This window comes from Mesoplodon bidens (assembly GCF_964165515.1).
Source record: "Mesoplodon bidens genome assembly, chromosome: 5".
Taxonomy (NCBI): Eukaryota; Metazoa; Chordata; class Mammalia; order Artiodactyla; family Ziphiidae; genus Mesoplodon; species Mesoplodon bidens.
This window is the reverse complement of record NC_138161.1, coordinates 111,379,756-111,505,593: the sequence shown is the minus strand read 5'-3', so window position 1 is coordinate 111,505,593 and position 125,838 is coordinate 111,379,756. Positions and strand designations below refer to the sequence as shown.

Sequence of the window (125,838 nt, the reverse complement as noted above, 5' to 3'; positions counted from 1 at the left end):
CTATCAATGCACGGGTGGGTAGCATGCCAATGGAACAAAACAGGAAATCCAGAAATAGACCCTAACATGTATGGAAACTTAGCATGTAAGTAGGCTCTCGGATTAGTGGCAATAATGGACTTTAAAAACATGGTGTTGGGGAAATTGAATAAACAATGAAAAAAATAATAAAGCTGGACTGTACCTTACTCCCTACACCAGGTTGAACATCAAATGAGTCAAATATTGAAATGAAAAAATAAAACCATATAAAATATACATGTATTGAGGGGAAAGGGTAACATCTTTATAGCTGTGAAGAAAATTCTTTCAACAAAAAAATCAATCCATTTTTCAAATGATTGAAAAATTAAACTATCTGAAGGTCAAAAACTTCAGCATGGGGGAAAAAAAAGCACCTCATAAGTAAAGCCAAATGATAAATGGCAAACTGCTGTCAAAATATAAGACTAAGGAATTCCCTGGCAGTCCAGTGGTTAGCACAGGTATGCTGGTGGTCAGGTGACCAGCACTGCACAAAGAAAACCTCAGATCTCATAGGGAAGTGTGATGGTGTTGGCTGTGCAGGAAGTGTGTCTACTGGCCTGAGACAACTGATGATTAGCTGGCTTTCAAAGCATGAGGCTGTCACTGATTGGTTGGTTTTCAGAGGTGTGTTCAATGAACCAAGTTGTCATTGATTGATTAGACAGGTTCATAACCTGTTCTGGTGGTTACTTGTTACCATGGCTATCAAACAATCAATCTTTTCCCAGGTGTGTGGGGAGTCATTCCCATGGGGAAAATTTTTTTGTAACTCATTACTAGAAAAGGTCAATCTTCCTAATACATTAAGAGGCCCTAGAAACTGAGAAGAATGTCTGACAACCTAATAGAAAAATAAGCAAAGAATGCAAACAGAAAATAAATACAAATGGTCTTAGAACATGAGAAAAAAAAACCCTCAACCTCATTTAAAATAAGCGTTTAGGGGCTTCCCTGGTGGCGCAGTGGTTGAGAGTCCGCCTGCCGATGCAGGGGACGTGGGTTCGTGCCCCGGTCCGCGAAGATCCCACATGCCGCGGGGCGGCTGGGCCCGTGAGCCATGGCCGCTGAGCCTGCGCGTCCGGAGCCTGTGCTCCGCAACGGGAGAGGCCACAACAGTGAGAGGCCCGCATACCGCAAAAAAAAAAAATAAATAAATAAATAAAAAAATAAAAAAAAAAATAAAATAAAATAAGCGTTTTCTGTAGCGACTGCTCTCAAGACCCTGGAGAAAAACACAAACCACATTCCATAAAATTAAAGTGTCAAAATAAAGTTTTGACATTTAAAGATAATTTAATGTAGAAGCCACTAAATTTGTTTAGTTTTTTTTTTTTTTTTTTTTTTTTTTTTTTTTTTTGTTTATGTTTTTTTTTTTGTTTAGTTTTTTAAAAAATATATTTTAAAACATTTTATTAAGTATAGTTGATTTATAATGTGTTAGTTTCAGGTGTACAGCATAGTAATTCATACATATATATATATATTTTTCGGATTCTTTTCCCATATAGGTTATTACAGAATATTGAGCATAGTTCCCTGTGCTATGCAGTAGGTCCTTGTTGGTGATCTATTTTATACATAGTAATGTGTATGCATTAACCCCAACCTCCTAATTTATCCCTCCCCCAGAAGCCACTAAATTTGGAATAAAGGTTTCAGTAAAATACATGATGCATAAATTATTTTTTTAAACCAAAGGAAATAGGCATGGTTGGTTCAGCTCCCATCTTTTTGGTAGTTTTTGCTATTATGCAACATTAGAATTGCCACTTCTCCCCAACCAAGGACCTAAGTCTTAGGTAATTAGACCTCTTATCTACTTTTTGTTTTGTGACGTGCTAATCAGCACCAAAAAAAATCTTTTTCTTCTAAAAGTAAACCAGTTAATTCATGTAATTTTTAGCTTTATACAAATAAAAGCCTTAAATATAAGTTTTCTAAGCATTTTCCAATAGAAGGAATCAAGTACATTTTTTTGTTTACAAGGTGCTTTTCCAAAAGGACAATCATTTTGAACACTTTTCAAGTCAATGAACTTAGAATATATTTGTATAAACTATAGCACTTCAAGTTCTTTGGGAGTAGAAAGATTCTGTCACATTGAAACCAAACTGATTAGGTATTATCTCAGTGCCTCTTGCTAAGATTATTACATAATTCCTGTCATCTAAGTTTTTGCAATCTAGGATTACTCTGGAGAGTTACTTCATTATGATCTATTCCAATTACTAAAATGCCCTCCTTTTAATCTTATCCTGGTGTTCTATTATTTCTAGGGCGTACCCTCCTAGGAGCTCTGGGAATTTAGCGATGATGTCTGATGGCCTTAATTTTCTGTAGAAGAAATTTCAGAGAGGGGTTCTTGGCATCCTGGTAGGTGAGGAATTAGAAAGCTTTGTAGGCACTCGGGACAATGGTGGCTTTAAGTGATTGTTAGCTTGTGTATAGGGTGGCACACACAAACCTTACTCTCTAATCATCAGTTCTGGTCGAGATGGGGACACTTGGGTATATAAGAACTGAACAATTGGCAGGGCTCTCTACACATACTTGGGAAGGTTCTCCAGTTTTCTTCCATAGATCCTTTATGAGGTTTTACTTCTTCTGGGCATTTGTGCTTAAGCATAATTTCCCACACATATTACTCCATCTTAACACGATAGGAACTTTCCAAGTTTTTGCCTTAGCGATTTCAAGACATATTTGTACTAGAATCCATTTACGGAAAACTTCTCTGTATTTTTTCCTCCTCTTATCTCTTAGCTCCTGCCTCTCTTCTCAAGCCTGCCATTCTAAACTCCGCTGGGATATAAAAAACACTTTTCCAGACTCCCAGACTCCTTTGCCAGCAAGCTTCCTATTAAGTTCTATTACCTGTAAGAGGTACTAGAAGGGAAGGGAAAAAAGGACATTTTTTTTGCTGTTCCTATCAATGTTGCCCCAGCAGTGGCAGTTCACCCCAGCTTCTAAATGCCAACTCTTCTAGAACCAGACTCACCGGGCCCTTTCAGAGTACCAGCAGTAGCTGGGAGGTGTTTCTTTCTCAAAGGTCTGAACACCAAGTCTGCAGGGCCCACTCTCCCACATAATCCTGAGCACCTACGTTCTAGTAACCAAAACCCTTCCTGTGTGTTTCCCAGCTTTGAGGGTGGTAGCCACTTCCTGCAGTTATCATCTTTGGGTTATGTGTTCCCTTTTGTTTCAACACCTGTCTAACCAATTTCCTATACTGCATTTCCTCTGTTGAAATACCTATTTTGGTTGCTTTCTTAAGTGGATCCCAAGCAATAGATCCAGTATAATCTACATTTGTCTAGTATAAACTGACCAGGGAGTGGGATTCTAATTCTGCAGTAAAAAACAGAGACACCCAAACTTTTTATGGGTCTTAAGAAATGAAGAGGAATGATACAAAAGATGGGCAAACTCAATTTATGATCCCCAATTGAGAGAAAACCTTCTGGATTCAACTAGCTTCATGGATAGAGCCTAACTGCAGCAGCCTGGGACCACAAAAGCCAAGTTGAAGAGAAACGTAAAGTGAAATGTAAAGCAAGAGAACGGTCCCCTCAATTGAACTCAGGGTCCATGTTGCTCCAAGTCCTGCCAAATTAAGGCAATATATATTGGGGAGAACAAAACTGACTCAAAATTTGAAGTCATGATTGTTTATTAAGATCTTTACACAGGAATTAAGATATGGGTAAACATACAGTAGTGGCTCAACTCCCCATTTCAAAGTTTGTAGTGATTTACAAACCTTTATGCATACCAAATGTGTAGAACTTGTATAGGAATTTGAGGCCACAATATATTTCTGAGAAATGGTTTCTTCTGAGGCTAAAGTCTCTTGCAATCTGGGAACTGTGACACAGGGGAACTTATGGGCAGGGGTCTCTTGTGACATGGAGCTGTAGATACATCTGGTAGGGGAGAGGTGAGTAGTCTTCATGAGTAGACAAAGGTAATTTGCAATTTACTGGATGCCACACGTGGGTACTTACGGTACACACAGTCACTGGATAAAGTGAAACTCTCCCAAAAGTGGGACTGATGGAGTAGTGGGGCTGGAAGATAGCCAGGAGAAAGGCACTATCACTTATTAAGGTTCGTTTTTGAGTCAGGGCCTGTGCCAGGTACTCTATTACTTCCCTTAACTCTTGATTTTTTGTCTTTTAATTAATTAATTAGGCTGTGTCAGGTCTTACTTGCAGCACACAGGATCTTTCTTGCAGCATGCAGGGTCTTTCATTGAGGCACATGGGCTTACTTGCCCTGCGGCATGTGGGATAGTTCCCCGACCAGGGATCGAACCCGTGTGCCCTGCATTGGAAGGCGGATTCTTAACCACCGGACCACCGGGGAAGTCCCATTACCCTTAACTCTTTTTTTTTTTTTTTTTTTTTTTTTTTGTGGTATGCGGGCCTCTCACTGTTGTGGCCTCTCCCGTTGCGGAGCACAGGCTCCCGACGCGCAGGCTCAGTGGCCATGGCTCACGGGCCCAGCCGCTCCACGGCATGTGGGATCTTCCCGGACCGGGGCACGAACCCGCGTCCCCTGCATCGGCAGGCGGACTCTCAATCACTGCGCCACCAGGGAAGCCCTACCCTTAACTCTTGATAGCAATTCTTGGTTACACTGATTCCCGTTTACAGATTAAGAAAGTGAGATTAACAGATAGAGACCAAGTTAAGAAGGAAATTATTCTTTCTTCCCTCCTGCACTACATGCCCTTGTTTTGGTGGTCCAAACTCATGCACAAATTACTAGTCCCATCGTTCAATTCCTTATATGTGAACTAAGGAATCGAAGAGCCATTTAAAACCATTCTTAGCTCACAGGCCTTACAAATATTGGCGGCATGCAGATTTGGCCTCTGGGATGCAGTTTGCAGACTTCTGTGCTAGGGCTTTCAATTGAGGCCCTGGTGTGTTCAACACGCTTCCTTCCCCGGTAGGTCCTGAACTCTGTTCTTGTCTCATCAGCAGTGTGAGCCTGACGACAACTCCTCTCTGCTTTTCAGAGGTTTTCAGCCTTTTAGCCTCTGCTCTTAACAGTTTCAAAACTGCAGTTATCTTGATGGGAAAACCGACCTTGTGTTTGATGACCCCAAGTCTCCAATACTGTCACTCCAGCTTCATGACATGGCCAAGAGCTCTCTGCCGGTTTCTCTGTTTACCAGCAGCAGCCCTGATTCTCGTCCTGCATTCAGAATAGGCACATGCTACAAGCGAAAAAGTGGCTGCAAACATCAGTTCACCTCTCAAATCTCCCCTCTCTAGAATCTTAGCCCCTAAGTTAGTCCTCATTGTTTCAGTAGCTTTCTGATGCTTTTAAGTAAAGCATTTTAATTTTTAAATGTAAAAATTTTACATTTTTATCTGGCTTTTCTCATTGTTCTCAGCAGGACTGCAGGTCTGCAGCATTGCTACCTGAAAAGCATAAGCTTTGCTTTCAAATAATTTAAAAATAGTACATTAAAGCTAAATATATTCAAATTCATTCACAATGCTATTTCCAAAAATTCGCGTTATTTTTTTTTTGCACTGAAAAACCTTCCTAAATTATGATTCTTAGAATTTAAAGGCAAAAAAGGACTGTCTAGAGTGGTATAGGTTGAGATGCCTAAGCATCCTTAATCTTGTAATATTTTAAGAACATTTAAATTTTGAGATGATATATTCAATATGACTTAAAATTATAAAAGAACATACAGAGAAAAGTCATTCTTCCACTCCTGTCTCCCAGCCACCCAGTTTCTCTCCCTGCTGGCAACACTGTTTATCTCTCTCTTAAATATATATTTCTCTTCTTTGGATAAATGGTTGCACACTATGTACACTACTCTACATCTTGTATTTTTTGTTTAACTATATCTTATAGTTCTTTTCGTATCAGTAAAGTGGGTTTTTTGCTTAATTGCTGTATAGTATTCTATTTTACCATCATTTGTTTAGTGTTTCTTGATATGATTAAGGTTGTTTCTAAGCTTGTTATTACAAACAATGCCAAACAAAAATGTTTTATGCATGCCATTCTACATATATGTGAAAGCAGCTTTAAGAAATTCCTAGAAGTAGATTACCAAGGTTACCTCTCTAGGGCTTTAAAAGTTTCTATTCATACCAAGCAACATATAAGAGTGCCTATTTACCCACATGCTTGCCAAGACTGGGGAAAAAAAAAAAACCCAAAAAACAAAACACCTTTACTAATCTGAAGGGTGGAAAAATGTATGAGTATTAGTATAAGTGATATTATGCATCTTTTCACACATTTAAGAGCCACTTATATATTATTTCCTGGGAACTATGTTTCTTGGGAACATAAACTTTTCTAATTTTCCTTTTGGGTTGTTAGTCTTTTTCTAAACATATTGGCAGACACTTTATATAAAGGAAATAAGCTCTTTGTGATGGGTTGTATCTATTTCTTCTCAAGTTTGCCATGTCTCCTGATTTTCCTTTATGGTAGTTTTTGTTATGCAGAACTTTTTATTTTCATGTGTTTTTATTTAACTGTGAAAAACACATAGTCCATTTCAATTTTTAATAATTATTTTAATTTTCAGATTCTCAACCCCTGCATAGTTTTAGCACTCATTGAGAAATTAAACACTCTCATATCCCTTCCATAAAAATGGGAGGAAAGTATCAGTAAATTCTAATGACTGACACAAAACATTTACTAGTTTCTCACAAAAATGCATACATGGTAGTATCAGAAAGATTAATTGAGAAATTAAAATTTATCTTAAAACCAACTTTAGTCAGGAGGACTTCTTCACAGACAAATAAGTGGTTATATATGTAAATCCTAAATACATTACACTATTTTCCCCCCTCTTTGGTCATGGACTATTCCAGGAAGATTTAATTATATAACTTTTAATTTGAAGAGTCACTAATGTGTAAAGCAAAATTGGTCTTAAAAAATATTGGTTTGATGAAAAGATATATTTTAGACAAATTTGGTTAGTTTCTAACTACATTTCAGCACAATCATTACTCAGGGGACAATCACTTTTGAGAAAGGGCAAACTAAAATTTAAATTAGCATCAGAATTCTACCCATAATTACCCAATCAATATTGAAGTAGACGCCATCAAGTATGCAAAGATTACAGAATTTCAGTTACAAAATTTGGAGGAAAAAAATCTTAATTATGTATAAAAACACTGACAAATTTAAGCTAGAATTATTAGCTCTAGGACATTATATTGCATTATTACCTTAAAAGGATGGCTAACTAGATATCAACAGCAATGCTGTGAAAACGGTTGTTTGCTCAAAGTTGTTCATATTAATGAAACAAAAGATTAACAGTCTCTAAGTTAAATTTCACAAAATGAAATCGCAGCCTTCTGATTTAACTTTCGGGGGCAAGACAGGGCCAAACCCAAATATCGTACTTTCTATTTTTGTCCATAAACACAAATAAAAGTCAGTATTGGGCTTCCCTGGTGGCGCAGTGGTTGAGAGTCCGCCTGCCGATGCAGGGGACGCGGATTTGTGCCCCAGTCCAGGAGGATCCCGCATGCCGCGGAGCGGCTGGGCCCGTGAGCCATGGCCGCTGAGCCTGCGTGTCCGGAGCCTGCGCTCCGTAACAGGAGAGGCCGCAGCGGTGAGAGGCCCGCGTACCGCAAAAAAAAAAAAAAAAGTCAGTATCAATACAAAGGTTAACATAAGGAAATAAACACATGGTTAGTCAGGTTCTACAACATAGGATACTGTGACATAACTCTCCTACAGTAAATTCCCCCCACCTTTTTTGGACTAGCAGATTAGGTAGTATGTTATGAAAAGCTGTTAAAACCCAAATGTTTTCTGTGCCATCTAGCAAAGAAAGCACGAGGAAGAATACTTTGCCAAACTACACCTGCTACTCTAGCCTGGACCCAGCTGTCTGATCATCCACTCAGTTTCAAGGCCTCCAAATTGTCAATCTACCCCACCCAGCCTCATCCCAAGCTTAGCTACTTCTGCATCGAGTCTAGTTTCCTTTCTGTCAACTAAGTCCTAATTTTCCAGAAAACTCTGATTTTTCTGCTTTCACGTTGATCCTAACCCATTTTAAGTAAAAAAAAATATGCTGTAATATTTAAAGTAATTGAAGTGGACATGGAAATTAGATTAGTGTTATGGAAGATGCACTTCAAGTACTCTGCAAATATATGGGAAAGTTGCAAGAAAACTTAGATTCTAAACCCTGCCTGGATTCCTTAGCTACTTGGTATATTATAATGTTGCTTTGATTACTAGTCAGTACAAAAAGGTGCGTGAAGGCCACAAAACATGCATATGGTGGGAAATGCATGGAAATGAAGATTTCTTGGGAGTTGGCCAAGGCATTTTTATATCCATAAGGACTGTCAACTTAAATTTAGTACACCAGTTATTAAAAAAAGGAAAGGAGTGGGACTCTTGCTTACAACCAAGTTTGGCAGAAACACATTTGTATATTCCTCCCCTGTAATCACGCCGTCCTTTAATTAAGGACAGTGAGTGTGCCCACGGAGCAGAATTAATGAAGAATTTATAAAGAATCTATGATAGAGAGCTTCACTAGATTATACAACACTCCCCTTACCCAAGCACTACTTTGTGTATCTCTGAAACATCTGAAAAATACTTTTCTGTGACTTACTAGGCTGTAGGGAATGAGGAGTTTTAGATACATTACAATTATCTCTAGTAGAATTTGTTATCTTTCTTCCATTAACTGAACGTTTCAACTGGATCTTAAAAGAAGGTTGCCAATTTTCATTTTTTGAGCCTCTCCTAGGTTTTGGATGCTCTAGATCAGTTTGTCTTTTGAAGTTTCTATCTTTGGAATTCTTCCTTTGTCCATTCAGTGATTTGTCTGGAGGTGAGGATGTAGCACGTAACTTATATTCATCTGGGGATCCTTTCTGCCGGTTTGGCCTCATTTGTTCTTGATCCACCTCTTTCTGAAGCTGTAATGCTAATAACCTGTCCTGTTCTTCTTGTTTACGTCTCTCAAAAAGTAGACATTCCAAATCTATCAGTTTTTGGGTAAAGTTCATTTCTGTTTCTTCTTGGTCTGAGGAAGCTTTGGGCAACATTTTTCTTCTTTTTGCAGAAAAGCATGGATCCCTGACTGCTTCAGACAAAGATTCCTGGTTTTTTCTTTTGGAGATATCTTTATTGATCAGTAGGTGAGACTCTTCATTTTCTGTCTCAACTGTGTTATTTCTAATTATCTGTGTCATATCTGATACAGTGCACCCACTCTCTGTTTTGCCACAAGGCTTCATTGCAGCTTCTCCAGAGTAGGGAACTCTGGCTTCAGGTCCCTCATGATTTATGACACATAACTCTTTTTCATGATTGCTCGGTCTTGTTTTGACTTTTCCTTCAAGGCACCATTCTTTACCACTGGCACATAACTGAGGCATAGGTGACTCCACTGAAGATTGTGCACCTTGTTCATGAACTTCAAGGCATATCTGAGGAGAAAGTGTTGGCATATCTTCCTCAATTTCTGTGTCTTGCCATGTAGGGCTCTTCACATCACTGCTGTCAGTTTCCTGTAGAAAACAGGAAAACACTGAGTGAACCAGGGGGAAACAGCAAGTCGTAATACATAAGTCTAATTACACTGATACCAAAGCTGAGTTGTCACTATAAGGTAATTATTATCACTACTAATAAGATATATTAATTCTTAATAGTATTTGTATTCTGTGTGCCAATTTAGATTAAGGTATTTCTTCATTTCACTCCCATGAAAACCTACAGTTTAAAATCCACCAACTAGTTCTATATATGGCCAGGAGCTGGCACCATGACTTGACTTCTCATCTTACAAACTTCCTCTAGCCCAGGGATTTTTAATCCCTTTTTGGGTCACAAACCCTCCTCCTTCTGGCATTTTTGTGAAGCTTACAGACCTCTTTGAGAATAATATTTTTAAACATAACAATAAATACATAGGGGGACTTCCCTGATGGCTCAGTGGTTAAGAATCCACCTACCAATGCAGGGGACATGGGTTCAAGCCCTGATCTGGGAAGATCCCACAAGCCGTGAAACAACTAAGCCCGTGCGCCACAACTACTAAAGCCCATGCGCGTAGAGTCCGTGCTCTGCAACAAGAGAAGCCACTGTAATGAGAAGCTCGCATACTGCAACAGAGAGGAGTCCTCACTGGTTGCAACTAGAGAAAGCCCGCACGCAGCAACAAAGACCCAACATAGCCAAAAATACATACATACATACATATGGAACAATTTATATTGCAACACAATTATTAAAATCTTACAATTTATGATGTAATAATGCATTTCTATTAATACATTAAATAATAAGACCTAGTGGCAAGTCTAATAATTTGTAACACTGAAGGAGGGATGAGTATAAATGATATTTCAAGAGAGCTGCAACAAATGTAGTGTAATTAAAAACCTGTGTTATCTACTGGTGACAAAGTCACAGGTACTGTTAACAGTGTTATGGTTTACTGGTTTGCTGCCTACATTCATAACTAAAGGAAACGCTAAAATGAGAGGTCAGGTGGAAGTAAAGATAAACTTTTCCTTATATCTAGGTTCATATGTACTCTGTGGATTCTACCCACAGACCTTAGGTTAAGAACCCTTGCTTTAGCCAGTATAATTCTTCTCACTTACAGGTCTTGGGTAAGTTAAGACCTAGGATTAGTTTTGACCATGGGAAAGCCTTAAGAAGAAAGGTTTCGGTACTTCCCTGGTGGCGCAGTGGTTAAGACTCCACGCTCCCAATGCAGGAGGCCCAGGTTCGATTCCTGGTCAGGGAACTAGATCCCACATGCATGCTGCAACTAAGGAGCCAGCAAGCCGCAACTAAGGCATGCTGCAACTAAGACCTAGTGCAACCAACCAACTAACCAACCAAACAAATAAATAAATAAAAAAGAAAAAAGGCTTCAATGAGGACTTGCTTCAAAACAAAAATTCCTCCTTGTTTGCGATCTTAAATCTGTTCTTTTACCTACTTTGCTTTGCATTTATCATTCCTCATAACATTTTTTATGAACCAATGTAGTTTGGATTGGACAAATTCTAGGTTGCTTACCTAGTTTTGCTGTGAATATTAACACCAGGATAGGAAAAAAAAATCCTAGCCTACAATGCCTCTCCCATCAATCCTTAGTTCCAGCATGAGCCAGACTGTCTGGACTTGAATTCTCCCTCTATTACCTCTACTTAAGGGACACTGAGCAATTCTCTTGCCTCTGCATGCCTCAGTTTTCTCAACTATAATTGGGCACAAGAAGGGTACCTTACAGAGTTGGTGGTTGTGATGAAGATTAAAGAAAATAAATACATTATTTGGCACATAAATGTCCATTAAATGTTAGGTGCTATAAAACCACCTAGCTAAACTGAAAAAAGTTTAGGAACCTGTGAGTAAAGGGTTAATAAAACTTCCATGTAGGAAACTGACCTTGGTGTCAGCTGGCTTTTCCTAGTTCTATTTTCCTGGAAGCCTGATAGAGGTGAAATGTCACCTGTGTTACTAGGCCACAAAGCTTATGGTAAAAATGACCCTTACTGGTGAACTGCATCTGTACTAGGAGAACTAGGAGTGATCTATAAATACCTTGCAGGAAGCCAAAGCTCAGGGCTTCTGTAAGTGACTTACAACTCTTTGGCTGTGTTCCTTCCCAAGACCCCTGGAAGCCACACCCATGAGTTGTTACAGTAAATAATTTACTCTTATGGAGCATGGGACTTCTAAGTCTGGGTGGTTACTACGCTCCTCTGCATGGTCTCACTTCCAGGCCATCACTTAGGAGCTCTGCAGTGAGGATTCTTGCTGAATAGATATGCCTGATGTCTGAAGCTACCCTACTAGCATGCTTTGTTTACCACTGTGTAATCCTTTAAGTGAAGCTGGTACCAGGGGTAGCCTATTTAGTTTTGTGAGTCTGATGATCTCGGTCAGGGATGTACAAACTACGGCCCATGGACCAAATTCAGCCTGGTGCTTGTTTTTGTACAGTTTTACTGGAACAAAGACAAGCTCATTTGTTTATATATTGTTATGGATGCTTTCAAATGACAACAGCATCACTGAACAGTTGTGACTGAGACCATTTGGGCCACAAAGCCTAAAATATTTACTATCTGGCTCTTTAGAGAAAAGGTCTGCTGACTCCTAGCCTAAGTGAGCCTAAGGTGACTAAGAAAGGTTGTTCCATTTACTATAGTGACTTAAAAAAAGTTAGGAAACTGCAAGTATTAACAATCTATAGCAGTAATAAACTTGCCAAGCCAAGAACATCTTTAGCATCCACATACCTTAGATATGGAGTCTTTCCTGTCTTCTTGTACAACTTCAGACTGTGATGCTGACCAAGGTTGAGATTTAGGTGACAAATACCTTAAAAAAAAAAAAAAAAAGTTTACCAAAATTTGAATGCTTTGAAACACAAGTGGCATGTATCCAATATAATAAAGCCAGATTAGCTATTTATGCTGAAGGCTGTTTGGCTTGCTGCTTGGCTGATTTATCAGAAAGAGTGTAATTCATCTCCCTGTCTCAGGTATTTTGGTCTATTTCTGGAGCAAAACTTAGAAGTCTGAGTATTGATATATTTTAGTGAAAAATAGCAGAAAAGGAAGTAAAAGTCAAATCTAAATTATTCCTTAATTCTCAAAAGAATTTAAACAGGTAGGTACTAGCATCAAAACAACGTAAGACTGTATAGTCTTCCCAAAAGTAATGGAAATGACATTTTAAGTCAGGAGAAGGAATATGTTAGTTTCTTTTTAATGCCAGAAATTCTACATTTTTATCTCTATTTGAAAAATGGTCTATGATTAGATTCTTCACCATTTTGGTATATTTTATTATGTACATATTTTATATCAACTATCTACTTAGAGATATAAAAGATTTATCAATGTATCAGCATAAGAGCACATCTCTAAATATCTAAGCATCTTTAATAGGCTGTTTGCCACTGAAAATATTAAGTCTGTAATATAATGGAAAGCATAAAAGAAATGGGAATAAAAGGACAGGTTATAAGAGGTTAGGTATATTAAAAAAATTTTTTTTTTGATTTTGTAAAAAAAAAAAATCCAAACACATATACAACTATGCTCAAAAATGGCACAAATGTTGGCTGTCTTCAAGTGGTGGTAACTTTAGGTGATTTTCAAAGAGCAGCTAGCTTTTATAATTAAAGAAAAAAATGGAAAAATGTCTGATTGCAAATATGTAAAATCATAAGTTCCATTGCCCAAAGCACCAACGTGTAGCATATATAACATTAAAATAAAATCTAGACAAAGATCTCATATAAAGAATAAATATCCCTTATAGATAAAATAGTAGCTAAACCGCATATTTAGTTGCATCAACCTAAATATTTACTCTGAAAACTTATGAGAATAAGAACTACCTCTCAGTTGATAAAACAGGAGTCCAGGTTTAGTCTCATTTTAATTTTGTTTCCCAAAGCTGAAGAATTCCTTCTGCCAATGTTAGATATTAGTAACCAAGTATATTAAAACCAACATAGAATTATTACAGCTTAATAGTTGTTCAGAAATCCATAAGCAGAAAACAAAACAAAGTGTGATCAGATACCCATCTAACATAATTGGTGAAGATTTGTGAACTCTCTGGGATATTGTTTATTTGTAATAACCAAGTAATATATGAATACATGTAGGAAATATGTGTCATCATCCCTTTCCATTCTTATTTGCTTCCTCATATGTAACCAATTTTTTAAAAAATTATTTCTATATACTGCACACTATCTTTTTTTAAAGCAATCATATTCTTTTGTGATTTCCTTTTTTCACTTATGTCTTATAGATCTTTATAAAAAACTATATACATAGGCCTACCTCATAAAAACAAATAGTTTACAAGAAAATAGTTACAAAATATATGTAAGGGGTGGTGGTGGTGGTGGTGTGATGAATTGGGCGATTGGGTTGACATGTATACACTAATATGTATAAAATTGATGACTAATACATCATAGTTACAGGGAGGGAGATACTGACTGGGAAAGTATACAAGTGAACCTTTTGGAAACAGTCTGTATCTTAATCTGGAGTGTAGTTTATACATATGTAAAAATTCTCCAGAAGTTACATTTAAGATTAATATATATATACTTTAAAAAAAGTTGTAAAATCTTATATTATCGTAAAAACCCGTATACTTACCACTCAGTTTAAGGGGAAAAAAATCACTGATTTTAAAATTCTTTATGGGGCCTTCTGTGTGTCCCAGCTGACAGGCTACAACTATCCTGAGATGCTCTTATCTTTTGCTTTTATTTATTTATTTATTTTCCCCTTGGTCTATTTTACTTTATGTTTATTGGGATATAGTTGTTTTATAATGTGTTGGTCTTATGTCTTGCTTTTTTTTTTTTTTTTTTTTTTTTTGCAGTATGAGGGCCTCTCACTGTTGTGGCCTCTCCCATTGTGGAGCACAGGCTCCGGACGTGCAGGCTCAGCGGCCATGGCTCACGGGCCCAGCTGCTCCGCGGCATGTGGGATCCTCCCGGACTGGGGCACGAACCCGTGTCCCCTGCATTGGCAGGCGGACTCTCAACCACTGCGCCACCAGGGAAGCCCTAACAACTGGCCTCCTTTTTTTTTTTTTTTTTTTTTTTGCGGTACGCGGGCCTCTCACTGTTGTGGCCTCTCCCGTTGCGGAGCACAGGCTCCGGACGCGCAGGCTCAAACGACCATGGCTCACGGGCCCAGCCACTCCGCAGGATGTGGGATCTTCCCGGACCGGGGCACGAACCCGTGTCCCCTGCATCGGCAGGCGGACTCCCAACCACTGTGCCACCAGGGAAGCCCCTGTCTTGCTTTTAAAAGTAGTCTTAACACACACTAGTACCCCTAAACACTTTATTGCTTAGTACTGTATGATTTCTGAACTTTACGTATATGGAATCATACTACATGTATCTTTCCACAACTTGACTTCTTCACACAACACCTTCCTGAATCAGGCATGTTTTCCTTAGCCAGAATTCATTTTCATTGTTGGAAAGTAACAGTATTCTGGTCTACTGTTGGACATGTGGGTGCTTCTGGCTCTTTACTGTTACTAATAGTACTGCTGGGAACATTCTTGCACATGTCTTCTGGGGTTTTAGTGTCTACACTCCAGTCATAGAGCATCAACCTATAGTGTAAGTGCTCCTTATCCTCTAGGATACTTAATATTGCCAGAAAGTTTAATTTTTCCAATAGGATGAGTATGAAATGTTACCTCATCACTATTTTGTTGTTGTTTTTATTGAGGTGCAATTGACATATGACATTATATTAGTATCAGGTATACAACATAATGATTCAATATTTGTATATGTGAAATGACCTCACTGTAATTTTTTTTTTAAATAGTGTTTATTTATTTTTACTTGTTGACAGCTTGCTCTATTTATTTATTTATTTATGGCTGTGTTGGGTCTTCGTTTCTGTGCGAGGGCTTTCTCTAGTTGTGGCAAGCGGGGGCCACTCTTCATCGCGGTGCGCGGGCCTCTCACTGTCGCTGCCTCTCTTATTGCGGAGCACGGGCCCCAGACGTGCAGGCTCAGTAGTTGTGGCTCACGGGCCCAGTTGCTCCGTGGCATGCCTCACTGTAACTTTTTAAAAATTCTATTGAAGTATAATTGATTTACAATGTGTTAATTTCTGCTATACAGCAAAGTGATTCAGTTATATAGATATATAGATATATTCTTTTCCATTACGGTTTATCACAGGATATTGAATGTAGTTCCCTGTGTTCCAAGTAGGACCTTGTTTACCCATCCTATATATAATAGTTTGCATCTGCTAATTCCAAACTCCCAATCCTTCCCCCGCCACCCTCCCCCTTGACAACCACAAGTCTGTTCTCTATGCTTGCCTCACTGTAATTTAAATTAAAATTTCCTTGATTACTAATAAAGTTCAATCTTTCCACATATGTATTGGCCTTCAGCTTTCGTGTTCTGTGATGTCAAAAATTTTTGCCTCTTTTTCTGTAGTTCTGTCTTTTTCTCACAAATAGGTGGGTATTCTTTAATAATAAACTTTTTCCAGTAAATAAGTTGAAATATCTTCTTTTAGAGGGCAGCTTATCTTTTTATTCCCTAAAGGTATTTTGATAAAGACATTTTTAATCTTATTATAGTCTATTTGTTTTGCTCCTTAAAGCATCCCTCTCTACAGATATTCTCCTTTGTTATCTTCCTAAATATTTATTTTATGTATGTATGTATATATTTACATATTTGCTTACTTACTTAGTCCTAACCACTGGACTGCCAGGGAATTCCCTTGTCTTTTTTTTTTTTTTTGCGGTACACGGGCCTCTCACTGTTGTGGCCTCTCCCGTTGAGGAGCACAGGCTCTGGAAGCGCAGGCTCAGCAGCCAGGGCTCACGGGCCCAGCCGCTCCGCGGCATGTGGGATCTTCCCAGACCGGGGCACGAACTCATGTCCCCTGCATCGGCAGGCGGACTCTCAACCACCGTGCCACCAGGGAAGCCCTCCCTTGTCTTTTTAATAGGTCTTTAATTCGCCTTAATTTTTACAGATAGTATGAATAGAGGTCCAAGCTAATTTCCCCCCCATATTATCCACTGTCCCACAGGCATTTATTGACAAGTACATCATTTCCCCACTGACCAGCAACGATGACTACTGTGTTCGTTATTCAAAGTACCCCAAAACTTAGTGGCTTAAACCAACAAACATTATCTCATAGTTTCTGAGGGTCAGGAATTCAAGAGCAGCTTAGCAGGGTAGTTCTGGCTCAGGATTTTCATGAGGGTCCAGTCAAGATGTTGGTCAGTCATCTGGTCAGTAGCCTGACTGAGGCTAGAGGATCACCCTCCAACCAGGCTCATGCACAAAGGCTATTCTGGAGGTCTCACTTCCTTACTGGTTGTTGGCAGAAGGCCCCAGTTCCTTACCATGTGGGACTTTCCATAGGGCTGCTCACAACATGACAGCTAACTTTCCCAGAGCAAATAATCCAAAAGAGAAAAGTCACTTTAGGACTTAGTCTCTGAAGTGTACAATGTCCCCCTCTCTGAAGTGTACAATGTCCCCCTCTCTGAAGTGTACAATGTCCCTTCTGGTAATTCTATGTGTATACTTAAGTCCAGCCCACATTCAAGGGGAGGGAAATTAGGCTCAGTCTTTTGAAGGGAGAAATATCAAAGATTTGTGAACATATTTTAAAACCACAAAAGCTAGGGCTTCCCTGGTGGCGCGGTGGCTGAGAGTCTGCCTGCCGATGCAGGGGACACGGGTTTGTGCCCCGGTCCAGGAAGATCCCACATGCCACGGAGCGGCTGGGCCCGTGAGCTATGGCCGCTGGGCCTGTGCGTCCGGAGCCTATGCTCCGTGGCGGGAGAGGCCACAACAGTGAGAGGCCTGCGTACCACAAAAACAAACAAACAAACAAACAAACACAAAAGCTAGCATAAAGGTTCTATAAACTGTGGTGTGTTTCTAAGCTATCTATTATTTTGTCTTATCATTTTGTCTATCCATCCCTGTGCAAATAACACATATGTTAACTTACTATAAATCTGAAGCATCCATACCTCCACCACACATTTTATTTTTCATCAGGAGTATCTGAAGGCCCTTTCTCGTCCATATAAATTTTAAAATCAGAATGCAAGAAAAAAAAAAAAAAGGTTGGTGGGACTTCCCTGGCGGGTCAGTGGTTAGGATTCTGTGTTTCCACTGCAGGGGGCACGGGTTTGATCCCTGGTCAGGGAACTAAGATCCCCCATATGCCACGTGGCAAGGCCAAAAAAACCACCCCAAAAAACAAAAACAACAACAAAAAGGTTGGGATTCTGACTTCAAATGCATTTAACCTATAGATCAGTTTGGAGAGATATGACATTAAGCAATTTTGTAACATTAGACATCTTCCAACCTACAGCTACTACGTATTTCTTTAATATAGTAAAATTTTATAACATGCTCCATAAGGACTTTTAGAATTTTCAATAAATTTATTTCTAAGTACTTTTTATTTTCTGATGCTACTACAAACAGAATCTTTGTTGTTACATTTGCAGTAGACTTTAAAAAAAATAAATTTATTTATTTTATTTATTTATTTTTGGCTGCACTGGGTCTTCGCTGCTGCACACGGGCTTTCTCTAGTTGTGGCGAGCGGGGGCTACTCTTTGTTGCAGTGTGCGTGCTTCTCATTGCAGTGGCTTCTTTTGTTGTGAAGCACTGGCTCTAGGCGTGCGGGCTTCAGTAGTTGTGGCACGCAGGCTCAGTAGTTGTGGTGTACGGGCTCTAGAGCGCAGGTTCAGTAGTTGTGACACACAGGCTTAGTTACTCCGCGGCATGTGTGATCTTCCCGGACCAGGGATCAAACCCGTGTCCCTGCATTGGCAGGCAGATTCTTAACCACTGTGCCATCAGGGAAGTCCCTTGCAATAGACTTTTTGTATAGATTTTTATATCTACCAAGCTTGCTAATCCCTTACAAATTCTAAAAATGTACCTCTGAACTCTTGGGCTTTCTATAAAATTATCCCACCTCTGAATAACAATAGCTCCTTTCCCCTTCCTTACCAAGCTTATAATCTTTTATTTCCTTTTATTGCCTTACTGTAAAGACTAAAATCTCCAGTACGACACTGTGTTTTCCTGGTCTTAAAAGGGGAATGATTTCTATTTTCTACCATAAAGTATGATATCTGATACAGGTTTTCTGGTAGACATCCTTCAACAGGTTAAGTTTCTATTCCGACTTTATCAAGAATTATTCCCAAGTTTTTCATATTTAAACAGTTAATAGGTTAACTTGCATTGATTCATTTTCTAATTATTAAGCCAGCAACATATTTCTGGAATTGTCTTTTTTTTTTTTAATTGGAGTATAGTTGCTTTACACTGCTATGTCAGTTTCTGCTGTTCTTTCAAAAAATTGTTTAAATTAATTAATTTTTTTGGCTGCCTTGGATCTTCGTTGCTGCACACGGGCTTTCTCTAGTTGCCGCGAGTAGGGGCTACTCTTCGCTGCGGTGCATGGGCTTCTCATTGCAGTGGCTTCTCTTGTTGTGGAGCATGGGCTCTAGGTGCGTGGGCTTCAGTAGTTGTGGCACGCGGGCTCAGGAGTTGTGGCTCACGGGCTCTAGAGTGCAGGCTCAGTAGTTGTGGCGCACGGGCTTAGCTGCTCCGCGGCATGTGGGATCCTTCCGGACCAGGGCTCGAACCCATGTCCCCTGCATTGGCAGGCGGATTCTTAACCACTGCACCACCAGGGAAGTCCTGTTTTTCTTTTTTTAATTGAAGTATAGTTGATATACAATATCATGTAAATTACAGGTGTACAATACAGTGATTCACTTTTTTTTTGTTTGTTTTGTTTTGTTTTGTTCTTGCGGTACGCGGGCCTCTCACTGCTGTGGCATCTCCCGTTGCGGAGCACAGGCTCCAGACGCGCAGGCTCAGCGGCCATGGCTCACAGGCCCAGCTGCTCTGCAGCACGTGGGATCCTCCTGGACCAGGGCACGAACCCACGTTCCCTGCATCGGCAGGCGGACTCTCAACCACTGCGCCACCAGGGAAGCCCAGGGATTCACATTTTTAAAGGTTATATTCCATTTACCGTTATTGTAAAATATTTGCTATATTCCTTGTGTTGTACAATATATCCTTGTAGCTTAATTTATACCTAATACCTGTACCTCTTAATCCCCTACTCCTATATTGCCCCTCCCTCCTTCCCTCACCCCACTGGTAACCGCTAGTTATCAGCCTGTGAGTCTGCTTCTTTTTTGTTATGGACGTGTCATTTTAGATATATTTTCATTCTTTCTTCTTTTTCTGATACGGCATTTAAAGCCTTCTAAATACTACTTCAGCCATATCCCAGAAGGTCCGATGTATAATATTTTCAGTTCTATGTTTCCATAAAGATTTATTCTTTAACCAATGAGTTACCTAGTAGCTTTTCTTAATTTTCAAAACACTTTAGTAATCTTTTTGTTAATTATTTTAAATTTGAGGTGAAATTCATATAACATAAAATTAACCATTTTGGGCTTCCCTGGTGGCACAGTGGTTGACAGTCCGCCTGCCGATGCAGGGGACACGGGTTTGTGCCCCGGTCCGGGAGGATCCCACATGCCGTGGAGCGGCTGGGCCCGTGAGCCATGGTTGCTAAGCCTGCGCGTCCGAGCCTGTGCTCTGCAACGGGAGAGGCCACAACAGTGAGAGGCCCGCGTACCACACACACAAAAAAACAAAATAAAAAACCATTTTAAAGCGTACATTTAGTACATTTACAAAGTTGTGCAACCATCACTTCTATCTAGTTTGTTGTTTATATTTAAGAATTCTTCATATATTTCAGAGACTAGACCTTATCTGTTTTTAACTTTGTGTACCTTTAATCCACCAGTTTCTCAGTTTCTTCAATTTCTGCTTTTAAATTCATCAGTTTATTATTATATTTCTAGTAAATTTTTATCTTTATATATTTCAAAATATATATTTAGATTCATGAAGATTCATGACAGTTATATCCTTTATGTAGAATAGTATTATATCAATATGAAATATCCCTGCTTTTCTTTTAATGGTTTTTCTCGACTTCTACTTTGCATTATATCAGGCATTAACAATATTGATGTTGCATGTCTATTTCTTCTTTTAATAGCAATCACCTCATTTAATGCTGCCCTCTTCCCATCTATCTCCATCTCCCTGTCCCAAATTTCCACCATCTCAAATCCTAAATTTCTATGAACTTTGAAAGGAAGCAAATTACCTGCACATATTTACCCAGTTGAATCAAAAGCCCTTACATGTTTTTGAAGTCTAGATTGTAGTTGATAAACTTTTTCAACTATGAATTACTATGGAAAAGCTTATATCCTCATAGAGTCATCAACTCTTCCTGTTGCTATGAGGGGCACTCTGGGGCAACTAAATTCACTCCACTGTTGACTACCTGACTTATGTTTTTTGTACAGTAGGGAAGGAATGTAATATATAAACTGGGAAAAAGAGGGTGGGGTAATGATCTAGATGCCAAACTGTAAACTCCTTCAATGAGGATGACCTTATATGGAACTAGAGTCTCACCTGAATCTAAATTAAGAGAAAAAGGAAATGGGAACAACATGGAAATCCTGAGCAATGAAGATAAAAAAGGTTTCACATCCCTCTTCATGCTAGCCAGGAATCTAAGCTATGTGAGCATCTCTCTTATTTTCACTTTACATCAACCTCAGACCATCTGGAGGGTTTTCATGCAGAGCTGATGGGCCAAATTTTGATATAGAAGTAAACTATATTCACTTACTTCTGAATATCTCCAGTGTTTGTTTGTTTGTTCTTACTTTTCTTCTGTGACTTGGTTGTGACTGGATCAGATTTTTCGGAATTCAAGGGCGAAGCCAAGATACTTCCCTCACAGAAATTGTTCTTCAACAGCAGAAAAAGCATAAAACAATTTTAAAATAAAATAAGCTATTGACCAATTCAGAATCCACAATAGAATTTTTCAGGAATTATTAAATTCTATATATCCTTTGAATAATAAGGACCATGCAAAAATTAATATAAACAAGATAAAATTTATCTAAGTTGGTCTAAATTGCATTTTTACTCTACATTATAAACACAAAGAGCATGATGGTACTAATCTCATAAGCTGATAATTTCTGCTAACTTTTCTAATGAATAATTTCATATTTATAACTACCTTAATCTGTAGGGAAAAATTCAGAGCTGTGGCTGTACCTGGAATAAAATTTATTTTACATAAAATAATTTAATTTGGGGATTTAAGGGCATACCAATAAATATCATCAATATTTCCTTGCTGTCTCATGGAAGTCTCATAAGTCTCTTACTACACTATTGGAAAAATTAATATACTTGGTGGCGGTAGACATTTGGCCTAGGACCACCAAACTTTTACAAGTAAACGAAAAATTATTTTAAAATATCAGTAGATCTGCTCTTATAATCCGATGTGAAAACACGAAGAATTAAAAACAATAACTCTTGAAAGACAAAGTTGACCCCAGATTTTCCTCTCTGATATTATTTTCTCTCCTATCCCATTTGTTATTCTATTGATCTATGTCTTTTTTTTTGGCCACACTGTGCAGTTTATAGGATCTTAGTCACCAACCAGGGACTGAACCCAGGGCCACAGCAATGACAGCGCCAAGTCCTAACCACTGGACTGCCAGGGAAGTTCCATGGTCTATGTCTTTTATTTAATTTCTCAATTGTGTACTGCTCCAAAGCTATTCCACTTAAATTTTAAAAGGAAATACATTCTTAAAAAGGGCATATAATCTAAAACTTGGGTATATTATTATGAATGGCAGGCCTCTCGAAAATGGGGGAAAAAAAAAAAACAACCCAATTCTGGATATACTTAATTTGGGTAAGTATATTTTAAGATATTTGTTGTTTGAAAGCAGAGGAATTGTTTTTAGAGGCTCTCAAACCTGAATGTACATCAGACTTCCCTAGTTGCCTCTGGGAGTGGTATTCCCTAAATCCCATCCCCAGAGATTCAGTATTTTAAAAGAACTACAAGTGATTCTGCCAGGTTCTTTCAAATCACTGGGTCCCACTGTATCCTTTGGTCTTACAGTATGTGTTTTATCATCCTTTCTTTAATTCATCGTCCCCTGGGCAGTAATTTAACTACGGCAAGATAACAAAATCCAGGTTTAATATGTTATTTAAGAATTTAGGGACTTCCCTGGTGGTCCAGGAAAGCACAGTTAAGACTGTGCTTGCACTGCAGGGGACACTGGTTTGATCCCTGGTTGCGGAACTAAGATCCTGCAAGCCGCACAGCGTGGCCAGAGAAAAAAAAGAAGTTAAAAAAATATTTAATGTGCTTCACTTTCAAAAAGTGATCTGCATCCATACAATGGAATATTTTGCCACTCTTACAAAAGAATTATACACTATATGTAGTAATATAATAGGAAAAATCTCTAAGAAATAGCCGAGTGAAAAAGGTCAGGAGAAAAACAGTGTGATTCACACATCCTTTTTAGGTAAAAAAAAAAAAAAAGTTATAAGAAACTGTTAATAGTGCTAACTAACCTTTGGGGAAAGAGACTGATGTAATGGAATAGGAATAGGAGTGGAGAAGTGGGGGGTGGGGGAAATGGAGCTTTCATTTTCCACTGAATAGCTTTCCTGCATAACTGAATTTACTAACAACTTACAAAAATGGTTTTTTAAAGCATACCTGGATTAGAGCAAATATATAACAGTATGCCAAGAAAGTTTTGCTTTAAGTAGAGCAAATATGTCAGAAATAGTTTCTAGTTATAGTGAATGCTTCCTTTTTCAGACTGTTCAAAATCACATAGTCAAAGCAATAGGAATGTAAATACTTCAAAGTTCTTTCTTAAAACTTACAATTTTAAGGCTTAGCTTTCTTGCCAGCTCTTCATCACTTTTCAGTTGTTCTTCCATCTCTCTTTGCCTTTTTTCTGCCTGTCTCTTTTCCTCTTCTTCCTCCTCTGCCAGTAATCTCTGTATGTATTCTTCACTGGCTTTGTTTTCTTCTTCCTCATTGGCTCGTCGCTCTGCCTCCACCTTAAAAATGATTAATAAAGAACAATCCTTCTCTGAACTTTTTAGTATACTTGCAATATTTCTTTCTTTCTTTTTTTAAAGATTTAATTTTATTTATTTTTGGCTGCGTTGGGTCTTCATTGCTGTGTGCGGGCTTTCTCTAGTTGTGGCGAGGGGGGGGCTACTCTTTGTCATGGTACGCAGGCTTCTCCTGTTGCGGAGCATGGGTTCTAGGCGTGCGGGCTCAGTAGTTGTGGCTCGTGGGCTCTAGAGCACAGGCTCAGTAGTTGTGGCGCACGGGCTTAGTTGCTCCACAGGATGTGGGAACTTCCCAGACTAGGGATCGAACCTGTGTCCCTTGCGTTGGCAGGTGGATTCTTTCCCTATCAAACACCTAGGAAGTCCCAATATTTCTTAATAAGAATAGAAAATTTTTTAAAAAAAGAACAAGTTGGCAGGAATTAAAATTTCTCAAATGAAGTACAAATCCGGAGAGGCAAATTCCTATAGAATAATTCAGGAACTCTCCTTCAGGAAGCCTTCCCGTCAGCCCAATGAAACCTTGATCAAAGCCTCATCCCTCCACATTTCGGTCCTTATCACATTTTCCATTACACTGTCACACATTTTTGGAAGTCTTTCTAGGTGATACTTTTTCTCAGTTAACAGAAGGCCATGTTCTGACTCATTTTGGCATAGGTTTCTGAACTAAACCCTAGCAAGGGAATGGAATGATAAAAACTGACTTAAACCAAACAGTGTCCTTCCCTGAAGTTAGGATGAATCCCCAAACATGGTGGGCAGGGGTGGAATAGTTGCTGAAGAAACAACCACAATGGTCATTATATGATTTACAGATGAGGAAAGACACAGAAAAGCTTTCCTAGATCAGAAAGTGATCTAACTTTCTTTTCTTAGCTCAGTAACTGGCAGGGGGGAGACTCAAACTCAGCATCTAGGACCTAAGGCCATGCTTGTGGGCATCTGAACTATACTTCCTGAAAGAAATAATGTAACAACTTCTTTAGACATCTAAAGGATTTGACTCAAGAATAAGTCCTTGACCCAATTCAAGTGAAGGTGACATGAGTAAAGGTTTGTTAAGGAACTTTTAAGTTTTCTTGCTCTTAAAGGAAAGCCACTGCAAGAGACAGCTGGCTCTTCCTCTGCATACTGTTGTATATGCACCTGAGGTTCAGAAATGTGCAGCTACCTTGTTATTAGCCTGAGGATAAAGCCAGCTGACAGAAGTTAGCAAAGAAATGGAACTAGAGCTCTGGATGAAACCGACCCTGAAGCCCCTATTAACCTCTGGAATTCCAGTAAATTACAATTTTCTGTCACCTGTACTCAAAAGCATCCTGAAAAAACCTGTTCTCACTATATTGTTGTAAAGATTAAATTACTCCTTACTTAAGGAACTTCCCTGGTGGTGCAATGGTTAGGAATCTTCCTGCCAATGCCAGGGGACACAGGTTCGATCCCTGGTCTGGGAAGATGCCACATGCCGCAGAGCAACTAAGCTTGTGTGCCACAACTACAGAGCCTGCACTCTAGAGCCCGCATGCCCTAGAGCCCGAGCACTGCAACTACTGAAGCCTGCGCGCCTAGAGCCTGTACTCCACCACAAGAGAAGCCTGCAAACCGTGAGGAAGAGTAGTTTCTGCTCACCACAACTAGAGAAAGCATGCGCGCAGCAAAGAAGACCCAACGCAGCCAAAAAATAAATAAATAAAACCCTTACTTAAGAACATCGTCTAGACAATATGCTGACAACTATCATAATTATTTACTAGTTCTTCTAGAGATCTCATGGTCTAATAGAGTAGCCACTAGCTACATGTGGCTACTGAGTAGCTGAAATGTGACTAGTCCAAATTGAGATGTATTATAAGTACAAAATACACAACTGCACACTAAATAAGAAAAAAAATGGTCAATACTTTCTATACTGATTACATAATAAAATATTTTAGATAGGGCTTCCCTGGTGGCGCAGTGGTTGAGAGTCCGCCTGCCGATGCAGGGGACGCGGGTTCGTACCCCGGTCTGGGAGGATCCCACATGCCGCGGAGCAGCTGGGCCCGTGGGCCATGGCTGCTGAGCCTGCGCGTCCGGAGCCGGTGCTCTGCAGCGGGAGAGGCCACAGCAGTGAGAGGCCCGTGTACCGCAAAAAAAAAAAAAAAAAAAATTAGATATACTGTATTAAATAAAATATACATAAAAATTAATTTCATCTTTTTTTAAAATACTTTTAAAAATATTTATTTATTTATTTTTGGCTGTGTCGGGTCTTCGTTGCTGCACGCAGGCCTTCTCTAGTTGCGGCGAGCAGGGGCTACTCTTCGTTGCGGTGCGCAGGCTTCTCATTGTGGTGGCTTCTCTTGTTGTGGAGCACGAGCTCTAGGGTGCGTGGGTTTCAGTAGTTGCGGCACATGGGCCCAGCAGTTGTGGCTCGTGGGCTCTAGAGCACGGGCTCAGCAGTTGTGGCCTATGGGCTTAGTTGCTCCATGGCATGTGGGATCTTCCCAGACCAGGGCTCGAACCCATGTCCCCTGCATCGGCAGGCGGATTCTTAACCACTGCACCACCAGGGAAGCCCCTCATCTGTTTTTTTTTTTTTTAATCTTTAAAAAATGTGGCTAATAGAAAATTTTAAATGATATATGAACCCACACCATATTTCTATTGGACAACACTGCTCTACATTAATCAGGGTAGGGGGAGTACTAGGGCTTTCCTAGTACTAGTGAAGTTCAAAGGCCATAAGCACCACTCCCTCTTTTCATATTTAGGTACTTCACAGTTAGCCCTTTATGCTTTCCTCACCTAAATGCATGGTTTGTGTCCCCCAAAATTCATATATTGAAGCCCTAACTCCCAATGTGATGATATTTGGAGGTGGGGCCTTCGGGAGGTAATTGGGTCATGAGGGTGGAGTCCTCATGAAAGGGATTAGTACCCTTAGAAGAAGACACACAAGAGAGATGATCTATCTCTCTCTTCCTCTCTCTGCCATGTGAGAATACAGTGAGAAGGCACCTGTCTACAAGCCAGGAAGCAGGCCCTTGCCCAATACCACATCTCCCAGTGTCTTAATCTTGCACTTCCCAGATCCAGAACTGTGAGAACAAATGTTTGTTGTTTAAGTCACCCAGTCTATGGTGTTTTTGATATAGCAGTCTAAATGGACTTAAGACACCCATAATCTACCACCTTTTTCCCATCCTTTATGCTCAAAGCTTCACGGAAATGAAAAAAATTTCCTTCATACCTAAATGCTTACAGATCACTACCACATAAGAAGAGCATGTATAAATAAATTAAAGCTAGTTTTAAACTATTTTGAACACGTGTAAAAAAATGGAGCCTTTATAAAGCACATTAAAATTATTAACATTTCAATATATACTATTTATTTACATAAGCACATAAAACTGTATGTAAACACAGCAGAAAATTTTTCCAGAAAAGAGTACTTAGTAGTTAGTACTAAGTACTAAGTATTAAACTAATTTTAGTATTAAACTAAGTATTAAACTAATTCTAAGTATTAGTACTAAGTATTAAGAGTACTAAGTATTTAGTACATACCTTGCTTATCTCCTCTTCATATTCTCTTCTTAATTCCCCAGGTTTACTTAATAGGCGAACTGGCTGATAGTCATCAACTGTTTCAGATAAAGAAAGAATATTATATTATAGGCAACACCGAATTATATGGCTAGCTTTGATCTTCCACTAAACCTATATTAATATAAAAATGCAAAATTAAAATAAACATACAATTATTAACAGCTATAGCAATATTTTTTAACGGAATTCCATTTTAAAAGAAAGGCCAGGACTTCCCTGGTAGTGCAGTGGTTAAGAATCTGCCTGCCAATGCAGGGTACACAGGTTCGATCCATGGTCCGGGAAGATGCCACATGCTATGGAGCAACTGAGCCCATGCGCCACAACTGCTGAAGCCCGCGCGCCTAGAGTCCATGCTCCGCAACAAGAGAAGCCACCACAATGAGAAGCCTGCGCACCGCAGCAAAGAGTAGCTCCCACTTGCTGCAACTAGAGGAAGCCCGTGCACAGCAACGAAGACCCAATGCAGCCAAAAAATAAATAAATAAAGTTAAAAGAAAAGAAAGGAATCTACGTTCCCTGGAATTAACCAAATACAAAAAAAAAAAAAAAAAAAAAAAGGCCAGGGACTTCCCTGGTGGTGCAGTGACCAAGAATCTGCGCTCCCAACGCAGGCGGCCCAGGTTTGATCCCTGGTCAGGGAAATAGTCCACATGCTGCAACTAAGAGTTTGCATGCCACAACTAAAGATCCTGTGTGCCAAAACTAACACCTGCCTCAGCCAAAAAAATAAAAATAAAAAATAAATAAATAAATAAATAAATATTTTTTTTTTTTAAAAAAGAGAGAGGCCAGAGGTTTTCTGGTTCAAAATGGCACATGAACACATACACTTAGCTCTTTCTCTAGAATCCATTAACACAGCAATAAAGGAAGTTTTAAAAAGTAATCCTACAACAATAGCAAACACATATTTCTCAAAAAAGGTATATACAAATGGCCCACAAGCACATGAAAAGATGCTCAACATCACTAGTCGTCAGGGAAATGCAAATCAAAACCACAAAGAAATACACTTTGTACCCATTAGAGTGGCTACTATAAAACAAACAAAATAACAAGCATTGGCAAGGAGATGAAATTGGAATCCTTGTGCACTGTCAGCGGAAGTGTAAAATGGTATAGCTGCTACGGAAAACAGTATGGCGGTTGCTCAAAAAACTAAACATAGAAATACCGTGTGATCCAGCATTTGCACTTCTAGATACATATCCAAAAGATATGAAAGTAGGGTATCAAACAGATACTTATACAACATGTCATACCCAGCATTATTCACAACAGCCAAATGGTGGAAGTAACCCAAGTGTCCATCAACATGAATGGATAAATAAAATGTGGTAAATACATACAATAGAATATTATTCAGTCTTATAAAAGAATGAAATTCTGACACATGCTACAACAAGGATGAACCCTGAAGACACCATGCTAAGTGAAAGAAGCCAGACACAAAAGCACAAATACCTACTTTGTCGTCTACTTATATGAGGTACCCAGAGTAGTCAAGTTTGACAGAAAGTGGAATGATGGTTGCCAGGCGTTAGTTAGAGGGAGGGGGAATTGAGGAGATATTGTTTAACGGGTACAGTTTCAATTGTGTAAGATGAAAAAGTTCTGCAGATGGATGGTGGTGATGGCTGCACACCAATATGATGTTCTTAATGCGACTGAACTGTATACTTAAAAATGGTTCAAATGGGGATTTCCCTGATGGTGCAGTGGTTAAGAATCCGCCTGCCAATGCAGGGCACACGGGTTCAAGCCCTGGTCCAGGAAGATCCCACATGCTGTGGAGCAACTAAGCCCGTGCACCACAACTACTGAACCAGCGCTCTAGAGCCCGTGAGCCACAACTACTGAAGCCTGCACGCTCTAGAGCCTGCGTGCCACAACTATTGAATCCGCATGCTGCAACTACTGAAGCCCGCACGCCTAGAGCCCATGCTCCGCAACATGAGAAGCCACTGCAATGAGAAGCCTGTGCACTGCAACAAAGAGTAGCCCCCGCTCACCACAACTAGAGAAAGTCTGCGCACAGCAATGAAGACCGAACGCAGCCAAAAAAAAAAAAAGAAAGGTAAATTTTATGTTAGGTATATTTTTACCAAAATAAACAAAACTTGATAAAAAGTAAATCGCTTTGGGAGTTCCCCGGTGGTCTCGTGGTTAGGATTTGGTGCTTTCACTGCTGTGGCCTGGGTTCAATCCCTGGTAGGGGAACTGAGATCCCAAAAGCCACGCAAAAAAAAGGAAAACAGTAAATCACTTTACACATTAGACACAATAAAAAATAGCTAAGATAATTTAGAAAAAGAACAATGAAGAGAGATTTACTGTATTAGATATGAAAACACATAATTAAGTAGAATTAAATGAAGAAGGCGTGGTACAAACACAGCCATCAAGAAACAGTTAAAAAAAAAAAGAAAATCCCCCAAACAGCTCTGGAAAACAAGCAGACTGTTGTTTGATTAGGTAAACAGTATACAATGAGGATGTATCATTCACCAAGCAGTGTGGTTCCCCAGGAACTTTCAATTCCTGGGGGAAAAAAATTTAAGATGGCTGTTTTATACAACACTCAGATTGCAGGTGAATTTAAACAAATTTAATGGAAACTAAAAATGACTGAAGAAAATATAAATGATAAATTCAAAATTTTAAGATAAGGTAGATTTCCTGAATAACAGAAGAAATACCCAAACAAAACTTTAATATGATGACAAACATCACAAAGTTAAAAACAACAAACTGGGAGAAATTATTTGCAAATACATAAATCAATAGACAATTAACATGCAGAATATAACAAGAACTTCTACAGATTAAGAAAAACACACTTCAGTAATGGGCAAATGAAAGGACCATGCAATTTACAGAAGATGCTTAACTACTCACTCTATAGTAAGCAGAACACTGTAATTTAAAAAAAAATTGGAGGACTTCCCTGGCAGTCCAGTGCTTAAGACGCCACGCTTCCACTGCAGGGGGTGCGGGTTTGATCTCTGGTCGGGGAACTAAGACCTCACAAGCCACACGGTGGGGCAAAAAAAAAAAAAATTTTTTTAATAGTACTGAGATTTTTAATGTTTACTGATTTGTACACAGGTAAATCTAAACTAAGATCAGTGACTTTTTCAACCGAAAACACAACAAATTTAAATTGCCTTAATATGCTTCCAATAATCTAAATGCAGCAATTATTTGCTGTTTCTTAAACAATTTCTAAGAGTATGACAAATTAAAAAAAATCCGCTTTATAGACTAGAAGCGACTATGATAGTCAATAAGTGCCATCTGTTTAAAGTACCTCACAACACTCATTTGTGTTAGTTAGCTCTAAAATATCTCTCGTAAACTACTGAAATTAAATGTTCCCACTGTACTTAATACTGCTTTCTTACGGTGAGTGTTCTTCTTAAGAAGACAAGATTCACTAAAGGAAATTTATCCCCATACTTTTTATTTTACTCTGAAAGAAAAATCCAAGTTAATTAAAGAACTAAATGTCCAATACTGGACCAAAAATAAAAACAAATAATAAAACCTAACTTGAACAATTAGGCTGTTTATAAAATTATTCTTCCATCCCTCAGTTTGACTCCGCTTGCATCATCAAGGAAACAGCTTCTACTCCCAATTAAATTAAATTTGCTCTGTAGTACCAATCTCCCTCTGAAACCTGTAGGAATTATTCTTTGACTTTTTCTAGCTTCTGGTGGTTTGCCAGCAATCTCTGGTGTTCCTTGGCTTACAGATGCATCACTCCAACCCCCTGTCTTCACACAGTATTCTCACTGTGTGTCTTCACATCATCTTCCTTCTGTGTGTGTGTGTGTGTCTGTGTCCAAATTTCCCCCTTTTATGAAGAGACCAGTCATAATTGATTGCAGCCCACCCTAATGACCTTAACTTGATTACCTCTGTAAAGACCTTATTTCCAAATAAGGTCACATTCAGAAGTATTAGAGGTTAGAACTTAAATATATCTTTCTGTTATGTTACATGTAACAATGTGTAATACATTCTCACTGAAAAACTAAAAAACACTACTAAGAGGAATAAAGATCTAAATAAGTAGAGAAATATACTATTTTCATGGGTACGAGGGCTCTATATTGTCAAGATGTCAATTCTCCCCAAATTGATCTATAGATTCAATGCAATCCCAATCAAACTCCCATTAGGCTTTCAGTAGAAACTGACAGGTTGATTTTTAAATTTACATGGAAATAGAAAGGACCTAGAATACTCAAAGCAAACATGAAAAAGAATAATAAAGTTGGAGAACTATTACTGTGTGCCTTCAAGACTTACTGTTACTGACCTAGGTTCTTGGAGTCTTTAATCAACAGAAAGTGGTAAGAGGTCAAATGAGAAATTCAGGCAAGACTTTACTGGGACTTGTGCTACAGCACAAGGGAGCCTGAACAAGCAACAGGTGCCCCCGTTCGCTCCCCAAGGGGGGCAAGCTGGGTCCTTAGATAGGGTGAGGGTAGGAGTGGATTGGTGAGTTGGGCCAGAGGGGTGGCTTAGGTGGTCTGCCCACCCCCTTGGTGGTGATGTGTGCCGGGAGCTTGCTATTGCTATTGCTCCTGGCACCTAAAAAGTGGCAGTTGGGTTTTGGCCTTTTTGTGTCTCATTGTTCATAATTTGCCCCAAATGCCCATGCATGTAGTTATTATTTTTAGTCCCTTATAGTTTTTTTGGTATTCTGTTGGTTGAGGAGATGTTTGTCCAGGCACAAGCACTCCAGTAAAGGGTCTCACGGCCCAGGCCATCTCATTACCATAAAGCGACAGTAATGAAGACACTGTGATTTAAACATTAGAATCAACAAATCAATCAGTGGTGGGACTTCCCTTGTGGTCCTGTGGTTAAGACTCCATGCTCCCAATGCAGGGGGCCCAGGTTCAATCCCCAGTCAGGGAACTAGATCCCACATGCCACAACGAAGGTCCCACATGCCCCAACTAAGACCCAGTGCAGCCAAATAAATAAACAAAATAAATATTTTTTAAAAAGTCAGTGGAATATAGACCCACACTTACAAGAAAAGCTTTTACAAGTGATAAAGGAATAACTAATATTCATAAGGAAAAAATTAACCTCTATCTCATCCACTATTCAAAAATTACTTTGAAATGGACCATAAGCCTAAACATAAAGGCTAAAACTGTAAAGTTTTTAGGGGAAAAAAAGGGGAATATTTTCATATTCCTAGGGTTTTCTTAGATAGGACACAGGAAGTAATAGCCATAAAAGGAAAAGTTAATGAATTAGACTTCATGAAAATTAAAAATTACAGCTCATCAAAAGACACCATTAAGGACTTCCCTGGTGGTGCAGTGGTTAAGAATCCACCTGCCAATGCAGGGGACATGGGTTCGAGCCCTGGTCTGGGAAGATCCCACATGCCACGGAGCAATGAAGCCCGTGTGCCACAACTACTGAAGCCCGCACTCTAGAGCCCGTGAGCCACAATTGCTGAGCCCATGCGCCTAGAGCCTCCACCACAAGAGAAGCCACCGCAATGAGAAGCCTGTGTACCACAACAAAGAGTAGCCCCCGCTCGCTGCAATGAGAGAAAGCCTGCGTGCAGCAACGAAGACCCAACACAGCCATATATAAATAAAAAATAAATTTATAAAAAAAAAAGAAGGAAAGAAAATGAATATGCAAACCACAGACCACAGAAAATATTCACAAAACACATCTGGCAAAGTACTGATACATATCACTACTGAACTCCTACACTCAATAATACAAAGATAAAACTCAAGGGGCAAAAGATTCAAGCAGGCACTTCACAATGGAAGACATACAAGTGGCCAGCCAATAAAAAATGAAAAAAGATTCAATATCATTAGTTACCTGGGACATGCAAATTACAACTACAACGAGATACTACTACAAATCCATCAGAAGAATTAAAATTAAAAAGAGAGATAACAGCAAATGTTGGTGAGGATATTGTAAGTGAACCAAATGTGTCCCCTCGAAATTCACGTAGAAATCCTAATTCAATGTGATGGTATTTGGAGATGGGGCCTTTGGGAGGTCTAATTAGGTCACAAGGGTAGAGATCCCATGAATGGGATTAGCACCCTAATAAGAGGCCAGAGAGCTGGCTAGCTATCCACTAGATGAGAACATAATCAGGAAGAGGGCCAAACCAGGAACCAAACTGGCCAGCACCTTGATCTTAGACTTCCCAGCTCCAGAACTGTGAAAAATAAATCTACGGTTTAAGTGACCCACTCCATATACTTTGTTACAGCAGCCCAAACTAACGCAGATGAGCAGAAGCCAGGATTTGTATATGTTGTTGCTGGGATTAGAAAATAATACAACCACTTTGGAAAATGATCTGGTAGTTTATTTTACAACCAAACATATACCTACTCTATGACAGAGCACTTCCACTCCTAAGTATTTGTCCAAGAAAAATGAAAACATATGACCACAAAAATAAACCTGTACAAGAATCTTCGCAGCAACTTTATTAAAGATAGCCAAAAGCTGGAAACAGCTGAGGGACCATGAACCGGAGAAGAACCAACAAGGGAAGTGGATGGAGGAAGGGAGCCCACAATCAGCTCCACTTAGCTCTGCAGCACTGAGCTGGAAGTGATAAGAAATGCTGGTATTCTTCTCCTCCTGGAGGGATGCTTGACTGGGAGCTAGGGAGACAGGGAGCCCTGTCTTCCGGTCTTGGCCACACCCACTTGGAGTGGAGCTTCCCTCTTGTTGAGCTAGGGAGAGAGAAGGGCAAATTGTGGCTGCAGAGAACAAGGGAATTCCCGGGCGGTCCAGTGGTTAGGACTCCACGCTCTCACTGCCGAGGGCCTGGGTTCAATCCCTGGTGGAGGAACTAAAATCCCACAAGCTGTGCAGCACAGCCAAAATAATAAGAAAGATTAAAAAAAAAGTATAGTAGAACAATACTTAAAAAGAAATAAACTACTAATAACCACAAAGGGATAAATCTGGAACATTACACTACGTAAAAGAAACTTGTACAAAAGAATACACATTGTATGATTACTGTTACGGGTTGAACTGTGTGCCCCCAAAAGATATGCTTAAGTGCTAACCCCTGTACCCAAGAATGTGATCTTATTTAGAAATAGGGTTGTTGTAGACATAACTGAGTTTATATTGGAGAAGGGTGGGCCCTTAATCTAATATCACTGGTGTCCTTGAAAGAGACACAAAGAGAAGAGATGACTTTGTACAGACACATAGGGAGAATGTCATGTGACTATGAAAGCAGGGGCTGGAGTTATGCAGCTGCAAGCCAAGAACACCAAGGACTGTCAGCAACACTCAGAAGCTAAGAGAAAGGCATGTAACAGATTCTCTCCAAGAGACTTCAAGAGAACATGTGTCTGGACTCCTAGCCTCCAGAATTGTAAGAAAATACAATCTGTTATTTTAAGCCACCTGATTTGTGGTAGTTTGTTATGGCAACCCTAGGAAACGAATAGAATTCCATTTATATGAAGTTCTAGAGCAGACAAAACTCATCTATGGTGGGAAAAAGTAAAAACAGTTGTTGACTTTTGTCGGGTGGAGGTAGGGCTTAACTGGAAGGGACATGAGGATAATTTCAGGTGTGATGGTAATGTTCTACATTTTTAAAGGGGTTTGTGTTACAAAGGGTTATAGTTATGTGAACACACAGTGAGATACAATTAAGATTTGTACATTTCAATTATATGTAAATTTTACAGTGAAAGAAAAAAGTTATAAGCTAATATTGATCTTTAATAATATGTATACTTCTATGTGAAGATGTGGCACATATATACAATGGAATATTACTCAGCCATAAAAAGAAACAAAACTGAGTTAATCTGTAGTGAGGTGGATGGACCTAAAGTCTGTCATACAGAGTGAAGTAAGTCAGAAAGAGAAAAACAAATACCGTATGCTAACACATATATATGGAATCTAAAAAAAAAAGGTTCTGAAGAACCTAGGGGCAGGACAGGAATAAAGACACAGACATAGAGAATGGACTTGAGAACACGGGGAGGGGGAAGGGTAAGCTGGGACAAAGAGAGTGGCATGGACATATATACACTACCGAATGTAAAACAGATAGCTAGTGGGAAGCAGCCACATAGCACAGGGAGATCAGCTCAGTGCTTTGTGTCCACCTAGAGGGGTGGGATTGGGAGGGTGGGAGGGAGACACAAGAGGGAGGGGATATGGGGATATATGTATATATATAGCTGATTCACTTTGTTGTAAAGCAGAAACTAATACACCATTGTAAAGCAATCATACTCCAATAAAGATATTAAAAAAACCAAAAAACAAAACAAAAAAATAATATACATACTTATATGTATATTTAAGGGGAAATGAAATGAAAAAAATAAGAAATCAATGGATGGATAGATGAAAAGATATATGACAACAAGTATAGCAAAATGTTAATTGTCACATTTGGTTATGGGTATATGAGAGTTCACCATAGAATTCTTTCAACTTTTCTCTATATTAAAATTTTTTCATAATAACATGCTGAAAAAAATGTAAGCATGCTACCAAAATCTCTTTTAGAAAGAAAGGAGGGAAGGAAGGAGGGTAAGAAAGAAGGGAGGGAGGGAAATAAAAACAAAAACGAAAACCAAGGGTTGGCAAGGTGTTACTACACCTCTTGTACACTACTGGTGTAAAACCATTTTGGAAAAATGCTTGGCAGTATCTCCTAAGGCTTACCCTACCTGTAACCCTACCTGTGGGATAGTCTTAGGTTCTATTAAACATTCAAACTCAGAAAATGACCATAAGGCCACATTTGGCATCAATCTAACAGCATGAAAGCAAGCAAGCCAGGTAACCCTTACCCCACAGAAGCCAACATGTCTTGTGGCAACAATACAGGCACAGGTTCCCCACAAGAAACATGCCCAGTTACAATGGTCACTACACTCAAGAGAAGCACAAAGCATAGTATCCCAATCAGCATTATCATTCCTCCCAATAAAGACGTAATTTGTCACTCAGAAATAATTTTTACCACAACCAATGCTTGCTACCTAGTAACATCATTGACATTCTTACCCTCATTCTGTTTTGGGGGGAACAAAGATAGAGATTTAATCAAAGGACAGATTTTCATATAGCACAGAAAAAGATTTAACTCTTTATCCACATTCTATGACCCCTAAATCCCATTCTATATCCAACAGAAATGTAGACATATGTTCACCAAAATACAAGTATAAAAATGTTCACAGTAACACTATTCATAACAGCCTAACAGGATAAAGACTTTTTCATTGCTTTCACTATTTAATATTTATACAACATAGTACTATGTAGCAATGAAAATAAACTGTAACCACATGTATCTCATCAATCTTAACCATGAGCTGAAGAAGCCCCACACAAGAGTACATGATTCCATTTTTAAAAAGGTTCAGAAACAGGCAAATATGATCCATGGTGTTACAGGCCAGAATAACATCAACAGTTACAGGAATGGGCGAGTGAATAGATTCTGCAAGAGGGCCACAGGGAGGATGCAGGAGTTCTGGCAAAGTTCTGGGTCTTGAATGTGGTACTGGTTACACAGACATGTTCACTCTGAAAATTCGCTGAAGACTTATGATTTGTACACTTTTGCATGTACATGTCAATAAAATTTACATGAAAAACAAAGTAAAGAGGATCAACTTCCAGAATCGTAGAGTAAGGAGATCTGCAGACTTTTTCTTCAACAAAACAACCATAACTGGAGAAAGGTATAAAAAAACTGGTAGAATAAAGTTCCTGAAAATTGTCCTAAGAGCCCACAGCAAAAGAAGAAATACCTCCAGCACCCCACCAAATTTACTAAATCTCAGCAAGAAAGGTGAGAATCTGTGGCACTGCAGCCACAACTGCTCGGCCCCTTCCCTAACTCAACAAGAAGGAAGCTCCACTCCAAGTGGGTGTGTCAAGACAGGAAGACACGGCTCCCTGTCTCCCTAGCTCCCAGTCAAGGGGTACAGCATCCCTCCAGGAGGAGCAGCATACCAGCATTTCTTATCATTTCCAGCTCAGTGCTGCAGAGCTAAGTGGAGCTGACTGTGGGCTCTGCTCTTCCATCCACTTCCCACTCAGGCATAATATGGAACAATAACGGGGCCCCACTGCCCACATCACAGCTCACTCATAGGGCCAAAGGTTCTAGGAGAGGCAAGCCAAGGAGAATAGACTACCATGCCTGTCCACTGGCCTGTTCCTAAAGAGAGAGGTAAGCCCTTGTCTCTGCCTCCAGCTCCAGAGCAGTGGCTCAGAGATTTTGCCAAAGGAAAGAGGCCGTAAAAACTGAGGGCTCCAAAGATTTCCCTCAAAGAAAATGACTTTATTTGGAACAGAATGTGGATTAGTTCAAGCCTAAAGGCACTCTTGAAAACAATGGCAATTTTAGTGGTAAACACTTAAAGAGAAGGCAGGGTGGGACTTCCCTGGTGGCTCAGTGGTTAAGAATCTGCCTGCCAATGCAGGGGACACGCATTCAAGCCCTGGTCTAGGAAGATCACACATGCCGTGAAGCAACTAAGCCTGTGCGCCACAACTACTGAGCCTGCGATCTACAGCCCGTAACCCACAACTACTGAGCCCGTGTGCCACAACTACTGAAGTCCGCGTGCCTAGAGCCCATGCTCTACAACAAGAGAAGCCACGGCAACGAGAAGCCGGCGCACCACAACGAGGAGTAGCCCCTGCTCGCTGCAACTAGTGAAAGCCCGCGCACAGCAACAAAGACCCAACGCAGCCAGAAATAAATAAATAAATTTATTTTTTTTTAAAAAAAGAGAAAGCAGGGTGGAGTGATGTCAGCAAAACGGCAGAGCAGGCAGCTCCAAGCTCTCATCCCTCCAAAGAAACGTCGAAAAAGCAAGGAGAAACTACCAGAGCCAACACTCTCAGAACTCTGGAAAACAAAGGTTTATAGCAACCAAGAAAATGGTGAACCAAGAAAAAGGCAACTTCAGGAAGATTGGTTCAAGATGGTGGAGTAGAAGGAGTTGTGCTCATTCCCTCTCGCGAAAGCACCAAAATCACAAATAACTGCTGAACAATCATCAACAGGAAGACACTGGAACTCACCAAAAAAGATACCCCACATCCAAACACAAAGAACACAATGAGATGGTAGGAGGGGCGCAATCACATTAAAATCAAATCCCATAACTGCTGGGTGGGTGACTCACAAACTGGAGAACACTTATACCACAGAAGTGCACCCACCACAGTGAAGGTTCTGAGCCCCAAGTCAGGCTTCCCAACCTCGGGGTGCGGTAACGGGAGGAGGAATTCCTAGAGAATCAGACTTTGAAGGCTAGCGGGATTTGATTGCACGACTTCGACAGGACTGGGGGGAACAGAGACTCCACTCTTGGAGGGCACACACAAAGTACTGTGTGCATTGGGACCCAGGGGAAGAAGCAGTGACCCCATAGGAGACTGAACCAGACCTACCTGCTAGTGTTGGAGGGTCTCCTCCTGCAGAGGCGGGGGGTGGCTGTGGCTCACCGTGGGGACAAGGACACTGGAAGCAGAAGTTCTGGGAAGTACTCCTTGGCGTGAGTCCTCCCAGAGTCGGCCATTAGCCCCACCAAAGAGCCAGGTAGGCTCCACTGCTGGGTCGCCTGAGGCCAAACAACCAACAGGGAGGGAACCCAGCCCCACCCATCAGCAGACAAGAGGATTAAAGGTTTACTGAGCTCTGTCCATCAGAGCAACACCGAGCTCTACCCACCATCAGTCCCTCCCATCAGGAAGCTTGCACAAACTTCTTAGATAGCCTCATCCAGCAGAAGCCAGACAGCAGAAGAAACAAGAACTACAATTCTGCAGCCTGTGGAACAAAAACCACATTCACAGAAAGATAGACAAAATGAAAAGGCAGAGGACTTTGTACCAGATGAAGAAACAAGATAAAACCCCAGAAAAACAACTAAATGAAGTGGAGATAGGCAACCTTCCAGAAAAAGAATTCAGAATAATGATAGTGAAGATGATCCAGGACCTTGGAAAAAGAATGGAGGCAAAGATCGAGAAGATACAAGAAATGTTTAACAAAGACCTAGAAGAATTAAAGAACAAACAGGGCTTCCCTGGTGGCACAGTGGTTGAGAGTCTGCCTGCCGATGCAGGGGAGACGGGTTCGTGCCCCGGACCGGGAAGATCCCACATGCCACGGAGCGGCTGGGCCCGTGAGCCATGGCCGCTGAGCCTGCGTGTCCAGAGCCTGTGCTCTGCAACGGGAGAGGCCACAGCAGTGAGAGGCCCGCATACAGCAAAAAAAAAAAAGAACAAACAAACAGAGATGAACAATACAATAACTGAAATGAAAGATACACTAGAAGGAATCAATAGCAGAATAACTAAGGCAGAAGAACAGATAAGTGACCTGGAAGACAGAATGGTGTAATTCACTGCCATGGAAGAGAATAAAGAAAAAAGAGTGAAAAGAAATGAAGACAGCCTAAGAGACCTCTGGGAGAACATTAAAGGCAACAACATTCGCATTACAGGGGTCCCAGAAGGAGAAGAGAGAGAGAAAGGACCCAAGAAAATATTTGAATAGATAATAGTTGAAAAATTCCCTAACATGGGAAAGGAAATAGCCACCCAAGTCCAGGAAGCGCACATAGTCCCAGGCAGGATAAACCCAAGGAGAAACACGCCGAGACATGCAGTAATCAAACTGAAAAAAATTAAAGACAAAGAAAAACTATTGAAAGCAGCAAGTGAAAAAGGACAAATAACATACAAGGGAACTCCCATAAGATTAACAGCTGATTCCTCAGCAGAAACTCTACAAGCCAGAAGGGACTGGCATGACATATTTAAAGTGATGAAAGGGAAGAACCTACAACCAAGATTACTCCACCCAGCAAGGCTCTCATTCACATTCAACGGAGAAATCAAAAGCTTTACAGACCAGCAAAAGCTAAGAGAAATCAGCACCACCAAACCAGCTCTACAACAAATGCTAAAGTAATTTCTCAAAGTGGGAAACACAAGAGAAGAAAAGGACCTACAAAAACGAACCCACAACAATTAACAAAATGGTAATAGGAACATAATTATCAATAATTACCTTAGACATGAAAGGATTAAATGCTCCAACCAAAAGACATAGGCTCCCTGAATGGATACAAAAACAAGACCCATATATATGCTGTCGACAAGAGTCCCACTTCAGACCTAGGGACACATACAGACTGAAAGTGAGGGAATGGAAAAAGATATTCCATGCAAATGGAAATCAAAAAGAAAGTTGGAGTAGCAATACTCATATCAGATAAAATAGACTTTAAAATAAAGAATGTTACAAGAGACAAGGAAGGACACTACATAATGATCAAGGGCTCGATCCAAACAGAAGATATAACAATTATAAATATATATGCACCCAACAAAGGAGCACCTCAATACATAAGGCAACTGCTAACAGCTATAAGAGAGGAAATTGACAGTAACACAATAATAGTGGGGGACTTTAACACTTCACTTACTCCAATGGACAGATCATCCAGACAGAAAATTAATAAGGAGACACAAGCTTTAAATGACTCAATAGACCAGGTAGATTTAATTGATATTTATAGGACATTGCATCCAAAAACAGCAGATTACACTTTCTTCTCAAGCCCACATGGAGCATTCTCTCCAGGATAGATCACATCTTGGGGTCACAAATCAAGCCTCGGTAAATTTAAGAATATTGAAATCACATCAATAATCTTTTCCAACCAAAACGCTATGAGATTAGAAATCAATTACAGGGAAAAAAACGTAAAATACACAAACACATGGAGGCTAAACACTATGTTACTAAATAACCAAGAGATCACTGAAGAAATCAAAGAGGAAATCAAAAAATACCTACAGACAAATTACGATGAAAACACAATGATCCAAAACCCATGGGATGCAGCAAAAGCAGTTCTAACAGGGACCTTTACAGCAATACAAGCCTACCTCAAGAAACAAGAAAACTCTCAAATAAACAACCTAACCTTACAACTAAAGGAACTAGAGAAAGAAGAACAAACAAAACCCAAAGTTAGCAGAAGGAAAGAAATCATAAAGATCAGAGCAGAAACAAAGAAAACAACAGCCAAGATTAAAAAAACTGAAAGCTGGTTCTCTTTGAGAAGATAAACAAAAGTGATAAACCTTTAGCCAGACTCATTAAGAAAAAAGAGGGAGAGGACTCAAATTAATAAAATTAGAAATGAAAAAGGAGAAGTTACAATGGACACCGCAGAAATACAAAGCATCCTATGAGACTACTACAAGCAACTCTATACCAATAAAATGGACAACCTGGAAGAAATGGACAAATTCTTCCAAAGGTAGTACCTTCCAAGACTGAACCAGGAAGAAATAGAAAATATGAACAGACCAATAACAAGCAATGACATTGAAACTGTGATTAAAACTCTTCCAACAACAAAATTCCAGGACCAGATGGCTTCACAGGTGAATTCTATCAAACATTTAGAGAAGAGCTAACACCCATTCTTCTCAAACTCTTCCAAAAAACTGCGGAGGAAGGAACACTCCCAAACTCAATCTATGAGGCGACCATCACGCTGATACCAAAACCAGACAAATATACTACAAAAAAAGAAAATTACAGACCAATATCACTGATGAATATAGATGCAAAAATCCTCAAAAAATTCAAGCAAACAGAATCCAATAACACATTAAAAGGATCATACACCATGATCAAGTGGGATTTATGTCAGGGATGCAAGGATTCTTCAATATATGCAAATCAATCAATGTGATACACCGTATTAACAAATTGAAGAAAAACCATATGATCATCTCAATAGATGCAGAAAAAGCTTTTGACAAAATTCAACACCCATTTATGATAAAAACTCTCCAGAAAGTGGGCATAGAGGGAACCTACCTCAAGATAAGAAATGCCATATACGACAAACCCACAGCAAACATCATTCTCAATGGTGAAAAACTGACAGCATTTCCTCTAAGATCAGGAACGAGACAAGGATGTCCACTCTCACCACTATTATTCAACATAGTTTTGGAAGTCCTAGCCATGGCAATCAGAGAAGAAAAAGAAATAAAAGGAAAACAAATTGGAAAAGAAGAAGTAAAACTGTCACTGTTTGCAGATGACATGTTACTATACATAGAGAATCCTAAAGATGACACCAGAAAACACCCAGACCTAATCAACGAATTTGGTGAAGTTGCAAGATACAAAATTAATGCACAGAAATCTCTTGCATTCCTATACACTAATAATGAAAAATCTGAAAGAGAAATTATGGAAACACTCCCATTTACCATTGCAACAAAAAGAATAAAATACCTAGGAATAAACCTACCTAGGGAGACAAAAGACCTCTATGCAGAAAACTGTAAGACACTGATGAAAGAAATTAAAGATGATACCAACAGATGCAGAGATACACCATGTTCTTGCATTGGAAGAATCAATATTGTGAAAATGACTATACTGCCCAAAGCAATCTACAGATTCAATGCAATCTGTATCAAATTACCAGTGGCCTTTTTCACAGAACTAGAACAAAAAAAATCTTAAAATTTGTATGGACCGCGTATCCACAGAGCTGGAACTCCCGGCTTGGGGTCTCTTCCCTCTGCCGTCACGGAACTGCCCCGGAGCCCGAGGGGAGGGCGGCCTCACTGAGACTGCCGGCTCTGGAGGGGCCCCGGCGGCCGAAGCCGTGACAGCCATGCAGATGGCAGGCCGGATCACTCATCCTGGGGTAAGCCAGCTGCCATGTCATGAGGACACTCAAGCAGTCCTAAGGAGAAATTCACGTGGCAAGGAACTGAGGCCTCTTACCTACAGCCACGTGAATTTTGCAGAGGCGGGGCCAAATCCAAAGCTGAGCCCCCGGAGCTGTGCGGAAAAAAGAAGAGAAAGGGAAATCTCTCCCAGCAGCCTCAGGAGCAACGGATTAAATCTCCACAATCAACATGATGTACCCTGCATCTGTGGAATACTTGAATAGACAACGAATCATCCCATATTGAGGAGGTGGACTTTGAGAGCAAGATTTATTATTTTTTCCCCTTTTCCTCCTTTTGTGAGTGTGTATGTATATGCTTCTGTGTGAGATTTTGTCTATACAGCTTTGCTTTCACCATTTGTCCTAGGGTTCTATCCGACCGTTTTTTGTTCTTTTTTTTTTTTTACTTAAAAATTTTTTTTTAATAATAATTATTTTATTTTAGTAACTTTATTTTATTTTACCTTACTTTATTTTCTTTTCTTTTATCCTCTTTCTTTGTTTCTTTCTACTTTTTCTCCCTTTTATTCTGAGCCGTGTGGATGAAAGGCTGTTGGTGCTGCAGCTGGAGTCAGTGCTGTGCCTCTGAGGTGGGAGAGCCAACTTCAGGACACTGGTCCACAAGAGACCTCCCAGCTCCACATAATATCAAATGGCAAAAATCTCCCAAAGACCTCCATCTCAACATCAACACCCAGCTTAACTCAACAACCAGCAAGCTACAGTGCTAGACACCCTATGCAAAACAACTAGCAAGACAGGAACACAACCCCACCCATTAGCAGAGACACTGCCTAAAATCATAATAAGGCCACAGACACCCCAAAACACACCACCAGACGTGGACCTGCCCACCACAAAGACAAGATCCAGCCTCATCCACCAGAACACAGGCACTAGTCCCCTCCAACAGGAAGCCTACACAACCCACTGAACCAACTTTAGCCACTGGGGACAGACACCAAAAACAACGGGAACTACAAACATGCAGCCTGCAAAAAGGAGACCCCAAACACAGTAAGATAAGCAAAATGAGAAGACAGAAAAACACACAGCAGATGAAGGAGCAAGATAAAAACCAACCAGACCTAACAAATTAGAGGAAATAGGCAGTCTACCTGAAAAAGAATTCAGAATAATGACAGTAAAGATGATCCAAAATCTTGGAAATAGAATAGAGAAAATGCAAGAAACATTTAACAAGGACCTAGAAGAACTAGAGATGAAACAAGCAATGATGAACAACACAATAAATGAAATTAAAAATACTCTAGAAGGGGGCTTCCCTGATGGCGCAGTGGTTGAGACTCCGCCTGCCGATGCAGGGGACACGGGTTCGTGCCCTGGTCCGGGAAGATCCCACAAGCCGCGGAGCGGCTAGGCCCGTGAGCCATGGCCACTGAGCCTGCGCGTCCGGAGCCTGTGCTCCACAACGGGAGAGGCCACAACACTGAGAGGCCCGCGTACCGCAAAAAAAAAAAAAAAAAAAACAACTCTAGAAGGGATCAATAGCAGAATAACTGAGGCAGAAGAACGGATAAGTGACCTGGAAGATAAAATAGTGGAAATAACTACTGCAGAGCAGAATAAAGAAAAAAGAACAAAAAGAACTGAGGACAGTCTCAGAGACCTCTGGGACAACATTAAATGCACCAAGATTCGAATTATAGGGGTTCCAGAAGAAGAAGAGAAAAAGAAAGGGACTGAGAAAATATTTGAAGAGATTATAGTCGAAAACTTCCCTAATACGGGAAAGGAAATAGTTAATCAAGTCCAGGAAGCACAGAGAGTCCCATACAGGATAAATCCAAGGAGAAACACGCCAAGACACATATTAATCAAACTGTCAAAAATTAAATACAAAGAAAACATATTAAAAGCAGCAAGGGAAAAACAACAAATAACACACAAGGGAACCCCCATAAGTTTAACAGCTGATCTTTCAGCAGAAACTCTGCGAGCCAGAAGGGACTGGCAGGACATATTTAAAGTGATGAAGGAGAAAAACCTACAACCAAGATTACTCTACCCAGCAAGGATCTCATTCAGATTTGATGGAGAAATTAAAACCTTTACAGACAGGCAAAAGCTGAGAGAGTTCAGCACACCCAAACCAGTTTTACAACAAATGCTAAAGGATCTTCTCTAGGCAAGAAACACAAGAGAAGGAAAAGATCGACAGTAACAAACCCAAAACAATTAAGAAAATGGGAATAGGAAAATACCTATCGATAATTACCTTAAATGTAAATGGATTAAATGCTCCCACCAAAAGACACAGACTGGCTGAATGGATATAAAAACAAGACCCATATGTATGCTGTCTACAAGAGACCCACTTCAGACCTAGAGACACATACAGACTGAAAGTGAGGGGATAGAAAAAGATATTCCATGCAAATGGAAACCAAAAGAAAGCTGGAGTAGCAATTCTCATATCAGATAAAATAGACTTTAAAATAAAGACTATTAGAAGAGACAAAGAAGGACACTACATAATGATCAAGGGATCGATCCAAGAAGAAGATATAACAATTGTAAATATTTATGTACCCAACATAGGAGCACCTCAATACATAAGGCAAATACTAACAGCCATAAAAGGGGAAATCGACAGTAACACATTCATGGTAGGGGACTTTAACACCCCACTTTCACCAATGGACAGATCATGCAAAATGAAAATAAATAAGGAAACACAAGCTTTAAATGATACATTAAACAAGATGGACTTAATTGATATTTATAGGACATTCCATCCAAAAACAACAGAATACACATTAATCTCAGGTGCCCATGGAACGTTCTCCAGGATAGATCATATCCTGGGTCACAAATCAAGCCTTGGTAAATTTAAGAAAATTGAAATTGTATCAAGTACCTTTTCGGACCACAACGCTATAAGACTAGATACCAATTACAGGAAAAGATCTGTAAAAAAAAATACAAACACATGGAGGCTAAACAATACGCTACTTAATAACGAAGTGATCACTGAAGAAATCAAAGAGGAAAACAAAAAATTCCTAGAAACAAATGACAAAGGAGACACGATGACCCAAAACTTATGGGATGCAGCAAAAGCAGTTCTAAAAGGGAAGTTTATAAAAATAAAATCCTACCTTAAGAAACAGGAAACATCTCGAATAAACAACCTAACCTTGCACCTAAAAAATTAGAGAAAGAAGAACAAAAAACCCCCAAAGTTAGCAGAAGGAAAGAAATCGTAAAGATCAGATCAGAAATAAATGAAAAAGAAATGAAGGAAACGATAGCAAAGATCAATAAAACTAAAAGCTGGTTCTTTGAGAAGATAAACAAAATTGATAAACCATTAGCCAGACTCATCAAGAAAAAAAGGGAGAACACTCAAACAACAGAATTAGAAATGAAAAAGGAGAAGTAACAACTGACACTGCAGAAATACAAAAGATCATGAGAGATTACTACAAGCAACTCTATGCCAATAAAGTGGACAACCTTGGAGAAATGGACAAATTCTTAGAAATGCACAACGTGCAAGACTGAATCAGGAAGAAATAGAAAATACGAACAAATCAATCACAAGCACTGAAATTGAAACTGTGATTAAAAATCTTCCAACAAACAAAAGCCCAGGACCAGATGGTTTCACAGGCGAATTCTATCAAACATTTAGAGAAGAGCTAACACCTATCCTTCTCAAACTCTTCCAAAATATAGCAGAGGGAGGAACACTCCCAAACTCATTCTACGAGGCCACCATCACCCTGATACCAAAACCAGACAAGGATGTCACAAAGAAAGAAAACTACAGGCCAATATCACTGATGAACATAGATGCAAAAATCCTCAACAAAATACTAGAAAACAGAATCCAACAGCACATTAAAAGGATCATACACCATGATCAAGTGGGGTTTATTCCAGGAATGCAAGAATTCTTCAATATATGTGAATCAATCAATATGATACACCATATTAACAAACTGAAGGAGAAAAACTATATGGTCATCTCAATAGATGCAGAGAAAGCTTTCAACAAAATTCAACATTCATTTATGATAAAAACCCTGCAGAAAGTAGGCATAGAGGGAACTTTCCTCAACATAATAAAGGCCATATATGGCAAACCCACAGCCAACATCGTCCTCAATGGTGAAAAACTGAAACCATTTCCACTAAGATCAGGAATAAGACAAGGTTGCCCACTCTCACCACTCTTATTCAACATAGTTGTGGAAGTTTTAGCCACAGCAATCAGAGAAGAAAAGGAAATAAAAGGAAACCAAATTGGAAAAGAAGAAGTAAAGCTGTCACTGTTTGCAGATGACATGATACTATACATAGAGAATCCTAAAGATGCTACCAGAAAACTACTAGAGCTAATCAACGAATTTGGTAAAGTGGCAGGATACAAAATTAATGCACAGAAATCTCAGGCATTCCTATAAACTAATGATGAAAAATCTGAAAGTGAAATCAAGAAAACACTCCCATTTACTACTGCAACAAAAAGAATAAAATACCTAGGAATAAACCTACCTAAGGAGACAAAAGACCTGTATGCAGGAAATTATAAGACACTGATGAAAGAAATTAAAGATGATACAAATAGATGGAGAGATATACCCATGTTCTTGGATTGGAAGAATCAACATTGTGAAAATGACTCTACTACCTAAAGCAATGTACAGATTCAATGCAATTCCTATCAAACTACCACTGGCATTTTTCACAGAACCAGAACAAAAATTTTCACAGTTTGTATGGAAACACAAAAGACCCCGAATAGCCAAAGCAATCTTGAGAACGAAAAACGGAGCTGGAGGAATCAGGCTCCTGGTCTTCAGACTATACTACAAAGCTACAGTAATCAAGACAGTATGGTACTGGCACAAAAACAGAAATATAGCTCAATGGAACAAGACAGAAAGCCCAGAGATAAACCCACGCACTTATGGTCACCTTATCTTTGATAAAGGAGGCAGGAATGTACATTGGAGAACGGACAGCCTCTTCAATAAGTGGTGCTGGGAAAACTGGACAGGAACATGTAAATGTATGAGATTAGATCACTCCCTAACACCATACACAAAAATAAGCTCAAAATGGATTAAAGACCTAAATGTAAGGCCAGAAACGATCAAACTCTTAGAAGAAAACATGACATAAATCACAGCAAGATCCTTTTTGACCCACATCCTAGAGAAATGGAAATAAAAACAAAAATAAACAAATGGGACCTAAGGAAACTTAAATGCTTTTGCACAGCAAAGGAAACCATAAACAAGACCAAAGACAACCCTCAGAATGGGAGAAAATATTTGCAAATGAAGCAACTGACAAAGGATTAACCTCTAAAATTTACAAGCAGCTCATGCAGCGCAATAACAAAAAAACAAACAACCCAATCCAAAAATGGGCAGAAGACCTAAATAGACATTTCTCCAAAGAAGATACACAGACTGCCAACAAACACATGAAAGAATGCTCAACCTCATTAATCATTAGAGAAATTCAAATCAAAACTAAAATGGGATATCATCTCACACCAGTCAGAATGGCCATCATCAAAAAATCTAGAAACAATAAGTGCTGGAGAGCGTGTGGAGAAAAGGGAACACTCTTGCACTGCTAGTGGGAATGTGAATTTGTACAGCCACTATGGAGAACAGTATCGAGGTTCCTTAAAAAACTAAAAATAGAACTACCATATGACCCAGCAATCCCACTACTAGGCATATACCCAGAGAAAATCATAATTCAAAAAGAGTCATGTACCAAAATGTTCATTGCAGCTCTATTTACAATAGCCAGGAGATGGAAACAACCTAAGTGTCCATCACTGGATGAATGGATGAAGATGTGGCACATATATACATTGGAATATTACTGAGCCATAAAAAGAAACGAAATTGAGCTATTTGGAATGAGGTGGATGGACCTAGAGTCTGTCATACAGAGTGAAGTCAGTCAGAAAGAGAAAGACAAATACCATATGCTAACACATATATATGGAATTTAAGAAAAAAAAACATGTCATGAAGAACCTAGGGGTAAGACAGGAATAAAGACACAGACCTACTAGAGAATGGACTTGAGGATATGGGGAGGGGGAAGGGTAAGCTATGACAAAGTGAGAGAGTGGCATGGAGATATATACACTACCAAACATAAAATAGATAGCTAGTGGGAAGCAGCCGCATAGCAAAGGGAGATCAGCTCGGTGCTCTGTGACCATCTAGAGGGTTGGGATAGGGAGGGTGGGAGGGAGGGAGACGCAAGAGGGAAAAGAGATATGGGAACATAAGTATATGTATAACTGATTCACTTTGTTATAAAGCAGAAACTAACACACCATTGTAAAGCAATTATACTCCAATAAAGATGTAAAAAAAAAAAAATGGTATGGAGACACAAAAGACCCTGAATAGTCAAAGCAGTCTTGAGGGAAAAAAACTGAGCTGGAGGAGTCAGACTCCCTGACTTCAGACTATACTACAAAGCTTTAGTAATGAAGACAATATGGTACTGGCACAAAAACAGAAATACAGATCAATGGAACAAGATAGAAAGCCCAGAGATAAACCCATGCACCTATGGTCAACTAATTTATGATAAAGGAGGCAAGGATATACAATGGAGAAAAGAGTCTCTTTAACAAGTGGTGCTGGGAAAACTGGACAGATACATGTAAAAGAATGAAATCAGAACACTCCCTAACACCATACACAAAAATAGACTCAAAATGGATTAGAGACCTAAATTTAAGACCGGACACTATAAAACTCTTAAGAGGAAAACGTAGGAAGAACATTCTTTGACATAAATCCCAGCAAGATCTTTTTTGATCCACCTCCTAGTATAATGGAAATAAAAGCAAAAATAAACAAATGGGACCTAATGAAACTTAAAAGCTTTTGCAAAGCAAAGGAAACCATAAACAAGATGAAAAGACAACCCTCAGAATGGGAGAAAATATTTGCAAACGAATCAACGGACAAAGGATTAACCTCCAAAATACATAAACAGGTCAAGCAGCTGAATACTAAAAAAACAAACAACCCAATCCAATAATGGGCAGAAGACCTAAATACACATTTCTCCAAAGAAGACATACAGATGGCCAAGAAGCACATGAAAAGCTGCTCAACATCACTAATTATTAGAGAAATGCAAATCAAAACTACAATGAGGTATCACCTCACACCAGTTAGCATGGGCATCATCAGAAAATGTACAAACAACAAATGCTGGAGAGGCTGTGGAGAAAAGGGAACCCTCTTGCACTGTTGGTGGCAATGTAAATTGATACAGCCACTATGGAGAACAGTATGGAGGTTCCTTAAAAAACTACAAATAGAACTACCATACGACCCAGCAATCCCACTACTGGGCATATACCCAGAGAAAATCATAATTCAAAAAGACACATGCACCCCAATGTTCACTGCAGCACTATTTACAATAGCCAGGTCATGGAAGCAACCCAGATGCCCATTGACAGACAAATGGATAAAAAAGATGTGGTATGTATATACAATGGAATATTGCTCAGCTATAAAAAGGAACGAAATTGGGTCATATGTGGAGACGTGGATGGATCTAGAGACTGTCATACATTGTGAAGTAAGTCAGAAAGAGAAAAACAAATATAGTATATTAACACATATATGTGGAACCTACAAAAATGGTACAGATGAACTGGTTTGCAGGGCAGAGATAGAGACACAGATGTAGAGAACAAACATATGGACACCAAGGGGGGAAAACTGGAACAGTGGGTGGTGGTGATGGGATGAATTGGGCGATTGGGATTGACGTATATACCTTAATATGTATAAAATAGATAACTAATAAGAACCTGCTGTATAAAAAATAAATAAAATAAAATAAAATAGAAAACTTCAAAAAAAAACTGCCTTGCTGTTTCCAATGGGGTTTTTTAGTGGTTTAGCTAAGATATATCTCTATGGAGATTCTAGTGTTGTATCTCTCTTATTCTTCTAAAGCCGAGTAAATGTGAATCATAACATTAAATGTCTAAAAAAAAGAAAAAGCCCATCTCAAAAGTAGTAGGGGGTTTCCCTGGTGGCGCAGTGGTTGAGAGTCCGCCTGCCGATGCAGGGGACACAGGTTCGTGCCCCGGTCCGGGAAGATCTCACATACCATGGAGCGGCTAGGCCCGTGAGCCATGGCCTCTGAGCCTGCACGTCCAGAGCCTGTGCTCCGCAATGGGAGAGGCCACAACAGTGAGAGGTCCGTGTACTGCAAAAAAAAAAAAAAAGAAAAGAAAAAAAAAAACGCAGTAGGAAAATTTTGCGGACACTTTACTTGTTCTTGCCCCACACCCTCCTCAGCATACTGGCAGTCTTTAAGAGGGAAACCCACGTTCTCAGATTTGGACATTTGTTCCTGGTTCTGGAGGGAAATGAGCAGACTCAGGGCAAGATACACGTTCAGTAAACATCTGAGAAGATCCTAAGCTTTCACCTTGGGCTGATCCCAGGCTCAATTCAAGGCTGGCTAAGTGTTGAAGGACAGCCTTGGCACCAATCCAATGTGCCAAGACAGAGAAGTGCTTCTTTGTTTTGTTTCTTTTTCTTGTTTTTTCAGCCCCCGACATTCAAAGAAATCTGTCAAAATACTAACCGAACACAAACTAAGACAAAGACTCGGTGACCACACACATTAAGGAATATAGTCTTTGCAGAAATAGTTTGGGAAACTCAGTAACAAATGGCCTATTATAGCCTTCAACAATCAAAAAAATGGTAAACCCCAGGGAAAGGGAAGAATCTGATTCCCAGAGTTACCACACTGTAATATTCAAATGTTCAATTTTCTCCAAAAAACCAACCGCAAGGCATACTAAGAAACAAGAAAGTTTGGACAATTCAAAGGAACAGAAACTATCCCTAAGGAAGTCTAGACATCAGACTTACTAAAAAAAAAACTTTAAAATAACTGTCTTATCAACAAATGGCACCAGGAAAACAAGATATCCACATGTAAAAGAATGAAGTTGGACCCTTCCCTCACACCATATACAAAAATCAACTCAAAATGGGTTAAAAGCTTAGGGACTTCCCTGGCAGTCCAGTGGTTAAGACTCTGCACTTCCAATGAAGGGGTGCAGGTTCAATCCCTGGTCAGGTAACTAACATCCCACATACTGCACAGCACAGGGGGTAGGGGGTGGGGTGGGGTAAAAAAAGGATATACAACCCAATAAGAAAAAAATGAGCCTGAGATCTGAACAGACTCTTTACCAAAAGGGACAGACAGCAAAAAAGCACATGAAAAGATGCTCATAGCAAAACTTGTCAAACTGCAAATTTTAAATACACTCAGTTACTTCACATTAATTATACTTCAATAAAGCTATAATTATACTTCAATAAAGCTATGGAATTTTTAAAAATAAACTTAAATAGCACTCACAAAAAAGCAAACAGATGTGCTCATGTGACATGCAATGGCTTGGACTGACTACAGATAATAACACTGTGTATCATGAAGGCTGATTTTAAAGAATGACATTATGATGGACTCTGTTAGTTTCGTATTTCACATCCAGTCTTCTTTGCTTCCTTATTAAAAGAACCTCAACTGTGTACAAGAAAATGTGTCCAGCTAAAACAAGCAGAACTCTTGTCTGTGGCTGTTTTACCGCTGTAATAGAGACACCACCCCCTTCCTCCTTGTCCATGCTGGAATAAGGGAGCACAGCATCTGTACTGTGACCGTGAGGACAAAAGCCAATACTAAGGATGGAGGGGGGAAAAAACGGGGAGGAACCTGGTTCCTTGATGACATCCACAAGAGTCAAGTCCTAGACTGCTTGCCTCTGAACTTCTTGTTGAGAAAAGATGTCTTCCTTGTTTAAGCCATTATTTGTTGCTGTGTCTCTTGCACATAGTTGATCAAAATTTGTAACAGTGAGAGAATTTAGTTCAGAAGTGGGGTCTGAGGTACTAGTCACCCAAATCAGCCCTATGTCACTGTCCAATTTTATGGTCCTACTCTTTTCCCTACTAAGTCCCTTAACTTTTACAAGAGATCTAGTGAGATTTTAAACTCAGTTTATGTTGTAATTCATCAGCTCACAAGCTCAGGCTCTGGCTTTTGACAGTATCAGCCTATGACTGTAAAAGATGAGAAAACTCTCTTAGGGAAGTCACAGAAACTTCCTGGGTTTTTCAATGCCTTAAGAAAGAATTCTACTTAAGTAAAATTTCTGAGTAATGGGGGGGGGGAAAAAAGAATTCTATACAAATCCTTGGCAAGCACCCATAGCCTCTCCTTAAGTGGACACTTTATTCCAGGTAATAACTTAAGGAACTGTTTCATCACTGCATGATATTGGACTGCTGAAGTCACATCCTCTGTAACTAATTTCATCCTCACTGCCATCAAACCCAAACAGTTCCTACAACCAATGTGAGATTCCCACATCTTTGAAGGTCTCCTACTTGCAACTAATCTTGCTATCAATTATCAAATAGGTCTGCCTAGCAATAGCATATTATAGAAATTAAATATAGAAATAATCTTTGGGTGGGCCTGAGACCCAGGTCCTAAAGGTATGTAATCAGCAATAATGCCCAATTACACCATGAGAGTTGTTCTGGCAAAAATACCATTTCCACTGCTGCTCAGACCTGGATTCCAAAAGTCCAAGAGGTGCTGCCCCTGAAGAAGTGGGTTTCTCTGTCACCAGGCTTGCAGGTCAATCTTCCTGCTCACTGCTACATATTCACATTGTTTACTTCTAAACCCAGGTCTTAGGTCACATTCCTGACCCTAGGAGATGGGAAGTATGAATCCTGTAATTTCATTGAGAAGAGAGAACCCTTAGGTAGGAAACTATCAAAATGTAAGATGTTGTGCAACCACAAATTGTAACTGTCCATCACTTACATTATTATCTTTACCATCTTAACCTCAAACATTTTACACAAGATACTTCTATACAATGACAATTAATTGCCCATCACCACTTTTAGTCATACTTACTGAATGGCCACCTAAAACTACATATAAAGCTCCTGAAGAAAACAGGGGAAAAGCTTCATGACATGGGATTTAGCAATGATTTCTTGGATATGACACCAAGAGCACAAGTAACAAAAGTAAAAATAGACAAATGGGACTACATCAAACTTAAATACTTCTGTCCATCAAAGGACACAATCAATAAAGTGAAATGGCAACCTATGGAATGAGAAAATATTTGCAAATCATATCTGATAAGGGTTAACTCCGGAATATATTAGGAATACTAACAACTCAATAACAAAAAAACAAATACCTGATTAAAAAATGAGCAAAGGACTTAAATAAACATCTTTCCAAAGAAGATAGGCAATGGCCAATAAGCACATGAAAAGATGCTCAATATCATTAGTCATTCGGGAAATGCAAATCAAAACCACAATGGGATAGCATCTCCCACCCACTAGGATGGCTGTATCAAACAAACAAAACAAAACCATAAAGTAACAAATGCTGACAAAGATATCCTAAAAACGAACCCTTGCACATTGCTGGTGGGAGTGTTTAAGATTGTACAGCTGCTATGGAAGAGTACAGCAGTTCCTCAAAAAATTAAACATAGAATTACCATACGAGCCAGGAGTTCCTTTCTGGGTACATACCCAAAAGAGTTGAAAGCAGGGATACAGACACTTGTACACCAATGTCCATAGCAGCATTATTCACAATAGCCAAAAGGTGGAAGCCAAAGATGGAAGTAACCCAAAGATCCATTGACAGATGAATGCATAAACAAAGCATGGTAAACACATACAATGAAATATTATTTAGCCATAGAAAGGAATGAAATTCCGACCCATGCTACAACACGGATGAACTCTGACATTATGCTAAGTGAAAGAAGGTGATCATTTTGTAGTGTATAAAAATATCGAATCACTGCCATAACCCTGAAACCAATACTGTAAGTCAACTATACTTCAATTTTTTAAAAAAATTGCCCAATTGCCCTCCTGGAAAAAAGAAAGAGAGAGGAGAGGAGAGACGGGAAGGGAAGGGGAGGGGAGGGGAGGGAAGGGAAGGGAAGGAAAGGAAGGGGAAGGAAGAAAGAAGCCAGATACAAAAGCACAAACAGCTACTATAATTCTACTTATATGAGGTACTCAAAGTAGTCAAATTCATAGAGGCAGGAAATAACAATGGTGGTTGCCAGGGGCTGGAGGAAGAGGGAATTGGGGAATTATTGTTTAATGGGTATGGAGTTTCAGTTTGGGAAGATGAAAAAGTTCTGGAAAGGGATGGTGGTGATGGTTGCACACTTATGTGAATGTACTTAATGCCTTGGACTGCACACCTAAAAATGGTTAAAATGGTAAATTTTGTTATGTATACTTTATCACAATTTAAAAAACACACTAAGCTACCACTTAACACCTCCTAGGATGGCTATAAAAAAATTAAAAGGGGCTTCCTTGGTGGCGCAGTGGTTGAGAGTCCGCCTGCCGATGCAGGGGACACGGGTTCGTGCCCCGGTCCGGGAAGATCCCACATGCCGTGGAGCGGCTAGGCCCGTGAGACATGGCCGCTAAGCCTGTGCGTCCAGAGCCTGTGCTCCGCAACGGGAGAGGCCACAGCAGTGAGAGGCCCGCGTATTGCAAAAAAAAAATAAAAAGAAAAAAAATAAAAAGAAAAGAAAAACAACCCCCCCCCCGAAAATAACAAGTGTTGGTTAGGATGTGCATAAATTGGAACCATTACACATTGCAGTGGGTATGTAAAATGGTGCAGACCTGTGGAAAAGTTTGGCAGTTTCTCAAAAAGCTAAACATAAATCACCATATGATCCAGCAATTCCACTCCTAGATATATACACAAAAGAAATGAAAACATATTCAGACAAATATTTGTACATGAATATTCGTATCAGCACTGTTCAAACAGCCAAAAGATGAAAACTACCCAAATGTCCATCAATGGATGAATGAAAAAAATACAATATATCCATAAAATTATTCAGCCCTAAAAAGGAAAGAAGTACTGATATAACCTTGTATGAACTTTGGAAGCATTATGCTAAGTGAAAGGAGCCAGACACAACAGATCACATACTGAACACACTTATATGAAAAATCTAGAACAAGCAAATCCATAGAGATTAGAAACTCCGGAAAGGGGGAGGGGAGCGGAAGAATGGGGAGTCATTGCTTAATGGTTAAAGAGTCTGTCTGGGGTAATGAAAAAGTTTTGGAAACACAGTGGTGATGGCTGCAAAACATTGTGAAAGTAATTAACAACACCGAACTGTATACTTAAAAATGGTTAAAATGGCAAATTTTATTTACCACAATAAAAAGAATTCCAAAATAAGGCAAGTAGACCAGAGCATAAGCACCACATTCAAAGCCTAAACATGAAACACCGCATGACTTATTGATCATGTGAGTGATCAGGCTGCTAGAGTCTAGTGTTCAGTTTGGAGCATAATGAACAGTACATACTGTGGAGAGCTATGAATAAAAATGGATGAACTAGATGGAACTGGCCACAGAAAGCTATTTTAGGCTCCCTGTGCGACAGGGAAGAGGCAAATCAGACTAGATGTAGGATCTGTTTCTTTTACTTTAACCTTTGCTTCCTGTTGCTTTTGTTCACTAAAAGGATACTGTCTACACATAATGGCTTGCCTGGGGGAACCCTGCCCCCTGCCTGAATGTTAAACCAAAGTGCCTTTGCTCAAGGAAACATCTGGGATATTTGCAAAATTTATGGCTTTTTAACTTTACTTCCTCATCTCCTCCCCCTCTCTATGCTATAAAAGAAACTGGCATCCAAACCTGGTAAGATGGTTATTTTCAGACTTTAGTCGGCTATCTTCTCGGTCTGCCGGCTTTCCAAATAAACTCGTATTCCTTTCCTCAACACCTCGTCTCTGATTTATTGGCCTGTAGCCAGGGAGCAGAGAGAGCTTGGGACTCGGTAACACTTGCAAGCTGAAGAATTAAATGAATGGCGATGCACAGGCAAGTAAGTTAGAGAAAGTAATTTAAAGTGAAAAAGATATTAACACAAGAAACCAGTAGTTTCCTTACTTCTGCTGTTGCTATACTACGTTATTGCTCATCTGTGACTATTTATATAACTTTTCACACGACTGAAGACTCTAGCAGGCAATTCTTTCGTTCTGGGTTTTTTCTTTTCATTTTTAATCCAGCAAATATCAAATTGAATACAGCCTGCGCTGTGACAATGAACAAAATCGTGCCACTGACCTTAATCAATATTTTGGGACCCAAAAAACCCAAATACCCCTAAAAAATTTAGACAAACACTAACTGGGCTTTCTGTTTTATTCTTTAAAAAAATGGATTAGGGGCTTCCCTGGTGGCAAAGTGGTTAAGAATCTGCCTGTCAATGCAGGGGACGCGGGTTCAATCCCTGGGCCGCAAGATCCCACGGAGCAACGAAGGCCGCGCGCCACAACTACTGAGTCTGTGCTCTAGAGCCGGCGAGCCACAACTACTGAGCCGGCGTGCCGCAACTACTGAAGCCAATGCGCCTAGAGCCCGGGCTCCGCAACGAGACGCCAGTGCAATGAGAAGGCCGTGCACCGCAACACAGAGCAGCTCCCGCTCGCGGCAACTAGAGAAAGCCCACACGCAGCCACGAAGACTCAACGCAGCCAAAAAATAATTAATTAATTTAAAAAATGGATTAGTGGTGATTGGCTTTTAAAAGGATTCTTGATTTAGATAACAAACGCGCTGGGTTTTACTCACCAATTTCCTCTGATTCTTGCCCAGAGGCTCTAAGCTTGCATTCCTCTGTATAGTGTTTTTGAATTATCTCCCACAGTTCCGTATTGACAAGAGAATTTGTTCGGGTATGGTACCGAGTCCACGAAGAGACCCGGCGGCGACAGAAGGGACAGCACAAATTTGCCTTTTCGACAGTCGATTGGAAGCATGATTTACAGAGCGTGTGGTTACAAGGGAGTGTCACAGGCTCAATTAGGATTTCCACACAGATCTGGCACTGGCATTCCAACAAGGAAGGGATGGCGTCTTTGGGTACAGCCATTTTAATATGCTAATAAGGCATATTCAACATCAACACCTGAAAGAGAAAGAATCGTATTTCCAGCCCAAGTAAGGAAAAAGCAAATTAACAGTTTTGTGTTTAAATATTATGCCCAGCAGCCTACCAGAATTCAGAGATTGGGAGTATCAAACGTCTTGAAGTAAAAAGATGTTCTGCTGGCAAGGTAAACAGTACGACCCTGGAAGGCGGTGTATTTGTCCATGTTCAAGACAAACATCCGGAGAGAAAACAAATGAACCTTGGCTACTCCCAGGCATTAACAACCGCTGCGGCAGGGAGGACGATGGGCTCTGGCTCTCTGGCGCCGCAGGAGGCTCGCACCAAGTTCCCCTCCTCCCTCTTACCAGGTGAGGATGCTCTCTTAGCTCCGGGCAGCCAAGCCCGAGGCCGCCGAGGCGCGGAGCCGCTAGGCCACCGCTCGAGAAAGAACGCTGCTTCCGCTCTGCGCCGGGCTCTGCTGGAGCGGGACTCCAGTTTTACCGCTGCTGTGGGGCCGCGAGCGAGCACTTCCCGGGGCTCTGAGCCCACCCCTCGCCTTTCTTCGGTCAGCCAGAAAGCCTCATCTCGGCTGCAGTGCTGTAGCAAACCACCAAGGGCTAGTGACGTCACAGATGCCCGCCAAAACGGCCCCTCCCACCTTAGAGAACCAATCAAGAGGAGAGACGACTAACATTCGGCCGGGAGGGACTTCCGGGCCTGCGCGCGCCGCCCGCCCCGCCCCCTGGAGAGGGCCCTCCCCTTGCGTCGCAACCCCTGCGGCTCCACTTTTCCCGCGTGATTCTTGCTCCCGGAGGCTGCGGAAACCCGGTAGTGTCGCAAGGTTAGTCTCTGGGCAGAAAATGGGAAACCTCAAAACAAACTAAAAACCGAACAGTAATTTATAAAATTCTTTCCTCAGTACTCCTCAGAATACCCTTCTGTTTCCGTTAATTTGTAACTAAGCCTCTTAGGTCGCTTTCCAAAGTTCTTGGAAAAGCATCTCCGAGAAAGGCTGTGGTCAGAGAATCCACAAACTTGCTGCAGTTCAACAGGCACTTGGGAAACAAACTTTGGTGCTGCTGCCACGATCCTGGGCTTACTACTTTATTGTTAAATTTCAGTCTAGAGCAATCAGAATTACAAAGGAAGTCAAAAGGAAAATATTTTATCTTTTTATACTTTTGGAATAAGTTTTTCTACTTTGGTATTGAGTTCTTTTACTGACAACTGATCCTACTGAATTGAGTTGTATGAAAAAGTAGATTTTGGCTAAGAAAACGGTGGTGATTATATAAAGACTGTGATCTCTGTCTAGTACTTAAGAACCAAGCTTCATAGAGACAAAGTAGAGTTATTATTTAATGGATATAGAGTTTCAGTTTTACAGGTTCTGGAGATGGATGGTGGTGACGGTTGCACAATTTTATGAATGTAAATATTTAATACTGCTGAACTGTACACCTAAAAATGATTAAGGTGGTTCTCACTACTGCACTTGACTAGTCTTAAAAAAATAATAAAAAAATTTAAAAAATGGTTAAGGTGGTGAATTTTGTGTTATGTGTGTTTTACCACAATTTTAAAATTTTTGGAAGAAAAAACAGGTCTGAGTTTTCTGAGGAAATGCTAAATAGCTGTGGACGAAGAGAAAAGAAAGTCACTGTGCATGTAAATAGTCATTAAGGTCTTTTGGGTTTGCTGAGGTCATTTAGGTGCTGGAGATGAGTGGTTTCCAGATGAAGGCAAAACTAGGAGGTGTGGGTCCTTTCTAGAGAGCTTTAGAAGTTTCTTTTTTTTTTTTTTTTTTTTTTGCGGCACGCGGGCCTCTCACTGCCGTGGCCTCTCCCGTTGAGGAGCACAGGCTCCGGACGCGCAGGCCCAGCAGCCATGGCTCACCGGCCCAGCCGCTCCGCGGCATGTGGGATCTTCCAGGACCGGGGCACGAACCCGCGTCCCCTGCATCGGCAGGCGGACTCCCAACCACAGCGTCACCAGGGAAGTCCTGGAAGTTTCTTTTTTTTTTAACGCGAGTTCAAAAAACTGGTTGCCATCCAGTTGTCCATAGTATCAATCCCTTAGCCTGGAATTCCAGGCTCCCTAATGTGATCCCAACCTCCTTTTCCTGTGGAATCTCCTATTAGTCTTTTAAACATTCAGTTATGATCTATTCACTGTCATACAAATCTTGTGTTTTGGGGCCATTGCTTGAAATCTCAGTTCATCCTAAATGAGTTGCTTCGTGGCTTTGCCTCCTTCAAGGATCAGTTCAAGGCACTTCGTCTAGGAGATATTTCTCCACCACACAATGATACCCCACCTCTGACATCACTCATTTGTATATTGCCTAGTGATTATGGTTTTATTGTAATCTTATTTTAACTCTTGCATTTTGATTTCTATTTTCTGGTACCTGTGTCTTGTGTATTGGATACATTTTATGTGCTCCCTCAGATTTCCCTGGCCTCGTTTACTTTGTGGACCCACAGTCCTTTCCTCTGCCTGGGGCTGACCAGTTGCATTTCTGGAATCTCTGGCTTCTCCTGCCACTTCTGGGATCCTGTGAAACACTGCACTGAACAATGCAGTAACTGGCTTCCCAGTGGCTGCTAGGAGGGCTTAGATGATGCATCCTGGAAGTATGAGGGGGTCACTCCCCACAGAGCCAGTTTTGACCAATTGAAAACAGTAGTCTTTGTGAGCACAACAGAGAAATTTTCCTTCCTTCTTCCTATTGAAACCAAGCCCCTCTAAAATCGAGTTTCCCTGCCGAGTTTATGATTAACCTCTCTGTAGAAAACTTTATTCCCTTTTTTGTTCCAGTAGGATTGAGGAGTATCAAAGAAAAGGGGGTATTGAAACCAAGCAGGACCCTTCAGGGCCCTCCCGGCTGCAAAGGCCCCTCCATGTCTCCTGTTTCTTGTAGGAAACAAAGGCTTTTGTTTCCTAGCCCTTCCCTGAGTTCCAAAGAGCAGACTCAAGCAGTTACAAATTAGGGAAGGGAGGAAATGCAGAAACAAAGGAAAACCAGCCAAGTAGAAAAATTAATAATAGGTTAAACAATACTTCAATGATAAAACAGTCCTAGTTCCTTCTCAAGGGATGTACACAACGATCTGATGTAAATCTTTGAGTTGTTCTGCAGAAATTAAGGCTCACCCCACCCAGGTGGAGGATGGTGACTATATGCTGATCACAAGCACTAGACCCTAAACTTGTAGAAATCGGTTGATGATTAAGATTCTGGAAACATCACCCTATTACCTCACAGCCAACCAATCAAAAGAAAGTCTGTGAGGTGCAACCCTCACAACAAAAGTTGCCTTTAAAACCCTTCTCTGGAAGCCACAGAGGAGTTCCTGTCGTCTTTCCAGCACTAGCTGCCCGTTCTCTGCTTGGTGCCCTGCAATAAACGCTGCACTTTCCTTCAACACACCCCCATGTCAGTAGGTTGGCTTTGCTGCATGGTGGGCAAACAGACCAAGTTTGGTTCAGTAACACTTCCAACACATGGTTTCTCTCTCTCTCTCTTTTTTTTTATTTGGCATGGTATTTCTAAACAGTGTGTCTAGAGAAGGACAAGACTGAGTGCATGGATCTAGCAAGCAACCTATTGTCAAGGAAGAGCCAGCAAGGTAACACATCATCTTGTATTACTTCTCATCCTTCTCTACATAACAGCCTTCCAAAGTGTTACTCATTCTTGTTGTCCTGAATTTGTACCTCCCAAATAAAGCATCAGTGTTTAACTTTTACCTGTAGGGCAGGATCCACATTTTAAAATGTTTCTGTTATTCACACTACCTAGTGCATGGCATTTATTCAAAAAATATTATAAATAGGACTTGCCTGGTGGTCCAATGGCTAAGACTCCATGCTCCCAGTGCAGGGGGCATGAGTTCAATCCCTGGTCAGGGAACTAGATCCCACATGCCGCAACTAAGAGTTCGCATGCCACAACTGAAGATCCCACACGTGGCAATGAAGGTCCCGCATGCCACACCTGAGACCTGGCACAGCCAAATAAATAAATTTTTTTTAATTATAAATATATGGTCAGTGTGTGAGAATTCCCTTTCTAGTACAAATAACTATGGAACTGTACTAGAGAGAAAATGCACATCAACATACAAAATATATTAGATGTTTTATTTATTTATTGTTTTTAGTACATACACTCACATGGTTCAAAATTCAAAAAGTACAAATGGATTAACATTGAAAAGACTTCCTCCTACATTTGATCCCTAGCCTCTCAGTCTTCTTCCCTAAGAAAACCAATGTTATCACTTTTTAATGTATTTCTCCAGAAGAAGTTTATGAAGTTTATAGATATAGTAGCTTATATGTTTGTTTTTGCCCATTTTTTCCATTTAGCAATATATATTGGAAATGAATATTTTAAAACAACACATCTTGGTGATAACTCCATATTACTATATGATTACATGAAGAGCTTCTTCATTCTCTTGTATTGCTATACAGAAAGTATCCACTGTATCAGTATATCATAATTTAACACTCTCCTCACTTTTGCTATAAAAATAAGCCTGTAATAAGTTGCATGTATGTATTTTTTCCCATTTGCAAGATAAATTACTAGAAGTGTAATCTCTGGGTCTAGGGTAACAGGTTAGCTTTTGGCTGATGGTATCAACTCTTTTAGGGATGACTTTTGCTCTTCAGGGGCCCTCACTGCTTTTCCCTTCTCAATGACCTGAACAGCCTTTAGCAAACCATCCTGCAGAGCCTGGTTCTTTACCATATTAGTGATCATGAAATTGACATCTTTTATATACATTTGCCTTACTTTAGCAATGTAGTGTTCTGCCTTGTTACCATGTGCTACAAAGAAGGTACACAGTGCTGTGATATCTCCTTCTTGCATCCCATGCTCCTCCAGGACAGACTCCCATACAACTCTAATGCGCTTGTTCTTGACTTTTCGTCTAAGGATGGAGGCTAAGGTGGGAAGACCTCTCACCAGATCTGGCAGCTTCTCAAGCACACGAGTGTGCAAGCGGATGAGTACTTCAATGACGTAGCTGTATAAAATATTCAGTTCCATTGGAGTGAACCTACAAAAAATGTGGAGTGCTTCTTAAGCATTAGAACTCTTTACATACAAACATAAAATGAATTTTATTATGATAATTCAAAGAAGTATAAACCTACTAGGAGAACTGTAAGCAGATATGGTAGGAGGTCCCCAGAGAAAGAGAACCAGGCATGGCTCTCTTGACATAAGAGAAGCCATTTTTTTTGTTGTTGTTGTTTGTTTGTTTGTTTTGCGATACGCGGGCCTTTCACTGTTGCGGCCTCTCCCGCTGTGGAGCGCAGGCTCCGGACGCGCGGGCCCAGCCGCTCCGCGGCATGTGGGATCCTCCCGGACCGGGGCACGAACCCGTGCCCCCTGCGTCGGCAGGCAGACTCTCAACCACTGCGCCACCAGGGAAGCCCAAGAGAAGCCATTTTGTGATCTAAGCCTGGCCACAGTGCTTGACCTTGAACAGGTCTCAGTGATTCATGATCTTAATGGGAAGTGAGGGAATGCAGGGACAAAGGAAAAGCTGTCAAGAGAAAGTAGTTTAGTGATAAGAGTCCTAGTTCCTCCTCAAGGGATATATATAACAATCTGATACACATATTTTGAGTTCTGCAGGAACTGAGGTCCCCACCCAGTGGAAGATGGAATAATGATGTTGACCTTTTCTGACCCTTATGACTTCAGTCAACTAAAGCTTGGACTCTGTCAACCTTTGCCCCAATTCGCTGCTGAATTTTCCTCTATTCAAGCCCCTTCATGAATATGCATGTACCCTGAGCTTAAAACTTCCCCAGTTTTGCTGTTTGGGAAAGAACCCTGGTGTTTTCCTTACTTGCTGCAAGTAATACGTCCTTTCTTGTCCCAGTCTTTGGCTTGGTTGTCTTTTGGTTCAACGCCCACCAAGAGGTGAACCCAGTTTTCAGGTAACAACCAGCGTTGCAGTTTAGAAAATGCTTACTTTAGAAATAGGGCCTGCCAGTGTTCATAGCAGTTATTTACAATAGCCGAGACATGGAAGCGACCTAAGTGTCCATCGACCAATGAATGGATAGAGAAGATGTGATACATATATACAGAGGAATGTTACTGAGACATAAAAAAGGACAAAATAATGACACTTGCAGCAACATGGATGGCCCCAGAGATTATTATAATTAAGTCAGACAAAGACAAATACCACATGATATCACTTATATGTGGAATCTAAAAAAATTATACAAATGAACTTATTTACAAAACAGATTCACAGACATAGAAAACAATTTTATGGTTACCAGAGGGGAAGGGGAGAGAGATAAATTAGGAGTTTGGGATTAACAGATACACACTATTAAAAGAATTTTAGGGCTTCCCTGGTGGTGCAGTGGTTGAGAGTCCGCCTGCGGATGCAGGGGACACGGGCTCGTGCCCCGGTACGGGAGGATCCCACATGCCGCGGAGCGGTTGGGCCCGTGAGCCATGGCCGCTGAGCCTGCGCGTCCGGAGCCTGTGCTCCACAACAGGAGAGGCCGCAACAGTGAGAGGCCCGCGTACCGCAAAAAAAAAAAAAAAAGAAAGAAAGAAAAGAAAAGAAATAGGGTTTGCACTAAACTGGATAGCTTAGATCTCAGGCCACTCATAAGTTTCTCCATGGCAGAGGAGTTATATTATCCATCTCTATGTTAGTAAGACTTTGGCAAGCAAGGGACTCTGAGATGTGTACCACAGTTCTGGCAAGTAAACAGGTGCTCAAATTAATCTCTCTTGAATGAATGAGCTTAAGAAAATGTAACTTCTTCACAATCCATTGTTGGAACCATATTAAGAAACCCAATTTTAGGGACTTCCCTGGTGGCACAGTGGTTAAGAGTCCGCCTGCCAATGCAGGGGACATGGGTTCGAGCCCTGGTCCAGGAAGATCCTACACGCTGTGGAGCAACTAAGCCTGTACGCCACAACTACTGAGCCTGCGCTCTAGAGCCTGTGAGCCACAGCTACTGAGCTCGTGTGCTGCCACTACTGAAGCCCACGTGCCTAGAGCCCATGCTCCATAACCAGAGGAGCCCCCGCTTGCTGCAACTAGAGAAAGCCCGTGTGCAGCAACGAAGACCCAACGCAGCCAAAAATAAATAAATAAATTTATTTAAAAAAAAAAAAGAAACCCAATTTTAGAATGACCACAGCAAGCTCTCACAAAACCACAAAATTCCACTGATTTCTGATTGGATACTCACTTGAATGACAGAACTGCTGTCCACAGCTCATCTTGTGCAGCTTGGTTTGCCAGAGTCTTGCTATGATGTTCAAATTTCTGTGTCAGATTATCCTTGGTGAAGTCCAGTTCTTTAAACTGTGCTTCTAATGCTTGGAGTTTGTGGTCTACTCTATAGGATAAAAGGATCAAGGGTTAATTTAGGTCAGGGCACAAAACTAAGGTTCTGTCTTAACATAAGGCTATAATACATTGTTTATAACCACTATCGAATTTGAGTAGCTATTTACATTTTAAGATTATGAACAGATGTTCCCATTTGCCATTCTCTCTAGTCATCATCCTAGTTCTGGCATTCCTTATATTGCCAAACATGTGAATTGTCTAATTACCTCAATTATATTGCCATGTCTTGTCTTCGTACCATACTTTATACATTAAAAAATATTTTATACAAGCTTTAATTTGATTCTCACAGCCATTAGAAGTAAAGCGGTCATTTTTACTATTTACGGATAAAGAAATTGAGCCTCAAAAAGATTAAAACTGAACTGTCACATAGCTGACTAGTGCGGAGACCAGTATTTATTAAGGTGGCTTTCTCTGCCTTATTCTGACTGTCCAAGTCCCATCCATCAAGGATAAGCTCAAATTCCACTGACTGCTTGAATCCCTCAGCCTTTCTACTTGAAGATCTGCTCCCTGCCTACTTCTCTCTCACAGGACTGCCTCTATCACTTGTCACTCCCCATCTCCTTTATTTTTAGAGTTAGTTTTCATGATCTAAGTTGTAAGCTCTTGGAGGGAGAGGATCAGAGACTATTTCTTGGACATCTTTATGCCTGTCCCCCAATACCTATAAGAGGCCTTACACAGAAGTAATAAAACGTGTCTCCTATGATTGACATTTCTGATGTTAGTGAAATGCTAAGCAGTGTAACAGCAAAAGGGGGATCTGAGTAGCTCTGAACAGCCCTGATCATTAGAGGGCGCTGTGGCACCAAAATTATGTCTAACTGAACCACAAAGAATTGGAACCACACAACTCACTTGCCTGAAGCCACTCACATTGTCTTTCACGAAGGAAATGATACACACACAGCCACTTCCCCGAGTTTCTATGTCCCCAGTCACCCGAATACTGTTGTGGTTGCCTAGGGTTCTATCCTTGACCATTTTCTCTTCTTGGTCTTTACTTTCTCCCAAGGCTAATTTAGCTTCAGGTACGACCCCTCTCCTAAGCTCTAGACCTGTATATTCAACTATGTTTTGCACATATCCACCTGGATGGTGATGTCAAACTCAACTGTCTTAAGCTGAATCTACTAAGTCCCCCCTCCCTCCTCTCGCACCCCATCTTCAGAAATTTCGGCAATGGAATTTTCTCATTGCTTTGGATTCTATTTACATATAGATAAGGCTCTGTACGAAATGTGCATTTTTTTAGTATAGGCCTGCATGACCTAATATGCCAGTAATCTCTGTCTGCAAGTCAAAACTATGATCTCTGGCAAACTCTTTGTATTAACTTTTAGACCTTTAAGAAGATATTGCTTTTAGGTCATCTCCAGCTTGAACTCTAGAGGTAAACTCTAGCTTGTCATTCAGTATAAAGGTTTACAGTTGGAGCATTTCTTTGGAATCTTTTCACCAAAAGGCATTCCCGATCATTCCAAATAAATCCTAAACAACATGTCTGCAAATCTGCGTTTCTACTACAATTCTCCAGCTCAGTTAATGGCATCACCATCTACCCAATTCCTCGAACTAGAAATCTCAGAATAACTCACCATTTTTTCCCTTTCTTTCCATCAGCGTGTCTCTAATCTATCCCATCCTCTCTATCTCCAGTAAGCCAGTTACTCACCATCTTTCACTTGGACCTAGGATCACAGTAGTCTAACTTGATTCCTCCTTTTTACGTCCAATCCATTCTCCAGAGATATTCTTCTAAAACACAATTCTGATCTTATAATTTGACTATTATATACGTTTTATGCTGCCGACTTGCCCAGTGATATTGCTGGAGCCAAGTTGGATTTCCTCAGCAGGAAACACAGGCTCTTTGCCCTTCGTCCCCATCTTCTGCCAGTCCTCTCACACATCCTAGTCACCAGTCATATGAGACATCTAGCTGCTGACTGAATACCGTATGCGATTCCAAGCTTCTATGCTTCCATGTACTGTTTCCTCAGCCTAGAATTCCTTACCGTATTTTTATTTCTTGTAAACTACTCACACTTTCAGATCCAGCCTAAATGTCCCTCTATGAAGGGTTGCTTTTCCAAAGGCAAAATTCATTCCTCTCTTCATGTTCTCATAGCCCTTTAGGAACATCACCATTATAATGTCAGTCACATTAAATTGTAAGCATTTTTGAATACTTCTGTTATTCCTAAGGCTGTGAGCTCCTTGAGGGCAGAAACCACATGTTACTTATTTTTGTAAACCTGGCATATAGCACATGCATTAATTGAATGGAATTATAAAACCTGGGAGTAGACTTTTCTTTATTATTAATTGACATTTTTTGAACCTGAACACGTTAACAGAGAAAGAATTCTAATTAGCATGTCCGTAGTTCTTTGCTTATTTTTATTCTTCATTCTTCTCTTACTCATCTTCCCAGAAAAGCAGACCCATGCTTGCTCCCTCCCTGTAGCCATTAGCAACCTTTTCATTGCCTCCTTTAAGGATATCAGGGTTGTGGTTTCATTGTTCATCTTCTTAAGGCAAAATGAAAAACAAACAAAACAAGCAAAACAAAAACCCAGTAGAGGTTTGAATCCAGGGTTTTCTGCTCTCTTCCACTCAGCAACAGGCAGCAGCAGTGTGAGTATTCGATCTAAATTCTGCCTGAAAGGTCACTCAGTACAAGAAGCTTTTAATAGCTTGTACATCCAAATATAGTTTCAAAGAGCTGATCCTGTGAACACAGGTGTCCTGGGATGCACTATAATATTTGCCTTTGAAAAGTGACCCATAGTTCATCAACCTAGTACAACAACCAGATGTAATTGTGGCTCTGTGTATATTCTGGTAAATGGATATACTGGTACACAATGTATACATATACTAGGATTAAATTTAATGGAAATATTACTCTCTAATTTTAAGAGCTTAATTATTCACTTATAATCTCAATTAGGTTTAAAGAAGCCCCAGACTTTTTATGATGTATTATATCAATGCAAAAAAATCCGACCATCCTTAGAAACTTATATTTATTGTAGTATTAGATTAGGTATTGGAAATAAAAACAGACATAAAACAGGATTCCTGAATTCAAGGGGTTTAAATACTAACTGGGGAGATACTTAAAAGATAATATATAATTAAAAGAAAATATATATAAAATGTGTGCTGAGTAGATACAGACCATAAAAATCATAGATGATGAGAGAGTAGGTCACTGAAGCCTTGGATAACTGAGAAGCACTCACATTGAAGGTGGGATTTGGTCTTGGCCTTAAAGGAAATGTAGGTCTCTGATTATCAGAGAAGAGAGAGAAGAACATTACAAACTGGAGAAACTGTGTGGGTAAATTCACAGGGGTGGTTGGCAAGGTACATGATGTGGTCAGGGAACCATGAGTGAGTATTTTGTTGACTTTCAACAAAAGATTCATGTGAGAAAAAGAAAAATGACACAAACTGGTAAGAATCAGGTCATGGATTTATTCATTCATTGAACAATTTATTTACTTATTCAATATTTGCTGAACACCATAAATATAAATCGAATGGGCAAAACCTATGAATGAATGATCAGCACTATTCCAGGTATTAGGAATAAAATGAGTAAGGCAAAATCCTTGCCCTAAGAAGCATACTAGTAGGGAGACTGAAAACGAGGATTGCAAAAGGGTTCTAGCCATCCTGGTAAGCAGTTTGGACATATGTGAGGTGTTGGTTCTGTTAGTTATTCTAGCACTGGTGTTTAAGATGGATCCAAATGGGAATGAAACCAGAGGCAGAGATGTCCCTCAGGAGACTGGTATCACAGTAGATGTGAAGCGATGAGATTATAATGTCTGTCCTTGGAGTGAAAAGGGAAAGGGACAGACCTGAGAGACAGTATGAGTCCCCAAGGCCTCCTGGGGGTTGGAGTCAGTAAGTCGCACATGAATTTCAGAAAAGTTTGGGTGTCCTGAAGGAATCAAGTCGTTCCTTGCCTCAGTGGGAAAACGTTGCTAGGGTCTTTGTATCCTACCCAGTGGCCATCCTCCCCAATACCTCCCCACCCCCGCTATTTTTTCCTCATTAACAGAATCTAAATCCAAATATTGTTCGAGCATTGGGTAGCTGTGTGCTTCAAGGGACTCTGGGTCTACACACCCCCTTAGTCACAAGGGTGGTGAATCTTGATTAGACCAAGCCAATCACAGTAATTTTATTATTGTTGCCATTATCATTGGTTTAGGAATGGGCAGGTGGCAGAATTCTGGCCTATGAAATGTGAGAGGAGATTTACTGTGGGGCTTCTGAGAAAACATTTTTTTAAACTTGTGATAAAATATACATAACATAAAATTTACCATTTTTGGTTGGGGGGGTGGGTGAAATGGGTGAAGGTAGTCAAAAGGTACAGACTTATAGTTATAATAAATAAGTCCTGGGGATGTAATGTACAGCATGGTGACTATATTTAATAACACTGTATTGTATATTTGAAAGTTGCTAAGAGACTTGATTTTAAAAGTTCTCATCACAGGAAAAAAAATTGTAACTGTGTGTGGTTATGGACATTAACTACACTTACAATGGTGATCATCATGTACTGCATACGTATATAGAATCATTATGTTGTATACCTGAAACTAATACAATGTTGTATGTCAGTTATATCTCAATTTAAAAATTTTACCATTTTTGACCATTTTAAGTGTACAGTTCTGTGACATTAAGAACATACACACTGTTGTCCAAACATTACCACCATTTCCATCTCCAGAACTTTTTCATCTTCCCCAGCTGAAACTCTGTACCTATTAAATACCAACTTCACATTCTCCCCTCTCCTCAGCCCCTGAAACCACCATTCCACTTTCTGTCTCTGTGAATTTGGCTATTCTAGCTCCTCACATAAGGGGAATTGTGTCTTCTTGTGACTGGGAGAAGAGTTTTTCTGATGATAAAAAGAAACACATGGGAGAAAATGTTCTCTTCTTCCCTCAATATTGCTGGATTTTCCTTCATATGATGCCAGGGACTGCAGCATCCAGCCTATTACGGCTGTGAGGGGAACCAGCCTCAGGGAGTAAGCCAGGGCAGCAGAGCAGAGAGAGGAAAAGAACCTGTCCCAATGGAAAATAGTATGGAAGTTCCTCAAAAATTAAAAATAGAGCTACTACTCTATGATCCAGCAATCCCACTTCTGGGTATATATGTATATCTAAAGGAAATGAATACCGGGTATCGACGAGAGACCTGCACTCCCATGTTCACTGAAGCATTATTCACAATAGCCAAGATATGGAAACAAGCTAAGTGTCAAGAAAGAAGAAAATTGTGATGTTTGCAGCAACATGGATGGACCTTGAGGGCATTATGCTAGGTGAAATAAGTCAGACAGAGAAGGACAAATACTGCATGGTACCACTTATATGCGGACTCTAAATATAAAGTTAAATTCATAGAAACAGAGAGTAGAAAAGTGGTTGCCAGGGACCAGGGGGGTGGAGGCTGGGGAATAGAAAGAGATTGGAAAAAGGGTAAAGTTTAAAAAAGGAAGAAAGAAGCTGTCACTGAACTAACCTCCCCTAGAACTGTTTCACTGCTAATGTGCTTATGAGGAATAACAACTTTGCCTTATTGATTAAGCCTTTATAGTTGGGGCTCTGTCCTTAAGGAGTTTAGCAAAGTGAAGGAGACTTTTTTTTTTCCCCACACTGTGCGGCATGTGGGATCTTAGTTCCCCCACCAAGGATCAAACCCGGGCCCCCTGCAGTGGAAGCAGAGAGTCCTAACCACTGGACAGCCAGGGAATTCTGTGCAGGAGACTTTATACATCAAGTTCTTCTTTGATGGGGTTTCTTCAGAAACCCTTCATTTCTCTGGAGCTAACATTAGTTTTCTTTATGGGTAGACCTGTGGCCAGTACCTTGACAAGGAAATAAAACAGAGAAGGAAGGAAACAATGGTGGAAACTCTCACGTAACCTGGCATCTCTGTCCTCAGCTCACTCAGCATGAGCCATTGGGGGACCAGCCCCCAGCCTCTGGAAGAACGTTTAGAACAGGGTGAAGAGCAAATGGTTTGGCTCTGGGATCAGAGCCTGCCAATTCCACCCACCAGTGCTGCTTCCTTTAGGATGCTGCCTGCCCATCCAGATCCAATACTTGTTCCCTTCTCCCTCCTTGCACTGACCACCTCTTGTCTGTACAGACCTAAATAGAACCTGCTGATCATTCCATCCTTGATTGCCTCTCTGCTATTTGGCCTGTTGTCTGCCCAATCTTTGAATTTCCTGATCTCTTCTGCCAGGCTCACCTTCTGGACCCTCCTTGTTCCCTGTCATATTGCTTTCCAAACTTTTTTTTTTTAACTAATGAACTTTATTTTTTAGAGCAGTTATAGGTTCCCAGGCAAAAGAGCAGAAAGTACAGCGAGTTTTTATATATCCCTCCCCTCACACAGACTCACCCTCCCTCACAGTAGACATCCATGTATCGCAGCGGTACATCTGTTACAAGTGATGAACCTACATTTTCACATCCTTATTATCCAAAGTCTCTAGTTTACGTTAGGGTTCACTCTAGGTGTTGTCCAGTCTGTAGGTTTTGACAAATGCATAGTAATCTGTATCCACCACTGTGATATCATACAGAATAGTCTCACTGTGTGCTCTGCCTATTCATCTCTCCCTCCCCACAGACCTCTGGCAGCCACTGATCTTTTCACTGTCTCCCTAGTTTTGCCTTTCCCAGAATGTCATATGGCCAGAATCACACAGTATGTAGCCTTTTCAGATTGGCTTCTTTTACTTAGTGATATGCATTTAATTTTCCTCCAAGTCTTTTCATGGCTTGATAGCTCATTTCTTTTCCTTTTTCTTTTTAAACATTTAAAAATATTTATTTATTTATTTATTTTTGGCTGTGTTGGGTCTTCGTTGCTGCGTGTGGGCTTTCTCTAGTTGTGGCAAGTGGGGGCTACTCTTCGTTGTGGTGCACGGGCTTCTCATTGCGGTGGCTTTTCTTGTTGCAGAGCACAGGCTCTAGGTGCACAGGCTTCAGTAGTTGTGGCTCGCAGGCTTTGTTGCTCCGCGGCATGTGGGATCTTCCCGGACCTGGGCTCAAACCCATGTCCCCTGTATTGGCAGGCAGATTCTTAACCACTGCACCACCAGGGGAGTCCTGTTAGCTCATTTCTTTTTAGCACTGAATAATATTCCATTGCCTGAATGTACCACAGTTTCTTTATCCATTCACCTACTGAAGGAATCCTGAATGCTTCTAAGTTTTGGCAACTATGAATAAAGCCACTATAAATACACATGTGTAGGTTTTTGTGTGGACATAAATTATCAATTTATTGAGTAAATACCAAGGATCTCGATTGCTGGATTGCATGGTAAGAGTATGTTTAGTTTGTAAGTGTCTTCCAAAGTGGCTGTACTATTTTGTATTTCTACCAGCAATGGAGTTAGAGTTCTTTTTGCTCTGCATTCTTGCCAGCATTTGGTGTTGTCATTGTTTTGGATTTTGGCCACTCTAATAAGTGTGTAGTGGTATCTCATTATTTTAATTTGTAATTCCCTAATGACAAATGATGTCGAATATCTTTCATATGCTTACTTGCCATCTGTGTATCTTCTTCTGTGAAATCTCTGTTCAAGTGTTTTGCCCTTTTAAAAATCAGGTTGTTTTCTTATTGTTGAGTTTTAGGAGCTCTTTGTATATTTTGAATAATGGTACTTTATCAGTTGTATATTTTAAAAATATTTTCTTCCACAAACCTTTTTCATAGCAAAGCTGCAACCTAGATTTCTGCCTGTTTTCTGTTGCGGGGTACAGATCTTTGAGAGAATGAGGAACTCAAGACCTAAACAGCAGTGCCAAGAACTAAATAGTCCTTTGGTCTGCTAAAACAAGCATCTGAGAAACAAGCATCTAAAGCAGCAGCAGGTTTTCGTTGTTCATCCTAGAGCTGAGTCAAGTACTAACAATTGAATACTTTGAGTACTATCTTTGAGTGCTGAACTCAAAGTACAGACACTAAGAGAGTAATGTTATTTCTGACCGAGGGAAAAGATCCAGGAGTTTTTGCCAGAGATGAAGTTACCAATAGTAAGTTTACTAATGGCCACCTTGCCCTAAGAGCTCTTGTAAGGGTAGCACATGTGGATGGAAATAGGGCTTGTTAAAATGATATTTTGTCAGGGGGGCTGCCAACCTGGTTTTTCCCACTTTTTTAGATTGCTCACAGTGCAACCTTCAGGAAAATGCATTCAATCCAGATACTTACCTACACCAGTACATCAGAGGAAGGGGTTCTTTAACTTGTGAATTTATAAAGACTACAAAAGGATTCATTGAGAATGTCTGAGCTCATATTCTTGAAAGAGAATTCCATACATTTTATTAGCTCCATCACCAGACTCAACCTTTCACCTGACCCAGTCATCATATAAAAGCAAAATTCAGACACAGTGCCAATTCCAGGCGATCACTCCATTTGCTTGCAACCTGCTTGCATTGGTTTCCTTTTCCCTCATTTCTAGATTCCAGTTTCTAAAACCTGGCTTGGTGTCCTTCAGGCTAAACTGTCCTTGGTCTCTGATCAGATTGGTACAAATTCTTGTTCTGCCACTTCTTAACTCTGTGAGCTTGTGCAGGTTACTTAATATCTCTCATCCCCCATTTCTATATTTTAAAATGGGGGCCATCATGAAAAGGACTTTAGAGGGATTGGGCCTCAACTACCCACAGAGGGAACCTGTACTCTGTGTTGGCTATCTTCCCTTCTCTGTCTCACTTTCCTACTTCTGTACTATGGGTGCTTCCTGAAATTGTAACTGAGCAGGACCCTATGGGGCCTTCCTGGGACAGAACCCCCCCGACACACACATTTCCTCTGCCTCTCTATTATCTGTAGAAAAACTTTAGCCTCCTAGGCCTTCTCTGAGTTCCAATGAATAAATTTAATCAGAGAAGTGAGAAAATGCGGAGACAAAGAAAAACAGTCAAATAAGACAAGATAATAATAGGTTAGCCACTAAACAAAGTCAAGGACCTTTAGTTCCTCCTCAAGGACTACAGATAATATTCTAAGCCACATTCTTTGAGCTATTTTGCAGATACGGAAACGCTTGCCAGATGGAAGAAGTTAATTATATCTCCCCTACAAGCACGTAGACTCCAGACTAGTCGGAACCAGAAGGTTGATGCTGTTGACTCCTGAGTACCTCACCACCAACCAATCAGAAGAATGTCCATGAACTGATCACATACCCCACAACCCTCTCCTCAGGATGTATCCCCTTCTTTTCCAATATAATTTCTGAGTAAAACCTGGGGAGTCAGGGGTTTGTTCTTTGGGACATGAGTCCACCTCTTCCCCAGGATTGCCAGCTTGCTCAGTAAAGCTATCTTTCCTTTTACCCAACACTTGTCTCTCAGTATTGGATTCTTGAGTGATAAGCAGCTGAACCTGAGTTAGGTGACAGAATCATCTCACAAACTACATGCAATTCTCATCTCACGTCCTGCTCTGGGGTAAACCAAATTAAGACTACACCCCTATATCTGTTTCACATTTCTTGTTCAAACATTAATCTCAAGAATCTTATTAGACCCTACTAGCTAGATTGGCTATTGACCCCCACTGTGTCTGTGTGATAGGCATGTTCATGGACAGTGGGGTTCTTATGGAAACTTCCATTAATGAACTGGTGAAAAACAAAAATGGTTTAGCTACTTCAAATCTACTGATTTTTGTTTTTTGGCCACGCCACATGGCATGTGGGATCTTAGCTCCCCGACCAGGGATCAAACCCGTGCCCCCTGCAGTGGAAGTGCGGAGTCTTAACCACTGGACTGCCAGGGAAGTCCCCCTGAACTTTTTTAAATTAATAAGGGTTTAAAAAAAATCAAAGTGTCGGGGGCTTCCCTGGTGATGCAATGGTTAAGAATCTGCCTGCCAATGCAGGGGACATGGGTTCGAACCCTGGTCCAGGAAGATCCCACATGCTGCAGAGCAACTAAGCCTGTGCATCACAACTCCTGAGCCTGCACTCTAGAGCCCGCTCGCCACAACTGCTGAGCTCACGTGCCACAACTACTGAAGCCCACGTGCCTAAAGCCTGTGCTCCACAACAAGAGAAGCGACCGCAATGAGAAGCCTGCACACTGCAACGAAGAGTAGCCCCCACTTGTCACAACTAAAGAAAGTCCACGTGCAGAAAAAAGACCCAACACAGGCAAAAATAAATAAATAAATTTATATTTTAAAAAATCGAAGTGTAACATGTACACAGAAAGCTGTATATCATAAACTTGTGAAAATTAATAAAGGGAAACCTCACTAAAAATGGCATCGAGAGGCTAGAAGTGGAAGCTCTCATGCAGTACCACTCAAAACCAACTACAGATCCCAACAGAAGAATCATCAACAGGAAAGAATCACCAATTACAGGCCCCAACAGGAAGAGGTGTATGTTGAGTATCCTACAAGAATTTGACTACCCCAGCAACTCAGCCAATGAGAAAGTGTCATCACCCTGAACTCCACTTTTCTTCAGTGTGCTTTCATTCAAAACAACCTTTTCCAACTTGCTCCATTTTTTCTATAAAATAACGTTCCTCTCCTTTGTTTGATGGACTTGCCTATGGTTTTTGCTGTGGCTTATTTGTCCTGAATTGCAACTCTCTGCTATTCCCAATTAAACCAATTATTGCTGGTAAAATAACTGACTCTTTTATTTTTAAAATCAACGAGCTTGATGACTGTGATAATTTGATATAATAAGAAATACATATTTGGTCCTTGTCCTGGTTCTTGGCACAGAGCTTCTAAAACTCTTTATCACTTCCTAAGTGATAAGAGTAATAGGAACATCTCTTGTTATAATTGTTTTTTGTCCCTGGATCCTAAAACAGGTGAAAGAAGCATCTTTTATTATAATATTTGGTTTTATCCCCAGTTACTGAAATAGCTACAGAGTGATAAAGGTGAAAGGAGTGTCCTTTGTTATTCATAAAAAGCCACTTTCAACAACACCTGAGTTTGTTAGTGAGGCAATTTTTATTTTTTATTTATTTTTAATTTCTCTTTTTTTTTGCAAATTCAAAGCAATAAAATTTGGTATCCCTTAATCCATCAGATTACATATCCATGACAATATGTACAATGTTTCTTTTTTTTGAGTTTTATTTTTTTATACAGCAGGTTCTTATTAGTCATCAATTTTATACACACCAGTGTATACATGTCAATCCCAATCGCCCAATTCATCACACCACCACCACCACCACCCTGCTGCTTTCCCGCCTTGGTGTCCATATGTTTGTTCTCTACATCTGTGTCGCAATTTCTGCCCTGCAAATTGGTTCATCTGTACCATTTTTTCTAGGTTCCACATATATGTGTTAATACATGATATTTGTTTTTCTCTTTCTGACTTACTTCACTCTGTATGACAGTCTCTAAATCCATCCACGTCTCAACAAATGACCCAATTTCGTTCCTGTTTATGGCTGAGTAATATTCCATTGTATATATGTACCACATCTTCTATATCCATTTCTCTGTCGATGGGCATTTAGGTTGCTTCCATGTCTTGGCTATTGTAAACAGTGCTGCAGTGAACATTGAGGTGCATGTGTCTTTTTGAATTATGGTTTTCTGTGGGTATATGCCCAGTAGTGGAATTGCTGGATCATATAGTAATTCTACTTTTAGTTTTTTAAGGAACTTCCATACTGTTCTCCATAGTGGCTGTATCAATTTACATTCCCACCAACAGTGCAAGAGGATTCCCTTTTCTTCACACCCTCGCCATCATTTATTGTTTGTAGATTTTCTGATGACGCCCATTCTAACTGGTGTGAGGTGATGCCTCATTGTAGTTTTGATTTGCATTTCTCTAATAATTAGTGATGTTGAGCAGCTTTTCATGTGCCGCTTGGGCATCTGTATGTCTTCTTTGGAGAAATGTGTATCTAGGTCTTCTGCCCGTTTTTGGATTGGCTTGTTTGTTTTTTTAATGTTGAGCTGCTTGAACTGTTTATACATTTTAGAAATTAATCCTTTGTCCATTGATTCGTTTGCAAATATTTTCTCCCATTCTGAGGGTTGTCTTTTTGTCTTGTTTGTAGTTTGCTTTGCAAAAGCTTCTAAGTTTCATTAAGTCCCATTTGTTTATTTTTGTTTTTATTTCCATTACTCTAGAAGGTGGATCAAAAAAGATCTTGCTGTGATTTATGTCAAAGACTGTTCTTCCTATGTTTTCCTCTAAGAGTTTTGTAGTGTCCGGTCTTAAGTTTAGGTCTCTAATCCATTTTGAGTTTATTTTTGTGTATGGTGTTAGGGAGTGTTCTGGTTTCATTCTTTTACATGTAGCTGTCCCGTGTTCCCAGCACCATTTGTTGAAGAGACTGTCTTTTCTCCATTGTATATCCTTCCCTCCTTTGTCATAGATTAGCTGACCGTAGGTGCGTGGGTTTATCTCTGGGCTTTCTATCTTGTTCCATTGATCTGTATTTCCGTTTTTGTGCCAGTAGCATATGGTCTTGATTACTGTAGCTTTGTAGTATAGTCTGAAGTCAGAGACTCTGACTCCTCCAGATCCACTTTTTCCCCTCAAGACTGCTTTGGCTATTCAGGGTCTTTTGTGTCTCCATACAAATTTTAAGGTTTTTTGTTCTAGTTCTGTAAAAAATGCCATTGGTAATTTCATAGGAATTGCACTGAATCTGTAGATTGCTTTGGGTAGTGTAGTCATTTTCACAATATTGATTCTTCCAATCTAAGAACATGGTATATCTCTCCATCTGTTGGTATCATCTTTAATTTCTTTCATCAGTGTCTTATAGTATTCTGCATATAGGTCTTTTGTCTCCCTAGGTAGGTTTATTCCTAGGTATTCTTTTTGTTGCAATGGCAAATGGGAGTGTTTCCTTAATTTCTCTTTCAGAGTTTTCATCATTAGTATATAGGAATGCAAGAGATTTCTGTGCATTAATTTTGTATCTTGCAACTTTACCAAATTCGTTGATTAGCTCTAGTAGTTTTCTGGTGACATCTTTAGGATTCTCTATGTATAGTAACATGTCATCTGCAAACAGTGACAGTTTTACTTCTTTTCCAATTTGTATTCCTTTTATTTCTTTTTCTTCTCTGATTGCCATGGCTAGGACTTCCAAAACTGTGTTGAATAATAGTGGTGAGAGGGGACATCCTTGTCTTGTTCCTGATCTTAGAGGAAATGCTTTCAGTTTTTCACCATTGAGAATGATGTTTGCTGTGGGTTTGTCGTATATGGCCTTTCTTATCTTGAGGTAGGTTCCCTCTATGCCCACTTTCTGGAGAGTTTTTATCATAAATGGGTGTTGAATTTTGTCAAAAGCTTTTTCTGCATCTATTGACATGATCATATGGTTTTTCTTCTTCAATTTGTTAATATGGTGTATCACATTGATTGATTTGCATATATTGAAGAATCCTTGCATCCCTGGTATAAATCCCACTTGATCATGGTGTATGATCCTTTTAATGTGTTGTTGGATTCTGTTTGCTTGAATTTTTTGAGGATTTTTGCATCTATATTCATCAGTGATATTGGTCCGTAATTTTCTTTTTTTGTAGTATATTTGTCTGGTTTTGGTATCAGGGTGATGGTCGCCTCATAGAATGAGTTTGGGAGTGTTCTTCCTCCGCAATTTTTTGGAAGAGTTTGAGAAGGATGGGTGTTAGCTCTTCTCTAAATGTTTGATAGAATTCACCTGTAAAGCCATCTGGTCCTGGACTTCTGTCTGCTGGAAGATTTTTAATCACAGTTTCAATTTCATTTCCTGTGATTGGTCTGTTCATATTTTCTATTTCTTCCTGGTTCAGTCTTGGAAGGTACTACCTTTGGAAGAATTTGTCCATTTCTTCCAGGTTGTCCCATTTTATTGGCATAGATTTGCTTGTAGTAATCTCTTAGGATGCTTTGTATTTCTGTGGTGTCTGTTGTAACCTCTCCTTTTTCATTTTTAATTGTATTGATTTGAGTCCTCTCCCTCTTTTTCATGATGAGTCTGGCTAATGGTTTATCCATTTTGTTTACCTTCTCAAAGAACCAGCTTTTAGTTTTATTGATCTTTGCTATTGTTTTCTTTGTTTCTGTTGCATTTATTTCTGCTCTGATCTTTATGATTTCTTTCCTTCTGCTAACTTTGGGTTTTGTTTGTTCTTCTTTCTCTAGTTCCTTTAATTGTAAGGTTAGATTTTTTATTTGAGATATTTCTTGTTTCTTGAGGTACGCTTGTATAGCTATAAACTTCCCTCTTAGAACTGATTTTGCTGCATCCCATAGGTTTTGGATTGTCATGTTTTTATTGTCATTTGTGTCTAGGTATTTTTTGATTTCCTCTTTGATTTCTTCAGTGATCTCTTGGTTATTTAATAATGTAGTGTTTAGCCTCCATGTGTTTGTTTTTTTTACATTTTTTCCCCTGTAATTCATTTCTATAATCTCAAAGCATTGTGGTCAGAAAAGATGTTTGATATGATTTCAATTTTCTTAAATTTACTGAGGCTTGATTTGTGACCCAAGATGTGATCTATCCTGGAGAATGTTGCGTGCCCACTTGAGAAGAAAGTGTAATCTGCTGTTTTTGGATGCAATGTCCTATAAATATCAATTAAATCTATCTGGTCTATTGTATCATTTAAAGCTTCTGTTTCCTTATTTATTTTCATTTTGGATGATCTGTCCATTGGTGTAAGTGAGGTGTTAAAGTCCCCCACTATGATTGTGTTACTGTCGATTTCCTCTTTTATAGCTGTTAGCAGTTGCCTTATGTATTGAGGTGCTCCTATGTTGGGTGCATATATATTTATAATTGTTATATCTTCTTCTTGGACTGATCCCTTGATCATTATATAGTGTCCTTCCTTGTCTCTTGTAACATTCTTTATTTGAAAGTATATTTTATCTGATTTGAGTATTGCCACTGCAGCTTTCTTTTGATTTCCATTTGCAGGGAATATCTTTTTCCATGCTCTCACTTTCAGTCTATATGTGTTCCTAGGTCTCTAGTGGGTCTCTTGTAGACAGCATATATATGGGTTTTTTTTTTTTGTATCCATTCAGCAAGCCTGTGTCTTTTGGTTGGAACATTTAATCCATTCACGTTTAAGGAAGTTATCGATATGTATGTTCCTATGACCATTTTCTTAATTGTTTTGGGTTTGTTTTTGTACGTCTTTTTCTTCTCTTGTGTTTCCTACTTAGAGAAGTTCCTTTAGCATTTGTTGTAGAGGTGGTTTGGTGGTGCTGAATTCTCTTAGCTTTTGCTTGTCTGTAAAGCTTTTGATTTCCCCATCAAATCTGAATGAGATCCTTGCAGGGTAGGGTAATCTTGGTTGTAGGTTCTTCTCTTTCATCACTTTAAGTATATCATGCCACTCCCTTCTGGCTTGTAGAGTTTCTGTTGAGTAATCAGCTGTTAACCTTATGGGAGTTCCCTTGTATGTTATTTGTTGTTTTTCCCTTGCTGCTTTCAATAATTTTTCTTTGTCTTTAATTTTTGCCAGTTTGATTACTATGTGTCTCGGTGTGTTTCTCCTTGGGTTTATCCTGTGTGGAACTCTCTGCAGTTCCTCGACTTGGGTGGCTATTTCCTTTCCCATGTTAGGGAATTTTTCGACTATAATCTATTCAAATATTTTGTCGGATCCTTTCTCTCTCTCTTCTCCTTCTGGGACCCCTATAATGTGAATGTTGTTGTGTTTAATGTTGTCCCAGAGGTCTCTTAGGCTGTCTTCATTTCTTTTCACTCTTTTTTCTTTATTCTGTTCAGCAGCAGTGAATTACACCATTCTGTCTTCCAGGTCACTTATCTGTTCTTCTGCCTTAGTTATTCTGCTATTGATTCCTTCTAGCGTATTTTTCGTTTCAGTTATTGTATTGTTCATCTCTGTTTGTTTGTTCTTTAATTCTTCTAGGTCTTTGTTAAACATTTCTTGCATCTTCTTGATCTTTGCCTCTATTCCTTTTCCAAGGTCCTGGATCATCTTCACTATCATTATTCTGAATTCTTTTTCTGGAAGGTTGCCTATCTCCACTTCATTTAGTTGTTTTTCTGGGGTTTTATCTTGTTCCTTCATCTGGTATATAGCCCTCTGCCCTTTCATCTTGTCTATCTTTCTGTGAATGTGGTTTTTGTTCCACAGGCTGCAGGATTGTAGTTCTTGCTTTTGGTGTCTGCCCTCTGGTGGATGAGGCTATCTAAGAGGCTTGTGCATGTTTCCTGATGGGAGGGACTCGTGGTGGGTCTATTTTTAATTATTTATTTATTTTTTTACCAGGAATTTTTATTCCTTGTAAAAAAATTTTTTTTTCTGCGGTACGTGGGCCTCTCACCGTGCGGCCTCTCCCACCGTGGAGCACTGGTTCCGAACGCGCAGGCCCAGCGGCCGTGGCCCACGGGCCCAGCCATTCTGCGGCATGTGGGATCCTCCCGGACCAGGGCACGAACCCGCGTCCCCTGCATCGGCAGGCGGATTCCCAACCACTGCGCCACCAGAGAAGCCCTATTCATTTTTTAAAACATCTTTATTGTAGTATAATTGCTTTACAATGGTGTGTTCGTTTCTGCTGTATAACCAAGTGAATCAGCTATACCTATACATATATCCCCATATCTCCTCCCTCTTGCATCTCCCCCCCACCTTCCCTATCCCATCAGTGAGCCAATTTTTAGAAAGCCCCGAATGATGTGGGGCTGGTTGCTCGGAGAATCAACCACATGATTAGAGGGTTGGAAATTTCAGCTCTACTCCTGAACCTCTCGGGAAGGAAGAGTGGCTAAACGTTAAGTTAACCACTAATGCCAGTGACTTAATCCATTATACCTATTGTAATGAAGCCTCCATAAAAATCCTAAGCAAAGGGGTTTGGAGAGCTTCTAGTTGGGTGAGCAAGAACACATCCATATGCCAGTAGGGTGGTGAACCCCAAACTCTACAGGGACAAAATCTCCTATGCTTGGGACCCTTCTGGACCTCACCCTATGTATCTTTTCAACTGGCTATTCATTTGTATTCTTTAATATATGCTTCATAATCAATTGGTAATAGTAAGTAAGCTGTGTTCCTGGGTTCTGTGAGCCATTCTAGCAAACCATCAAACTTGAGAAGGGGGTCGCAGGAACCCTTGATTTATAGCCAGTCATTCAGAGGTACAAGTGACAATTTGAGACTTTTGATTGGCGCCTGAAGTGGGGCAATCTTGGGTGACTCAGCCCTTAACCTGTGGGTCTGTGCTAACTCTGGGCAGTTAGTTTTAGAACTGAGTTAAATTGTAGGACATCCAGCAGGTGTATGCCAAGAACTGGAGAATTGTTTGGTGTGGAAAACCCCACACATCTGGTGTCAGAAGTATTGTGTATAGAGAGGAAATGATGTTTTTCCTTTTAATGATTTATCACAAAATGAACATATTCATGTAAATTTAACCCAAATTAAAAAAATAGAATATTGCTAACATGCCAGATTTGTCATGGCCTTTGTGGCCCCTCCCAGTTACTGCTTTCCCTCTCCTCCTAGAAGATAACCACTATCTCATTATACATTAATTTTGCTTATTTTTGAAATTTTAACAAATGGAATCATACAGTATATATTTATAACAGCTTTACTGAGATATAATTCATATATCATACAAGTGACTCATTTTAAATATACAAGTCAAGAGTTTTTAGCATATTCACAGAGTTGTACAACCATTACCACAGCAATTTTTGAACATGTATATCACCACAAAAAGAAACCCTATACCTATCAGCAGTCATTCCCCTTCCTTCCTAATCCCTCCTCCCCCTGCATGTAGATTTGCTTATTCTGGACATTTCATATAAATAGAATCATACAAGATATCGTCTTTTGTGACTGGTTTTATTGACTTCGCATAATGTTTCCAAGGGTCATCCATATTATAGCATGGATCTGTATTTCATTCCTTTTTATTGCCAAATAATATTCCATTATGTGGTGTTATAGACTGAATTGTGTCCCCCACCCCCACCCCAAATTCATATGTTGAAGCCTTAACCCCCAATGTGATTTGGAAATAGGAACTTTAAAGAGGTAATTAAGATTATATCGGTCATATGACTAGAGCCCTAATCCAATATGACTACTGTCATTACAGGAAGAAGAAGAGTCACCAAGGAGGTACACGAACAAGAGAAAAGGCCATGTGAGGACACAGCGAGAAGGCAGCCATCTGCAAGCAAAGGAGAGAGGTCCCAGGAGAAACCAAATATACCAACACCTTGTTACGGGATAGCCTCCATAAATGTGACAAATAATTTTCTGCTGTTTAAGCCATCCAGTCTGTGGTATTCTGTTATGGCAACCCCAGTAGAACTTATGCATGAACCAAATGGAAATTTTAGAGCTGAAATATGCAACAATTGAAATTAAAAATTTACTGGGTAAATTAGGCCCTGGAGATGAAAAGAGCAATGAATCTGAAGACAGGGCAATGGAAACCCTTTAAACTGAAGCACAGAGAAGTAAGGCTGGAAAGTAATTAACAGAGCCTCAGTAATCTGTGAGACAATATCAAGCGTTCTGACATATGTGTGTTGGAGTTCCAGCAAGAGAGGGAAGCGGCAAAAAACAGCTGGTGTCAGAAATATTTCCAAATTTGATGACACATTAAATTCCAAGAAGTTCAAAGACGTCCAAGCAGAATATACATAAGGAAAAGCATACCAATGTGACGACAGTTGATTACACTGTATTGTATAAGTGAAATTTGCTAAGAGAGTAGAACTTAAATGTTCTCACCAATAAAGAAAGAGAGAGGGAGAGAGAGAAAGAAAAAGAGAAAGGGAAAGAGAGGTGATGGCTGTGATAATTAACTGGATGGGGGAATCCTTTCACAATTTATACCTATATCAAATCATCATGTTGTACACTTTAAATATCTTATGATTTTATTTGCCAATAATGCTGAAAAAAACCCCAGCCATACCAAAGCACAACAAAATCAAATTGTTGAAAAACACTGAGAAGAGAACATCGTAAAAGCACCAAGGAGGGACTTCCCTGGTGGCTCAGTGGTTAAGAATCCGCCCACCAATGCAGGGGACATGGGTTCGAGGTCTGGGACGATCCCACATGCCGTGGAGCAACTAAGCCCGTGTGCCACAACTACTGAGCCCGTGTGCCACAACTACTGAAGCCTGAGCGCCTAGAGCCCGTGCTCTGCAGCAAGAGAAGCCACCGCAATGAGAAGCTCGTGCACCACAACAAAGAGTAGCCCCTGCTTACCGCAACTAGAGAAAGCCCGCACATAGCAACGAAGACCCAACGCAGCCAAAAATAAATAATAAATAAATAAATAAATTTATTTTTTAAAGCACCAAGGAATAAATGATGCATTAAATACAGAGAAACCGGGACTTCCCTGGTGGCGCAGTGGTTGAGAGTCCGCCTGCCGATGCAGGGGACACGGTTTCATGCCCCAGTCTGGGAAGATCCCACATGCCGCAGAGCGGCTGGGCCCATGAGCCATGGCTGCTGAGCCTGCGCGTCCGGAGCCTGTGCTCTGCAACAGGAGAGGCCACAACAGTGAGAGGCCTGTGTACCGCAAAATAAATAAATAAATACAGAGAAACCAAGATAAACATTACTGATGAGTTCTCATCAGAAACAATACAAGCCAGGGGAAATTGAACTATCATCTTGAAACTGATGAAACCAAATAAAAACAAGGGGTAAAAAAACTACCAACCCACAATTGGTAATAATATATTTCAACATGAAGGTGAAATAAAAAGATATTTGCAAACAAAAAAGATCAGACTGGAGTAGGGTGGGCGGTCAATCCAATACGACTAGTGTCGTCCTAGTCCCTACAGGCTGCTACAACAAAATACCACAGACTGGGTAGCTTATAAACAACAGACACTTATTTCTCACTCTTCTGGAGGCTGGGAAGTATAATATCAAGGCACCAGCACGGTTGCCTTCTGATGAGGACCCACTTTCTGTTTGCTAGCTAGCATCTATTTGCTGTGTCCTCACATGGTGGAAGGGGCTAGGGATCTCTCTGGAGCCTCTTTTATAAAGGTCACTAATATAAAACTTACTAATCCCATTCATGGGACCTCCATCCTCATGACCTAAGCACATTCCAAAGTCCCCACCTCCTAATATCTTTGGGGTTAGGTTTCAACCTATGAATTTTGGGAGAACACATTCAGACCATAGCAAGTGTCTTTATAAGAAGAAAAGAAGAGACACAGAGACAGACACACAAAGGCAGGCTGCCATGTGAGGACAAAGGCAGATAGTAGTCCTACAGCTACAAGCCAAGGAACACCAAGGATTGATGGAAACCCACCAGAAGCTAGGAAGAGGCAAGGAAAGATTCTCCCCTACAGGTTTCTTTGCTTGGCTTTCTATTTGGCCAGAGACACAAGGGAACTCCTGTGCAGATTTCTGGATCTCCTTTGCATATATATGCTCCCATCTCTCTGGTAGTCTGTTCCACAAATTTTAGCTGCCTCAGTCTCTACAAGCTGTGACTCTTTTCTCCTGAGCTTAGCAAGTCTGTCATGCTTTACTTGGGACCCCCATTCCTATGCTGATATTTGGTAAATGCCACCAGGCAGAAAGCTAGGGAAATTGTAGGGCTCACTTCACTTCTTCCTTTCTCTCAGAAATCACTGTCTCGGGCTGCCTATGGTCCAATGACTGAAGACAGTTATTTCCTACATATTGTACAGTTGTCTAATTGCTTATGACAGGAGGTTTAGTCTGGTACTAGTTACTCTGTCATGGCTAGATGTGTGTATAATTTTTTGAGTGGTTCCTTTTGCTTAGCATGATGTAAGATTCATCTTTGCTGGTGAGTGAAATAGTTTTACTTCTGGATGGTATTCCATTGTATGACTATATCACACAATTTACTTATATATTCTATTGTTAGGCATTTGAGTAGTTTCCATTTGGGAGCTATTATAGAGAATGCTGCTATGAACATTCTTGTACATGTCTTTTGGTATAGAATTCCTGTTGGGTATATATCTAGAAATGGAATTGCTGGGTCATAGGCTGTGACGATACTCAAGTTTACACATACTGCCGATTAGTTTTGCCAAATGGTTGTACTGATTTTTATTCTCATGTGCAGACGATGAGAGTCTCAGTTGTTCCACACTTCATCAACACCTTATATTGTCAGTTTTTAAAATGTTAGCCATTCTGGTGGGTGTGTTTTAGTTCGTAATTTCTAGTTTCCAATAAAATTGATCATCTTTTCATATGATTATTGCTCTTTTGGATATCTGTTGGCCTATTCATATCTTTTGCCCATTCTTCTGTTGGATTATCTGACTTTTTTCTCTTATTGATTGATCAGTTAATTGACTGAGTTATTTACTCACTCTGGATTTGAGTCCTTTGTCAGTTATACACATTGCACATATCTTATTCCACTCTGTGTCTTGCCTTTTTACCCTCTTAATGATGTTTTGATGAACAGAAGTTCTTAATTTTAATGTAGTCCAATTTATCAGTGTTTTCATTTCATCTAATATATGAAATCTTTCCTTCTCCCAAAGTAATGAAAATGTTCTTTTTCTCTTTAGAAGCTTTATTACATTATCACATTTAGATCTGCAACACACCTGGAAATAGTTTTTTTGATAAGTCTGAAGAAGGGATCAAGATTCATTTCTTCTTCATATAGATATACAATTGACCGAATCCCATTTATCACAAAGACTGCCCTTTTCTCATTGCTCTGCAGTGCACCTTTGTCATCAGTCGAGTTTCCCTATTTGTAAGCATCTATTTCTGTCCTCTATTCTGTCCCATTTATCTATTCTTGTGCCCATACCACAGTCTTAGTTATTGTAGCTTTATATAATAACACTTAGTATCATATAGTGAGGCTTCCATCTCTGTTCTTCAAGATTATCTGGGCTAGGGCTTCCCTGGTGGCGCAGTGGTTGAGAGTCCGCCTGCCGATGCAGGGGACACGGGTTCGTGCCCCGGTCTGGGAAGATCCCACATGCCGCGGAGCGGCTTGGCCCATGAGCCATGGCCGTTGAGCCTGCGTGTCCGGAGCCTGTGCTCCGCAACGGGAGAGGCCACAACAGTGAGAGGCCCACATACCGAAAAAAAAAAAAAAGATTATCTGGGCTATTCTGAACCATTTGCATTTTCATATAAAATTTACAACAAACTAATTTTTATAGTAGTGCTAGCTGGGATGTTAATTAGGATTACATTGACATCTTTATAATATTTAGTTTTGTAATTTACATTGACATCTTTATAATATTTAGTCTTCTAATTCATGAATATGAGAAAAACTTCTTTTAAATTTTCTTTAATTTTTCTCAATCATGTCTTGCAGTTTTCTCTGTAGGTTTTTGCGTGTCTTTCACTAGATTTATTACTAAGTATTTGATGTTTTTTGATACTGTTGTAAATGATATTTAAAATTTTTCCCCTATTGTTGCTGTTATATAGGAATATCAGCAATTTTTGTAAATTTATCTTTTTATTCAGCAACCTCAATTTATTTTTAAATTTATAATTCATCTGTAGATTCTTTTGATTTTCTGGATACACAATCATGGTGTCTGTGAATGACACTTTTACCTCTTACTTTCTAATTCTTATGCCTTTTATTTCTTTTTCTTGCCTCGTACTATCTAGGACCTCCCAGAGGACATCAAATAGAAATAATGAAGGACATATCCTTCTCTTCTCTTGTTCCCAATATCAGGGGAAAAATGTTAATATTTTACTATGTTTCTAAATAATCCATATCTCAAAGAAGAAATCACAATGGAAATTTAAAATGTTGTGTTGGAACAATAATGAAAGTGCAGCACATGAAACTGGAAGGATGCAGCTAATGCTATACTTAGAAAAAAAATCAGTGAGTTCTGAGTATCCATCTCAAGATGTTAGAAAAAGCAAATTAAACTTAAAGATAGTAGAATGAAGGAAATAATAAAGACTGGAGTAGGAACTAATGAAATATTGATAGAAAACAAATTAATAGAATTATCAAAGGCAAATTTTGGTTCTTTGAAAAGGCTATTAATATTGAAAATCTGACAAGACTAATAAGAGAGAAGCCAGATAAGCAAATAACAGGATTGAAGAAGGGAACATCACTATACATGTAAACAAAAATCAAAAACTGAAGAGGATATTATAAACAAATTCTTGACAATAAATTTGAAAATCTATATGAACATCCAGGTTGCTTCATGTATCAAGTTTGTTCTTTTTTATTCTGAGTAGTATTCCCTGGTGTGAAGATATCTCAGCTTGTTTAACCATTTACCTGTTAAAGGAATCTTGGCTGATTCTGGTTTGGGGCTATCACAAATAAAGTCACTATAAACATTTGTGTACAGGTTTTTATGTGAACACATATTTACATTTTTCTTGGATAAAGGCCCAGGAATGCACTGCTGGATCATACGGTAGTGGTATTTTTAGTTTTGTAAGAAACGGCCAAACTGTTTTCTAGAGTGGCTATAGCATTCTACATTCCCACCAGCACTGGAGGAGAGATTCAGTTTCTCCATATCCTTACCAGCATTTGGTGTTTTCACTTTTTTTATTTTTTTTACTATTTTTTATTTTAGCCATTCTGACTTGTGTGTAAATCAATTAAAAAATGTCATTCAGATTATCTAGTATTTTTGAAGGGTGTGTTGATCTGCAACATGTAAAATCTCTGTAATTGGTACTGAATCAGGTATTTGAGGGATAGGACACAGGCATCTAGATATTTTAAAAATCTTAATTGGTGAATCTGATTTGCAGCCAAGATTATGATGATACCTTGGTCTCAGAAGGCACAAGCTTTGAAGGAAAAGCCCTATAAACAGCCTTCCCTCCCTCCCTTCCTTCCTTCCTTCCTTCCCTCTCCCTCCCTCCCTCCCTTCTTCCCTCCCTTCTTTTTTTTTTTTTTTTCCCCCAAACAGGATTTTTATGAAAGTGCTGTGGGCAACAAAAAAGAGACAAAATAGCAGTAAACCCACTAAAATGTCTGTTCACCTCTTGTTTGACCTTTGATGGCAGTAGAAACATCACAGACACCAAGAGGATTGTAACGTTAGGCCCCTGAGAAACAGAAAGGCAGCACTGGAAGTCTCTTCAAGGGAAATATCAAATAGCTATTTCCAGTTGTTTCAAGCTTTACAAACAAGCTGAATCCGAGCTCTACGATTTTGCAAATAATTCCACGCAGAAGCCAATGGCACACACATTCCTGAGACTTTCATTGCAGTCGATAAGTTTGCTGTTGCTGTCAGCCTGTGCAATTTCCCTGATTAACTTGAGAAAAGTGTTCTCCTTTATGAGTGCTGTTCAGAAAAAAAACAGATATTGTAAAAGGAGACAAGGGCAGGTTCTGGAACTTGAATTCTTGGTGATCTTAAATGATGGTGTATGAAAGAAAGAAAGAGGGAGAAAAGTTTGATTTGCTGCCACTAGGTTGACCCAGAAAGGAGAAGAACAGAAAAACTGCTTTGCCTAAGCAAACATGACATCAAGTCAGACAAGAGCAGGACTCACAATATCCAGTATTGAAAGCTCATTTAAAAAATATATAGTATGGATCTGAAAGACATTTAAATGCCAGTAATAAGTCTTTGCTCAAAAGAAAAGAAAAGAAAAACAGCCATATTAAATGCTGAGAATGTCATAGACAATGAAAATATGTGGTAGGATAGTAGAGCTAAATGATGTTTCAGAAATATTAACAAGGATTCTATGACCCTGAAAATTAATATATTTTGGGAAATAATTTTTTAAGCTTTTGAAGATTCAAACTAGATTAATTAAAAAAATTTTTTGGTGAAGTATAGTTGAATTACAATATTGTGTTAGTTTCAGGTGTACAGCAAAGTGATTCAATTATACATGCATATATATCTATTTTTTTCAGATTCTTTTCCCTTATAGGTTATTACAAAACTGGATTAATTTTTTTGTTTTGTTTTTGTTTTGTTTTGTTTTTGCGGTACGCGGGCCTCTCACTGTTGTGGCCTCTCCCGGTGCGGAGCACAGGCTCCGGACGCGCAGGCTCAGTGGCCATGGCTCACGGGCCCAGCCGCTCCGCGGCACGTGGGATCTTCCCAGACCGGGGCACGAACCTGTGTCCCCTGTATCGGCAGGCGGACTCTCAACCACTGCGCCACCAGGGAAGCCCTGGATTAATTTTTAAGGGGTCTACTTAGACCAAAAAAAATTTTTTTAATTTGAATATCAAAATAATAAATGGTTACTTAGAGCCATGAAGAATTCCTTATTAACAAGAAAGAAAGAAATAGAGAAAGAAAGAAAAGAAAAATAAGTTAGTTGATAAGGAGATGTACAATAGTCCCACTCAGAAAAGAAAAAATAATAATAAACTCAGGTAGTGACTATTAAATTAATTGACCAATTTGAGGCTATCAAAATCTGAGGACCCGGAAAAAGTTGTGCATTGTGTCTCTAGGGGGAGCTGAATCTCTACAGAGCAATGCAGGAAGGGAAAATATTGAAAATTCTAAGAACCAAAAAAGTAATGCCTCATGAAAAGCATTAGCATCAATTAGAAAATTAGAATATGTTATTTAAAAGGGAGCAAGACTAAGAGTAAGAGATTTAAGGGAAACAAAGAGAAACAGAAGTGTCTGCTTAGTCCTCCCTCTGGCTTTGTTAACAGACTCCGAACCACCCCTGCCTCTCCAGTGGGATTTTGTCTTGTGCAACCAAAGAGTACTGACTAATAAGAGCAGCTGTGTGTCATTTTGGAGAATGTCTGATGGTAATGACACCAGAAATGCTAGCCAGGGCAAGTCAGGGCAGATCAGGTCTAAGTAATCAAACCAGTTCACCTTCTTGTGCTCCCTACCTGGATTTATGGCCTCAGGACCACCCAGTCACTGAAACCAGAAATCTGGGCTTCCTTCTTGACTCCAGTACCTCGTACTGATAACGTGACTAGTTTTCCTACCTGGCTACCTTAGAATTTATACTGAAAAGTTCTCTGTGCTCCTTCAGAACACCCTCTTCAGAACAAACTATGGGTTCTAACCTTGCTACTTCCCCACATCCCCCAGCAACATCATTGACTTAGTTGCAGTCTCACCTAGAAATGCTAAAAGTCACCCAAGAGGATCTTCAAGACTCTGTGTACAAACGCATGCATTCAAGCTTGAGTACTGTCCACTTTTAAAAGAAAAAAATTTTTAGACTTCTATGACTGATTATTATTTAATTATTATACCAAAATTATTTGTCCAAATCCAGCATTAGGTATAAACTTCTTATAACTCTTACATAACTGTAAAATCAAAACAAATCTACATATTGAATACAAAACAAATTACAACTAATTAAATTGTCCATATTAATTTATTATGATGGCTGATGCTGTTTTGCTGAAACTAAATCACCTGTAACATCATGGATTTTGTACTACCTGCTTTATTTTTTTATTTATTTATTTTTAATTAATTAATTTATTTATTTTTGCCTGTGTTGGGTCTTCGTTTCTGCGCGAGGGCTTTCTCTAGTTGTGGCGGGCAGGGGCCACTCTTCATCGCGGTGTGCGGGCCTCTCACTATCGCGGCCTCTCTTGTTGCAGAGCAAGGCTCCAGACGCACAGGCTCAGTAGTTGTGGCTCACGGGCCCAGCCGCTCCGCGGCATGTGGGATCTTCCCAGACCGGGGCACGAACCCTTGTCCCCTGCATTGGCAAGCGGACTCTCAACCACTGCGCCACCAGGGAAGCCCAATGTACTACCTGCTTTAGAGGAGATTCTTTTGCATTTCGCAAGTTGATACTACCTTGGGCAGAGTAATGACAATTGCAAAACATTTCTGTAATTGAATTACATCCATCACTTGGTGTATGCATTCTTAGTTTGTAGATTTTAGATTAAAAGAAACACAACACCCTGAATATTTACACCAGCCATGTATTTGAAACATTTTTAGATTTCATGAGTTCTTTTCAAGGCAAAGATACTCTATGACATTGATGACATATTTAAGATCATTTAAAAATCAAAATGGAGTAACTATGGTTCAGGCGTCCAAAATGGAGCTGGGTGGCCATTGTGGATGTGGTTTCAGACATGTTCCTGCATCACTGAGAACCTGAACTTTCTGAACTGTATAAAACTCAAAGACACCACCAGCCATTTTCAAAACAATATCTACTAGCAGTTGCTAGATGCAACCTTGTAGTTTCAAAGCTCCCCACCCCTACTTAGCAACTATGTAATCATTTTGAACCCCAAACAATCCTTGCTTAACAAGCACCCTTACTTCCCACCAGCTCCAGTCCTAATTCTTGACAAACAATTTATGTAAAGCTTCCTCCATTTTGTAGTCTGGTGGAACACAATTCAAGTACTTTCTTAGATTTGTGCTTCCCAGGCTGCAGTCCTAACAAATCCCAAATAAAAGCTTTTTGTTTTGTTTTGCCTCAACTAGGTCTCCATTCTTTGAATTTTTAGTTAACAACATGATTTAGAAGATACATTCTTTCCATTACTTCTGCTACTGCTGTTGATGAGTGGAGTACTGATCATGGAACACTGGGAGAGTGTTTATTGACACATATGGAGTAACTTGGATCTGGGGGGACCTGTGCCTGCTGAACAACCAACCAAAGTGTTTCTGTTGAACACATGCTCAGTTTAAACTCTTGTTTGTACTATTATTTCTAACACAACTTTCAAACTAAAAAAGAAAGCATGGAAAAAGTATGTGAAATCTAAGGGGGAAAAAGGCCTAATTTTAAGTGAAAAATTAGTGATAACTCAAAGCAAGACAAACCTTAAAGTCATGAAAGCTTCAAACTTTCTATGTACAAGGACAATGGGTGGTAATAGGTTTGGAAAGAACACTAAAGAAACTTGTCTTGAAAATGTACTTTTTATAGCAAGCAATCTTTTTTTAAAAATCTGTTTTGAGATATAATTTACATACAATAAATTTCAATAATTTTATTTATTGGCCATGCCACCTGGCATGTGGGATCTTCCCCAACCAGGGATGGACCAGGGATTGAACCCATACCCCCTGCATTGGGAGCGTGGAGTCTTAACCACTGGACTGCCAGGGAAGTCCTCAGTAATTTTAAAAAGTACAATTTGTTGAGTTTTGACAAATGTTTATAGTCATGTGACCCCCACCACAATCATGATAAACATCACAGAACATCACCCCTATCACCCCCAAAAGTTCCCTCGTACTTCTTTGCAATCAATCCTACACCCACCTCTGACCTCTGATCTGCCTTCTGCTTTTCCTCGTCCAGAACTTCATATAAGTAGAATAATACAGTATTTTGTATCTGGCTTCTTTCACATATCATAATGCTTTTGAAGTTTTGTTGCATGTATCAATAGTTTGTTCCTCTTACTTCTCAGTAATATTCTATGGTATGGACATACTACAATTTGTTTAAATAGTCACCAGTTGATGGGCATTTGGTTTGTTTTCAATTTGTCTATTATGAATAAAGTAGCCATAAGCATTTGGGTAGAGATCTTTGTGTGGACCTCAGTTTTTATTTCTCTTGGGTAAATATCTAGGAATGGATTTGGTGGGTCATATGTAAATACGTTTGACTTCATAAAATCGGCCAAACTTTTTTTCCAAAGTGGCTGTTCCATTTTTCATTCTTAACAATGTAAGAGTTCCAGTTGCTCTGCATCCTCTCTAACACTGTCAGTATTTTTAATTTTAGCCATTCTAATGGGTGTGTATAGATATAACATTGTGGTATTAATTTGTGTTTACCTAGTGACTATTGATGTCAGGTACCTTTTCATGTACTTATTAGCTATTTGTATATCCACTTTAGTGAGGTGTCTCTTCAAATCATTTGTTCATTTTTTAATTGGACTGTTTGTCTTTTCATTAATTTGTAAGAGTATATTATATGTTGGTAAGTCCTCTAACAGATATGTGTTCTACAAATATTTTCTCCCAGTCTATGGCTTGCGTTTTCATTTTCATAATAGATTTTTTTTTTTTTTTGAAGAGCAGAAGTTTTCCATTTTGGTGAGGTCCAACTTGTCAATTTTTTTTCTTTTATGGTTCATGCTTTTTGTGTCCTAAGAAAGCTTTGTCTAACTCAAGGTCGCAAAGATCTTTTTCTGTTTCCTACCTTTTACAGTGTTAGCTCTTATGATCCATTATTTATGGTATGATGTAAGGGTTGAGGTTCATTTTCTGGCATATGATAACCAATTGTTCCAGCAATATTTGTTGGAAAGACCCTAACTGGATTGTGGTCCATGTTGGACCATGTTGGAAAGATCACATTGAGTTACTTTGGTAACCCTGCTGAAAATTTGTTTGCCATAAACGTGCAAGACAATAAGTGCATGAAAGGATGCTTAAGATCATTAGTCATTAGGGAAATGCAAATCAAAACTACAATGAGGGCTTCCCTGGTGGTGCAGTGGTTGGGAGTCTGCCTGCCGATGCAGGGGACACGGGTTCGTGCCCCGGTCTGGGAAGATCCCACATGCCGCAGAGCGGCTAGGCCCGTGAGCCATGGCCACTGAGCCTGCGTGTCCGGAGCCTGTGCTCCGCAACGGGAGAGGCCACAACAGTGAGAGGCCCCTGTACCGCAAAAAAAAAAAAAAAAAAAAAAAAAACTACAATGAAATACCAATTCACATCCACTCCGATGGCTACAATAAAAAAGAAAAAACAAATGTTGGTGAGGATGTGGAGAAATGGGAATCCTCATAACTTGCTGCTCAGAATATAAAATGTTGCAGTAACTTTGGAAAACAATCTGGCAGTTCTTCAAAATATTAAACACATAGTTACCATATGACCTAGCAATTCCACTCCTAGGTATATACTTGTTCTCAGCAGCATTAATCATTGTAGCCCCAAAGTGGAAACTACCTTAAACATCGATCAGCTGATGAATAAACAAAATGGGATATATATATATACATACACATATATATGTATATACATACACACATATGTGTGTGTTTGTATATATCTATATACATACACATACAATGGAATATTATTTGGCCATAAAAAGTAATGAGGTACTGATACATGCTATAACATGGATGAATCTTGGAAACATTATGCTAAGTGAAACAAGCCAGTCACAAAGACCACATATTATATGATTACATTTATATGAAATGTCCAGAATTGGCAAATCTACAGAAATAGAAAGTAGATTTGCAGCTCAATAACCAAAAAACAAACAACCCAATCCAAAAATGGGCAGAAGACCTAAATAGACATTTCTCCACAGAAGATATACAGACTGCCAACAAACACATGAAAGGATGCTCAACATCTTTGCTCATTAGAGAAATGCAAATCAAAACTACAATGAGATATCATCTCACACCAGTCAGAATGGCCATCATCAAAAAATCTAGAAACTATAAATGCTGGAGAGGGTGTGGAAAAAAGGGAACACTCTTGCACTGCTGGTGGGAATGTGAATTGGTACAGCCGCTATGGAGAACGGTATGGAGGTTCCTTAAAAAACTACAAATAGAACTACCATATGACCCAGCAATCCCACTACTGGGCATATACCCTGAGAAAACCATAATTCAAAAAGAGACATGTACCAAAATGTTCATTGCAGCTCTATTCACAATAGCCCGGAGCTGGAAACAACCTAAGTGTCCATCATCGGATGAATGGATAAAGAAGATGTGGCACATATATACAATGGAATATTACTCAGCCATAAAAAGAAACGAAACTGAGCTATTTGTAATGAGGTGGATAGACCTAGAGTCTGTCATACAGAGTGAAGTTAGTCAGAAAGAGAAAGACAAATACCGTATGCTAACACATATATACGGAATTTAAAAAAAAATGTCATGAAGAACCTAGGGGCAAAACGAGAATAAAGACACAGACCTACTTGAGAATGGACTTGAGGATATGGGGAGGGGGAAGGGTAAGCTGTGACAAAGCAAAAGAGAGGCATGGACATATATACACTACCAAACGTAAGGTAGATAGATAGTGGGAAGCAGCCGCAGAGCACAGGGAGATCAGCTCGGTGCTTTGTGACCGCCTGGAGGGGTGGGATGGGGAGGGTGGGAGGGAGGGAGATGCATGAGGGAAGGGATGTGGGAACAGATGTATATGTATGACTGATTCACTTTGTTATAAAGCAGAAACTAATTAAAAAAAAAAAAGAAAAAAAAAAAAAAAGAAGATGTGGCACATATATACAATGGAATATTACTCAGCCATAAAAAGAAATGAAATTGAGCTATTTGTAATGAGGTGGATAGACCTAGAGTCTGTCATACAGAGTGAAGTAAGTCAGAAAGAGAAAGACAAATACTGTATGCTAACACATATATATGGAATTTAAGAAAAAAAAATGTCATGAAGAACATAGGGGTAAGACAGGAATAAAGACACAGACCTACTAGAGAATGGACTTGAGGATATGGGGAGGGGGAAGGGTGAGCTGTGACAAAGTGAAAGAGCGGCATGGACATATATACACTACCAAACGTAAGGTAGATAGCTAGTGGGAAGCAGCCGCATAGCACAGGGAGATCAGCTCGGTGCTTTGTGACCGCCTGGAGGGGTGGGATAGGGAGGGTGGGAGGGAGACGCAAAAGGGAGGGGATATGGAAACATAAGTATATGTATAACTGATTAAATTTGTTATAAAGCAAAAAAAAAAAAAGAAAGTAGATTAATGGTTCGAGTGGTGGTATAGGGGAAATGGGGAGTAACTGCTAATGAGTACAGGGTTTCCTTTTGTGGGGGAGAGAAATTTTCTATAATTAGGTTGTGATGGTGGTACAACCCTGTTCATTTATTAAAAACCATTGCATTGTACACTTTAACTGGGTGAATTATATGGTATTGAATTATACCTTAATAATGTTGCTTTAAAAATCCCCCTCAAAATTATTGATTTAAATTTTTTGTTCTCTAAAGCTATATTCTTGTTTCTACCAGTACCATAAAACAATTGTTATTTCCAGTGTTTGAAACAGCAGCTGTCTCCTTTCTTACACTGTTAAAATAAAATTTCTTCTAGTCACAAAACACACATAGGCACACTAAGATTAAAAAAAAAGTTTAGTTTCACTGATGTGTCAATTACATAAGAAACAGCAAGCTAAAGTAAACAGAAAGTATAATGGAGAACTTGCAGACCACTGGGGATACAAACTCAGACCTTAGTTTCACTCTCTGGTTTTCCTCCTGCTAGGTGGGTACCACCTGACTAGTAAGAATATGGAGGACTGCCGCTTCCCCAAACCCTTCATGGTATAGGAGGACTTCAACCTCGTGAGCTTCCAAATTCTCCTCGCATATCGTCCTGTATTTTTATATTAGAAACAAAATTTTTCCATAGGTTTAATTCCTCCTTTCAAATAAGAGCTTATAAAGGAATCAAGAAATAGTCAAGAAGGGAGGAAATTGCCATCACCTGTGTCTTTATAATTCACAATGTCAGCATGTGCTATACTGTTTGCAGCTGAGTCTTTAGCTCCTGACCCTGAGACGTAGAGTTGGAATGCTTGTGAACACTTGGGCCAGCCTCAGAGCTTGGCTGAGAAAGGACTACAAGCTACAAGAAAGGTGCTGGGCAGGTGGGGGTGCCATCTATTATTTTCTGTTTTCAGAGGGAGGGACAGAATTACAGAGAAGCCTCATCAGATGGCAAGATGAAGCCAGGATCCTGTGTCACAGATGTTTACTTTAGTCCTTCATACAAATATGTTCCATTCAAATACCAATTTATTCAACTTTCCTTCTTTCATGAGTACACTACACTAAGCTACAGAAAAAAGGCTCTCCTCATCAGTCCATCGTTATATAACCCCCTGTATCTGGCATAATGATGTTCTATCTTTTTTTTTAATTTATTTTTGTTATTGGAGTATAATTGCTTTACAAGGTTGTGTTCATTTCTGCTGTACAATAAAATGAATCAACTATATGTATACATACATCCCCTCCCTCTTGGACCTCTCCCACCCCATCCCATACATTTAGGTCATCACAGAGCACCAAGCTGAGCTCCCTGTGCTATACAGCAGGTTCCCACTAGCTACCTATTTTATACGTGGTAGTGTATTTGGAAAACCTAATATCCCAATTCATCCCACCCTCCCCTCCCACCCCGTGACCACACATCCGTTCTCTACGTCTGCATTTCTATTCCTGCCCTGCAAATAGGTTAATCTGTACTATCTTGCTAGATTCCACATATATGCATTAATATACGATATTTGTTTTTCTCTTTCTGACTTACTTCACTCTGTATGACAGACGCTAGGTACATCCACATCTCTACAAATGACCCATTTTCATTTCTTTTTATGGCTGAGTAATATTACATTATATATACATACCACATCTTCTTTATCCATTCATCTGTTGATGAACATTTAGTTTATTTCCATGTCCTGGCTATTGCGAATAGTGCTTCGATGAACATTAGGGTACATGTGACTTTTTGAATTATGGTTTTCTCAAGGTATATGCCCAGTAGTGGGATTGCTGGGTCATATGGTAGTTCTATTTCTAGTTTTCTAAGGAAACTTCATACTGTTCTCCACAGTGACTGTATCAATTTATATTCCCACAAACAGTGCAGGAGGGTTCCCTTTTCTCCACACTCTCTCCAGCATTTATTGTTTATAGATTTTTTGATGATGGCCATTCTGACTGGTGTGAGGTGACACCTCAATGTAGTTTTGATTTGCATTTCTCTAATAATTAGTGATGTTGAGCATCTTTTCATGTGCGTTTTGGCCACATGTATGTCTTCTTTGGTGAAATGTCTATTTAGGTCTTCCACCCATTTTTTTTTTCCTGGATTCTTTTGCTTATTATTATGTCTGTGAGATTCATCCAATCTGTTGTAATATCTATCAGTAGTATTGTTCGTTCTCATTCTGATAGTATTCCATTGTATAAATATACCACAATTTATGCATTCACTCTACTGTTGATGGATATCTAGATTTTTTCTAGTTTGGAGCTGTTACAAATAGTGTTGCTATGAATATTCTTCTACATTCTTTTGGTCAAAGTATGTACACATACCTAGGGGCTGAATTGATGGGTCATAGAGTAGGTGTGTGTTCAGGTGTTTTGTTTGTTTTTCTGATTAATTTTTTGAATTTTTGAATTTTATTTATTTTTCTCTACAGCAGGTTCTTATTAGTCATCAGTTTTATACACATCAGTGTATACATGTCAATCCCAATCACCCAATTCATCACACCACCACTCCACCCACCGCTGCGTTCCCCCCTTGGGGTCCATACGTTTATTCTCTACATCTTTGTCTCTATTTCGGCCCTGCAAACCGGTTCATCTGTACCATTTTTCTAGGTTCCACATGTATGCGATAATATACGATATTTGTTTTTCTCTTTCTGACTTACTTCACTCTGTATGACAGTCTCTAGATCCATCCACGTCTCAACAAATGACCCAATTTCGTTCCTTTTTATGGCTGAGCAATATTCCATTGTATATATGTACCACATCTTCTTTATCCATTCATCTGTCGATGGGCATTTAGGTTGCTTCCATGACCTGGCTATTGTAAATAGTGCTGCACTGAACATTGAGGTGCATGTGTCTTTTTGAATTATGGTTTTCTCTGGGTATATGCCCAGTAGTGGAATTGCTGGATCATACAACAGTTCCATTTTTAGTTTTTTAAGAAACCTCCATACTGTTCCCCATAGTGGCTGTATCAATTTACATTCCCACCAACAGTGCAAGAGGATTCTCTTTTATCCACACCCTCTCCAGCATTTGCTGTTTGTAGATTTTCTGATGATGCCCATTCTAACTGGTGTGAGGTGATACCTCATTGTAGTTTTGATTTGCATTTCTCTAATAATTAGCGACGCTGAGCATCTTTTCACGTGCTTCTTGGCCATCTGTATGTCTTCTTTGGAAAAATGTCTATTTAGGTCTTCTGCCCATTTTTGGATTGGGTTGTTTGTTTTTTTTTAAATTGAGCTGCATGAGCTGTTTATATATTTTGGAGATTAATCCTTTGTCCGTTGATTCGTTTGCAAATATTTTCTCCCATTCTGAGGGTTGCCTTTTTGTCTTGTTTGTAGTTTCCTTTGCTTTGCAAAAGGTTTTAAGTTTCCTTAGGTCCCATTTGTTTATTTTTGCTTTTATTTCCATTACTCTAGGAGGTGGATCAAAAAAGATCTTGCTGTGATTTATGTCAAAGAGTGTTCTTCCTATGTTTTCCTCTAAGAGTTTTAGAGTGTCCAGTCTTACATTTATGTCTCTAATCCATTTTGAGTCTATTTTTGTGTATGGTGTTAGGGAGTGTTCTAATTTCATTCTTTTACATGTAGCTGTCCAGTTCTCCCAGCACCACTTACTGAAGAGACTGTCTTTTCTCCACTGTATATCCTTGCCTCCTTTGTCATAGATTAGCTGACCATAGGTGTGTGGCTTTATCTCTGGGCTTTCTATCCTGTTCCACTGATCTATATTTCTGTTTTTGTGCCAGTACCATATTGTCTTGATTACTGTAGCTTTGTATACAGTATAGTCTGAAGACCAGGAGACTGATTCCTCCAGCTCCATTCTTTTCCCTCAAGACTGCTTTGGCTATTCAGCGTCTTTTGTGTCTCCATACAAATTTTAAGATTTTTTGTTCTAGTTCTGTAAAAATGGCCACTGGTAATATGATAGGGATTGCATTGAATCTGTAGATTGCTTTGGGTAGTATAGTCATTTTCACAATATTGATTCTTCCAATCCAAGAACATGGTATATCTCTCCATCTGTTGGTATCATCTTTAATTTCTTTCATCAGTGTCTTATAGTTTTCTGCATACAGGTTTTTTTGTCTCCCTAGATAGGTTTATTCCTAGGTATTTTATTCTTTTTGTTGCAATAGTAAATGGGAATGTTTCCTTAATTTCTCTTTCAGATTTTTCGTTATTAGTGTATAGGAATGCAAGAGATTTCTGTTCATTAATTTTGTATCCTGCAACTTTACCAAATTCATTGATTAGCTCTGGTAGTTTTCTGGTGGCATCTTTAGGATTCTCTATGTATAGTAAAATGTCATCTGCAAACAGTGACAGTTTTACTTCTTCTTTTCCAATTTGTATTCATTTTATTTCTTTTTCTTCTCTGATTGCCATGGCTAGGACATCCAAAACTATGTTGAATAATAGTGGTGAGAGTGGACATCCTTGTCTTGTTTCTGATCTTAGAGGAAATGCTTTCAGTTTTTCACCATTGAGAATGATGTTTGCTGTGGGTTTGTTGTATATGGCCATTATTATGTTGAGGTAGGTTCACTCTATGCCCACTTTCTGGAGAGTTTTTTTTATCATAAATGGGTGTTGAATTTTGTCAAAAGCTTTTTCTGCATCTATTGACATGATCATATGGTTTTTATACTTCAATTTGTTAACATGGTGTATCATATGGATTGATTTTAGTATATTGAAGAATCCTTGCATCCTTGAGGTAAATCCTGCTTGATCATGGTGTATGATCCTTTTAATGTGTTGCTAGATTCTGTTTGCTAGTATTCTGTTGAGGATTTTTTCATCTATATTCATGAGTGATATTGGTCTGTAATTTTCTTTTTTTGTAGTATCTTTGTCTGGTTTTGGTATCAGGGTGATGGTGGCCTCATAGAACGAGTTTGGGAGTGTTCCTTCCTCTGCAAGTTTTTGGAAGAGTTTGAGAAGGATGGGTGTTAGCTCTTCTCTAAATGTTTGATAGAAGTCACCTGTGAAGCCATCTGGTCCTAGACTTATTTTGCTGGAAGATTTTTTTTTTACAACTTTATTGGAGTATAATTGCTTCACAATGGTGTGTTAGTTTCTGCTTTATAACAAAATGAATCAGTTATACATATACATCTGTTCGCATATCCCTTCCCTCTTGCGTCTCCCTCCGTCCCACCCTCCCTATCCCACCCCTCCAGGCGGTCACACAGCACCGATCTGATCTCCCTGTGCTATGCGGCTGCTTCCCACTAGCTATCTACCTTACGTTTGGTAGTGTATATATGTCCATGCCTCTCTCTCGCTTTGTCACAGCTTACCCTTCCCCCTCACCATATCCTCAAGTCCATTCTCAAGTAGGTCTGTATCTATATTCCTGTTTTACCCCTAGGTTATTCATGACATTTTTTTTCTTAAATTCCATATGTATGTGTTAGCATACGGTATTTGTCTTTCTCTTTCTGACTTACTTCACTCTGTATGACAGACTCTAGGTCTATCCACCTCATTACAAATAGCTCAATTTCATTTCTTTTTATGGCTGAGTAATATTCCATTGTATATATGTGCCACATCTTCTTTATCCATTCATCCGATGATGGACACTTAGGTTGTTTCCATCTCCTGGCTATTGTAAATAGAGCTGCAATGAACATTTTGGTACATGACTCTTTTTGAATTATGGTTTTCTCAGGGTATATGCCCAGTAGTGGGATTCCTGGGTCATATGGTAGTTCTATTTGTAGTTTTTAAAGGAACCTCCATACTGTTCTCCATAGTGGCTCTACCAATTCACATTCCCACCAGCAGTGCAAGAGTGTTCCCTTTTCTCCACACTGTCTCTAGCATTTATTGTTTCTATATTTTTTGATGATGGCCATTCTGACTGGTGTGAGATGATATCTCATTGTAGTTTTGATTTGCATTTCTCTAATGATTAATGATGTTGAGCATTCTTGCATGTGTTTGTTGGCAGTCTGTATATCTTCTTTGGAGAAATGTCTATTTAGGTCTTCTGCCCATTTTTGGATTGGGTTTTTGTTTTTTCATTATTGAGCTGCATGAGCTGCTTATAAATTTTGGAGATTAATCCTTTGTCAGTTGCTTCATTTGCAAATATTTTCTCCCATTCTGAGGGTTGTTTTTTGGTCTTGTTTATGGTTTCCTTTGCTGTGCAAAAGCTTTTAAGTTTCATTAGGTCCCATTTGTTTATTTTTGGTTTTATTTCCATTTTTCTAGGAGGTGGGTCAAAAAGGATCTTGCTGTGTTTTATGTCATAGAGTGTTCTGCCTATGTTTTCCTCTAAGAGTTTGATAGTGTCTGGCCTTACATTTAGGTCTTTAATCCATTTTGAGCTTATTTTTGTGTATGGTGTTAGGGAGTGATCTAATCTCATATTTTTACATGTCCCTGTCCAGTTTTCCCAGCACCACTTATTGAAGAGGCTGTCCTTTCTCCACTGTACATTCCTACCTCCTTTATCAAAGATAAGGTGACCATATGTGCATGGGTTTATCTCTGGGCTTTCTGTCCTGTTCCATTGGTCTTTCTGTTTCTGTGCCAGTACATACTGTCTTGATTACTGTAGCTTTGTAGTATAGTCTGAAGTCAGGGAGCCTGATTCCTCCAGCTCCATTTTTCATTCTCAAGATTGCTTTGGTTATTCGGGGTCTTTTGTGTTTCCATACAAATTGTGAAATTTTTTGTTCTAGTTCTGTGAAAAATGCCAGTGGTAGTTTGATAGGGATTGCATTGAATCTGTAGATTGCTTTGGGTAGTAGAGTCATTTTCACAATGTTGATTCTTCCAATCCAAGAACATGGTATATCTCTCCATCTATTTGTATCATCTTTAATTTCTTTCATCAGTGTCTTATAATTTTCTGCATACAGGTCTTTTGTCTCCTTAGGTAGGTTTATTCCTAGATATTTTATTCTTTTTGTTGCAGTGGTAAATGGGAGTGTTTTCTTGATTTCACTTTCAGATTTTTCATCATTACTGTATAGGAATGCCAGAGATTTCTGTGCATTAATTTTGTATCCTGCTACTTTACCAAATTCATTGATTAGCTCTAGTAGTTTTCTGGTAGCATCTTTAGGATTCTCTATGTGTAGTATCATGTCATCTGCAAACAGTGACAGCTTTACTTCTTCTTTTCTGATTTGGATTCCTTTTATTTCCTATTTTTCTCTGATTGCTGTGGCTAAAACTTCCAAAACTATGTTGAATAAGAGTGGTGAGAGTGGGCAGCCTTGTCTTGTTCCTGATCTTAGTGGAAATGGTTTCAGTTTTTCACCATTGAGGACGATGTTGGCTGTGGGTTTGTCATATATATCCTTTATTATGTTGAGGAAAGTTCCTTCTATGCCGACTTTCTGAAGGGTTTTTTATCATAAATGGGTGTTGAATTTTGTCGAAAGCTTTTTCTGCATCTATTGAGGTGATCATATGGTTTTTCTCCTTCAATTTGTTAATATGACGTATCACGTTGATAGATTTGCATATATGGAAGAATCCTTGCATTCCTGGAATAAACCCCACTTGATCATGGTGTATGATCCTTTTAATGTGCTGTTGGATTCTGTTTGCTAGTATTTTGTTGAGGATTTTTGCATCTATGTTCATCCGTGATATTGGCCTGTAGTTTTCTTTCTTTGTGACATCCTTGTCTGGCTTTGGTATCAGGGTGATGGTGGCCTCATAGAATGAGTTTGGGAGTGTTCCTCCCTCTGCTATATTTTGGAAGAGTTTGAGAAGGATAGGTGTTAGCTCTTCTCTAAATTATTTATAGAATTCGCCTGTGAAGCCCTCTGGTCCTGGGCTTTTGTTTGTTGGAAGATTTTTTATCACAGTTTCAATTTCAGTGCTTGTGATTGGTCTGTTTATATTTCCTGTTTCTTCCTGGTTCAGTCTTGGAAGGTTATACCTTTCTAAGGATTTGTCCATTACTTCCAGGTTGTGCTTTTTATCGGCATAGAGTTGCTTGTAGTAATCTTAGGATGCTTTGTATTTCTGTGGTGTCTGTTGTAACTTTTCCTTTTTCATTTCTGATTTTATTGAGTCCTCTCCCTCTTTTTCTTGATGAGTCTGGCTAATGGTTTATCAATTTTGTTTATCTTCTCAAGGAACCAGCTTTTAGTTTTATTGATCTTTGCTATTATTTTCTTTGTTTCTGTTTCATTTATTTCTGCTCTGATCTTTATGATTTCTTTCCTTCTGCTAACTTTGGGTTTTGTTTGTTCTTCTTTCTCTAGGTAGGTGTAAGGTTAGATTGTTTGAGATTGTTCTTGTTTCTTGAGGTAGGCTTGTATTGCTATAAACTTCCTTCTTAGAACTGCTTTTGCTGCATCCCATAGGTTTTGGATCGTCGTGTTTTCACTGTCATTTGTCTCTAGATATTTTTTTATTTTCCCTTTGATTTCTTCAGTGATCTCTTGGTTATTTAGTAAGATATCATTTAGCCTCCATGTGTTTGTGTTTTACGTTTTTTCCCTGTAATTGATTTCTCATCTCATAGCTTTGTGATCAGAAAAGATGCTTGATTTCAATTTTCTTAAATTTAACTGCGGCTTGATTTGTGACCCAAGATGTGATCTATCTTGGAGAATGTTCTGTACATACTTGATAAGAAAGTGTAATCTGCTGTTTTTGGATGCAATGTCCTATAAATATCAATTAAATCTTTCTGGTCTATTGTGTCATGTAAAGCTTCTGTTTCTTTATTTATTTTCATTTTGGATGATCTGTCCATTGGTGTAAGTGAGGTGTTAAAGTCCCCCACAATGATTGTGTTACTGTCGATTTCCTCTTTTATAGCTGTTAGCAGTTGCCTTATGTATTGAGGTGCTCCTATTTTGGGTGCATATATATTTATAATTGTTATATCTTCTTCTTGGATTGATCCCTTGATCATTATGTACTGCCCTTGCTTGTTCTCTGATAACATTCTTTGTTTTAAAGTCTATTTTGGGCTTCCCTGGTGGCGCAGTGGTTGAGAGTCCGCCTGCCGATGCAGGGGACGTGGGTTCGTGCCCCGGTCCGGGAGGATCCCACGTGCCGCGGAGCGGCTGGGCCTGTGAGCCATGGCCGCTGAGCCTGCGCGTCCGGAGCCTGTGCTCCGCAGCGGGAGAGGCCACAGCAGTGAGAAGCCCACGTACTGCAAAAAAAAAAAAAAAAAAAAAAAAAAAGTCTATTTTATCTGATATGAGTATTGCTACTCCAGCTTTCTTTTGATTCCCATTTGCATGGAATATCTTTTTCCATCCCCTCACTTTCAGTCTGTATGTGTCCCTAGGTCTGAAGTAGGTCTCTTGTAGACAGCATATATATGGGTCTTGTTTTTGTATCCATTCAGCAAGCCTGTGTCTTTTGGTTGGAGCATTTAATCCATTCATATTTAAGGTAATTATCGATATGTCCCTATGACCATTTTCTTAATTGTTTTCGGTTTGTTCTTGTAGGTCCTTTTCTTGTCTTGTGTTTCCTACTTAGAGAAGTTCCTTTAGCATTTGTTGTAGAGGTGGTTTGGTGGTGCTGAATTCTCTTAGCTTTTGCTTGTCTGTAGAGCTTTTAATTTCTCCATCAAATCTGAATGAGGTCCTTGCTGGGTAATCTTGGTTGCAGGTTTTTCCCTTTCATCACTTTAAATATGTCATGCCACTCCCTTCTGGCTTGTAGAGTTTCTGCTGAGAAATCAGCTGTTAACCTTATGGGAATTCCCTTTTATGTTATTTGTCATTTTTCCCTTGCTGCTTTCAATAATTTTTCTTTGTCATTAATTTTTGCCAATTTGATTACTATGTGTCTCAGTGTGTTTCTCCTTGGGTTTATCCTGCCTGGGACTTCTCTGCACTTCCTCCACTTGGGTGGCTATTTCCTTTCCCACGTTAGGGAATTTTCCGACTATAATCTCTTCAAATATTTTATCGGGTCCTCTCTCTCCTCCTTCTGGGACCCCTGTAATGCAAATGTTGTTGCGTTTAGTGTTGTCCCAGAGGTCTCTTAGGCTGTCTTCATTTCTCTTCATTCTTTTTTCTTTATTCTGTTCAGCAGCAGTGAATTACACCATTCTGTCTTCTGGGTCACTTATCCATTCTTCTGCCTCAGTTATTCTGCTATTGATTCTTTCTAGTGTATTTTTCATTCCAGTTATTGTATTGTTCAGCTCTGTTTGTTTCTTCTTTAATTCTTCTAGCTCTTTGTTAAACATTTCTTGCATCTTCTCGATCTTTGCCTCCATTCTTTTTCCAAGGTCCTGGATCATCCTCAGTATCATTATTCTGAATTCTTTTTCTGGAAGGTTGCCTGTCTCCACCTCATATAGTTGTTTTTCTGGGGTTTTATCTTGTTCCTTCATCTGGTACATAGCCCTCTGCCCTTTCATCTTGTCTATCTTTCTGTGAATGTGGTTTTTGTTCCACAGGCTGCAGGATTGTAGTTCTTCTTCTGCTGTGTGCCCTCTGTGTGGAAGCTTTTAAAATGGATGGAGTCCCACTGTCTTTTCTTTTGTTGTTTGTGGTTTTGGTCCAAAAAAAATTGTGAATACTGATATTGAGGAGCTTCCTCCCTCCTGCTGAGGAGGTCTTATGTTTAAGTCGTTATGGTTTCAGGTCTTATGTTTAAGTCTTTCAAGTTAATTTCAAGTTGCTTTATGTGAGTAGTGTAAGATAGGGGTCAAATTTCATTTTTCTGCATGTGGTTATCCAGTTTTCCCAACACCATTTGCTGAAGAAATTATCCTTTCCCCACTGGATGTTCCTGACTCACTTATCAAGTAATAGCTGACCATATATGTGGGAGTTTAATTCTGCGCTATTTTCTTCCATTGGTCTGTGTGTCCATTTTTATGCCAGTACCATACTTGTTTAATTACTATAGCTTTGTAGTGTAGTCTCAAATCAGGATGTGTGGTGGGTTTGTTTTTCTTTCTCAGGATTGGTTTAGCTATTTGGGGTTTTTTGTGATGCCATACACATCTTAGGATTATTTTTTTTCTATTTGAAAAATGCCATTGGAATTTTGATAGGGATTACATTTAATCTACAGATGGCTGTGTGTAGCATGTTCATTTTAACAATATTAACTCTTCCATTCCATGCGCACAGGTGTTCTTCCATTTGTTCATCTTCTTTGATTTCTTTAAGCAAGGTCTTGTAGTTTTCACTTTACAGATCTTTCACTTTTTTGATTTATTGATTCTTAGGCATTTTATTGTTTTGATCCTATTGTGAATGGGATAGTTTTATTCCTTTTTCAGATGTTTCACTGTTGGTGTATAGAAAAGCAACTCATTTCTGTGTATTCATTTTATACACTTCAACTTGACTGATTTTATTCATTAGAATCAATAGTCTTTTAGTTGAGTCTTTTATATCTTAATTTGTAATAACATATTAACATTTGCATTTATCTAGCCATACATTGATTTGTAACATGTTTAACCATCTTGTTCATAACAGAAAAATGCATTCAATTTTCAGGTTGCTACCTATTTGTGACCTGTTGTGTCAACATTTATAAGTCAGGAAGAATTGGGGTTTTTCTGTTTTTTGTTTTTTGCCTACGTTGGGTCTTTGTTGCTGCATGCAGGCTCTCTAGTTGTGGCAAGTGGGGGCTACTCTTCGTTGCATTGTGCGGGCTTCTCATTGCGGTGGCTTCTCTTGTTGCGGGATGTGGGCTTCAGTAGTTGTAGCATGTGGGCTCAGTAGTTGCGGCACACAGGCCCTAGAGCACATGGGCTTCAGTAGTTGCAGCACATGGGCTCAGTAGTTGTGCATGGGCTCAGTAGTTGTGGCTCTTGGGCTCTAGAGTGCAGGCTCAGTAGTTGTGGTGCATGGGCTTAGTTGCTCTGCAGCATGTGGGATCTTCCTGTACGAGGGATTGAACCCGTGTCCCCTGAATTGGCAGGCAGATTCTTAACCACTGTGCCACCAGGGAAGTCCCGGTAAGAACTGTTTTTATTGATACTTGATCACTGCATGCTCTGGATGCTTCTTCATTCATTGCCTAGAATCATTATAGGAAAATCATGCTCAAGTGCACTTTGGGTCACTCTCCTCAAGCATTTTTATTTATTTTTTGTTTGTTTGTTTGTTTTACATCTTTATCAGAGTATAATTGCTTTACAATGGTGTGCCAGTTTCTGCCTTAAAACAAAGTGAATCAGCCATACATACACACACGTTCCCATATCTCTTCCCTCTCCTCAAGCATTTTTTATGGCTATAGAGAAGACCTGATGGAGGCTCTATTAAACCTCAGCCCAGTCCTTTCCTCCACCAAGGATACTAGGGTATGGCAGGGGCTCTCTCCAGGTATATGAGAGGTGTTCTGAATTTCTCCCATGTCCTCTACTGGGCCTAGATTAAAGCCTGTTCCTCTAGTTGGAGTATGGCCCAGGTGGTGGTGGTGATAGGGTATTTTGTTCACTCCAGTTGAGACTCATGTCCTCAATCTTCAACAATGTCCCTTTTGCCTGACAACTTAGTCTCTAAAATGAACCTTAGCCCAGAGGAAGGGGCAGTGTTCCCCACTGGGGATGTGCCATGGGAAGAGGGTTGGCTACAAGGGACCCCTACCTCTGTTCAGACCCCAGACTAAGCCACAAGGTCCTCCTTGTTCCCTCTCATTTCTTTTTTTTTTTTTTTTTTTTTTTTCTTTTTGCAGTATGCGGGCCTCTCACTGTTGTGGCCTCTCCCGTTGCAGAGCACAGGCTCCGGATGCGCAGGCCCAGCGGCCATGGCTCACAGGCCCAGCCGCTCCGCGGCATATGGGATCCTCCCAGACCGGGGCACGAACCCGTATCCCCTGCATCGGCAGGCGGACTCTCAACCACTGCGCCACCAGGGAGGCCCCCTCTCATTTCCATAAGCCCTGCCCATGGCTGAGGGACCCATCTTTTGCAGTTCTGGCTGCACCCTCTCTCACCACCAGACTTTAGTGCAGTAAGGATGATATTAGTCACAATTGTCTGGCTAAGGGCAAGAATGTGAATTATTGCTAAGTTTCTTGGGTATGAGATCAGTACTATGGTTATATATAAAAGTATCCTTTTTAGGAGATGCATGCTGATGTATTTTGAGGTCAAGTGTCATGGTATGTCACTTTCAAATAGTTCAGAAAACCAAATACACACACAGCACATGTGCAGTATGGTACTCTGTTTTTCATTAATTCTTTGCTTGTAAATAGGAAAACTGAGGTCATGGGAGAGCTATTCATAGGTTAAGGCATCAGGATTATACATAATTCTGCCAGAGGGTGACTGATTAATCCTGAAGGTATTTCTGCTCTTGGAAGGGAGAAGCAACTGGGTGGGCACTGCATCAGCCTCAGGATTGTCTATCCTGGACCACAAACTGATTGTAATTTGGAGAGAACATCAAATGTGAAATGAGCATGTCTGGGTGTTTGTGAATTGAGCACTGGTTGGGAGAGCCATGTGTAGCCCTGATAGCTGGTGTTAAAAATAACCTGAAGCACAACAAAGGGTTCATTCTTGTTGCCAGGCAACCCTGCTACCAGCTCCCTTCAGGTTGACCTTTATTTTTATTTTGTTCTATCCACATCTCTTAACATTTTTACCTCCTGGACCTCCCTTGATTCATTTAATATTTAATGATGATTTTTTGTGTGAGCTGGGTGGTTCAGGTCAGGCCAAACCACAAGCTCTGAAACTCAAAAGGCAGATCCTTGCCCCCAAGCATCTTACACTCTAATAAAGTATAAAGTTAAGTATACAATTATGTTCCTTTAACATAATTCTTTACTATTTGTAACTTATATCTACAAAGATCCTTTTACCAAATAAAGTAACATTTACAGGTTCAGGGATTAGAACCTGATATCTTTGGGGCACATTTTCAGCCTTCTATAGATTGGGGACGTTGGATGCCCACTTCTAAAGCGAGGCCACTTAAGTTCTTATTCAGTTATCTGAGGGGCCAGCTGACTAATCTAGCTAAGAATATTCAAAATAGTATCGTGGGACTTCCCTGGCAGTCCACTGGTTAAGACTCTGTGCTTCCACTGCAGGGGGTGCAGGTTCAATCCCTGGTCAGGGAACTAAGATCATGCATGCTGCATGGTGTGGTAAAAAACAAACAAAAAACTCCAAAAAAAACCCCCTAAAACCAAAATTGTACCCTGATTCTCTGTAAGCCCAGGCTGAGGCACTTTATTTTGCTTACTTTACCATTCTTCAAACTCTTATTAACTAAAGTAATCCGGGTGTATCTTATTGTTTGAAAATTGAAAGTCAAACTGTAGTAAAATGGCTGACCCAAGAAGGGTTCATTTTGCATATAATTTTGACACTGTAAATTTGTCAAAATCTCAATAGTTGGTTGTAGATCTTCGGGGACTATTAGTTCAGCCCATACTCCCCTTCCCTGAGAACTACCTCCCCACCTATGGGGGCCCCGTTGGCAATGTTGATACTAAATGACCACACACCCCTGATCAGAGCTGATTGGATCAGAGCTAGGCACTTGACAAAGACCAATCAGATTCTCTTCAGGGCCTTGGAACTTAGACACTACTCAGTTTCTGGAATTGAAATGGGTTGCTGATGTAGCCCTGGAAGGCCATCTTTTGTCAGGTGAAAGCCACTATGCAGAAAGAAGCAGAGACAAGTGACCCCAGGAACTCAGAGAGACAGGAAGGGTAGCTGCTTTGTTCTTGATGGCTTCCCTGGTTAGAGATTTCCCTGGTTAGAAACGTAGAGCCAAGCAACGTTTCTGTTCTGGGTTGAGAGAATTCTGCTCCTCCACTCCCCGTAGTAAAGTTCCCTTTTTGCTTAGGCAGTCTGAGTGGGTATCTGTTATTAGCAACAAAAAGAAGTTTAAAACTAATGTTTCAATCCTGGTTAGGGGGAGGGAGAGGGATGGACTGGGAGTTTAGGGTTGCAAACTATTACATTTAGCATGGATAAACAATAAGGTCCTACTGTGTAGCACAGGAAACTATACTCAGTATCCTGTGATAAACCATAATGGAAAAGAATATAAAAAAAGAATGTATGTATGTGTAAAACTGAGTCACTTTGCTGTACAGCAGAGACTGGCACAACACTGTAAATCAACTACACTTCAATAAAAAAAAAAATCAATCCTGGTTTAAATACTTCTTACCTTGTTCCCATAACATTATTCAGGCTCAATAGCTAAAATGATGCTGTACTTGGGTAATTTTTCAAAAGATTCCTCTGAATCTCCAGCAATTGCCCATGATAATTAGTCTTTACTGACATTTTAATAAATATTAGAATCACTGGATAAATGCAGTATTATGATAATGTTTTCATTTCATAAAATAGTGGCATGGAAAGGACCTTAGGGGATGTCTAATTCAACCCTTCACTTTCAAGAAAGGAAATCAAGGCCCAGAATGGCCAAGAACTTTTGCCCATTGCTGGGATTAGAAACTTGTTTCTGTCAATACTCAGGCCAAGGTCCTTGTCAATGAATTTTTTAGGGCCTAGATGGTATTCTCCTTGCTTTAAATTTTAAGTGAGATCACTAAACAATATTTACTGACTGCCCACTTAATTGGTCAGGACCCTTTTAGTCACACACACACACAAAAAGACTCCAGAAATAACTTATTTTAGGCATGGCTGGTTCCAGGCTCAACATTACTGTGAGGATTCTCTCTCTCCATCCCTAGGAAAAACTTTTCACAGGTGAGGCACCTATAAGACTCACATCCTTTCAGCTTAGCTACCTCAGCAGTACAAGCCTGATTATCCTTGGACTTCTCAGTTACATGAGCCAATAAATTCCTTTTTATTCCCTTAAGTCAATTTGAATTTGGTTTCTGTCATCTGCAGCAAACATTCTGACTAAAATTGAGCTTATCAAAGAGTTCTCCACAAACAAGGATAATGGTAACCTATCAGAATCTCTCTTTAAACCTTTGAATATAAGAGTAGGCAATTTAAGCAGAAGCTGAAAGAACATGCAGAGAAATCAGCAATCCAGGGCATGATGAAAAGAAAACTTACTCTCTACACACTGTCTTGGCTTCTCTTCTCTACCTCTTCTATCTACCTTACATCTTCTGCTTAGTCAGAGTTTCTGCTTATTCATAACTTCAGCTTATTCTTGGTCCCATCAGCATCACAGCCTGGATTGCTTCATAATATCCTAAACTGATTTGACCTGGAACACTTTTCTTAGAAATGGCAAAAGGTGATTGTCAGCAAAGCCTTCTGGGCTTTACACAGAAGAAGCAAGAACAGGTTTTCTCTTTCAATTTGGTAAAGTTCCTCATGACATCCTAGGATCAGAAATTACTAATGTTATAACTAATGTGGTGACCATATTTGGATCAGGATGTGGGCTTCCCTATGGCAGGAGGCTTGACAAGACAATGAAGATCCTTTGCAGGTAAGTAATCATACCTGCAGTTTTCTTGGATCCTCAAGTTACTTAACATCTCTGAGTCTTGATTCCTGTGGCAAAAATGAACAAAGTAACCCACTTCACTGATTTGGAATAAGAAAGGAAACATGTACAATGGCTGGTACACAATCAGTACTCAGTGAATATTAGTTCTCATTCTCCAAATTTTAATATGTCATTTACTATAAGAAGTGTTACCCAATTATCTCCTTTTGCTCAAATGTTTTAATATTTTATGATGGAACGGTATTATTTCCATATATGACAAATAGTTCAAACAAAGAATCAGGATTTTTTTAACCCATAAAAAGTTCTGCAGTTTTTCAAATGTTTTATTGGATTTAAAATTCTTTTAAGGTATATACAGATATACAATTAGTTTGATCAGCTACCAATATATTTTGGTATCCTTTTATTTTTGTACTCAAGAGCCAGTTCACTTTCTCTCCATGTTCAATACTTAACTTTGGTAAAATTTTGCCATGTTCGTCTTCACCTGCTACTGAAGCATGAGTGTTTCCACCCTGCTTGGTATAAGCTGCCCTTTTGGTTTTCTTCTTGTGGGTATGTTTTGTAGGACTCTTCTGTTTTTTCTCAACTTCACTGCTTACATCCCACAACATTATCTTCCCATCATTCCCTCCAGTAAGCAGCAAATAGGATTCTGGCAGAAAGCAGACATGGGATACCCCTAAGGTGTGGCCCTTAAATCCCAGTTCCTGTTCACACTTGACTCCTATCACCCTAAAGATTCGAATCTTACCATCTTCTGCACCACAACTAAAAATATTGCCACACGATGCCACAGACACAGAGTGGGCTAGGGCAGGGTTTAAAAGCTGACCAGGTGATTGTGGGTCTTCCATTTCTTCTGTTTCATCCTCCTGCAAATTTGTAATCCAGAGTGGCCGGGCTTTCTGAAGGTTCCACAGCATCACCTTTAAATGAGAGGAAGTTACATAGTTACGGTTCTAGTCAGTTTGTTTAACTAACATGCTTATGCCACTTCTAACAAAATCATCAAAGTAGTCTGAGAATGATTAGTAGGATACATTTCCAGCAATATTAAAAAAAAAATTCAGATGGCACCACGACATGCCAGTGGGATGCAACCCTGGTGCCAAAACTAGAATGCCAATGGGCAGTAAGGAAGATAGAATTTAGAAAATAAGATCCTGAGTAATTTTCGATTAACAAACTCATTAAAGTGTAATCCAAATTCTTAAGCAGATGCCAGTTTCTTTGAGTCATTCTACCCTGATCTCTGCAGGTGAAATTGAAGATTATGAAATTTATTAATTTTCGTCTATGCTTGTTAAAGTAGAAGTACCTATCAACTAAATAAACTAAACTAGAATACCACTGAAATCATTTTTATCTGGAATGCTTTTCCTTTCCTTTCACATTACCCAAATTACTAATCCTAGGGGCATAGCTCAAATTGTGTCCCTCTAGGAAGGCTTTCCTAACTATTCCAGCCCCCTTCTCTCTTTCCCATATTTAATTCCTGTTCTATTAATTGACATATACTACTAGCTTTTCAGTTTCTTGAGATTTAATTCATCTTTGCTAATGCCTAGCATAGTACCTGGAGAAAAGAGCAGAAATTCTAAACCAGTCTGTTGACTAATTTGACATCCTGGTATACTTAGCTTTTTGTTCTTGTTCCCTATCATGATCTTGGACCTACTAAGCGAATTTAAATTAAATGCTAATTAAAAACTGTTTAAAACAAAACAATAAACTCTGTGAACTGATTTTACTCTATTATCTAGCAATTTTCTTCCCGTAGCAACCAATTTGAAAAAGAAAATATTCTTCATACTTTCAGAGAGAACAGACAGCTATATTTTACCCCCTAGTACTATCCCTGAATTATGACTCACAATTTTAAATGGACACTAGAATAAGCATGACCTTCTTTAGTCAAAAGCACAGATCTGAATTGACAAGATTACTACTGTTGATTATATTAAGGATTTGGTTTTCTATTCAAGGTAACTTCCTTTAACTCGGCCTACTTTCAAAAGAAGCAACATCGAGTAACACTTATATTCTGCTTATACTAGGGAAAACACTGAAAATCTCTTTGGATTGGATTTATAACATTATACCAAGAGGCCAGCAATTGTTATACATATGGGTGAAGTCAAAATACTAATAAATTGAAATAAAGTAAAATTTTAAAAATCAGAAAATATAACAAAAATGAATGAGGAATAAAACTTGAGGGAATTCCCTAGTGGCACAGTGGTTAAGAATCCACCTGCCAATACAGGGGACGTGGGTTTGATCCCTGGTGCGGGAAGTTCCCACATGCCACAGAACAACTAAACCCGTGTACCACACTACTGAGCCTGCACTCTAGAGTCTGCGCGCCACGACTACTGTAGCCCGCGTGCCTAGAGCCCGTGCTCCGCAACAAGAGAAGCCACCGCAATGAGAAGCCCGCACACTGCAACCAACAGTAGCCCCTACTCACCGCAACTAGGGAAAGCCCGTGTGCAGCAACGAAGCCCCAACGCAGCCAAAAAAAAAAAAAAAAAACTTGACATGGCAACAATCTCTATAAAAAACCTGAACACGTGGAAAATGGACATTCCAAAATCTACTAGCTTCACTGTATGGCAGGTATCCCCAAGTTCTTTTTCACATAGCCCCATAATGCCTGGATTATATTTTCTGCCCTAAGACATCCAAACATGAACTACACCCAAAGTGTTTTCAGCAGCTTAAACATTTTTGTATTTACTTAAATCATCTAAACGTGTTAATAGCCATTTCGGATTCTACCAACCCAGCAGTCATTTCCAAGTGTTGAAGATTCCCAGATTGTTCCTGCCTGGACATTCCCTTTGTACTTCTTTACTCTTCCTAACTGCCCAAGAGTCCAAGGTATCTCACAATTTCTCAACCACCTGATCAAGCAGTATTACCCTAAGCAAGAGAGGTAAGGTATTAAAGGAAAAGAATATCAAAGAAAATTGATTTGAAGGAAAAGTATACAAGAGTTCAGGGCTTAAGGTCCAATAAAACGTCAAAGGGAGAGAAAGTGGACAACTGGCAAACGTTCAGAAGTGAATGCAAGCATATCAAAGTGACCCTGCTCAAAAATTTCTCCTACAAAAACATTTCTTTCCACATAAAAGATTCATTTTCAAGGGGGGGAAAAAAAAAGGCTCCTCTACTGTCCCAGTCCTTAAGTTCTGTACTAGAGATCTTTCAAACTCCAGAAAGAACAAACCTTTGAACCATTTATTTTCAAATGTGGAAATGAGAGAGAAAGAAAACCAATGTGTATCCTACAGAAATTCATGATGGCTTCAAATTTCCAAAGGTCCTTACAAGAAAAAACTATATTTGAGTGGTGGTACACATGTATTTGTTTAATGTTATTTTTTATACCTTATACATATATTATGAATATTATTTGGGGCCTATTTAATAAAAGATTAAGCAGTCTCAAGTGTCTTAATAAATCACACTTCATTCTTAAGATCCCTGCCTCTTTGAGTAAGCATTGCCTATTTAATTTTATTTTTTATTTATTTATTTTTAAATATTTATTTATTTATTTATTTATGGCTGCATTGGGTCTTTGTTGCTGCACAGGGCTTTCTCTAGATGCGGTGAGTGGGGGCTGCTCTTCATTGCGGTGTGTGGGCTTCTCATTGCAGTGGCTTCTCTTCTTGCAGAGCACAGGCTCTATGCACGCGGGCTCAGTAGTCGTGGCTCTCGGGCTCTAGAGCGCAGGCTCAGCAGTTGTGGCGCATGCGCTTAGTTGTTCCACGGCATGTGGGATCTTCCGGGACCAGGGCTCAAACCCATGTCCCCTGCATTGGCAGGCGGATTCTTAACCACTGTACCACCAAGGAAGCCTGCAGTGCCTATTTAAACCTATCTAAATCAAAGGGTATAATTTTTATAATTTGTATAATAACAAAGATAGGTGTGTTGAACGCATCTATTATATGTGGCAATAATTCAATTCCTGCCTTGAGATAAAACACACTTGTTCAGAAAGAAATAACTCATCGTTAATCTGATAAGAACTCCCTTCCACTATTATGCCTACACTCTTGGACTCTGCCATAGACTAGCTATTCTTAAGGTTTAGAAAAATACTAGATAACCAGGTTTTAAGAAATACTGATAAATTGGAAGAAATTATAGTTTCAACGTCAGTTAAAGAAGTAATTTTTTAAAAGCATGGCTGTATTATCTTAGCCACTGTTGTTATATCACAACCCAATGCAGAAGTTAATCTACAGTGAATTTTTAGCAATTCTTGACAGTCAAATCAAAAAGCAATTACTAAAAAAAAAGGAAAGGGCTTCCCTGGTGGCACAGTGGTTGAGAGTCCACCTGCCGATGCAGGGGACACCGGTTCGTGCCCCTGTCTGGGAAGATCCCACATGCCGCGGAGCGGCTAGGCCCGTGAGCCATGGCCGCTGAGCCTGCGTGTCCGGAGCCTGTGCTCTGCAACGGGAGAGGCCACAACAGTGAGAGGCCCGTGTACCTCAAAAAAAAAAGAATGATCCTCAAAACGGACTTAATTTGGCTTAACAAAAAAAAAAAAAAGGAAAAAAAAAAGCAATTGCCTTCTTCTCACAAAACATTTATTTCCTATACTGTTCTCTAGCAGCTGCCTGCCACTAAACATTCTCATCTAGAACTGGAGGTAAAATGGTAAATTCTGGATTCCTGCTTCTTATCTAATCTGTGATCGCTGCACACCTAATTGTTTATTGCCATGCCTAGTAGTTAATTAATGAACCAGTGACTGAAAACTGGTATAGCTTTAGGATGAAAGAATGACTAGTCAAAGAGACAATGTACAATCTGCCTACTTAAAACAGATATCTGACTGGTTGTGTAGGTTTTTCTGCCCAACCAAGTAAGCAGATTATCTCCACTAGGATAGAAAATGTAGGAGGTTTATAAAAGTTTTGGACAAGACCTAGGAGTAGAAAAGGAGTTTAGAGGTTATGGGGTCACTGTGCCTTGTAGGTATAAAATGATTCTCAATAGAGGCACTACAAATTTTTGGTCGGATAATTCTTTATTGTTTAGGGGCTGCCCCAGCACTGCAGGTCAACTACCAATTCTTCCTACTAAATGCCAGTAGTTTGGGGAGAGGGGGTGGCAGTCATAGTGACAACAACTAAAATTAGCCTCATTATTTCTAAATTATAAGGAGGTGTGGAGGGTAGAGGAGGGAATGGAGGGTAGAGGAGGGAATGACCACTGGCCAAGAAATGGCCACAAGTCTTAGAAGATACTAATATATAGTTGGGAATGTAGATTAAATGCCTACAACAGTGCTGGGCAGACATAATTAATAAACAATGGTTCTTTTTCTAGAAGTCATCTGTTCCCATACCAAGAACTGTTTCTACCACATTATCGATGATACTCTGTTTAAATATCTCTGGTACCACAGAGAAAAAATATAGACTTTTAAGCCAGAGAGATTGAGGTTTGAATCCCAATTCAGACAGCTGTGGGGAAACTTAACTTGAATCTCAGTTTCCTCATTTCTAAAAAAGAAATAGTAATGATCAGGGTATGATTAGAATGAAAACTAATATATGTAAAGCAGTGGGAAGTAGTAAATGCTCACCAAAGAGAAGCCATGACTATTCTCACTCCGGTGATTTTTAGAGTAAAAACAATAATAGGTCCAGGCCCTCCAACTTTTTTTTTTTTTAAACAACAGACTTTGTAGAGAGTGGGTGATAAACTCTGACTTTAGCACGACTTTGTTTAAACAGATGTTTAGAATCAAATATTTGAATTCTCATGTTTTAAGAATGTCTTAAAGCATAGAGAAAGGAAGAGTAAAAGATTAATAATTACTCTGTAAATAAAATCTACTAGACTTTGTCAAGTTAGCATTAAACATGCAGTAGAAGTAAAGCTTATGGTTCATAAATACATAAGACATGTTAGTAGAGAATAGAAAATGGAAAGATATATTTAGCCCAATTAATAATTTGATTCTGTTATCAAATCCCATCTAGAAATTACCCAAGTACTCTCTGCAAGACATCACCTGCATATCCAGTCCACATGACACCAGGCTCTGAGGTCTTTGAGGCCGAAAAGCTACAGAAGAACAGATATTGGAATGTCTCTTCAGTGATCTGCTAACCTTCTTATTTTCCAAGTCTAGGATTTTGATTGTTCCAGAGTCATCAGCAGAAGCCAGAAGGTTTTCAGTTTCATTCAACGAAACACAGTTGATTTCTTCTTCATTCACATGAAAATCGTCCAAGGATCCTTTGAGAGACCTGACATCCAGTATGCTAATGGTTTCTGCATGTGAGGCATAGAGCTTGGTGGGGCAGGAGGGAGCAAATAAGACACTGGTAACATCGTCTGCCCCTTGGAAGCGTGTGTGTCCTAATGGAGTCCCATCTTCACCCCAAACCATGAGATCTCCACCTTCTGCTCCAGAAGCCACTAGCCCTTCTTGACTTGCATTCAGGCAGAGAACAGGAGAAAAATGTCCACCAGTCCACTTGACTGCCATAATGGCCCAGATGACTCTGTGAAGAAGGGGGAAAAATTATAATCTCATGTTTTATATAAGAACTTCACGAGAGACAAATTCAGTAAGCAATATTTCATTTAAATATTAAAAGACATCTAAAAAACTCAATCAGTAAAAAAAGACATTTGAAGATCAAGCCTACAAAGCCTAGTTGAACACAAGATTGTGGTGCACCTGGCTGGCACATGCCTACATGGGCTTTCCTTGCAATCAGGGGCACAGGTAAGCCTGGTCCTCCAGCCTTTGATGTGAGGCTCACATAAGAATAAACAATAAATATATTTATTGTAAATTAAGAAAAATCCTTTTTAAGAAAGGGCTGCACAATCATCAGATTATATCCTTTATCTGAATAATGTTTATAGAGAATGAGCTCTGGAACTAGACTCTCTGGGTTTGAATAGCTCTATTACCTATCAGCTGGGCAACTTTGGGCACATTACTGAATCTCTCTATAATTCACTTTCATTCTCGATAAAATGGGGGTAATAATAACATCTATTTCACAGGATCGGATTAAATGACATAATAAATGTCAAGCACATATAACAGTGCCTGGTACGTAATGAGGGCTCAACAAATATTACCATTGTCACTTTTCTTACTTTTATTAGGCTAGTCAAAGTGGCATCATATATACTACACAAATGGTCCTCAAAGTATAGTCTCCAGGAGCATTAGCATCACCTAGGAACTTGTTAGAAATATAAATTGTTGGACCCCACTCTAGACCCACTGAATCAGAAACTCTGGGGTTGGCACCCAGCAATGTGTTTTGTTTTGTTTAGTTTTGTTTGCGGTACGCGGGCCTCTCACTGTTGTGGCCTCTCCCGCTGCGGAGCACAGGCTCCAGACGCGCAGGCGCAGCGGCCATGGCTCACGGGCCCAGCCGCTCCGTGGCATGTGGGATCTTCCCGGAGCGGGGCACTAACCTGTGTCCCCTGCATCGGCAGGCGGACTCTCAACCACTGCGCCACCAGGGAAGCCCCCAGCAGTGTGTTTTAACAAGCCCTCCGGGTGATTCTGATGTATGATAGAATTTGAGAACCTGTACTACACCAATAATCATCAGGGGAACTGGTTAAAAATGCAAACCCTTGGGTCTTACCATCGGAGACTAATTCAGTACATTATTTAATTTTATTCTCAAAACAACACTTCTGATTGGTAAATATTATTCCATTTTACAGGTAATAAAACTGAGTCTCAGAAATGTTAAATAATTTTCCCAAAGTCACCTGGCTCTTAGGATTTGTACTTGGGATCTAATATAAAGGGATCCTAAACTTCCAAACAATGAAGACCTTTTTCTAGCAATTCTACTTGACAACAGGTTTAACTTGTTAGTATTCTTTGAAAGTGCAGAAAACGACCGAAAGCTGCTAATAATTCATTACTGCTTCTAAATACATTCACATATTTTTAATCACATCACCTACTTGAACTTATATAACAGTAGTATTTATGTGCAAAATTTAGTTTCCTGATATGCTAGGCAGCCTGTATCTATAATTGTAACTGCCACATAATACTACCCCTGTCGTAACTACCTCCTGTGCAAAGCAAAACAGGAAATTCGGGCAATTTATATAACTCTCCAAGTGGTCAAAAGGAAGCAAACAAATCTATGTAGATAAATTTAATTTTTCATTCCACAAGACAAGGGAGAATTTATCTAGTAAGAAACTGCCATAGTTGCTTTACTATTTTCAGATACAATACCTGAATTTAGTTCAATTGTACAGAGATAAATTTCCTAAAATTGTTTTGAAAAATAATTTAAAATAATCTGGTGATCTGCCTAAAATTTCTATCCCAACACAAAGGTTATTTCCTCCACTTTTAGCCACACACACACACAAAATCACTAACTAGACTGCAAAAAATCACCAATCTAATAGTAATTGAAGTAACAGAAACAAGATCACAAAATCAGATATAGCAATTTTCATATAGATAAAATGGAAAAAAGACAAAAAGATACATTTTTAAATTTCAGCAGAAGCACTCAATTAGTAAACAGAGGAAGCTAATTAAATAGAGACTGAAACAAATACGTTTTTTTGTTGGGTTTTTTTTTTGCGGTACGCGGGCCTCTCACTGTTGTGGCCTCTCCCGTTGCGGAGCACAGGCTCCGGACGCGCAGGCCCAGCGGCCATGGCTCACGGGCCCAGCCCCTCCGCGGCATGTGGGATCTTCCCGGAGCGGGGCACGAACCCGTGTCCCCTGCCTCGGCAGGTGGACTCTCAACCACTGTGCCACCAGGGAAGCCCAACAAATAAGTTTTAAAGGAGAGGTCTGGAGAGGAAATGACTCAAAGGGAGATAAAGACAGGGAACTCTGGTGGTCTGATTTTTGCCAACAAGTACTGAAATAGTAGTTAAATAATTTTCTACCATAACAAAGACTTTTGCCAAATGTTCCAGATAAACCAAGGAAAAAGGACACTTAACACAATTTAAAATGAAAGGTATTAATATTATTTAGGCTTAGGAACTGTCATTTGTGGTGACTATTGACTTGTATGATAAATACAATATCCTACCTTAAAATATGAAATTTGAATTAATCACTGAAAAGTTACAAATAGTTTTATTTAACTCTGTCATGAATCTTTAAGGTATTGACCACTTATTTCCTAAGTCAGAGTTTTAATTTTTCTACAATGAATTAACTTTAAAGTCCAGAAGTCTGCCCCCTACAGCTTTAGGATTTTGTGTCCATATAGGTTTTGGATCCCTGTTGGGATATATTAGGCTTTTGCTAAGACAAGAATGAGGCAGGGTTTCTAGTACTTCTATTTCTCCATCACAGATCTACTCACAAGGGACCTAAGTAAATGCTGACTAGCAGACAAAAGTTTTAGCAGGTTTTCTTCCTAATGTAACTCTTTTCCAGGAAAGATTAACTCAATTTTAAAGATACATTTGGTTAAACTCCACCCCAAAGTGTGAGAAGTTAGGCAATAAATGAATTTTGTACTTAAAGAGACTATTATAGACAACAACACAGTTCCTGTAAATTTTTCCATAATGGAAGCAGTAGTAACTCTTGGACTATTACTCTCACAAGTCCAAGGTCAGCTCTACCTTAACCTCTATGCACCAGAGTAAAGAGCAAATTAAACTTCTAATCTCTACACCACATGGATGATGTTCACCGATCACCTAGCTAATCAGAAAAATTAAAATAGAGACCTATTATGGGGAATGTTAGGAAAAAGAGTTGGGAAAGCCCCAGAAATCCATACATTCTGAGGCTTTTAATTTTATCATGCAGAGTATTGATCAGGGATTCAACGAGAGCCCCCCAGATCACCTGTTTACTTAGTCTACAAAATTAAAATTATTTGTTATTATTTGAAACACATTCAAAGATCACCATCAAAAAGTGTTAAACAATCAGACTGTTGTGGTACGAGGTAGTGGGAAAAATTAACTACATATAGCTTAAATCAAAATAATCTTTCAGAAATGAGTTGGCAAGCCACTGTTTCTTGTTTTTCTTTTACTGGGACTGGAAAGCCTACCTGGAAATAGCTAAGTGCCACTATCCCCACACTCAGGGATCAAGTCAACTAGCTTTTCTCCTAGGTAGATGCCTGAAGGGTCAAGCACAGCAATTAATCATATCCCAGTGTGAATTAGTTTAATGAGATAATGGATTCCTTCCTTCTAACACCTAATGAGATCATGGAGTGAGAGGGGGCGAGGAAGGTGGGGTACTATGAGAACATTTTTATAAAGGGTGCAGTGCAAAGATGGAAGTTCTAAACAGTGAGAGGGCAGAAAGAGGGTACTGAACATGGGGGAGGGGACATGGTCAGGAGGGTGATGAGCAGGCAAGAAAGAAAAGGAGGTAGTGATAAAGGAAATCTTTTCCTACTTTGAAATCCTACCTGGGCCACTTGGGGGGTACTTTGCCACAAAAAGTCACCTCACTGACTGGACAAGATTTGCCAGAATTATTTCATCAGATCCTTCAAAGGCTCTACCTCACACCATGGCAGACAGGATAGAGGGCAATGTCTTTAATCACTGAATGCTCTCTACTCTAAACACTCCTGTCATACCTCCATGTATCCATTTGTCCTTTTCAAGTGTCTGTGCCTTTAAAGCTGTTCATTCTGTCTGTTCTTTGTCCCCTTCTTGGATGGACTGACTCTACTTATCCCTGAAGCTGTAAAAGAAACTTCAGTGCCTTTCCAGACAAAACTTGGACCGTCTTCCTCTGACGGCAGAAAGCTGAAAAATGAATAATAAATAAAACTCCGTAGCCTGAGATCTAAATAATGTGATAGTCACTATCACTGTAATAAGTATAGGTCAACTTTTCTTGACATGTTTGAGTTTTCCAAAGTTGGTCTCGATGTGGAGAAGCTAGATAGCAACCGAAGTGGCTGGAGGGCTGTGGCACTGGCACTAGTAAGAATGAAAAGAATCTGCGTTTACTAAGCTTGGAGGAAAAAACATCTGGGAAGAAGGGACTGGCAAGTAATAACCAAACACCACCCATCAGAGAGTAGAGATGGTAGGTGCTGTTCTTTTGTTTTTACTGGAGAACAAGAAATGAACTATACACAGCAAGGGAGCTTTTGGAAAGATTCCTTACTACATAAAGGCAAGACAGTGGAATTGACTACTAAAGGAATCTGTGAAACCTATTATTATAATAATTATCTCAGAGTTGCTTCGAGAGTTATATAAACACCCCTGTAAAGGGCCTGAGTAGGTTGCCTGGCTCACATGATAGATACTATTTTCTCGTACCAAGCATTCTTTAAAGGCTGTCAGAAAACGTTCTGGCCACCTAGGAAAACGCAATATGACTAAATAATGCTGAAACTCTCCCTTTCAAGAAGCCTTCTATAATTATAGCCTCCATGTCATTCTCCCTATTGGAATGTCTCATTAGTTAAAAACACACTGCTTTAATTCGCCTACCAATCGTGGGTTAGTAGGAAAGACTAGGAAAAGCCACATTTTGTCCAAAAGAATGTAGCACTTAATAAGCACTTAAACGGCACTTTAAGGTTATCCAAACACTGGGGGTGGGGGTGGGGTGGGGAAGGTGTTCAAATGTGGCGACCTCACATGCTGTATACACGCTGGGACACACGTTCTGATGAGCACTGGTACTAAGGGAGAACAAGAGGGCCTGACCAGAAAAACACGACCTCACCTGCCAAAGGACTGGCTAATAAGGAGAGGGAAATTTCATGCGTTAGATTGGAAAGGCGAAGCAGGGACCCAAATAACTCAGCGAAAACTTATAGGAAAAGTGGTCCAGAAAAGCCGACGCGAAACCACTAGACTAAAAAGGGGAAAAGGCACCGGAGGATAGCCTGGAACCCACCGGCGATAGCCTCATACCTGCGCTTCCACCTTCCCTCCTAGGCGCCTGGTAATGACCTCACCCGTGGGCGCCCATCCCATCTAGCGTAGTGGGGGAGGCGCCTCAGCCAAACAGTCACATCCGGGGCCGAGAGGAACCGCGTGAGCTGGGCGTGCGCCCTTGCTTCGTGCCCTCAACCCGCAT

The 125,838-nt window shown here is 39.6% G+C and overlaps 3 protein-coding genes and 1 long non-coding RNA gene across 8 annotated transcripts; 1 reads left to right on the top strand and 3 right to left on the bottom strand.

Annotated features, from left to right (window-relative positions):
- Positions 1–4,621: 4,621 nt before the first annotated feature.
- RNF168 (ring finger protein 168) lies at positions 4,622–58,732 on the bottom strand. 3 transcript variants are annotated; one of them, XM_081234339.1, is made up of 8 exons: positions 58,253–58,732; positions 57,828–58,164; positions 27,209–27,285; positions 23,456–23,635; positions 21,360–21,481; positions 12,333–12,414; positions 8,675–9,578; positions 4,622–5,251 (listed from the first exon to the last, which is right to left on the bottom strand). In XM_081234339.1, the coding sequence occupies exons 2-8, from the start codon at positions 58,126–58,128 to the stop codon at positions 5,154–5,156; spliced, it is 1,764 nt and encodes a 587-aa protein (XP_081090465.1). In that variant the 5' UTR covers positions 58,129–58,164; positions 58,253–58,732; the 3' UTR covers positions 4,622–5,153. The 3 variants fall into 3 exon arrangements, with proteins under 3 accessions (XP_081090465.1, XP_081090466.1, XP_081090467.1); XM_081234340.1 differs by having other exon boundaries at positions 58,494–58,732; XM_081234341.1 differs by having other exon boundaries at positions 5,148–9,578.
- A 153-nt stretch (positions 58,733–58,885) lies between these two features.
- On the top strand, positions 58,886–87,512 carry LOC308618301. Its single transcript, XR_014015991.1, has 3 exons — positions 58,886–58,969; positions 61,689–61,760; positions 83,725–87,512. It is a non-coding gene; the product is annotated as an uncharacterized lncRNA (long non-coding RNA).
- On the bottom strand, positions 62,759–68,188 carry SMCO1 (single-pass membrane protein with coiled-coil domains 1; the record flags this gene model as incomplete). The annotated part of the gene is made up of 3 exons (XM_081235941.1): positions 68,037–68,188; positions 65,386–65,535; positions 62,759–63,203 (listed from the first exon to the last, which is right to left on the bottom strand). The coding sequence occupies exons 1-3, from the start codon at positions 68,084–68,086 to the stop codon at positions 62,759–62,761; spliced, it is 645 nt and encodes a 214-aa protein (XP_081092067.1). The 5' UTR covers positions 68,087–68,188.
- Positions 87,513–114,041: 26,529 nt separating the features above from the next.
- Positions 114,042–125,735, bottom strand: WDR53 (WD repeat domain 53). 3 transcript variants are annotated; one of them, XM_081235937.1, is made up of 3 exons: positions 124,373–124,533; positions 119,899–120,295; positions 114,042–114,682 (listed from the first exon to the last, which is right to left on the bottom strand). In XM_081235937.1, exons 1-3 carry the CDS (start codon positions 124,384–124,386, stop codon positions 114,086–114,088), a joined length of 1,008 nt encoding a protein of 335 aa, XP_081092063.1. In that variant the 5' UTR covers positions 124,387–124,533; the 3' UTR covers positions 114,042–114,085. The 3 variants fall into 3 exon arrangements, with proteins under 3 accessions (XP_081092063.1, XP_081092061.1, XP_081092062.1); XM_081235935.1 differs by having other exon boundaries at positions 119,800–120,295; positions 124,373–124,531; XM_081235936.1 differs by lacking the exon at positions 124,373–124,533 and adding an exon at positions 125,673–125,735 and having other exon boundaries at positions 114,071–114,682; positions 119,800–120,295.
- Positions 125,736–125,838: the final 103 nt, after the last annotated feature.

What these genes read in the sequence shown, in the direction of transcription:
- RNF168 (XM_081234339.1), bottom strand. Translation starts at nt 58,128, where the DNA reads ATGGCTGTACCCAAAGACGCCATCCCTTCCTTGTTGGAATGCCAGTGC. An exon ending in ATGAAGAGGAGATAAGCAAG is followed by an intron (nt 23,636 to 27,208) that starts GTATGTACTAAA and finishes ATCATTTTTAAG; the next exon opens with GTGGAGGCAGAGCGACGAGC. An exon ending in GAAAGCTAAGCCTTAAAATT is followed by an intron (nt 21,482 to 23,455) that starts GTAAGTTTTAAG and finishes CTGCTGTTGAAG; the next exon opens with AACAATTTCTGTGAGGGAAG.
- WDR53 (XM_081235935.1), bottom strand. An exon ending in CATGTGGACTGGATATGCAG is followed by an intron (nt 114,683 to 119,799) that starts GTGATGTCTTGC and finishes TCTCATTTAAAG; the next exon opens with GTGATGCTGTGGAACCTTCA.